Source organism: Bufo bufo, chromosome 4 (assembly GCF_905171765.1).
Source record: "Bufo bufo chromosome 4, aBufBuf1.1, whole genome shotgun sequence".
NCBI classification, from domain to species: Eukaryota; Metazoa; Chordata; class Amphibia; order Anura; family Bufonidae; genus Bufo; species Bufo bufo.
The window spans coordinates 602,715,951-602,837,846 of NC_053392.1; the positions used below are offsets into that span (position 1 = coordinate 602,715,951).

General features: G+C 46.0%; 1 protein-coding gene across 1 annotated transcript; it reads left to right on the forward strand.

Moving 5' to 3' along the window:
* The first annotated feature begins 6,649 nt into the window (after nucleotides 1–6,649).
* Nucleotides 6,650–112,574, forward strand: LOC120999594 (calpain-8-like). The gene is made up of 20 exons (XM_040430551.1): nucleotides 6,650–6,891; nucleotides 26,365–26,434; nucleotides 29,164–29,282; nucleotides 31,274–31,407; nucleotides 39,564–39,729; nucleotides 45,570–45,653; nucleotides 45,738–45,823; nucleotides 46,918–46,992; nucleotides 56,426–56,583; nucleotides 60,324–60,484; nucleotides 62,835–63,046; nucleotides 83,860–83,896; nucleotides 86,550–86,600; nucleotides 87,869–87,932; nucleotides 94,098–94,162; nucleotides 94,749–94,817; nucleotides 94,908–94,986; nucleotides 102,600–102,716; nucleotides 105,977–106,035; nucleotides 112,416–112,574. The coding sequence occupies exons 1-20, from the start codon at nucleotides 6,661–6,663 to the stop codon at nucleotides 112,437–112,439; spliced, it is 2,061 nt and encodes a 686-aa protein (XP_040286485.1). The 5' UTR covers nucleotides 6,650–6,660; the 3' UTR covers nucleotides 112,440–112,574.
* Nucleotides 112,575–121,896: the final 9,322 nt, after the last annotated feature.

The window sequence follows — 121,896 nt, forward strand, 5'->3', positions numbered from 1 at the left end:
GGCCTGGAGCCTGGAGTCGATGTGTGACATTGACGATGCCATGTTATTGATGGTCGCATGGAGTTGGGTCAGGGAGAGCTGGATGGTCAACATGGAGACCAGATCTTCGGAGGCTCCGGGTGGTTCAGAAGCCCTGGGAGATTCAGGGAAGAGCAGATGATACAGTTCTGCCTTCCGTGCCGATGCCGAATGGCGGATCCCTTTTTTTTTCAGTTCCGCGAGCATCCTGGGGATGGTCCAATGCCTGTAAGATGCGCGGCTGGCTGCTTCCGAGACCGCTGACTCAGGGATGGACAGTGAGTCCTCAATATCCGAGACATGCGACATGTTGCCCGAAGAAGACCGGACCCTGTGGGAGGATCTGACGTGAATTGACAACCCCTCGTGCAACCCCAAAACTATTTTTTTTTTTTTTATTTTTTTTTTTTTCTTACCTGGAGCCTTAGAAAGTTTAGGATGGAAAAAGTTAGGAAACCTGGGATCGAACAAAAACTCGGGAGCCCGCGGAGAGAGTGAACTTCCCACCCTGCGAATCTGGGATTGGTAAGTGAGGAAAAAATACAAAATTTTTACTGGAACCTGCGGGGAGATGTACCCCGACATCTGCTGACAAGACGAAACTTACGTGATGATGAAACAGGAAAAACGAACCCTGGAGGTGGCAGGCCGAAAACGCAAGAATATCCTGAACGAAATCAGGCGATGGGAGGACAACCTGAAAGAAAACACGAAAAACCGAGCGGCCTGAGCGTGTCAGGTGGTGAGGAAAAGGACCTGACGTGAACAAGTGAATGAATATGCCGGGCCCTGAACAAACCGAGAGCCGAGACGCGACTGGAAACGAGGCCCCAACTGGCTGCCAGCATGGAGTTGACCAGTGTGGCAAGCAGTGAGGAGACATGACCCGTGCGCTCTGGCAAATGGCGAGCAACGGGCCCCAAGCGTGACAGATAAAGAAACCTGAACTGACCGTGATAGGTACACCTGGGGAAGAAGAAGGATGCGACAGGACAGTAAGAGGGAAAGAAAGACGTGGAGTGAGAAGGCGAGCCCAAGAAACGACCCTGAAAAAGATAAAAAGACACCAACAGGACCGACCGGACGGGACATGAACCAAACGTAACAGGAGGGAGGACATGATGAAGGCTTGACCAGCAAGAGGACATGACGAGGGCCTGAACGTAACAGGCAGAAACCAGAAGCAGAAAACCCGAACGTATCAGGCAGACAGACATGAAAAAAAAAACGGAAAAACCTGAACGTATCAGGCAGACAGTGACGAAGATGGAAACCTGAACGTATCAGGTAGATGGACATGAAACGGAAACCTGGACGTACCAGGCAAACAGACACAACAAAAGAGACCTGAACGTATCAGGAAGACGGACATGAAAACGGAAACCTGGACGTACCAGGCAAACAGACACGAAAAAAGAAGCTTGAACGTATCAGGCAGACAGTGCCGAAGATGGAAACCTGAACGTATCAGGTAGACGGACATGAAAACGGAACCTGGACGTATCAGGCAAATAGACACGCAAAAACGAAACCTGAACGTATCAGGCCGAAAACACAGAGAACCTCCAGAACGTATCAGGCAGGAAGACGTGGAGCCAATCCTGGACATATCAGAAAAACACTAGAACGGATCAGGAGGGAGTACATGATGAAAGAAAGCCCCGGACGTATGAGGCAACCGGACCTGAAAGTATCAATTGATTGGACAGGCAGTGAGCCTGGACGTGTCGGGCGAGACCCATATTAGAACAAGACAGGAAGAGAAGACCACCTGGACATCCTTGGAGGAAAGCAGGTACAATAGAAAACAGGTGAGAGAAAACGGAACATATCTGCACAACTCTTTTTTTTTTTTTTTTTTTTTCCAGGGGCGAAACCGCTGCGTGCCTAGCAACCGGCCCACGCGGCTGCTCCCGGAACGCCCGGCCGCACCGCAAGACCGAGCCGCCCGGCCATGGCATCCCCGCAACATGTCCGCCCAGCGTATTCTGGGCTTTTCATGCAACACTTTATTGAAAAAACACATGTGGGGAAACAAGTGGTCCGGGCACCAGGAGTGGGCGTGGTATGCCTTCCATATTGGAGCCCAGGATTAGGGGTTCCCCCTGGGTGCCCCACGGTGGAGCGCAGGGAGGTTGGGAATATGGGGGCCTTCCTGATGACTGAAGCGACGTGCGGAATGCCGATGCGTTCCACCGTGGAACGCACCGGGGAAGTGATGGAGCTCCGGGAGATGGGCGGGATGCCGATGCGTTCCACCGTGGAACGCACCGGGGAAGTGATGGAGCTCTGGGAGATGGGCGGGATGCCGATGCGTTCCACCGTGGAACGCATCGTGGAAGTCGTGGAGTGGCGTCCCCGTCTGCCGCCCCCCCAAGGCCTGGACAAGGAGGAGGAATCAGCCCGGGGGGAAGGGGAGACGCGCGGGACCCCCCGCGGTGCGACGGTTGGAGCCATGGCTTGTTGTGGAGGAGACTGGAAGCGGGGAACCTGAAGCAGCCAGCTCCGGAGCGCCCCAGCTGAATCTTGCCCCAGCGCTGCCTGAGCGGACCGCACCAAGTGTCCCGTCTCCTGCTGCACCGCTCCCCCGCCGGCCACGCCAGGGATGCGCGCTCCCACCAGACCGGGCGCGACGGCCGCGGTCGCACGGAGTTTAGATGGCGCAGTCAGAGGAGCGCAGCAGAGGAGACGCGTCGGTGGGGGAAGCGGAGGTGGGCGGCCGGAGATGGAGTGCGGCGGCGAGGCCCGGAGTAACTTACCCAGAAGGAGCGCCGGCCGGGAGGAACATACCGCCGCAGTGTCTGCCTCGTCAGTCTAGCCGGAACCGGAAGTCGCACTCGTATGACGTCGCCGTAACACGAGATGCACTGGCGATGCCGACACCAGAGGGAGGGCGTGAGCCGGCTAAATACCCTATGCCCCTCCCACAAATGCAGGCTGGGAATCCAGCCTGCTATACATATTTGACACAACCTGGAATGCAGCATGAATGCTGTCAATAATATAAAATAACATGAGCATGTGGACGCAGTGTTCATATGCAGGGCACGTCCATTCCTCATTCTCCAGCATCCATCACATCTGTGAGAATAAAAGAAAGAACAATAAATATAAGGTATGGCTTGTTTGTGTTCATAATTCATTATGTATAACCAGGATCACGACTGCATCACACATACAAACACACTGTAGGGCAAACCGCTTCCCTAAGAATACAATCCTGGATTATATTCCATATTAAGCCCGTTGGGTTTCAAGCAATCCAAAGTGTATACCCAATATAGCTCCTTCTTTTTCAACATCAGTACTCTGTTGCCCCCACGTCTAGGCATGGGGACATGGTCTATGATCCAACATTTGAGATCCTTCTCCACATGATTAAAATCAGAGAAGTGTTTTGGAATAGGCAGATCTTGTCTTTTTTTGCGTATCGTGTACCGGTGGTTATTTAGACGCGTCTTCAAATCAGTAGACGTTTCTCCCACATATAACAACCTGCATGGGCAGGTCAAAACATAGATAACAAAAGTGGAGTTACATGTGAGATGGAAACGTATCGGATAGGAGACTCCTGTTGACGGATGTACAAATGATCTACCCTTGCATATCATTTTACAGTTGACACAACGTAGTGTAAACTGCCATACTCCGTGATGGCGCTGCCCGTATTCCAGCACCAATGGGCATGCGCGCAGGAGAGGAGAGGTCTCGACCTATTGTAAAATGGCCGCCGATATGGCCGATAGCTAGAGTGCATGCTCCACAAACGGCACGTTGTGACCTCATGCTGTAGGTCTTTGACGCAACCTGGCGCCTGCGCAACAGCAACTTCGGAACGCCGGGTTTGGCGATAGTCTGCATGTGGGACTCAGGTGTGTTTACAGGGTATGTCATTGTCCCCCTCTTTCTGTTTTACAGATTTCCATGCATCGCATCACTCCTCCCACTTATATTTATTGATGTCATACACCTGTATTTAATTGTTGGCACTTTATTATGATTGCTAATATTTATGCACTTTATTCTTATATGGATATGTCCTCACATGGACCATATGCACTGTGTATGAAGTATAGTTTTTTTAATGCACTTGTTACACTTTATTTTTATGTAATAGGATAATTGATGTACACTCACCTAAAGAATTATTAGGGACACCAAACTAATACGGTGTTGGACCCCCTTTTGCCTTCAGAACTGCCTTAATTCTACCTGGCATTGATTCAACAAGGTGCTGATAGCATTCTTTAGAAATGTTGGCCCATATTAATAGGATAGCATCTTTCAGTTGATGGAGATTTGAGGGATGCACATCCAGGGCACGAAGCTCCCGTTCCAACACATCCCAAAGATGCTCTATTGGGTTGAGATCTGGTCACTGTGGGGGCCATTTTAGTACAGTGAACTCATTGTCATGTTCAAGAAACCAATTTGAAATGATTCGAGCTTTGTGACATGGTGCATTATCCTGCTGGAAGTAGCCATCAGAGGATGGATACATGTTCTCATTCTGTTTACGCCAAATTCGGACTGTACCATTTGAATGTCTCAACAGAAATCGAGACTCATCAGACCAGGCAACATTTTTCCAGTCTTCAACAGTGCAATTCTGGTGAGCTCGTGCAAATTGTAGCCTCTTTTTCCTATTTGTAGTGGAGATGAGTGGTACCCGGTGGGGTCTTCTGCTGTTGTAGCCCATCCGCCTCAAGGTTGTGCGTGTTGTGGCTTCACAAATGCTTTGCTGCATACCTCGGTTGTAACGAGTGGTTATTTCAGTCAACGTTGCTCTTCTATCAGCATGAATCAGTCGGGCCCATTCTCCCTCTGACCCCTAGCATCCACAAGGCATTTTTGCCCACAGGACCGCCGCATACTGGATGTTTTTCCCTTTTCACACCATTCTTTGTAAACCCTAGAAATGGTTGTGCGTGAAAATCCCAGTAACTGAGCAGATTGTGAAATACTCAGACCGGCCCGTCTGGCACCAACAACCATGCCACGCTCAAAATTGCTTAAATCACCTTTCTTTGGCATTCTGACATTCAGTTTGGAGTTCAGGAGATTGTCTTGACCAGGACAACACCCCTAAATGCATTGAAGCAACTGCCATGTGATTGGTTGACTAGATAATTGCATTAATGAGAAATAGAACAGGTGTTCCTAATAATTCTTTAGGTGAGTGTATATTGCTTTGTTGATCATTACATGGAGGGGTTGGACTATATATACCCCATGATGCACTTGTGTTCATTGCTTGAAAAAGGCTCTTTGTATGAGCTGAAACGTTGCCTTACCACATGGGTGAATAAACAACCACTTGTTTTATACTTGGAGGGCTGTCCGGTTTTCCTATCTATCTATATTTATATATTAGAAAAGCATCTATACCTTTGTTATGTATTACCCTGATGGTGGCACATATTGAATCAGCCACCTCATGAGATATTGTCCCGCTGAGAAACCCAGAAGTGGGGGAAACACGTTGGGGCACAGGGACCCATGAGGGCCAATTAGGGTTTTTGGCAGGATAGGTACGAGGATAGAGAGTCTCCACCTTTAGGGGCCATCTCTTTGCTAAGGGACACTTGATGGTCATCACAGGGAAAGTCTTTTCCACCCCAGTGTCCCTTTGCTGATGTATCTCTGAGCTACCATCCTGTTGTATAGTATATAGTATCTTGGTGTATAGTAAATCAGATTTCAAACTGTCCATCATCAGAATAATGTATTGGGAAACTTTAGGGTTATTTTTTTAACTATATGAATTAGGGTCCATTCACACGTCTGTTTTTTCTTTCCTGATCTGTTCCGTTTTTTCAGGAACAGATCTGGACCAGATCTGGACCCATTAATTTTCAATGGGTCCTGGAAAAAATCAGACATTGAGCTGTCCGTTTTTTTCCAGGACCCATTGAAAATGAATGGGTCCAGATCTGGTCCAGATCTGTTCCTGAAAAAACGGAACAGATCAGGAAAGAAAAAACGGACGTGTGAATGGACCCTTAAAGTGTGTTTTAAAGGCCTTATTATTTGCTGGATTTAAATTTATTAATTTTGTTAAACCCACTGATTTAAAATTAAAAGTCTGAACTTTAACTGCATCTGAATTATTTTTTTTCAAAATCCATTGTGGTAATGTACAGAACAAAAATTAGAAAAATGTTGTCTCTGTCCAAATATGCGTGGACCTAACTGTATTTCCCATTGGGGTGCACCAATCCTTACCATCCCTTAAGGAAATCAGCAACACGTGGTGACACCCTGAAGGGGTCCGGGGGACCTAGTGTACTGTTGGGGCTGGACCAAACCAACAGCAGTGAATAGTACAGTAAGCAGGATTCCCCCACCCAATTAGACGATCCTTGAGGGTCCTATCACCTTGAGAACAGCTTGTCTTTGAAAAACTCTACAAAAATAAAGGGCTTTCGAGAGCTGACAACACATAATTTTAATGATAAATATACTAGTGTTGGTTCCTGGAGGCGTCATTTTATATGCATGTGTACATAGACAGGTAAACAGAACTATACATCACCTCACCAGTGTGATCGATATCTCCAGGGTTTTATTACCCATATAACTTAGTATAAATACCTCCCTGCAGATTCTCTATAATCATACACTACAACACAGCTTGACATCATGTCTGGAATTGCCTCTAAGATCGCCCAAGACAGGGCCAAGGCTGACGGTCTTGGCTCCTTCAACAACCCACTGAAGTTTGCGGGTCAAGACTTTGAGAAACTGAAGGCAGAATGCTTGGCCTCTGGCACTTTATTTGAAGATCCAGAATTTCCCGCTGCTCCGGCCTCATTGAGCGGTAAACCATCTAGTCCAGATTCAGATAAAGGGCCCGCGTGGAAGAGACCCTTGGTAAGAACTTGTTCAAGATTAACATCTTTGTATATTTTGCTCTATTTAAAGGGGACAGTAAGAAAAAACATGTTGACTATATTGTTATAGAACAATATGACTTGCAGACTTTAAAAAAACAGTGCAGTGACTTAGAGGGGAGGATAGGAGTGGTAGTGGTGTTGCTGGTATTTGTCGCAGTCCTTACAGTGACTGGATCCTTCTCCCTCACTCCCAGGGATGGCACAGTGGTGAGAGTTAGAGATGAGCGAATTTTTAAAAAATTTGATTTGGACGGTTGGCTGAATTTTCCAAAAAGATTCCATTCGATACGAATTTATTTGTGACGAGTCGAATTAAATAAGTATCAGCTATTTCCTGGCTGCAGAGAGCCTGTATGTTGGTGTAGAACACTGTGCATTGCATAAACATACATAAGTAGTCCGCTGTGGTGGTGAAACAGTTACTTTGCGTCTGTATGGCAGGCAGTTGACAGGCGGCACTCTTAGAATCACTCCATATTTAGTCACTTGCAGGGCCAAAACTGACCGAATAACTCAAGTGAGACCTCATTTGGAGTATTGTGCTCAGTACTGGAAACCATATCTCCAGAAGGATATTGATACTTTGGAGAGAGTTCAGAGAAGAGCTACTAAACTGGTACATGGATTGCAGGATAAAACTTACCAGGAAAGATTAAAGGACCTTAACATGTATAGCTTGGAAGAAAGACGAGACAGAGGGGATATGATAAAAACTTTTAAATACATAAAGGGAATCAACAAGGTAAAAGAGGAGAGAATATTTAAAAGAAGAAAAACTGCTACAAGAGGACATCGTTTTAAATTAGAGGGGCAAAGGTTTAAAAGTATTATCAGGAAGTATTACTTTACTGAGAGAATAGTGGATGCATGGAATAGCCTTCCTGCAGAAGTGGTAGCTGCAAATACAGTGAAGGAGTTTAGCCATGCATGGGAAAGGCATAAGGCCATCCTTCATATAAGATAGGGCCAGGGGCTATTCATAGTATTCAGTATATTGGGCAGACTAGATGGGCCAAATGGTTCTTATCTGCGGACACATTCTATGTTTCTATGTTTCAAACTTAACCTTATAGGTCAATGTTAGCATCAAGTATAAAGAACCATGAAGTGGCCCAAGATTGTACTATGGAGTGAAAGAGCGCACTCCTTTTACACCGTCGTCAGCTGATTCCAAATAGATTACTACAGAACCTGTTCTGTTACATGCTGAAAGTGCCCCCATGACAGAGTGGAGAGGGTGTCAACAGTAAGTTTGTGTTGACGTCACTGTTTATTTTGCCCTTCTTTCGATCCATCGCAACAACACCCAAAAATGGATCCCGTCTTTTGAGCATCCGCCTTCACATGGTCAGCATTTGGTCAGTAATCCATCAGTTTTGCTAAGGCCAGATCAGAAGTGGATCCAGATCAGAAGAAGGGCAAAATCAACATTGTGGTCAGTCACAGAGTGGTGAGGGTGGCAAACGTATGAGGACTCAACAGAGTGGTCCAGAGTAGGGAGGGTGGCAACTGCATGAGGAGTCAACACAGTTGCCCAGTTACAGAGTGGTGAGGAGGCAACTGCATGAGGAGTCAACACAATGGCCCAGTCACAGAGTGGTGAGGTGCCAACCGCATGAGGAGTCAACACAGTGGCTCAGTTACATTATGGCGAGGGTGGCCACCGCATGTGGAGTCAACATAGTGGTCAGTCATAGAGTGGTGATGGTGGCAACTGCATGAGAAATCAACATAGTGGTCAGTCACAGAGTGGTGAGGGTGTCAAACGCATGAGCAGTCAATGCAGTGCCCAGTCACAGGTGGGGGGGCATCAGCAGTGTCAATAACAGCACAAAATGGTTGGTGACAGTAGGAGAACATGGCAACAGAGGCAGCAGGTGTGTGGCATCAGGCGGGTGGCAGCATCAGAATAGTGAGTGAAGCGGGTGGCCAGAAGAAACGGGTCTCTTTTCACAAAGTTTGTGTGTGGCACCCAGAATGATCTAGTCTGATGCATCAGTAACTGGCGTGTGGAAATCCTGGCTGATCGAGTTGATTCATCTTCATCTTCACAAAAGGTCAGTCTCTTCACATTTTGGGTGGAAAGGTGAGTACTCCTTGGGGTAACTAAGCCCCCAGCTGCACTAAACACCCAATCTGATGCCACACTGCTGGCCAGGCAGGAAAGATTGTCCAAGGCAAACTCTACCAGTTGCAGCCACAAATCAAGTTTGGCTGCCCAGAAGTCCAGGGGATCTTGGATATGGGGTGGCAGTGCGCAGTCCAAGTGTAAGCGGTGTACCGGGGTGGGCTCCCCAGAATACAGCGAAGTCACAGACAAGAAAAGCGACACTGACACCAGCTTTATATGCAGGAACAGAAACTTTACTTTAACAATAGTGAAAACACAACAATATAAATATGCACAGACTAAGTTATACCCCAGGCCCACAGTCACCGTCCCTGTCCGAGGGACAGGCCTAGCCCGATGGCGCACACAGCAAAGCCTGCAAGTCTTGCCGTGCCGCTAAAGAGGACACACCTAGCCGGTGGCGGACGCAGCAGAGCCTGCAAGTCAAATACTGCGCCGCAGTCCAGTACAGTAAGGCCTAGCAAAACATATAACCCTATCTATCTAACTACTATAAGGCCTAGGCTAGTCTCTGTTACTTCAGGCACCATACAGTAGAATACAATCAGTAACCAGATGTACTGACCTGCATCCTATAGTTATCAGGGTTGCGTTCTGACTCTCTTAGGGACCGGCTCCCATAGGCGATGACTCTCTCCTGTCCATCCTGGACTTGGGACAATACGGCCCCCAGACCATGTAGGCTTTCATCAGTATACAGCAGGAATGGGGTATCAAACCGCGCGTAAGCCAGGATCGGGGCATTGGTCAGCGCCTCTTTCACCGCTTCAAAGGCCTCTTGTTGCCGGGGCCCCCAGTCGATGGGGCGTTTCTTCGGGCCCCCAGCCGTGCCTCTTAGCAACTCATTTAACGGGCCCACCAGATGAGCGAATTTGGGGATAAACCTCCTGTAGTAGCCGGCCAGTCCCACGAACGCCCGTACCTCCCGTAGCGTACTTGGTCGGGGCCACTTTTGAACAGCCTCCACCTTGCTGGGGGCCGGTTTTACCCCCTCCTGGGTGACCACATGTCCTAAGTACTCTATCTGCTGTCAGAACAGCTGGCATTTTTTTTGGCTTGATCTTGAGCCCATGGTCTTGTAGCCGTCCCAAGACTTGTCGCAGCTTCTGGAGGTGATCTTCAAAGGAAGCCCCGAACACTACTATGTCATCCAGGTATATCTATACTGATTCGAAGTTGAGGTCCCCCAGACAGTGTTCCATCAATCGCTGGAATGTCCCCGGAGCATTGGAGAGGCCGAAGGGTATCCGGGTGAACTCGTAGAGTCCCATAGGTAGAATGAAGTCCGTCTTGGCTTTGTCCTTCTTGGCCACCGTCACCTGCCAGTACCCATTAGCCAGGTCAAGAGTTGAGAAGAACTTTGCTTGGCTTAGGGCTGATAATGACTCCTCAATCCGCGGAAGGGGGTAGGCATCCCGGACAGTCTGAGCATTCAGCTTCCGATAATCCACGCAGAACTGGAGACTCCCGTCTTTCTTCCGCACCAAGACTACCGGAGCAGCCCACGGACTTTGACTCTCCTGGATCACTCGGTTCTCCAACATGCTGGCCACCATATCTTTCACCTCCTGATACATCTTAGGTGGGATCTGCCAGTAACGTTCCCTGATCGGTTGGGATTTCATGTTCAATAGCAGTAGCACACCCAAAGTCCTCATCATGTCTTCAGAAGGCCTCCTGAAATTCCCAGAGGGTGTCTTCCAGCAGCTTTTGTTCCCCCGGGGTCAGGGTTCTGCAGTCCACCCCCATACGGGCCATGATCACTCGACCGTTCCACTCGGCTGTCAGGGTTTCCCTTGAATGGATCTCCACGGCATAGGTCCAGGCTGATCTCCTATCCGGCTGCAGCGTGAAGCCCCTTCATCGAGCAATACCCCCTTCGGACACATAAACTTTGGCCAGCAGGGTGTTTGCGGGGACGGTTAACTCGCAGTCCTCAACATTTCAGCAGCGTATAGGCACACATCCGTCCTTCACAACGGCGAGGGCCCGAGCTACCAGTGGGCGAATCTGCGGTTCTTCTTGATAAGCGGGTTCGATTAGGACCTCCAGTCCATTCAATCATCGTCCAGCCCCCACTGGCAGCATCAATATTCGCTCTTGTCGAGGTGGGATCTTCAGCGGGGTCCTCCGGAGCACCCTCACATCTCCAATGGCCCGACCGGACAGGTTACTCTTTTGCAAGCTACAGCTCCTCACCATCTGTTGTAAGTAGTTCGGCCCTTCCTTGGCATAGAGTTGATGGTCTAAGTCTCTCAGTATATTCATGCCCAGGGTCACGTCCATTCCTTTCCGGGACGAATGGTACACCAGCACGACCCCTTTCTTGCGGATGTCTTGCCCAAACAGTCGGACCCGCATCCAGACTATCCCTCGGACATCCATCTCTCTATTATCGGCAGCCGTCAGCCTGATGACGCTCCCGTCTTCGGGCTCCATCATATGCCCGAAGTGCCTCTCGAAGAACTCCAGAGGCATTAGGGTACACTCTGACCCTGTATCAACTAGGCAGCAGACCTTTCGGCCTTCCAACTCGGCTTCTAATACGGGGCTGCTGGCATACAAGTCACGTACTTCACGCAGAGGGCTTAACTTCCGGTGCACCGCCGCAGGACGCCCAGCTACTGCAGCGGTCAGAAGTTTAACGTCGGCTCAGACGCTACCTGTTCTTGGCACTCTCTGGCCATATGGCCGTACTTTCAGCAAGCCCCTCTTCTGACCGCCTCCCTCACCGGGGTTGTTCTGGGTGGAGTGGCACGAGGTGCAGGGACCATTTCCGGATGCTGGGATGGTTCTGCCTTCATCTAGGACACTTCCAGCTGAAGCTCTTTCAATTCCACCCGCAGGGCCTGGACCACATCTTTTAAATACCCTTGTAACATGCGTGCTATTCACCACTCTTGCTGCCGCAGGTATGGGCTCTTCCTCTCTCTCTAAGTAGTCGGCTAAGTAGACACTGTAGAATGTTATATCGGCCATTGTTCTGGTCATCTCTTGTAATTTATCTTGTAAGAATTTATTGGAGAGCCCCACTATGAACTGATCTCGTAGAAGCCGATCCACCTCCCGGAAGGCGCCCATGGCCTCAGGGTCTCGTCGTTGTATCTCATTCAGCGTCTCCTGTAGAGCATTGGAATATTGCATCAGGGTCTCGCCCTCTCGCTGGGGTCGGTTAAAGAAGTGATTCCGTAACTGTACCACTTTGGCCCGCCCCCCTTTGGCTCTCTCTAGCAGGGAGAATATCTTTTCTAGGGTATCTCTCTCGGAGCCAGGCCTTACCATCACTGTCTGCCTGACGTCACCCTCTAGGGCTCCCAACGCAACCTCGGCCCGCAGTTCGGGGGTCAGGTTATACATTTTAACCGCACTTCGCACCCTTTCAGTCCAGTCCTGCAATGTCATGTTTCTACCGTCATACTTTGGCAGATGACGCAGCAGTGCCCCTACAGGGATGTATCCTACTGGGGTAGCCATATTGTTGGAGGCAAGCTGGACTTGCGCCTGTGCACCCTGGGCTGGGTCCTGATCTGGCACCAATGGCGCCGGGGGACGATCTCCCGCCGCGCTCCCGTCCATAACGGTCGCTGTATCCTGCCGACTACGCCAAGTTGTAAGCCGTGTACCGGGGTGGGCTCCCCAGGATACAGCGAAGTCACAGACAATAAAAACGACACTGACACCGGCTTTATATGTAAGAACAGAAACTTTACTTTAACAATAGCGAAAACACAACAATATAAATATACTCAGACTAAGTTATACCCCAGGCCCACAGTCACCATCCCTGTCCGAGGGACAGGCCTAGCCCGATGGCGCACACAGCAGAGCCTGCAAGTTGTGCCGTGCCGCTAAAGAGGACACACCTAGCCGGTGGTGGACGCAGCAGAGCCTGCAAGTCAAATACTGCGCCCCAGTCCAGTACGGTAAGGCCTAGCAAAACATATAACCCTAACTATCTAACTACTATAAGGCCTAGGCTAGTCTCTGTTACTTCAGGGACCACACAGTAGAATACAATCAGTAACCAGATGTACTGACCTGCGTCCGTTCTGGGCCCGAGGATGCCGCTTACCCGGGATGGCCACCAACCTCTCTACAACTGTGCGGCCTTCCTTGATAATAAGACTTCTGCCCACACGCTGTACACTGTCTTCCTGGAGCAATCTCTCTTTCAAAGAGCCGGATCCAGTAAGGGGACAACAGCTAATCTCTTTCCTCTGCATGTCCATTCATTCCCGGACATCCGCAAGCCAGGATGGAATCGGATTCAGTCTCTCAAAGAACATTGCTTCCACCATGTCAGATCAGCACTTCCTGGTTTTCAGAAGCAGCTAGCATGAGTCATCATCTGCTTTGCATATGCAGATCCCAGAGTGTGCAGACTGTGCTGCAAAACAGTGGCCTCTAGTGCCCAGAATGCCAAATGACAGCTCCAATACAATTTAAAGAGGACCTTTCACCGATTATTACACTATGAACAAACTATACAGACATGTAGAGCGGCGTCCGGGGATCTCACTGCACTTACTATTATCCCCGGGTGCCGCTCCGTTCTCCTGCTATGCCCTCCGGTATCTCCGTTCCCTAAGTTATGGTAGGCGGAGTCTTCCCTTGTTCTTCTGTAGCGCTGGCCAATCGCATTGCAGAGCTCACAGCCTGGGAGAAAATAACCTCCCAGGCTGTGAGTTCTGCGCTGCGATTGGCCAGCGCTAGAGCAGAACAAGGGCAGACTCCACCTACCATAACTTAGTGATTGGAATCTCCGCCTACTATACCTTAGTGAGCGGAGATACCGGAGGGCATAGCAGGAGAACGGAGCGGCACCCGGGGATAATAGTAAGTGCAGTGAGATCCCCGGGCGCCACTCTACATGTCTGTATAGTTAGTTCATAGTGTAATAATCAGTGAAAGGTCCTTTTTAAACATAAACATTTACAGGCAGAGTTTATGCACAATCTCACACAAGTATGCCACCACCTGCTGGTTCAGATTCTGCTCCATGTCTTGCTGCTGCTAGTGGGTGGTTTCTTCAGTAGGCAGGTGAAGAAAAGTGCTCATTAGAGACTCCAAACTTAAGTTGCTGCTGATGGAGCCGGTGCTGCTTCTGCCCCCCCCCACCCCCCTCCAGCAGTCATGGCAGTGAAGCATGAGCGCAGAGGGCCCCCCCGTTCAGATCTCCGTGAGGATGGGCGATGGCGCACATAGGCAGCTGCCAACTGACTACATAGGATGTCTTGATAGTAGTTGAGTTTATCCTCACTCTCAGTTGGTGGGAAAAAGGTGACCATTTTGGAGCAGTAGTGGAGAGACAGTAGTCATCCCTCTGCCGAATGGTGATAATACGGCTGTCACTACGCACGCAACTCAGTATGCATCTAGCCTTTTGCGCAAGGGACTCCCTGTTTCTATTTCCACCGCATACAGCCACGATGTGTTGGGGTCATTTGCCTGGTCTTCCTCATCGCCCACTAGCTCCTCCTGCTCCTCTCCTGTCACATGTGCAGATAAAAACACCCATTTCTGTATACATTGCTTGTGCGTGAATGTCCTCCTCTAGTTCAGCCCCCACAGGGCTCAGGTGGCTGTGAGATGTAGACCCCACGTCTCCTGTCCCCTGTCCAGCCAGATTTATCAGCATCTGCTCCAGGACATTAAGCAGTGGAATGACATTGTTCATCATGTAGTCCTGGCGACTGACAAATAAAGTGGCCTTCTCAAAGAACCTGAGCAAACAGCAGGTGTTACGCATGAGCTGCCATTTGTTAACATCGAAGTTACACAGGGGAATTCTCCTGTCCTTCGGCATTATCAAGAAATCGTTTACGGCCTTCCTCTGCTCATATATTTAGTCCAACATGTGGAGGGTGGAGTTCCAACGGGTGGAAACGTCACATATCATTCTGCCTTTGCAGCTCAAGGAGGATGTGCTTTGCAGTTTAAGAGTGGGTAAAGTGCATGCACAGTTTCCTAGCCATTTTCAGGATGTTGTCCAGGCAAACCAGGTGCAGAATAGTGTGACACCACTATGCTCTGCACGGTTGGTATGCTTGCAACGTGCCAGTCTGCAGGGGTAGGACACGTGAGGTGCATGGTGGGCCGTAATGTACATACAGTTCATCGGTTACTCACGGTTTAGCAGACGCCTCCCTGGGCCAGCAGTGCAGTGAAGGGGAGAACAGCACTGGATTCTCCGGGGCACACTCGGTTGCAGGGGACACCAGCCAGGTGGTGGCTGAGGTGCCCTTGATGGTGAATAGTTGTTGAGTGCCTGGGTGGCTGGGCCCCTGGTTTGAATAATGTTGTGACGACAGCACCTTTATGGTCAGGGCCGGCTCCAGGTTCATGTGGGCCCTTGGGCGATAAATCCCAGTGGGCCCCCATGAGGCATTTTTTTACATTGACATGTCCCCCTGTGGCTCCTACACGGTATAATGACCCCCAGTGGCCCCTATACAGTATAATGACTACTAGTGGCCCTTCACACAGTATAATGACTACTAGTGGCCCTTCACACAGTATAATGAACCCCCAATTCCCCCCCCCCCTGTATAATGACCACCTGTGGCCCTGCATTCAGAATAATAACCCCCAGTCGCCCCCATTTAGAATAATGACCCCCAGTAGCCCCCACACTGGGGGAATACTGTATGGAGGGGGCTCTGGGGGTCATTATACTGAATGTAGGGTCATTGGTGATCATTATACTAAATGGGGGACACTGGGGGTCATTATACTATGTAAAGGGCCCTCACAGTATAATGACCCCACAGTGACCCTCCATTCAGAATAATGACCCCTAGTCGCCCCCACACTGGGGGTTATACTGTATGAGGGGGCACGAGGGGTTATTATATTTAATGGGGGCTCTGGTGGTCATTATGCTAAATGGAGGGTCAATGGGGATCATTATACTAAATGGGGGGGCACTGGGAGTCATTATACTGTGTAAGGGGCCCTCACAGTGTGATGAATGACCCCCCAGTGGCCCCCTCACATACCTATCATTGCAGGGGAGCCGGCGGTCCTGTCATTCACTAACCGCAGCTCCCTGCGCTCCTTCTCTCCTCCGGCCCGCTGCAGCAGTGAGCCAGGCCTGGAGGAGAGAAGGAGATGTGCAGTGATGGAGCTAGAACTGACTGGGGCCCACAGCGAAATTTAGTACGCCCCCCTCCCCCCAATGTGTGTTCACATTACGTTTTTACTATCGGTTTGATGTATACAAATGTGCAGCACTCCACGTTTTTGTATCCTGCAGAGTCAAGTAAAAAATGCATACGTTAACGTATATGTTTTTTTACCATGGAACTGTATGGTGAACGGACGCCACTGTACGGCATCAGTCTGAGGCATCTGTTAATGCATACATTTTTGGTATACATTAAATGGATGGAAAAAATAGGATGTGAACCCAGCCCTAGTGTCAGAATAAGGCTACTTTCACACTTGCGGCAGAGAGATCTGGCAAGCAGTTCCGTCGCCGGAACTGCCTGCCGGATCAGGCAAAATGTATGCTAACTGATGGCATTAGTAAGACTGATCAGGATCCTGATCAGTCTTAAAAATGCCTGATCAGTCGAAAAAATGCATTGAAATGCCGGATCCGTCTTTCCGGTGTCATCCGGCAAAAACGGATCCAGCATTTATTTTTTCACCTTTTTTTCAGTCTGCGCATGCGCATACCGGAAGGACGGATCCGGCATTCCGGTATTCTGAATGCCGTATCCGGCACTAATACATTCCTATGGGAAAAAATGCCGGATCCGGCATTCAGGCAAGCCTTCAGTTTTTTTTAGCCGGAGATAAAACCGTAGCATGCTACGGTTTTCTCTTTTGCCTGATCAGTCAAAAAGACTGAACTGAAGACATCCTGATGCAAACTGAACGGATTAGGGCTCTTTCACACTTGCGTTCTTTTCTTCCGGCATAGAGTTCCGTCGTCGGGGCTCTATGCCGGAAGAATCCTGATCAGGATTATCCTAATGCATTCTGAATGGAGAGAAATCCGTTCAGGATGCATCAGGATGTCTTCAGTTCCGGAACGGAACGTTTTTTGGCCGGAGAAAATACCGCAGCATGCTGCGCTTTTTGCTCCGGCCAAAAATCCTGAACACTTGCCGCAAGGCCAGATCCGGGATTAATGCCCATTGAAAGGCATTGATCCGGATCCGGCCTTAAGCTAAACGTCGTTTCGGCGCATTGCCGGATCCGACGTTTAGCTTTTTCTGAATGGTTACCATGGCTGCCGGGACGCTAAAGTCCTGGCAGCCATGGTAAAGTGTAGGGGGGAGCAGTATACTTACCGTCCGTGCGGCTCCCCGGGCGCTCCAGAGTGACGTCAGGGCGCCCCACGCACATGGATGACGTGATCACATGGCACGTCATCCATGCGCATGGGGCGCTCTGACGTCATTCTGGAGCGCCCCGGGAGCCGCACGGACTGTAAGTATACCGCTCCCCCGCTCCCCACTACTACTATGGCAGCCAGGACTTTAATAGCGTCCTGGGGGCCATAGTAACACTGAACGCATTTTGAAGACGGATGCGTCTTCAAATGCTTTCAGTTCACTTGCGTTTTTCCGGATCCGACGTGTAATTCCGGCAAGTGGAGTACACGCCGGATCCGGACAACGCAAGTGTGAAAGAGGCCTTACTCTCCATTCAGAATGCATGGGGATATGCCTGATCAGTTCTTTTCCGGTATAGAGCCCCTGTGACGGAACTCTATGCTGGAAAAGAACAACACAAGTGTGAAAGTACCCTAAGCACCAGTACACAGCGGAGCAGCGTGGCGGAGAGGGGAGGCCGCCATGTACTGACAGAGCGCTACCTGGTCCTGGTGGTCAGGGGTGAGGACTGTGCTTCCCAAGGATCATTTTCTACTGGGAAATACATGGCATAGTATAGTACACTAAAATCTATATAATATAAAGATATTAACCCTACCCCCGAATAATAATACAATTAGGGGGTCATTTATCATATAGAAATACGTCTATGTTAGGCGTATATCTGACACAGATTGTGGCGCAAAGGTCCTTAACACCGCAATCTGTATCTTTTCCCGCTCATGCCAGGTCTAAAAAAAGTGGTGTGGGCAGGGAAGGGGATACAGTTCTGGCCATCCAGTTATTGGATACCACCGCCATATAGTGATAACACCGCCATATAGTGATAACACCGCCATATAGTGATAACACCGCCATACAGTGACCGGATAAAAGGGTATAAGAGGGCACAGTACAGGGAATGACTATGGGCGCTGCACAGGGTGTGGTAGGAGGGCACAATGCAGGGTATAAAGGGGCACAGTACGGGGTGGGGGGCACAGTCACATGACCCTGTCACGTTAGAAGGTCCTTATGGTGAATGCGGTTCAGATGCCACCATAATGAGAGGCAGAGGAGTGAGACAGGGGCCCGGGGCCCTGGATGGACAGGAGGGGTGGACACAGCAAGTAGGTGGAAGGGGCTCTGAGGGGGATTCATACAAGTAGTGGCAGGAGGTCTGTGCAGGGCAGCAATAGGAGAAAGGAGGGTGGGACAGGAGCTCTGGATACATGAGGGAGGAAAGGAGACAGCAGGGGCTCCATGAGGATGAGATAGGACAGGATATGGGGGGGGGGGGCAGGTGTCATGGAGACAATCAGCTTAATAAAACAGTAAAACAACTAAATAGAATGAAGCAGCAGCAGATGGAAGAGTCCCCCCCTTTCCTTCTGTCCCACAGACAAGAGACAGTCACAGTGCAGACTCACTCACAGACTGTCTCCACACTTCTCTGCTCCAGCTCCAGCCGTGCGGTCTCTCTCCAGTCTCCTCAGGCAGCGTGTGTCCTGTGTAGAGGGGGGCGTGTCCTGTGTAGAGGGGGTGTGTCCTGAGTCTCTGCAGCTCAGAGGGCCCACCAGAGGGGTACTGCGTATGTGAAATGACAGCAGTGAGAGCTCCCATCTGTATTGATGGAAGTGCTCATAGCAGCTCAGTGGGCCCCCCCAGGAGCATTGGGCCCCGGCACTTGCCCGGGGATGCCGGGTTATGACGCCGGCCCTGTTTATGGTGCAAGAGTATGAGGGTAATAGTGATGTGGAGTTGGAAGAAAAAGGCAGGTTTAAATCCAGTGATAAACTTTACTTTAACCAGGTTCTTGGTAACAGTTTACATCCAGCAATAAAACAGTCTCTGATACACATGCAGGTAGATGTGATAAATCCTAGTAACAGGCTGAGCTGATGATACTGTGTCAGGCTAGGGTGATAAGTTATGTACTCACTGAGGAAACAGCTCTTGACCTTGCTTCAGTCTTAGTTGAGGTAGTCCCAATCCTGAGCTTCTACACAAGTCATATGATAGAATCCTTATCTGTCTTCAGAATAACAGTGAGGCTGCCTGAAGCTATTAAGTCCTTAACCAAATTACAACAATGGCTTTGTCCTTCCTTTGGCTTGATCAACTAAATATTAGAAATCCACTTGTTGCTCCTGAAGAATAAAGGTAGACTTCCCTCCGCCTGTCTTTCTGGCTTGAATCCTAAGGTCTATGATGGCTTCTCTGGGCTGTGAATCTCCAGAGAGCTGGGAGGAGAGGGAACCTCTCCTTCCCACTGTAGCTTCTCACTCCATCTCATCTTGAGAGCTCCCACAATCTCCACTAACTAGGCCTGAACTACACTATTTATACTGTGGTGCTACCGCCATCCAGTGGTGGATGTATGTAGTGCACCTCACAGCCTGGTAAATAGGAATAACACAGGATGATGCAATACAGCATGATATACAGATGATAACAAAAAGCTTTTGCAGTTCCCACATAAGCTAGTGGGACGCTGCATGCTGAAGTAGTACTCCAAATTGTGCCTGGACAAGGTGGAGGATGAGGAAGCAGAGGAGGACATTGGTGCAGGACTCACAGCTTGAGGACGTGGAGGCGGCAGTACCATCACCTGGCCAAGCCTTTTTGGAGAAGTAATGATGGCTTGGGACTCTCCACCTTGGCTCATCACAAGCCATCAACTCTCTAAAAGCTGCAGAGTCCACCACATGGAAAGGGAGGGACTGTAGTACTAGCAACTTGGCCAAGAGCATGTTCAGCTTCTGCGCCATTGGATGAGTGAACGCATACTGTTGTCTTTTTGCAATCGCCTTAGTGATCAATTGCTGACAAAACGAGTGATGAGGAGTAGAAGGAGGAGGAGCAGGAGCATCATATGATGGAAGGAAGCACAGGTCCCTTCTGCTGAGGTGGTGTAGCCTAGTGTTGATCACGAATATTCGAATTTCGAATTTTTATCGCGAATATAGGTACTTGGAAAATTCGAGAATATTTCGAATATAGTGATATATATTCAAAATTTTAAATATTCGATTTTTTTTTAAATCAGTACACATGATCCCTCCCTGCTTCTAGCTTGTGGGCCAATGAGAAGGCTGCAGTATATTTGACTTTAGGAGTAGTGTTGTTTGCGAATTTTCGTAATGCGAATTTCTATTGCAAATTTTTCAACTTACTACTATTAGACAAAGAAGATTATAGCACTATATTAGCTAAATTGCTCTTTTTTTTTTGAATATTTGCTATATTCTAAAACAAGAATATATAGCAATATAGCGAATATTCGAAAAAAAAAAACGAATATAGAGCAATTTAGCTAATATAGTGCTATAATCCTCTTTGTCTAATAGTTGAAATTTTTTTCTCATCTGAAGTTCAGATTGGAAAAAAATTACAGCTATAAAAAAAAAAGATTATAGCACTATATTAGCTAAATTGGGCTATATTCGATTTTTTCGAATATTCGCTATATTGCTATATATTCTTGTTTTAGAATATTACGAATATTCGAAAAAACTAAGTTATAGCAATATAGCGAATATTCGGAAAAAAAAACGAATATAGAGAAATTTAGCTAATATAGTGCTATAATCTTTTTTTTTAAGTTGTAATTTTTTTCCAATCTGAACTTCAGATGAGAAAAAAATGACAACTATTAGACAAAGAAGATTATAGCACTATATTAGCTAAATTGCTATATATTCGTTTTTTTCCGAATATTCGCTATATTGCTATATATTCTTGTTTTAGAATATTACGAATATTCGAAAAAACAAAGTTATAGCAATATAGCGAATATTTGAAAAAAATTATGAATATAGAGCAATTTTATAGTTGTAGTTTAAAAATTAGCAATAAAAATTCGCATTACGAAAATTCGCATATTACACGATCATTACCTTGCCGATTTTCTGAGTAAAAAAATCGTAGAATATAACGAATATTCGAATTTGCGAATATTCGACAAATATTCTACAAAATATTCGCGAAATATTGCGAATTCGAATATGACCCCTGCCGCTCATCACTAGTGTAGCCTTGACTGCTGGAGAAGGTGTGTGGGCCACTAGGTGATGCAGCGGTTGCTTTGTCAAGCTGTACCACTACATTAGCTCCACGGTTTTCCCAGACAACTTTATGGTGACGCTGCGTGTATTGACGCAGGGCCCTGGCCATGCTTTATCTTCTGCCCACAGATTCTACAAATGGCCAGGCTGACGTCCTCCGGCAGCTTGATGAAAAATTTCCACACCACCAAGTAGGGCATTTTTCCCCCACCACTCCGTGCTGACTGCCGCTGCCTCTGTGAACCCGCACACCGCTAGTTCTTTCCAGAAAGGTAGGCTCCTGCATAGCGGACATTCTACACTGGGCATGTTTGGCTCCAGACCTCAGACTGCTGCCACCCTGCTGACTCACAGCCACGCTACCATCCTGCTGGCTCAGCCGTTGCCTCAGGCGCAAGTTGACACCCTCTTCTCCTGCTGATGATGCAGCACCCTCTTCACCTGGCTCCAACGTGCGATCAGCTACATCATCATCCACTACTATCTGCACGTCACCCTCACCAGTCTCAGGGCCATGTGTTTGACCGCTCGCAACACCAGCTCCCAGGCGACTCTCATCGTTGCTACTTACCCACCTACCGGAGGAAGCAGCGTATCTCTTTTCCACATCTTGGCTGGGCAGTAGCTGCTGACTGTCCTCTAGAAGCTCTCCCTTCGCTGAAAAGTGGAGCAGAGCCGACGGCATACAAAACAGAAGGAACAGAAAATGAAAGAGGTAGGTTCAGGACAGGTGAGGGCACAGAGCTTGTTCATGGGCCATGCCAACGAAGCTTGGTGTCAGTGGAATCCACAGACTCCTGGCTGGAGGTGTCTGATGTCACTTGAGATGAAGTAGAAGACAGAGTCAACCATTCAAAACACGACCGCTGGATGACACTGGCAGCTCTGGCCTCTCGCTGCGACTGCTGCTACCACCACCCCTTCTTCTGATACTACTTCTATCAGCAACAGAAACATTTTGGCCACTGCCTTTCCCTTAAAAGCCCCTGTCACCTGTCTGTCAGACATACTGTACTGTAACTGTAACTGTAAGGGTAACAGAGCAGTTGTGTCAGGCCGCAATTTCCCCCGCAAAACAAAGATGAATAGATGTACTTATACAGTCAGGTCCATAAATATTGGGACATCGACACAATTCTAACATTTTTGGCTCTATACACCACCACAATGGATTTGAAACGAACAAGATGTGCTTTAACTGCAGACTGTCAGCTTTAATTCGAGGGTATTTACATCCAAATCAGGTGAACGGTGTAGGATTTACAACAGTTTGCATATGTGCCTCCCACTTGTTAAGGGACCAGAAGTAATGGGACATAATAATAATCACAAATCAAACTTTCAATTTTTAATACTTGGTTGCAAATCCTTTGCAGTCAATTACAGCCTGAAGTCTGGAACGCATAGACATCACCAGACGCTGAGTTTCATCCCTGGTGGTGCTTTGCCAGGCCTTTACTGCAGCTGTCTTCAGTACCTGCTTGTTCTTGGGGCATTTTCCCTTCAGTTTTGTCTTCAGCAAGTGAAATGCAGCTCAATCGGATTCAGGTCCGGTGATTGACTTGGCCATTGCATAACATTCCACTTCTTTCCCTTAAAAAACTATTTGATTGCTTTTGCAGTATGCTTTGGGTCATTGTCCATCTGCACTGTGAAGCGCCGTCCAATGAGTTCTGAAGCATTTGGCTGAATATGAGCAAATGATATTGCCCGAAACACTTCAGAATTCATCCTGCTTCTTTTGTCAGCAGTCACGTCATCAATAAATACAAGAGAACCCGTTCCATTGGCAGCCATACATACCCACGCCATGACACTACCACCACCATGCTTCACTGATCAGGTGGTATGCTTAGGATCATGAGCAGTTCCTTTCCTTTTCCATACTCTTCTCTTCCCATCACTCTGGTACAAGTTGATCTTGGTCTCATTTGTCCATAGTATGTTGTTCCAGAACTGCAAATGCTTTTTTAGATGTCGTTGGACAAACTCTAATCTGGCCTTCCTGTTTTTGAGGCTAACCAATGGTTTACATCTTGTGGTGAACCCTCTGTATTCACTCTGGTGAAGTCTTTTCTTGATTGTTGACTTTGACACGCATACAACTACCTCGTGGAGAGTGTTCTTGATCTGGCCAACTGTTGTGAAGGGTGTTTTCTTCACCAGGGAAATAATTCTTCGGTCATCCACCACAGTTGTTTTACGTGGTCTTCTGGGTCTTTTTGGTGTTGCTGAGCTCACCGGTGCGTTCCTTCTTTTTAAGAATGTTCCAAATAGTTGTTTTGGCCACGCCTAATGTTTTCTCTATCTCTCTGATGGATTTCTTTTTTTTTTCAGCCTAATGATGGCTTGCTTCACTGATAGTGACAGCTCTTGGGATCTCATCTTGAGAGTTGACAGCAACAGATTTCAAATGGAAATAGCACACTTGAAATGAACTCTGGACCTTTTATCTGCTCATTGTAATTGGGATAATGAAGGAATAACACACACCTGGCCATGGAACAGCTTAGAAGCCAATTGTCCCATTACTTTTGGTCCCTTAACAAGTGGGAGGCACATATGCAATATGTTGTAATTCCTGCACCGTTCACCTGATTTGGATGTAAATACCCTCAAATTAAAGCTGACAGTCTGCAGTTAAAGCACATCTTGTTCGTTTCATTTGAAATCCATTGTGGTGGTGTATAGAGCCAAAAATGTTAGAATTGTGTCGATGTCCCAATATTTATGGACCTGACTGTATATGAGAACGTGATCACCCTAAAATGTGTAATATCAGGCCACAATTTCACCCTAGAATCAAGGATTCTAGCTCATACAGATGGTACTATATAAAGCAGTGTAATACCTTATAACGGAGTGCAAGACATTAGAAATATGTGACATTGTATAACGTCTCCGAAAATATTCCAGTTCTATCCACCAACAGTAACATTGTACCTAGTGCATGGCTTGAGAGGGCTAGGATGTGACGTCAGCAATTCTTCATTAATCCCTGTGCCATGCTTCAACCTCCTGGGATCGGTACTACTGTAGTGAACCAGTTTTTTTTTTTTTTAATGTTCCTTTAAGTAAACTTTTCTTTCCCCAATGGCATAACCCAGGCTCCTGCCTACTAGTTTCCTGGTTACATACATGTGACCAGGTACACACATGTGCAGCGAGCCCCTGTGGGACCCAGTGCAGAGGATGGGAGTGGTAGTGGCCCCCATGAAGTTTTGTGTCATGGTGTCCTACCTCAGGCTGTCGATCCCTCGGGTTCGGTGTATTCTTCTAGCTATGCCTGTCTTGAACTTCTAGGGTGGTTTCTTAATGTGTTTCCCCTCACCTTGCAGTGGAGTCGGTATAGCTTGATTGCTTGATTACTTTGATGTTCGTAATACAGAATAGTTTACTAAACTTCTGTAGCCTGGTACCTTTCAGTCTCCCTGGAGCATTTCTCCTCCTAGAGGAGCAGACTCTGTGGTCCTCATGTTATGGAGGAGCAGGAGCTGGATCGAATGCTCCCTCACTCCTCACTCTCCTGTCTCCAACACATTCTAACTAGCTCAGCCTCTCCCTTCGGAGAATATCAAACCAGCCCCCTCTTACCAAGAGGGGAGGAACGTGATGGTAAGTCCCATTCTTGTTGCCAAACACTGCCAACCGTATTCCATCTGCTCGTGAACAAAGTGTAAAGCATGAACATTACAAAAGTATTACATTACAAAATAGTAGTACCCTTAGGTCTGCTGTGCTACATGTGCCCATACGACTTTCCACCAATAGTGAACTCATTAGCTGTGATGTGTAAATGTGCAGAGGCCAGGTAAGGGTGGATAATATTCTGTATTTGTTGTGACGCCAATTGCAGCGTGCGCAGGGTACTATCCCAGGGCTCTTCCAAGGTGTTATAACGCATGTCCCAGGTTAGGAATGCCAGAGTGGTGTAATGGCCTATAATGTCTCTGTAGTTTTGTGGTAATTGTGTCACGGTGTGTCCCACCTGGTACGGCCGGACTCCAGGCTCACTTGCAATAAATTTGAGTGTAGTGATAGTAGGAATAATAGAGGAACTTTGCAGAATAAATAATGTCCAGACCTTTAGATGAAGTTCAAATGTTGCTTTACTTAAAATAACTTGCATCCAAACAGTATACAGCTTTGGTCTCTTGGTCCCAGCAGGTTTTTGCAAGGATTGGCAGGAGTGAGTACTTCTGCTTTAAATGTAGAGCTTGCAGGATAAACGTCTGCTTGGTAGCTCTGTAGCTGTGGCAGGGTTAACTTCTGCACTTATCTGCAACTTATGCTGTGTGGGGACAGACTAGCTGAGGAGGCTTCTCCTAGGACTCTGGACTTCTCTCACAGATGGATTCTCAGGGGATGCTTTCTTCCTGGAACTCTAGAGTTTGGCAGTAGTTTCTGCTCTCTTCATCCAGCAGAGCTGAAGGTGCTCAGACTGGGTGTATGGCCACGTCTCTTATGGAGACGTCCCCCTACTTTCTTCCCTAAGGAGGGAGTACCACTCAAAACCCTCCTTTCCCCAAAAGGGGGTAAACTACATCTGGCTCTAACTGTTTTTTCCCTCCCTTGCTGAAGGAAGAAGGACTAGCCCACCTCTCTCCAGAAGGGGGGCTGAATAGAACAAGAATGCTCCACTCTGAAGTGCCATAACATTAAGACTATCTCTCCCAATGATGCTGCCACCTGCGGGTACACCAGGCTAATTACATGAACCATTACATTTAACATAGTTTTATATGCACATTTCTGGAGGACATAAGCAAAATCACATCTGATGACAGTATAAAGGCTCTTAGAAGATAGTAGCAGGGTAGAGGCGTGTAGTAACACAACTCTGGGGTGTTACAAATGTGTTTGGCAATTATTATAAAATATTTTAGGTAAATGACAAAAATAATTAATAAAGGTGTTTAATTTTGCAGGAAATAAACAAGAAACCAATGTTTATTGTAGGAGGGGCGGATCGTGAAGATATCCGACAGGGGAAATTAGGTAAGTGGAGCTGGATTCAATGAAATATGAGAAGATGTATTTAAAGGGATTCTGTAGCCTCTTTTTACCCTATTGAGATGCGGACATGCACGGCTAGATCGCCGCTAGCATGTCCGCAATATACCTGTCCCATAGCTCTGTGTGGTTTTATTGAGTGTAAAAAATTATTTTATATATATGTAAATGAGCCTGGTAAGGAGCCCAGGGGGTTGTCCTAACCGTTCTGGAGCCCAGCCACGCCCCCCTGTGATGGAGCCCAGCACCGCCTGTATCCAGGAATCTCCTCCATGCTCACAAAGTCAGATCGCTGCAAGCTCGCGATGCGCGAGCTCGCGCATGCGCATTGCCAGCATAGTGTTCCTTCCCTGTGCTGGCATCAGCCTCAGGGAAGGAACTGCGCATGTGCGAGATTACGGCGATCTGACTTTGTGAGCAAGCAGGAGATTCGTGGATACAGGCGGTGCTGGGCTCCATCACAGGGGGGCATGGCTGGGCTCCAGAACGGTTAGTACAGCCCCCTGGGCTCCAGAACGGTTAGTACAGCCCCCTGGGCTCCTTACCAGGCTGATTTACATATATATATAAAATCATTTTTTACACTTAATAAAACCACACAGAGCTATGGGACAGGTATATTGCGGACATGCTAGCGGCGATCTAGCCGTGCATGTCCGCATCTCTATAGGGTAAAAAGAGGGGACAGAATCCCTTTAATGTAGACATATATGACAACGCTATACACTATGGGGCTCATTTATGAAGCCAGGTACGTCTGGTTTTTCATCTAAAAAGTCGCAAAGTACGTATGTTCGACTTTTTGTGACTTTTGGGTCTCTTCGCCGATTCCTAGGTGAAAATGTCAGATTAGACCAGGATTATGGCTCATTTATGTTTTGCAACTTTTCTACATTTTGTAAAAAAGTTGTATCTCATGGCAGCTCCTAACCAAGCGTAATTTATACACCTTATCTAAAACACAGCTTCCTTGGCTGTGTGGCCACAATGCAAGCTTGTAAAGCCTCATTCACACGTTCTTATCCGTGCTTAAATCCGTGATGCCTCCGTGAAGATGTCCGTGATGGATCCGTGTTGGGTCCGTGTGTCTGTCATCCATGTTTCACTGACACTGAACAGCTGAAAAATACATGTCAAAGCATCTCTTCCTAGCGGTCAATGAAGCACAGATGGCCTCCGTGGTTTTCACGGACCCATAGACTATATTGGGCGTGATGAATCCGTGAACATGAACAAAATAGAGCATGCATCCGTGCCAAAACAACTGACCTACTGTACATACTGTGCTAAAACAACTGACCTACTGTACATACTGTGCTAAAACAACTGACCTACTGTACATATTGTGCTAAAACACTGATGTGTGAATGCACACATTAAAATGAATGGGGACGTGTGCTGTCCGCGGAGAACACGTCCATGGAACACTGACGTGTGAATGAGGCTTAAGGTGCCAATACATTTATCACAATATCCAAACAAACAAATCATAGATGTTATGTATGTCCAAGTGCTGTATATAAACCCCTTGAATACTGGAGTTTTTTTCGTTTTCATTTTTCTTCCCTGCTTTCACGGAGCCATAACTTTATTATTTTTCTGTTTTCGTAGCCGTGTGAGGGCTTGTTTTTTTGTTTGACAAATTCCAAATGGGGTGGGTTTTACGGGTTTTTTCCCTACGCCGTACCCTATTTGGCAAAACTGGCCTGTGCCCTTTTTTTTTCTCTGAAACAGTACGATTACAAAGATACCACATTTGTATAGGTTTTTTTTGTGTTTTAATACTGGAAAAAAAAAAAATTTTAAGAAAAATAAATGTATCTTTTTTTTACATCGCCATTTTCTGACCCCTATAACTTTTTAATAGTCATGTCTACGGGAAGATCTGTATAGTTTTGCGGGAAGATCTGTAGTTTTTATTGATGCCATTTTGGAGTGTATGTGACTTATTGATCAAATTTGATTCAATTTTTTGGAGTAAGTAAAGTGATGAAAAAATTGTGAATCAACCATTTTGATTTGCCGTATGGGATAAATATTTTTATATTTTATTAGCTTACCGCAGCAGCCCACTCCATGCAATTTGGGGTGCATAAAGCCGTACATGTACAGCATTACGCGTTAAAGCGTTAACTGATAAATATGCCCCTATATATACAGCTGAGGCTCTGTATACAGGACTTTGTCGCTCCCCTGTCTATGAGAGGAACTGGACTCCACTCCTAAAGGCTGCATTAGTCGATGGACACTGGCTCCCATTCACTGCAATTGCCATAAAGCACACACACCTTGTGGCGCCAACAAATGAGGAAGCGGGTGCCTCCAATTAGTGTTAAGCGAACTTCTGTTTTAAGTTCGGCGTCTAAAGTTCGGCTTCCGGTTAGCGGAGAATCCCGATATGGATTCCGAATTCCGTTGTAGTCCGTGGTAGCGGAATCAATAATCGGCCATTATTGATTCCGCTACCACGGACCACAACGGAATTCGGAATCCATATCGGGATTCTTCGCTAACCGGAAGTCGAACTTTAGACGCCGAACTTAAAACAGAAGTTCGCTCAACACTACCTCCACTATGAAATATAAATTTTTTATAAAAAAAGCTAAAACATTTTAAAAAAGGAACAAATTCATTATTTCTCTTCTACACATCTACGTCAAATTAATAGAAACTAAATGAAGTACATGGTACATTCCCTTTAACTCTTTACACAGGTAACTGCTGGGTCCTCGCCTCCATCGCATGTCTCACAACGAATCAGAATTGCCTCTTCCACGTGGTTCCACGAGAACAATCCTTTGACAAGGACTATGCCGGGATTTTTCATTTCTGGGTAAATTCCTTTGTGTAAATTTAAGGCTTCTGGGCTACAATGCTTAGTCTTTACCAGTGCCCCCAGCTTTGACAATGGCATCTGAGGGGGTTAAATGTTTGCAATTGACGTTATGACCGATTACAGACATTAGCCTCAGACCTCTGCTGTTTGAAAAAGCAGAAACCCCGGAGGCTGTACTCAAGAGTGGGGGCGCCATATTTGAAGTGCCGGCTTCAGACATACATGTACAGCACTGATCATCAAGCAGTTAGAAAACCCACAACATTCATAGCTTCATAGAATGGTGGCGGCTGCATCCTCTACTGCAGAGGTGCCGAAAACTTTCAGTGCAGCCGCGGATACAAGAGATTCTTCTGCTTGCCTCTGTGCCTATGCTGAATGCAATCAGTGGAGTATACAACTCTGCTTCTGGGGTTCTTCTGCCTGAGGACGGTTGAGCTGCCCTTGGTGTTGAATGTTTTGAGGTGCAAGACACAGTCCTGGGTCATGACACCAACACTTTACAGTGTAGTGATGCAAGAAGCAATGAGAAGACAGTGGTGCAGCAGAACAGTTTTTTACTGAAGGATTCAAATGCAAACAGATCAGGACAGTTCTTTCGCATGCAATGGATTGGCTGATGTTCACAAATGCACTTTTCCCAAGTTCCTTACATATAACACAGCTGTACAGGTAGTTAATAGGCCAAAATGTCTCTATAAAGTAGCCTTTCTTAGGGCTCATGCACATGAGCATATGTGCCCCGTGCCTGTATTTTGGACCACAAACAGCAGGACAATATCTTGTGAATCACAGACCCATACAAGTAAATGGGTACGCATCTGCACACGGATGGTGCCCATGCATTGCGGGCCTCATGGGGCACACATGCTCCTGTGCTTAAGCCCTTACTTTGCTCTTCCTTAGCTGACTCATACTTAAGCATCCAGGCATGGGATGTACACTTTACTTTAGTCAATGCAATGCAACCAACAGGGTGGTTCCCCCTAACAGTAGGCAAACTCTCTGCACCTTTTTTGAATAGGTTGCTAATCTATTCTTCTACTGTGGGATGTGGGCAACATACTCACACAGATGGCCAATCCGCAGTGTGTGTCCAGGCACTGGAGAATAATACTGGGCACAGAGCAATGTAGACTTCTCCAATGGCTGTGGCTCTACATTCCATCTCTTTATCTGGCCTGCTTTTTGTAGGTGTTCTGGCCTGTCCTGGCTGGGACATAAATCCAGGATGAGCTAAGGCCGACTTTCCACTTCAGTTATTTGGTCAGTTAATTCCATAGTTATTGTGAGCCAGAACAGGTGCAAATCTTTTCATTATGCCTTATTTCTGTGTAGGCTTCACTACTGGTTTTGATTCACGATAACTGACCAAATAACTGAAGTGTGAACTTGGCCTAAGATGTCATCTCCCCATTTTTTAACCTGTTCTGGTTACTGGTTAGACTTACACTGCACTTAACTAGAATGTCCTAACTCCTCCTCTCTTTATGAAGAGGATGACACCAGCCCCATCTAGTGGTGGCTGGGAATATGGCCTATCAGTACCTTATGCAAATAGAAGCTATATAGATATTAAAGCAAACACATTTTTAACCATTTTTGGGCACCTTGCAGTTTACCCCTACTCTGTAGTAGCCCACTGCACATGCATTACCCATACACACCAAGGGGTTCACCATGTAGGCTAAGGTAAGACCTGAAATGTTTCAGTGCTTCTTATGCCATTAGATGTCAATGCACAGCATTTCTACAAAGACAACCACTATCCACATGATCATTGAGGACAAAGGAACATCACTGAGCAGTCCCTGGACCGGGGACCCTGTAATACGAAATTTGTCTGACTGGTCACAGCTGTTTGCAAAGTGCTGGAAGCCAACTGTTGCATTGGCTTCTGTATGAAAAAATGGTCTCTGATAAGACAACCCCATGGAGAAGAAAAAAATTGGACCAACAAGTAACCCCCCTGTTCTGGCTTCTTGCAGATTTGGCAGTATGGAGAATGGGTGGATGTGGTTGTCGATGACAAGCTGCCTACCAAGAATGATAAGCTCCTCTTTGTAAAGGCCGAAACATCTAATGAGTTCTGGAGTACCCTTCTGGAAAAAGCTTATGCTAAGTAAGTGCACTAAACACGAATGTCATATTTTAAGAAAAAAAAACTTGAGAAAACATGCAGCTGATGTTTCAAAATTTAGAGATGGTTCAGAATGTAAAAAGAAAATGGTCCCACGGCTGCAGCATGGTGGTTTCCGTCAGGTTGACTAAGTATTATTTTGGTCTCTGGTGCTGCCTCAGAAAGACAGCAGGAAAGATCTGCCCCAGGTGCTATTACCAAGGTTCAGTGAGTCCTATAAGACCTCTTTCACAAGAGCGATACAGACTGTGTCAGGATCTGTTCAAGGAAAAACTGAAGATTTTGCACTCAAGTTCAGTCCATTTGTGCAGCGATTTTTCCTTTATGCAAAGATGATGTGTGAAAAACGCTACACAGACAGTATTGAATCGAGATGGAAAACATGTGAAATTAGCCGAAGGTTTTTTTCACACAAGCTAGTTTCCCCTCTGGATGCCATGTGTGTAGTGAACGCATAGCATCCGGACTGAATCCTGACCCATATGAGAAAGGTTTAATGGCACACTATAATGGACTTGAGGATGCTTGAGATTGCACTCCGAGGGATAATTTGCAAGTCTGTATGTGATTTGACAATATTCCAGCAGAATAAATATTACAGATACGGAAAAGCGATAATAGAATAATAAAGAATCAATTTTAGAATATTGTTACACATTGTTGGACATAGAAGGGGCCGGCGTACAAGATTAAACTAATGACCAGAACATTAATAATGCTCTACAGGTCTAACGGTACCAGCCACCCCAATCTTCTTTCATCCTGTCCAGTGTGACATCCACATTTTGTTTGAACTCGTTCCTGGTACTAACCCTAGTGCCTCTCCTTGGTTACTATCTGTGAGGTGGACATAATTCCTTTGATCCTCTATTCCGTTATTCATGGGTACCGACACAACCAGATCTCCACATAACCACACTCATCATCAAGTGCCTCGGAAGCAATAGCAGCCTATACTGTATCTATATTGATTCTCCTGCCCTAAGCAATTGTTAGTCTCATCTTATACACCATTGTGTCCCTCCTCCTTGTCCAATCTAGGTGACCTTGTATGCACACACCATTCATGGAAAATACATCATGAATGTTTCCTTTTCTTGTTTTGTACGCTACCTTTGGTCTTGTTGCGCATCAAGAATATTATCTTAATTAGTTTGATCTTGTACACATCTTCTACGCCCAGCGGTAACAATATTCAAAAATGGATTGATTTAATATTGTAGGGGATCAGCTCTCTTTCGGGGGTCATTCTCACAGATATCTTCAGGACACCAAGCAGGGCCGGTGCAAGGATTTTTGCCGCCCTAGGCAAGATAAAAATTGCCCCCCCCCCTTATCAGATGATCTGCCCATATCATGACATCCCATATGTTCCACCCCTTTCTCAGCATTTAAATTGAAAGAACTGCTATGTTTGTAGCTGTCTCCCTGACAGCCGCTAGAGGTGCTTCCGCGATTCTCACTGGGAAAATTACAGTGGGAAGAAGCGGAACATAGTTTTGAATGCTTGCGCATGCGCATTCGCAGCAGAGAGGAGGATCGGGGAGAAGAGTTCCCAGTGCCGGCGCTGGTGAAAGGTAAGTGGGAGGGGAACACGAGGGTGCCCCACTCCTAACAACTATATAGTGCCAGGAAAATTAGTTTGTTTTCCTGGCACTATAGTGCTCCTTTACCACCAGTACCGCACAGTGTCTGTTCTCTGCAGGAACAGGCTATAGACACCAGTACCACTACATTAAACTGTACTGGTTCTGGGACTATAGTGTCCATGTGAGGTAAATTAGTTTCCAACGTAGTATTAATAACTAAGCAATTAAATAATAAACATATTGCATTGTCTACTTACCACCAGGACAATAAGATGATCTGGTCTCTGGCTGCAGTCTGGCTCTTGGTCTGGCTCTGGGGACTCCCTTGTCACTCTCATTCCCCCCCCCCCCCCCACTCCCTTGTCACTCTCATTCCCCCCCTCCCTTGTCACTCTCATTCCCCCCCTCCCTTGTCACTCTCATTCCCCCCCCCCTCCCTTGTCACTCTCATTCCCCCCCTCCCTTGTCACTCTCATTCCCCCCTCCCTTGTCACTCTCATTCCCCCCTCCCTTGTCACTCTCATTCCCCCCCCCTCCCTTGTCACTCTCATTACCCCCCCTTGTCACTCTCATTCCCCCCCTCCCTTGTCACTCTCATTCCCCCCCTCCCTTGTCACTCTCATTCCCCCCCTCCCTTGTCACTCTCATTTCCCCCCTCCCTTGTCACTCTCATTTCCCCCCTCCCTTGTCACTCTCATTTCCCCCCTCCTTGTCACTCTCATTTCCCCCCTCCTTGTCACTCATTCCCCCCTTACCTTGTCACTCTCATTCCCCCCTCCCTTGTCACTCTCATTCCCTCCCTCCCTTGTCACTCTCATTCCTCCTCTTGTCACTCATTCCCCCCCTTGTCACTCATTCCCCTCCATTGTCACTCTCATTCCCCCCCTCCATTGTCACTCTCATTCCCCCCCTCCATTGTCACTCTCATTCCCCCCCTCCTTGTCACTCATTCCCCCCTTCCCTTGTCACTCTCATTCCCCCCACTCCCTTGTCACTCTCATTCCCCCCCCACTCCCTTGTCACTCTCATTTCCCCCCTCCCTTGTCACTCTTATTTCCCCCCTCCCTTGTCACTCTCTTCTTCCCCTCCCTCCCTTGTCACTCTCTTCTCCCCCTCCCTCCCTTGTCACTCTCTTCTCTCCCATCCCTCGTCACTCTCTTCTCCCCCCTCCCTCATCACTCTCTTCTCCCCCCCTCCCTCGTCACTCTCTTATCCCCCCCTCCCTCGTCACTCTCTTATCCCTCCCTCCCTCGTCACTCTCTTATCCCCCCCCCCTCCCTCGTCACTCTCTTCTCCCCCCCTCCCTCATCACTCTCTTCTCACCCCCTCCCTCGTCACTCTCTTCTCACCCCCTCCCTCGTCACTCTCTTCTCCCCCCCCTCGTCACTATTTTCTTCCCCCTCCCTCATCACTCTCTTCTCCCCCCTCCCTCGTCACTCTCTCCTCCCCCCTCCCTCCTTCGTCACTCTCTTCTCCCCCCTCCCTTGTCACTCTCTTCTCCCCCCCTCCCTTGTCACTCTCTTCTCCCCCCCCTCCCTTGTCACTCTCATTCCCCCCCTTGTCACTCTCATTCCCCCCTCCCTTGTCACTCTCATTTCCCCCCTCCTTGTCACTCTCATTCCCCCCTCCCTTGTCACTCATTCCCCCCCTCCCTTGTCATTAATTCCCCCCTCCCTTGTCACTCTCATTCCCCCCTCCCTTGTCACTCATTCCCCCCCTCCCTTGTCACTCATTCCCCCCTCCCTTGTCACTCATTCCCCCCTCCCTTGTCACTCATTCCCCCCTCCCTTGTCACTCATTCCCCCCTCCCTTGTCACTCTCATTCCCCCTCCCTTGTCACTCATTCCCCCCTCCCTTGTCACTCTCATTTCCCCCCTCCCTTGTCACTCTCATTTCCCCCCTCCTTGTCACTCATTCCCCCCTTACCTTGTCACTCTCATTCCCCCCTCCCTTGTCACTCTCATTCCCTCCCTCCCTTGTCACTCTCATTCCTCCCCTTGTCACTCATTCCCCCCCTTGTCACTCATTCCCCCCTCCATTGTCACTCTCATTCCCCCCCTCCCTTGTCACTCTCATTCCCCCCCCTCCATTGTCACTCTCATTCCCCCCCTCCCTTGTCACTCTCATTCCCCCCACTCCCTTGTCACTCTCATTCCCCCCCCACTCCCTTGTCACTCTCATTCCCCCCTCCCTTGTCACTCTCATTCCCCCCCTTCCCTTGTCACTCTCATTCCCCCCCTTCCCTTGTCACTCTCATTCCCCCCCTTCCCTTGTCACTCTCATTCCCCCACTCCCTTGTCACTCTCATTCCCCCCCCCACTCCCTTGTCACTCTCATTCCCCCCCTCCCTTGTCACTCTCATTCCCCCCCTCCCTTGTCACTCTCATTCCCCCCCTCCCTTGTCACTCTCATTCCCCCCCTCCCTTGTCACTCTCATTCCCCCCTCCCTTGTCACTCTCATTCCCCCCCTCCCTTGTCACTCTCATTCCCCCCCACTCCCTTGTCACTATCATCATTTCCCCCCCCCTTGTCACTCTCATTCCATTTCCCCCCCCACCTCTAGTGTAGCGTGGCCGAGCTCTGTTCGGTCCACGGTACAGGAGCTTTTGTTTCCTGTCCCCGGCCGGACTGAAAGGAAGTGCACACTAAGTGAGCACTTCCTGTCAGTCCGGCCGGGTACAGGAAACAAAAGCTCCTGTACCGTGGACCGAACAGAGCTCGGCCACGCTACATTAGAGGCGCTTCCCTCCTGTCAGTCCCTCTCTCTGGGCAGTGCGGCAGCCGCCCGGTGCGGGGGAGGGCCCACCGCCGTACTTTAAAAAAAAAAAACTTGCGGCAACGCTTTTTTTTTTAAAGCGCACAGGGCCGGCACCCCCTGCTAAATTGCGCCCTAGGCGGCTGCCTAGGTCGCCTTACAGGTGGCGCCGGCCCTGCACCAAGTTAAGATCCAAACACAGTGCTTTATTGCGGCACATCCGCATAAACATAAACAATAATACAAAATAATAAACACTCGCCCGGCTGGGCTCTAATTAAACAAACAGATCCCTGACTCACCTAAGTCCCTGTTCACACCCTGTGAACACATGCGGCTTTCTGAGCCAATGTCCCACAGCCTCCTGTCTGTACAGAGCACAGTACGCCCACTGTCTCCAGTCCAGTGTCTCTTGGGGAATCGTGGTCTCTCAGCCCTCCTGGCTTGGACCACACTGACAGAGCCTCCAGGCCTCTGTCCACAGGTAACACACTCCCCTCTTTCTGACACCCTGGGAGGTGCTTTATTTCAGACAGATTTTTTCCAGCTGGTCTCGCCTGTGGTGGAATAGGGGTGTGGACCGAACTATCCACCCCTTCCTTGCCTCTACCCTGCGTGAGACCTGTCACTCTCTCACAATATTCTATTATCCCTTCCAGTAACCGATGTCGGCCTGCACCCGAAAACATTTGTGCTGCTGGAATATTGTCAAATAAATCATGTATAAATTAGCAAATTATCCCTGGGAGTCTCTATTCTAACATGAATCCTGACCGATTTATTTCAGTGGGTCTGTGCACATGAGCACTCTTTTTTACTCATGATGTAATGCCATGCTCTGCCAGTCTAGGAGTCAAGAAGGACAAAAATAGTATTTTGGCGCCAAGCAGTTGTTGGGTATTTCCTGTTAGTCTGGATAGGTCTGAACATCAATCATGTACATCACCGTGCTCTTATGAGTGACATTGTTGAGAAACATTTACCGTACAGTATTTTTCACTTTAAAAGTCGCACCTAGGTTTTAGAGGTGGGAAAATCAGAAACAAAATATTTTTTATCAGACCTCAGATCGGACCCCCAATTTTCATCCAAATTTGCATTTGTATATTGGCACTTGTGGGTACACTGTAAGGTTCAAATTTGAACTTTATCTGGCTTAGTGATGGGATAGGTGATGGGTGTCTGAGCTGTAGTCCCTCACCTTGCAGCAGTGCCTGAAACACAGTATTTTGCTGATCTCTCTGTCTTCCTGTCTCACAAGTGCTTTCTTGAAGCTATATAGTGTTTCTCTGGAGAATCAAATGTTGTTCCCAGGAAGAGTAGCTCTGGAGTGTACTTCCTCTTCTCACTCTTACTAGACAGAATCGACTGCTCATGACAGGAAGCAGGACCAGCCCACCCCTACGAAGAGGGGAGGAACAGGGTGGTAAGCTTTGTCCCCCACACCTCTTTTGGCTGGTACATATGGCCAAAACATGAAATACATAACATAACCATAGAAAACAATAAAACAATTGCAGATACCACCAGGTCTGGAGTATTGCAAATCTGCATCAGACCTCAAATCAGAACCCTATCTGTATCAGACCTCAGATCAGAACCCTATCTGTATCAGACCTCAGATCAGAACCCTATCTGTATCAGACCTCAGATCAGAACCCTATCTGTATCAGACCTCAGATCAGAACCCTATCTGTATCAGACCTCAGATCAGAACCCTATCTGTATCAGACCTCAGATCAGAACCCTATCTGTATCAGACCTCAGATCAGAACCCTATCTGTATCAGACCTCAGATCAGAACCCTATCTGTATCAGACCTCAGATCAGAACCCTATCTGTATCAGACCTCAGATCAGAACCCTATCTGTATCAGACCTCAGATCAGAACCCTATCTGTATCAGACCTCAGATCAGACCCCTATCTGTATCAGACCACAGATCAGACCCCTATCTGTATCAGACCTCAGATCAGACCCCTATCTGTATCAGACCTCAGATCAGAGCCCGAATCTGTATCAGACATCAGATTAGATCACCCCCAATCAGACCCCCAATTCTAATCAGGCCTAAGATCAGACATAAAATAGATAGAACAACTTACCTCTCCTGCCCTAGCAGCTCTACAGTCACCGATCCCTGCATATTCGACATGCTAATGAGCAATGGAAGCGCTCACTAGTATTCACTGTATAAGACGCACTGCCATTTTTCCCCTACTTATAAGCAAAAAATATGGTAAAGTAATTTGTCTTATAAAAAGCATATTTTCACCAGTGTGTCATCTTCTCCTGTCTATTAGTTTGTTTGGGGCAGTTGATCCATTACTATGGGTCAGTCGATCACTGATGCAGGCCAAACCTATTAGGTGCTGTCACATGTTCAGGTTTTTTCATGCAGTTTTTGAAGACAAAACCAGGAGTAGATTGAAAAAAGTTGAGAAGTCGTATCTGATTTTAATAATTTCTATCCTTTTATGATCCACATTTGATTTTGGCTTCAAAAACTGCAGCATATTACCTCATATAAACAGATATCTGCTACCAATAATAATTACACACCTCATGCACACGGCCATATGCATTTTGCTGTCCACAAAATATGAATCTGGTCCGTGTTTCATCCACATTTTTTGTGGACCTAATGACTTCAATAGGTCCGCAGTTCATATTTTGCAGACAAATATAGGACATGTTCTATCTCTTTGTGGAATGGACATACAGATGCAGAAATCAAGTGGATTATCCGTGTGCTTTCCAGATCCCTAAGTCAGTTCTCCAAAAAGATAGAACGTCCACAAAATTCGAACCACGGACCCATTGAAGTCAATAGGGCACATTTACTAAAGTGTTTGTGCCTGTTTTTAGTCTAAAAAATCCTATTTTAGATAGTCTTATTTTTTTAGTTGCCTTTACTACTGAAATTTCGCCTGTTTTTGAGGCTTTCGCCTATTTAGATTTTTTAGGCTAATTCAGAAAAGCAACTTTCTTACTACCTAGTTATGTAGTTGCGTTTTTTTTGTGCCTGTTTTTGTGACAAATTCAATCTAATTTCTACTCTACCCCTGGGCTAGCATACTTTTCTTTGTCTGTATTCAGTGGTGAATTGCAACTATTGTCGTAGAAACAGTCTCACTTTCGGGGAGATGTGCGACCTTTTTCTGCATAGCTGCGACTTTTTCATACACAAATAAATTAGACCAGTTAAAGTGAATATGAACTGATCTAACTGAAAAACAACCACCAGGGGTCAGGCTAATAACAATACGCCAAGTCTAATTCATCAACTGCTCTGCGACTTTTATTAAATACTTTTACCTTTTTAATTTTATGGCCAAAAACATACGAGCTTGATAAGTGTGCTCAATGGGTTTGCAAATAAAATGTGACCGGCACACGATCTGCATCTGTATTTTGCTGATCCGCAATTCGCGGACTGGAGAATGGATATCGCCATGTGTATGAGGCCTTAATCTGTATGTACCCAAACAATTCACTGACCATTGTTCGTTCACATACAGTGCTGATGCCTGCTCCATGTAAATGGAGTTAAATAAGTGCTGATCAACTTGCTATATCATTGGTCGCCAATCATTATCGGTCCTAGAATAATCTCCTCACGGGGTCATGGAACTAGAGACAACTCTACACATCATATTTTGTGCATCTACAGTACTTCTTGTTTAAGCTTGAAAAGACGTATCAAAAGTTGCACCAGGGTGAACCTGGCCATGTGGGCCAATGTCTCATTTAACAGTGAAGAACACAGTAATAAATTACATTTACTCTCCACAGGATCAATGGATCATATGAAGCCCTTGTTGGAGGTCATGCCGAAGAATCACTGGTAGATTTTACTGGAGGGGTTAGTGAAAGATATGAAACAAAGTCTGTTCCAGAAGACATGTTCCACAGAGTCCAAAGAGCGCTAATGAAAAACTGTTTGATTGCAAGTTCCTCGGTAAGTTATTGAAAGTCTCAGGCCTTGATTTGTCGACACGTCGGTCTTGATAGGGTCCGCACCGCTGGAGGAGGTGATAGCCATACCTCCCAACTTTTTGGACGTGAAAGACCCATTTTTCCTGCTTATCTACACACTTCAATGGTTTTCTCTTACACTAGTGCACAAATTATTAGAATATAGAAATTTTTTCAATATAATGAAATATTATTCAAGGCTCTTGAATATCCAGTGGTGAAACGGGATCAATATTGTAGATGTATTAATGCAAATCTATACATCAGATCAAAAAGAGGGAAATTTATGGGGCAAAGAGGGACTTGGGTCAAAAATAGGGACTGTCACTCCAAAAGAGGGACACTTGGGAGGTCTAGTGATAGGGTCTGCACAGATCAGAGCTGCCATACATTTCAGTATCTGGTGTAAATAATGCTGAATGAGCTAGCCCATTCACACCCCACGTTCACTGTGCCCGCTTTTCAGGAAACTGGTGACGGTAGTGTAAAAATGCCAGAGGCGACAAAAAAAGTTGCAATGGTGTTTAAAAAGTAAAAAAAAAATATGGATTTAGGTAAGAATGGGAGCTATGGCCCTCTTTCCTCCCTATCTTGTTAAAGTCTCTCAGTAGAATCTATGGATGGCCACAGTAAGTTGACAATAATGGCTGTAGTGTCCACTGTGGGAATTAGGTTTTTAAAGACATGTCTGACTAGGATGTGTCTAAATAAAAGGTGGCTTAATGGTATCCCTCACTGCAGTAAAGTTTACCAAATTATGGTAGCAGATTACCAGGCTTAGTCATCCAGATTCTAAGGGGGTCATTTATGAAGCTGAAATACGCCTATATCAGGTGTAGGTTGCAGCGCAATGGTAAGTTGTGCTGCAATCTCCTACTTTTCCCCACTCACGCCAGGTCTAAAAAAGTGGGCCTGGCATGGGTGGGGAAGAGTGATGGACGAACATCTGCCAGGACGGTTCGCGAATGCGATCAAATGTTTCGCGAACCGCAAGTTCGCGGCGGGTCCCATTCATTTTAATGGCAGGCGAACCTGAAAAACCTTCAGCTCATATTTGCAGCCAAGAAATAATTACTAGAAGTGCACAAATAGTCCCACAACATGGACACTGACATACCAGATGTATTATTAGAATTTGCGATCTCCATTAAAAAATTTTTGCAATGCGAAATATCGGCAATATAATTTTCGCGTACGCGCATGCGCAAATGCACTATGCAGTACCGAAATGCACTATAAAGAAAGTATATTGGTATATAACACCCCGCTTCAATTAGTTTTTTTGGGGGGCGACTGTTATATCACACCAGTTATAATTAATTTTTTCCAATACTGTTTGTCACTGTGTGTAGCAGAGGAAACGCAGCAAAACCGCAAACAAATGCTGCAGTACCCAAATGCACTATATAGAAAGTATATTATTGGTATATAACACCCCGCTTCTGTCAGTTTTTTTGGGGGGCGACTGGTATATCGCACCAGTTATAATTATTTTTTCTAATTGCGTTTGTCCCTCTATCTAGCTGCAGTATCGCTCACCACTGCTGCACAATACAAATCCACTATAATATGCTTTCTATGTTAGAAAGAATATTATAAGTGTATCACACCCCTCTGTACTGCACACCTATGGATAGCACACCTATACCAGTCCTTAAAAGGAGTTTTGTGGACCTATTTGATAGCGTTTTTGCCCCTAACAGCCTGTCCCTGCTCCACACAGCAACCTCTCCCTACACTGACAAAAGACTGAATGTAAAATGGCGGCCAGATCAGGTCTATTTATAAGGTAGGGGGTGTGTCCATGGGCTGAAACGTCTCAATTGGCTGTCCTGTACCACCTGATGGATGTGTCATGGGTCAAAGTTCTTCACAATGTAAAAGAATATGGAGGACGCGAATATCTCCATATATTATCAGGGGGAGAAAACAGAACTGGATCGCACATCCACAATGCTATGCTTTGATCTAATTAAACTCTCTTCTCAGCGCCATTTTAAAGTGTCCAGCCCCCCATACTGCATGCTGTACCAGAGGCATTAGTGTACATTTTGATCAAAAGGCATAAGCCCACTCACCACGCCAAGGTCACCTCTTTGAGTGGGACCTACTCTGACAAAAAGGCGCAGCGCAATGCGGTGACAAAGCGGCGCTGCCCTAGTAGGCGGCAGGACCCAGGAGTCAAACAGCAACCCTGCTGTCTGACAATGCCACCCATGGCACTGGGTCCCACCAACCCACCAGCACAGCGCCACAAAAACAAAGGCCACCACGCAGTACTGCACCATGTGAACAGTTGTCTAACACAACATGTCCATTGCTATCAGAAGCTGCAGGTCACTGACCACTTAATGCGAACTACTGTGACTAAAACCACCTGTGCCGAATGGGAGGAGTGCTGATACCAGTAGTAAAGAAGAAAACGTCAAATAACAATTATCAGGGGGAAAAAACAGAACTGGATCGCACATCCACAGTGCTATGCTTTGATCTAATTAACCGCCTCCGGACCGCCTAACGCAGGATTGCGTTCCGGAGGCGGTCGGTTCATTCCTCCTGGACGCGCCGACGCGTCATCTCGGGAGAGGCGAGATTTCCTGTGAACGCGCGCACACAGGAGCGCGCGTTCACAGGAACAGAAGGTAAACGAGTGGATCTGCAGCGTGCCAGCGGCGATCGTTCGCTGGCAGGCTGTAGATGTGATTTTTTTTTAACCCCTTAAAGGTATATTAGACGCTGTTTTGATAACCACGTCTTATATACCTGCTACCTGGTCCTCTGGTGGTCCCTTTTGCTTGGATCGACCACCAGAGGACACAGGTAGCTCTGTAATAAGTAGCACCAAACACCACTACACTACACTACACCCCCCCTGTCACTTATTAACCCCTTATTAACCCCTGATCACCCCATATTAGACTCCCTGATCACCCCCCTGTCATTGATCACCCCCCTGTAAGGCTCCATTCAGACGTCCATATGTGTTTTGCGGATCCACGGATCCATGGATCGGATCCGCAAAACACATACAGACGTCTGAATGGAGCCTTACAGGGGGGGTGATCACCCCATATAGACTCCCTGATCAACCCCTGTCATTGATCACGCCCTTGTAAGGCTGGCTCCATTCAGAGGTCCATATGTGTTTTGCGGATCCACGGATCCATGGATCAGATCTGCAAAACACATACGCACGTCTGAATGGAGCCTTACAGGGGGGTGATCAATGACATGGGGTGATCAATGACAGGGGGGTGATCACCCCATATAGACTCCCTGATCACCCCCCTGTCATTGATCACCCCCCTGTAAAGCTCCATTCAGACATTTTTTTGGCACAAGTTAGCGGAAATTGATATTTTTTAATTTATTTTTTAGTTCGTTTTTTCTTACAAAGTCTCATATTCCACTAACTTGTGACAAAAAATAAAATCTCACATGAACTCACCATACCCCTCACGGAATCCAAATGCGTAAAATTTTTTAGACATTTATATTCCAGACTTCTTCTCACGCTTTAGGGCCCCTAGAATGCCAGGGCAGTATAAATACCCCACATGTGACCCCATTTTGGAAAGAAGACACCTAAAGGTATTTTGTGAGGGGCATGGCGAGTTCATGCAAAATTTTATTTTTTGTCACAAGTTAGCGGAAAGGGAGACTTTGTGAGAAACAAAAAAAATCTATTTCCGCTAACTTGTGCCAAAAAAAAATAACTTCTATGAACTCGCCATGCCCCTCACGGAATACCTTGGGGTGTCTTCTTTCCAAAATGGGGTTACATGTGGGCTATTTATACAGCCCTGGCATTTTAGGGAAGAAGTCTGGAATCCAAATGCCCTCCTAAAAGATACACATTGGAATTTGGTCCCCTTTGCTCACCTAGGCTGCAAAAAAAGTATCACACATGTGGTATCGCTGTACTCAGGAGAAGTTGGGCAATGTGTTTTGGGGTGTCTTTTCATATACCTATGCTGGGTGAGAGAAATATCTCTCTATAATGACAACTTTGTATAAAAAAAATGGGAAAAGTTGACTATTTCTCTCACCCAGCATGGGTATATGTTCTCACCTAGATATTTCTCTCACCCAGCATGGGTATATGCAAAAATACACCCCAAAACACATTGCCCTACTTCTCCTGAGTACGGCGATACCACATGTGTGACACTTTTTTGCAGCCTAGGTGGGCAAAAGGGCCCAAATTCCAATGAGTACTTTTAGGATTTTACAGGGCATTTTTTACACATTTGGATTCCAGACTTCTTCTCACGCATTAGGGCCCCTAAAATGCCAGGGCAGTATAACTACCCCACAAGTGACCCCATTTTGGAAAGAAGACACCCCAAGGTATTTCATGATGGGCATAGTGAGTTCATGGAAGTTTTTATTTTTTGTCACAAGTTAGTGGAATATGAGACTTTGTAAGGGAGAAAAAAAAATCATCATTTTCCGCTAACTTGTGACAAAAAATAAAAAGTTCTATGAACTCACTATGCCCATCAGTGAATACCTTAGGGTGTCTACTTTCCGAAATGGGGTAATTTGTGGGGTGTTTGTACTGTCTGGCCATTTTAGAACCTCAGGAAACAGGACAGGTGCTCAGAAAGTCAGAACTGCTTCAAAAAGCGGAAATTCACATTTTTGTACCATAGTTTGTAAACGCTATAACTTTTACCCAAACCATTTTTTTTTACCCAAACATTTTTTTTTTATCAAAGACATGTAGAACAATAAATTTAGAGAAAATTTATATAGAAATGTAGTTTTTTTTAAAAAAAATTTACAACTGAAAGTGAAAATTTTCATTTTTTTGCAAAAATTTCGTTAAATTTCGATTAATAACATAAAAAGTAAAAATGTCAGCAGCAATGAAATACCACCAAATGAAAGCTCTATTAGTGAGAAGAAAAGGAGGTAAAATTCATTTGGGTGGTAAGTTGTATGACCGAGCAATAAACTGTGAAAGTAGTGTAGTGCAGAATTGTAAAAAGTGGTCTGGTCATTAAGGGGGTTTAAGCTAAGGGGGCTGAGGTGGTTAAACTTGCTTCTTAGCGCCATTTTAAAGTGTACAGCCCCCTATACTGCATGCTGTACCAGAGGCATTAGTGTACATTTTGATCAAAAGGCATAAGCCCACTCACCACGCCAAGGTCGCCTCTTTGAGTGGGACCTACTCTGACAAAAAGGCGCAGCGCAATGCGGTGACAAAGCGGCACTGCCCCACCAGGTATAGGGCTTATTAAGACCGGTGTCGAAACCGCCGGTGTCTTAATAAATGTGCCCCTAAGTTCTCCAATTCTCTCCTTTGTGTTTTTCTCTCCTTCTGTAGCTTTCTGGACCTAAGATGAGAGAGCATGAGTCAACAGCTCCTACTCTCTCTAAACTCTCACTATATACTTCCAAGCTAGGACTGAGCCAGGACTGTTAACCCTTGCTGCTACATCCGTACATAACTATACTGGGCACAATACAACACATTAAATAACAAGTCATTCATGGCTACTCCTATGGGCATTGTCTTGGCTGACCCCTGATCTTCATCCTTTAGATACATGGATCTAAAATATACTGAAGGAAAACCACTAGACCGCTACCTCTTGGAGTAGTCTCTATTCAATGACTGATGATCCAGGGGAGTTAAGAGACACCGATGCAGAGCACCAAGGAATCAGGCAAGCCATAGTTAGAGACAAGCCAAGGTCAGGGCAGGCAGAGTTCGTACAGGGTCAAATCTGGTTAGCAAGCAGAGGTCAACATAGGAGATCAGAATGTAGAAAACACTGGGGGTGTTATATCAGCCTTATTATATTTTCTCTGCAGGCTAAGGTCAAGGGCGTTCGAGAAAGTACTACCGAAAGGAATATTGTTCAAGGTCATGCATATTCTCTAACTGGAGCAGAGGAGGTGAGGAAACTCCAAAACATACTTTCATTCTTGGTAATGATATCCCTTTTTGTTTATTCATATATGATGTTGTGTATTTTGAAGGTCACCTGTGATAAAAGTGTGGTAAAGATCATCCGATTGAGGAATCCCTGGGGTAAAACAGAATGGAATGGACCCTTTAGTGATAAGTAAGGTTTAGATTTATTTAAATATTTTTAATAGATTATAGTGAAACCTCTACAAAACAGAGGTTTAAGTTCATTGGGATTAAACTGCCAGGAACCTCTCAATCAGCAGTTTGAAGGGGTTGTGGTGCCCAGACAAGCTCTGTAGCCTCTACATAGTATATCAAGCAGTGCCCCGTAAAGTTAGATAGTGGCTGTCCTTGGTATTGGCCCTCAGTCCCATTCACTTGAATCGGAATGAACAGCAGAAAGGCCATGTGTCCAATGAATGTTATGTCACAGGCTGGGCAGGAAGCTCCAACCTTCTTCCAACAGCTAATATGTTGGGGGGTGTTGGTAACCTGAACCCCACCAATTGGATAAAATGTCCTGAGTTCACATAATGTTTCTGATGTATGTTTAGCGTGTACATAGAGAAACTTGTGATGCACATGCTAAACATGTCCATAGGAAGGCCAACTCAGTGTTTTTTTTGTTCTCTGTCTGGTCTACGTACAGTACACCAGTATAATACAGAAGAAAGTTATGTAATAGTCTGATACATTGAGATTCTATGGGTAATGGATGTCACTGTAAGGAATCTGTCACAGGCATCTGTTTAACATATTCTGCATGTTCTGGTGTATATGTTAAAAGGAGGCCTTTAACATGATATCAAGGGTATAGCTAATGGGGGTGAAGAGGCAGCAGTTGCTTCTGGGCTTAGGTCACATCATATAGACTTGCATGTAAGTGTAAGGGTCCAGCAGCTGGGACTTGTGCTAATCCTAATCAGACCCTTGTGCCCACATGTGAGGATAATACCACTCTCTGCTGAGCAGTCATGGGCGGTTATTCCATATGTGACCAGTAGGTAAATTGGCCCATTGGCCCCTACTGAGCTAATATGCAAACTCAGCTGAGCATACATGTTTGTAGTAGGTCAGGCAAAATAGCTGCCAACCTGTAGTCACATTATGTGCATTTTCAGCCTTATCCAATGACCTGTTTGAGTATACTGGCCGCATCTGAAGATTTCCATTACCTAGGCTTAGTCTGTGCAAATCAATGGCTAAAAATGATTTTCCTGAATTTCATCCTTTTTCTCGTCCTCTCAGTGCCCCAGAGTGGGACAAGGTGGATCCCGAAGTAAAAGAAAAACTGAACGTTAAGAAGGAAGATGGAGAGGGTTGGTGAGTTGTTAGTTTGTATCAAACAGTCTGCCCCATAAACAGTACCTGCCCGCTGACCCTTTATACAGTGAGTTGTAAGCCGTGTACCGGGGTGGGCTCCCCAGGATACAGCGAAGTCATGAACAAGGAAAGCAACTCTGACACCAGCTTTTCCCAAAATGGAATTTTACTAACACGTGGTAATAAACACAACCACAAATGCTGAGAACATAAAATAAATTTACATATACCCTGCCCGAAGGTTAAGACCCCTGTGCTGCACAGCACGGCATCCTCTGTTGGATGCCGGAGGAAATTTTGCGGTAATTTACCTACTGGCAGGCACAACTAAAACTTCCTCGCTGTACCTATTATTACCCTAAAGCAAACACGAACAATTGTTTGGGTGCTTGGTACGGGCTCACCTGCGGTGCAACACAACAGTTTACAATCTTACTGTGCTCTATAGTATTCCCGCTCCCATAACTAGTCCAGTAGCACGTGCCCGAGTATTACTCCTGAGAAAAACGCTGATCTGGATTGAGTTTGTGGGGGTGTTTATCAGCTCTCAAATGTGCAATGTCCCTTTAAAGGGTTTCTGTCATGGGAAAAATCGTTATGTAGCTGACTGACATTAGCGATGTGCTAATGTCAGCAGCAGTGATGGTCAGTTCGCATTGTTCGCCCGCGAACATATGCGGGCTGCCATCTTTTTTCACAAGTCCGCTAAGGCACAGGTAAGCCCTAACTACAGGCCTGGTCTCAGTCTCTAGGTGCCAACACTGCAATGAGGTGCGTGCACGATCTTACCGACCCGGGTCTGCTGTTCATCTGCTGATGACTCTGAACCGAACAACCAGTCTCTCAAACAAACATGAGGTCCCGCAGGGTACGTAGATTTGTTCCTCAGCTCTTATCAGTCTTCCTGGAAACAATCCTATCTTTCCCTGGACAGGATCTGGGTCTTGGACAACGACCAGCTTCATTTAGCTGCAGCTCTGGTCACTGAAGGCTGCTCTCACTCGTGGATGTCGCTAGCTTCTTTGCTCACACAGCCCTCAGTCTCTGCTCCTTAAGATGGCTGCCTCCACTTTCCTCTCCATGCTCTGCAAAAACACACCTCTCATGAATATGGAGATATATATGTAGTCTGTAGCTGTGTTTAGAAAACAGCGGCATCTTGTGGCCAAACAGCAGAATGTCAGTCCAGAATACTTAATTTAATCCACACAAACAGTGTTCAAACAATGAGAGCTGCTTCCCCATCTCACAGTCTTACCAGGTTTATCTGTAAACATGGTGCAAAAGGTAACATAAATGTCTCACCTGTCACTGGCACTCCAAGTCCAGCAACAAGCTCTCTTCTCCTCCGCTTTTGGTCTCCAATGGACCGGAAGTGTAACATGCCCTCTACACGTGCCTGAACACCTCACAACTGAGGCCATTGATTACCTGTCCACAGTGCATACCTCCCAACCATCCCAGATCCAGCGGGACAGTCCCGGATTACAGTGGCTGTCCCACAGTCCCAGAACAGGTGAGTTATGTCCCACTCTAAGGCAACTGTCTCTGCATCCATAGGACGCAGAGACAGTTGCCTGTAATGATGAAGCAGGAAGCTCCCAACTTGACCATTCCAACCCCCGCTGGCGTTCCTCACTGCTGGTCTGTGCAGGAAGGGTGGGCCAGGAGTCACCTGTGCTTCTTCTCCATCTACACATACCAGAGCAGTGCAATGTGTACCCTGCCAACTGCTGAGATACAGATCATCGGAGGAACTAGGTGAGTATGTGCAGTTAGTTTTTTTCACTTCCTGTGAAGGGGGCACATACCTGGGCATAACTACTGTGAAGGGGCACAAATCAGGGCAAAACTTCTGTGAGGGGGCACATATCAGGACAAAAGTACTGTGAGGGGGCACATATCAGGGCAAAACTACTTTGAGGGGGCACATATCAGGACAAAACTACTGTGAGGGGCACATATCTGGGCTTAACTACTGTGAGGAGGCATATATCTGGCCCTGACTACTGTGAGGGGGCACATATAAGGGCAAAACTACTGTGAGGGAGCACATATCAGGGGAAAACTACTGTGAATGGGCACATATGAGGGCAAAACTACTGTGAGGGGGCACATATCAGAGCATAACTACTGTGAGGGGGTACATATCAGGGCAAACCTACTGTGAGGGGCGTATATATGTGCATAATTACTGTAAATGGTGTGGGGATTTGTTCTGGTAGTTAGGACTAGCGCATGCAGTATAGAACAAAGTACACAGTTCTTGAATCAAACAGCGGTGTTTATTCACACATTGGTGTATAACAAAATGCAGATAAGGTGTATCACAAAACGCAGGTGGCTTGGTGTTTGTTCACTGTTCACACACAAGGAAAGTCCATAAACAATAAAAGTCATCTTTTCTCCTGGGTGTTACTTCACACCCTGTTAGCAGTTCAGCCTCATCAAGTCCATAGGCGGCCTGTTCGCCTTTAGAGGGGCCTAAGTCCTGCAGCCCGGCTCAAACCTCAAATCCCAGCACAGCCCTCAGTTCACATCACACAGACTCCTGAGCTCCACTGTCAGAGGGAGGTAAATCCACACACCTGGCAGTGCTGGCTGGTTTTTATGCCTGGCAAAACCTGGCCTGGAACATGGGGAGTAGTCACCCACCCAGCACTTTGACTACTCCCAATTAGAGCCGTCCCGGATAAGCTATAACAGCCATGCTAAATCATTAGGTGTGAATTAGCAATAGCTTCTGCTGACACATAAAATACTCCACCGAGGCCAGGAACCTCGGTGACACATACCTTCCATCCACGATGATTCCAGGTACCTTCTTACAAGGGGCACATATTCAGGCATAAGTACTGTGAAGGGAGCACATCAGGGCATAAGTACTGTGAAAAAGACATATGTGGGCATGACTACTGTGAAGGAGCCACATATCTGGACCTCAGTACTATGAAGGGAGCACATGTTGGCATGACAATGGTAAAGGGGTCACAATGTGGGCATGAGTACTGTTTGGTCGCATAAAGGGAGAATAATTACTATGTGGGTGCATTTAGGGGATTGGGTGAGATTAGGTGTGCATAGTTATGTTTTGGGCGGAGTTAGAGGAGTGACCTAGTATGAAAAATATTTGCCGTGACTCGCTTTGCGCGTCGCACATAGTGTCCCTCTTCTTTTTTTTTTTCAAAAGTTGGGAGGTATGTTGTATGTTCCTGGGAGGAACTGGAGCAGAGCATTAGAGTGCTATTGGCTCTGGGTCACAGTCAATCACTGTGACTATCCTCACATTGTTGCTCCCCAGTTAAAGGAGGGCACACCCTTTCTTCCCTCAGGGCACAGCCTGGTTCTGGGGCTCCTGCCCGATTGTAGTTGTGATGCCTGTGATGTTAAGTGTTTGGGTGCAGGGAAGAGCATGTAAGGTCCAATGGCTGGCGTATGGTGTAGGAGTCAGAAAACCAGGCCAGAGGTAAAGCAATAAATGTCTTTCTTTACTAAAGTGCAAAATGGGGGTTGTAGTTCATCCAACTAGAGCAGACACAACTCCAAGTGCACACTGTGCAATTCTTTCCCAGATAGCAATGTATGGATTTAGACAAGGATGAGAGCTATGACCCTCTTTCCTCTCTATCTTGCTAAAGTCTCTCTCAGTAAAATCCATGGCTGGCCAATGTAACTTGGCAATAATGGCTGTAGTGCCCACTGTGGGATACAGGATTTTTAAAGACATGTCTGGTAAATTAACGGTGTGCCTCACTGTAGTAAAGTTTAACAGCTTTTAGTAGCAGGTTACCTTAATGACTTCAGTGCTCAGTCATACTGATTCTAAGTACTCCAATTCTCTCCTTTGTGTTTCTTCTCTCCTTCGGTAGATCTTGCAGAGATCTGTTAGTCTCTGTAGCTTTCTGGACCTAGGACAAGAGAGCATGAGGCAACAGCTCCCTCTCTCTCTGAAATATTACTATACACTTCCAAGCTAGGAGTCGAGCCAGCCACCACCTAGCCTCCTACAAGTACTGAGCAAGGACTGTTAACCCTTGCTGTGCCATCCATACTGTACATATATGGATGCTATATTGGGCACAATTCATAAAATAACAATACAACAAATTAACCCCTTCAGGACCCTGCCATTTTTCACCTTAAGTACCAGGCCATTCTGAGATTTTTTTCTCGTCACATATTGTACTTCATGACAGTGGTAAAATTGAGTCAAACTATTTCATTTTTATTCATAAAAAATACAAAATTTACCAAAAATTGGGAAAAATTATCAAATTTCAATTTATCTACTTTTATAATAGAGAGTAATACCTCCAAAAATAGTTACTACTTTACATTCCCCATATGTCTACTTCATGTTTGGATCATTTTGAAAATGACATTTTATTTTTTTGGGACATTAGAAGGATTAGAAGTTTAGAAGAAAATTTTTAAGAAAATTTCCAAATGACAAACACTGGTGTCCAATCCCTCACCTCGGAGGAGGCAAGTGCCGACCAGTTCAGTACCGGTTACCTCCCCCTGACCTCCCCCCGCCCTGCAGTTGTATACAGCTTCCGGCTCTGTGATGTGTTGGTCTTCATTGACCGCCCAATCGCAGCGCTTGGAGCTGCAGGGGGTTCGGCACAGAACCATCCTGCCCTTACCTGGCATGGCTGCCTGCCGGTAAGAGCAGCCACGGTGCCCCGATTCCCCCACGATCGTTCCCCAGAGCCTGGCGAACCTTGTGACGTACATGTATGTCACTGGTCTTTAAGTCCCGTCCAGATATGAACTACATGTACAGTACAGACCAAAAGTTTGGACACACCTTCTCATTGAAAGAGGTTTCTTTATTTTCATGACTATGAAGGCATCAAAACTATGAATTAACACATGTGGAATTATATACATAACAAACAAGTGTGAAACAACTGAAAATATGTCATATTCTAGGTTCTTCAAAGTAGACACCTTTTGCTTTGATTACTGCTTTGCCTACTCTTGGCATTCTCTTGATGAGCTTCAAGAGGTAGTCACCTGAAATGGTCTTCCAACAGTCTTGAAGGAGTTCCCAGAGATGCTTAGCACTTGTTGGCCCTTTTTCCTTCACTTTGCGGTCCAGCTCACCCCAAACCATCTTGATTGGGTTCAGGTCCGGTGACTGTGGAGGCCAGGTCATCTGGCGCAGCACCCCATCACTCTCCTTCATGGTCAAATAGCCCTTACTTTCAAAGTTTTCCCAATTTTTCGGCTGACTGACTGACCTTCATTTCTTAAAGTAATGATGGCCACTCGTTTTTCTTCAAGAGCTCATCAAGAGAATGGCAAGAGTGTGCAAAGCAGTAATCAAAGCAAAAGGTGGCTACTTTGAAGAACCTAGAATATGACATATTTTCAGTTCTTTCACACTTGTTTGTTATGTATATAATTCCACATGTGTTAATTCATAGTTTTGATGCCTTCAGTGTGAATCTACATTTTTCATAGTCATAAAAATAAAGAAAACTCTTTGAATGAGAAGGTGTGTCCAAACTTTTGGTCTGTACTGTACGTGACGGGTCCTTATGGGGTTAAATAAAAAACGTTTGCAGGGTACTGCATGTGTGCACATCACACTTCGAGTTCAGCAGGGAACGGCAGAGGAGAAAGGAGCTTGTTGCTAGAAACTGGAACACCGGTGACGGGTGAGACTTTTTTTTTTACTTTTGCATTCTGCCCAGCCATATAAATAGGGGTTCCTGGTCTTGGAGACCTCGTTTAACAATTTCACTACCAGTAAACGGTGTCCACCAGCTAAGTGCTTTCCGTTTGTTTCTTAAAGTGTTTCTCAACATAGGATAATCCAACCAATAAAACCAGCTGATCAGTGGGAGTGCTGGGAGTCAGACTTCTGCTGATCTGATATTGATGACTTATCCTAAGAATAATTCATCCATAAATAATTCCTGGAAAATCTCTTTAACAATGAACCAATCATAGTTGGGGGTTTGTCACTGCTGTTTGACACTGGCAGCATTCATTGACTGTGTCAGGTGGTGTATGGACACACCCCTAACTGGTAACACCCAGCTGGACCTTCATTACAGGAAGGGATAAGGAAGGAATAATAGAGGAATAGCACAACTTACAGTCATAACAACTGATGCCCTAGAATCATTATTACATGGGGAATGCCAGTAGTTACTAAAACAGACATGTCAGGAAAGGAGACTGCTTTTATTTAACCCCTTCACGACATCCACCATATTATTTTGGCACAAAGGGAGGTGATTTACTGACCTGCACCATAATAGTACAGCGGGCTGACCCGGCAGGCACAGGAGCTGTACAGACAGCCAGGCCCCTGCTGTATTCGCCAGCATTGCTGAAAGCGCTGAATGTTGCATCTCTGACCTCATCTCCTCCTGCTATGCAATTGCAGGGTGTCAATGGCTGTTATTTCATGTCATGTCGCATCACCTCATCTCGCAAAAAATGAGTCTCCACGCAAGACCATCGCCAGAAACATTTAAAAAAAATATGGCTCTCAGAAAATGGCAAGGCAAAAACATTCTTTTTTTTTTCAAATATGCTTTGTGTAGTAAGTTGTAAAATGTAAAAAAAAAATATATTTATTTTTTTTGCTTTATAAGATGCACTTTTTTCCTCCAAATTTCGTCGAATGAGTGGTTTCATTATGAAAGCTCTCATTAGTATGAAGGAGGCACAGGGAGTGGTGACCGTAGCTCTGCTAGCTCTGACTGTACTCACCTCTCCCTTGTCTTCTTCCTGGAACCCGCTGCACTTGTGTCCTGACTGCCGTGCACTATTACCTGAAGCTGTGTAACATCAGGTCACAGCTCAGCGCTGGGCGGAAGAAGACCAGGGAGCGGTGAGTACAGGTAGAGCTTGCTGGATCTGTGAGTAGAAGTGCCGTCCGAAGCAGGAGAGTTAAGTTCATTTATTTATTTGATGTCTTAGATGAGGTCTGATATACAGTAGATTGAGGGTATGACTGGGAGGTCTGATAAAGTTTAGGGGTCTGATTTGGAGGTTTGACGAAGACTGGAGGGTCTGATGGAGGTAGGAGAGCTGATTTAGGGAGCTGATGAAGATTGGGGTCTGATCTGAGGTCTAATAAAAAATGTTTTTGATTTTCCACCTCTAAAACCTAGGTGAGTTTCAAAATCAGTTGCTTCTTATTAAGCAAAAATACGGTATATAAAACTCATATTTATGTAATCGTATTGGCCAGCAGAATAAAGATAACATGTCATTTTCCCCACATAGTACACGCTGTAATAACAAAACCCAAAAAGAGTTGCTACCTTTTCTTTATCCTGCTTCCCAAAAAGCGAAATAAAAAGTGATCAAAATGTCGTATGTCCCTAAAATGTAACCAATGATGTTGGCAACGCATCCCACAAAAAGCCCTCAAACCGCTTCCTCAAGAGAAAAATACGGGTATTTGTACTCCAGGGGTTCTTTAATAACAACATGGTGCCCGTGAACCAAGCCATCAAAATCTAGTTTGCAAAAGCCAAAAGGTGGTCTTTCCCTTCTGGACCCTGCATTGTATCCAAACAGCAGTTTACATCTTCATTTATGCTATTTCAGTATCCAGTAGAATCTACCTAACAATTTAAAGAGTGTGGTATTTCTCAGATGGTACAACATGTTGGGCACTGAAATGCCATATCTGTGGAAAACTTGTAATTTTCACTTTGCACCATCTGCTATGAATTAAATTTTACAAAACATCGTAGGGTTAAAATGCTCACTGCAACCCTTGGTAAATTCTGTGAGGGGTGTGGTTTCAAAAATAGGGTCACCTTTTGGGTATTTCCACTGTAGGGGTACCTGAGGGTCTCTTCGAATGTGACATGGTGCTCGAAAACCATTTCAGTAAGATATGCCCAAAAAAGCCATATGGTGTTCCTTCCCCTCTGAGCCCTGTGGCGTGCACATACAGCATTTTATGACTACATATGGGGTGTTGCCATATGTAGTAGAAAATACATAAACACAAACTCTGTGGTCCCTTGTGTCCCGTTACCACTTGTGAAAATGAAAAATCTGGGGATAATTCAACATTTTAATTAACAACATGTAATTTTTCATTTTCACAGCAAAGTGTTTCTACATTCTGTGAAATTCCTGTGGGGTCAAAGCACTTAATACATCCCTTGGTAAATTCTTTGGGAGGTGTAGTTTCTAAAATGGGGTCACCTTTTGGGGGTTTCCACTGTAGGGGTACCTCAGAGTCTCTTTAAATGAGACATGGTGCCCAAAGACCATGCAAGCAAAATATGCCCTCCAAAAACCATATGGCGCTCTTTTCCTTTCTGCGCCCCCGTTGCTGAGTGCCCATACAACAGTTGATGACCACATATGGGATGTTTTTGGAAACTGCAGAATCAGGATAATAAATATGGAGGTTTCTTTTGTTGTTACCCCTTGCTGTGTTACAGGAAAATTGATTAGAATAGAAAATCTGCAAACCAAAAAGTGCAATTTGGAAAATTCACTTCCATTTTGCTTCAATTCTTGTAAAACACCTAGAGTTCTAAAAAAGTTTGTAAAATCAGTTTTGTACACTTTAAGGGATATAGCTTCTATTATATAAACCTCTCAAAGTGACTTCATATCTGAAATACGGTACTCCTTGAAAAGGTTGGTTTTGGAAATTAGTTTGTTTTTTTTCAAATTTTTTAAAATAAATAAACATGAACCACATCAACTCAAATTTACTACTAAGGCTACTTTCACACCTGCGTTTGGTGCGGATCCGTCTGGTATCTGCACGGACGGATCCGCACCTATAATGCAAACGCTTGGATCCGTTCAGAACGGATCCGTTTGCATTACCATTACGGATCCGTTTGCATTTTTTTTTCATGATAATGCAAACGGATCCGTTCAGACTTTACATTGAAAGTCAATGGGGGACGGATCCGTTTGAAGATTGAGCCATATTGTGTCATCTTCAAACGGATCCGTCCCCATTGACTTACATTGTAAGTCTGGACGGATCCGTTTGCCTCCGCACGGCCAGGCGGACACCCGAACGCTGCAAGCTGCGTTCAGGTGTCCGCCTGCTGAGCGGAGCGGAGGACAAACGGTGCCAAACTGATGCATTCTGAGCGGATCCGCATCCACTCAGAATGCATTAGGGCTGGACGGATCCGTTCGGGGCCGCTTGTGAGCCCCTTCAAACGGAACTCACAAGCGGAGCCCCGAACGCTAGTGTGAAAGTAGCCTTACACTAAGAACAATGTGTCACGAGAAAACAGTCTCAGATGCTCAGATGGCTTGCATAATTCCAACGTTATTACAACATAAAGCGACACGTCAGATTTGCAAACATAGCCAGGGTTTAGAAAGGTGAAAATGGCAGGGTCCTAAAGGGGTTAAAGTTGGAAAGTTTGGAAAAATCTGTAAAAACTGTAAAAAAAGTTTTGGTTGTTTGCAGGATGCCCTTTGATGATTATCTGAAAGCGTTTAAGAAAACATACATATGTAACATCAACCTGAGCAAGGCGTGCTGTGGTGACGACTGGAAGTGGTGCCTGACAGAATTCAATGGAAGCTGGAAGAAGGGAATCAATGCTGGAGGGAGGAAATCTTTGGGTAAGAATGCGGGAACTCCGCACCATGCCTGCCACAATCATATGTTATACAGGTGTCTAAAATGTCACAGCTAGAGTTGAGCGAACCCGAACTGTAAAGTTCGGGTTCGTACCGAACTTTAGCTTTTTTTGGACCCGGACCCGAACATTTACGTAAAAGTTCGGGTTCGTGTTCGGTGTTCGGCGATTTTTATGGCACTTTTTGAAAGGCTGCAAAGCAGCCAATCAACAAGCGTTTAACTGTGTGCCCTTAGAAGCCATCACAGCCATGCCTACTATTGGCATGGCTGTGATTGGCCAACTGCAGCATGTGACCCAGCCTCTATATAAGGCTGAGTCACGTAGCGCTGCACGTCACTCTGCTATTCTTAGTGTAGGGAGAGGATGCTGCTGCTGTCAGGGACAGATCAGGGATAAATACTAAGAAGAATTGCCTTATAACTCAGCGATCTCAATCCAATGTGTTTTGTGGGTGCAAAGCACAGTTTTTTAAAGCCTGCACTGAGCCAACTTCTGTTGAAAACACTTATTTTTTTTACTTCAGTTTGTCACTATGAATACATAATCGGCAGCCATTTTATGCTGGTGCAGCACTATCTATCTGCATGTCTGCTAGTCCAGAAATACAGCTTTTTTCACATTTAGGCCACAAATACGCCCATTAGGTTACTTCGTTTAAAAAAAAATCTTTTTTTCATATACTGGTCATCTTTGATTACACGTGCATAGGTGACAGTCACATTTAGGCCACAAATACGGCCATTCGTTTACTGCGGTTGAAATAAACCGTGTGTTCATATACTGCTCATTTTGAATTTAACGTACATAGAATACAGTCACATTTAGGCCACAAATACGGCCATTCGTTTACTGCGGTTTAAATAAACCGTGTGTTCATATACTGCTCATTTTGAATTTAACGTACATAGAATACAGTCACATTTAGGCCACAAATACGGCCATTCGTTTACTGCGGTTGAAATAAACCATGTGTTCATATACTGCTCATTTTGAATTTAACGTACATAGAATACAGTCACATTTAGGCCACAAATACGGCCATTCGTTTACTGCGGTTGAAATAAACCATGTGTTCATATACTGCTCATTTTGAATTTAACGTACATAGAATACAGTCACATTTAGGCCACAAATACGGACATTCGTTTACTGCGTTTGAAATAAACCGTGTGTTTAGGTCACAAATACCGCTGTCATATAGAGTTTAAAAAAATAATAATTTAGTGCAATACCCTACATCAGGGTTTATATAGGCGGTTAATTATTTTTAACATACTTAACCAATTTTTACTTTGCTTTGTGAACGCTAACTATGAGGCAAATATCTAATAAGTGATGCGGCCATGGTCGCGGTGGTGGTGTTGGTGGAGCCTCTGGTGCTCATTTTTTATTCCATTTTTTTTTTGGGAGGCGGGTGAGTGAAAACCATGGTATTCTGAATCGATACCAATGCCTGTTATTTTTCTGTTTATATTTCTTGGAAAAGGAATGTGTTGTGAATTTGTGTTATTTTTTAAAAAATATTTTCAAAAATTGCTTTATTTTTCTTATATCGTATATATCTCTTACAGCTTTGATCAGCTTTCTAGGTGGTGGAATTTTCTAATAAAGGGGGACTGTCAAATATGGTCAACCATGATATATAACGGAGGGAAACTAAATATGAAATAGTATACCCACTACTAGCATTATCAGGTCAGGTTCTAGGTGAAATGGGGCCTGAGGCGAAAAAAAATAAGGCCCCCCCCAACATGACACTTGCTGACTTTAACATCCTCCCCCATCACTACAGTAATACAGCGCCACATACCTCTTACATCCAGTGACGTCTCCTTTGATGTAGATGTTCTCTGTCCTCGTCTTATCCTTTCAGACCTTCAGACCAGACCACCATTTTGTCGCCATTTTCCGTCTCTGCAGTTTGACAAAAAAAAAATCTTAGTTTACTACTTTTCCATCATTCTACTACCCCCAATACTGTGCCACTGTGCTCCCCAATACTATACTGCAGAAACAGATAATACTATTACCACACAGAGCACACCCATATAAAATACCCCTTCTTTGTGGTCTCAGTAGAAACCCCCATAGTGCCCCATAATAATGTGCCAGTATCAAGTGCCTCTCTTCCACCCCATGTGCCATTAACAAGTGCCCCCCATGTGCCAGTAACAAGTGCCTCTCCATGCCCCCCATGTGCCAGTAACAAGTGCCAAACCCCCCCTTGTGCCAATAACAAGTGCCTCTCCATGCCCCCCCCATGTGCCAGTAACAAGTGCCTCTCCATGCCCCCCATGTGCCAGTAACAAGTGCCAAACCCCCCATGTGCCAGTAACAAGTGCCAAACCCCCCATGTGCCAGTAACAAGTGCCAACCCCCCATGTGCCAGTACCAAGTGCCACCCCCCTATGTGCCAGTATCAAGTGCCAAACCCCCCATGTGCCAGTACCAAGTGCCAAACCCCCTCATGTGCCAGTATTATCAAGTGCCAAACCCCTCCATGTGCCAGTATCAAGTGCCAAACCCCCCCATGTGCCAGTATCAAGTGCCAAACCCCCCATGTGCCAGTATCAAGTGCCAAACTCCCCCCATGTGCCAGTATCAAGTGCCAAACCCCCATGTGCCAGTATCAAGTGCCAAACTCCCCCCATGTGCCAGTACCAAGTGCCAAACCCCCTCATGTGCCAGTATTATCAAGTGCCAAACCCCCCCCATGTGCCAGTATCAAGTGCCAAACCCCCCCATGTGCCAGTATCAAGTGCCAAACCCCCCCCCCATGTGCCAGTATCAAGTGCCAAACCCCCCCATGTGCCAGTATCAAGTGCCAAACCCCCCCATGTGCCAGTATCAAGTGCCAAACCCCCCCATGTGCCAGTATCAAGTGCCAAACCCCCCCATGTGCCAGTATCAAGTGCCAACCCCCCCCATGTGCCAGTATCAAGTGCCAAACCCCCTCATGTGCCAGTATTATCAAGTGCCAAACCCCCTCATGTGCCAGTATTATCAAGTGCCAAACACCCCCATGTGCCAGTATCAAGTGCCAAACCCCCCATGTGCCAGTATCAAGTGCCAAACCCCCCCATGTGCCAGTATCAAGTGCCAAACCCCCCCATGTGCCAGTATCAAGTGCCAAACCCCCCATGTGCCAGTATCAAGTGCCAAACTCCCCCCATCTGCCAGTATCAAGTGCCAAACTCCCCCCACCCCCATGTGCCAGTATCAAGTGCCTCCCGCTCCCCCCATGTGGCAGTAACAGATAGTCCGGTATAAAAAAAAAACACTTATACTTACCTCCCTCACACAGCGATGCGATGCAGGCCTCTTCCGGCCTGTGTCCTGCACTGTATGGCTTAGGCGGCGCGATGACGTCATCGCGTCGTCTGCACCGGCCTCTGATAGGCTGCGGGCCTTGTGCTGGCAGCCTATAAGAGGAACAGGGAAGGGAGACGCCTCCCCTGCCCCACAGCACAGCAATCTGTATTGATGTCCTGAGGATGGCGATACAGCTGACTATGGAGATGAGCACTTCCACAATGGAAGCGTTCATCTCCCTGTGACCTGCCGTTAGTTGCGGGCCGGTGTCGGGTGGTGGGCTTGGGGGCCCCTAAGGACTCGAGGGCCAGGGAAAAATTGCCCCCCTTGCCTATATGGAAGCGCTGGCCCTAAGCATTATAATATACTATTCATTTATTATTATCCTTCTCTTTTATTTTATTTCAGGCACATTTTGGATGAACCCTCAGTTCCGGATCACAGTGAAGGCTCCAGACGGTGACGCTAACAAAAGGGGAACTGTTGTCGTGTCTCTGACACAGAAGGATCGAAGGAAGCACAAACCTGAGGGAGTGAAATACCTTGAAACTGGCTTCTATATATATAAGGTTATTGTGACTTATTATTAGTGTTGAGCAAATCAAAGTTTAGAAAAAATTGATTTGCCACGAATCCGAATTTCCTTGTCAATTTTTCCTAAAATGGTGGCTGAAAAAAAAAAAAATTATACTCACCGCATCCACTTGATCACGGAGAGGGCGTCCGCTCCTGTCTTGATTGAAGAAAACCTGCCTGTGACTTACATTCAGGTGCTTAGGGGTTAAAAAAAAATGTATACTCAACTCATCCACTCGAGCATGAAGATGCCACCACTTGATCAGGCTGGCCGCGCAAGGTGACGTCATCACGCGATCAAATTGGTGACGTCATGACTGATGACATCACCGCGTGCGGCCAAAAATATCACGCGGTGACGTCATGACTGATGATGGCACTGTGTGCAGGCAGCGTGATCACGTGATGATGTCATGACTGATGACGTCACTGCATGCGGCCAGCATTATCACGTGGTGAGGTCATTACGCTCACCGAAAGTCTTTTGGAGGGTATTCTTCAATCAAGACGGGAGCTGATGGCCTCTCTGCAAGCAAGTGGATGAGTTGAGTATAATTTTTTTTTAACCCCTAAGCACCTGAATGTAAGTCTCAGATTCCACAATCAGCATTGAACATGGCATCTGAGGGGTTAAATGATAGGGTCGGCGTGATCGCCGTTCCCCGTCATTGCACCAGCTCCGTAGAATGAAAAGCGATTCCTGACTAAATAATTAGTAGTGAATTGAATTTCTTGACGTAGTTCGGCGAAGCTGCCAAAAATTCGCTCATCTCTAATTATTATGACTCCATTCCTAAAGGAACATTCCAAGCAAACTTTGTTATGCCTACTGCAAGACCTGAGTTACACCCCACCTCATTCAAATAAATTGGACGGAGGAGATGTAATTACACCTGCTCGCCGCTGCAATGTCGAAGGTTAACAGGTTTACAGTGAAGAGAATGCAGAGCTTGCAGGAGCACTGCGTTCTCTTCAACCAGCTGATCATGGGGGTGCCAGGTGTCAGACTCCCCTCACCCGCTGATCTGGGATCTGAGGATAGGTAATCAATAATAGAAACCGGAAAACCCCTTTAAAGGGCATCTGTCAGCAGATTTGCCTCCCCATGTTCATATGTGCCACATTGCAGAAAAAAATTATGTTTTAATATATGCAAATGAGCCTCTAGGAGCAACGGGGGCGTTGCCGTTACACCTAGAGGTTCTGCTCTCTCTGCAACTGCCGCGCCCTCTGCACTTTGATTGACAGGGTCAGACATGATTTTGTACCAAGATAGAACATGACACTTTTTCTTTCAGCATAAAGAATCTTAACTTGCACCATATAGATGCGTAAAATGGACACAAAGGGCATTTTTGCAAATATTTTTCAACACTCGTGTATCAATACTTTAACTACCACTACTACCACTGCTGTTACTACTAGTATTACAACTACCACTGCTATTACCACTATTAGTACCACTACTACCACTACTACTATTTCTACTACCACCAATACTACTCTTACTATGACCACTTCAACTACTATTACTACTACCACTACTACTATTACTACCACCACTACTACTACTATTACTACTACCCCTACTACTATTACTACTATCACTAATATTATTATTATTATTATTATTATTATTATTATTACTACACTACTACCACTACTACCACCACTAATACTACTAATATTACTACTACCGCTGCTGCTACTACTACTACTACTACTGCCACCGCTACTTCTACTACCACCACTACTAATACTATTACTACTACCACCACTACAATCAGTACTAATACTACCATTACCACTACTACTACCAATGCTACTACTGCTGCTCCTACTACTACTACCACCACTACTATCAATATTACTACTACCACCACTACAAATACTACCACCACTACCAGTACTACCACAAATACTACCACTACCACTACTATCGCTACCACCACTACCAATACTGCTACCACTACTACTACTACCTATACTACTACTACTCCTAACACTACTACCACTACAACTTCTACCACTTCCACTACTAGTACTACTACTACCTATACTACTCTTACACCTACCACTACTGCTACTCCTAACACTACTACCACTACAACTTCTACCACTTACACTACTACTACTGCCACTATTACTACTACTACAATTACTACTGCATACAATTTCCTGAATACCCAATAGATATAAAGGTATTGGATGATTATTAGCATACCACACTTTTTATTACATTTTTCTTCCACTCTATTATTCTTATACTATATACAGAATGATAACTGATGATATTGTTACTTTGTTACTGTATATTCCACATTTGGTCTCTATGTATAACAGGTTAAACCTTCAGACAAAATTCCTCTGGGGAAGGACTTCTTCATGAACAATAATCATGTAGCGGCTGCTGACCGTTTTCCCAATTATCGTGACCTATCAGATGAATTTGAGCTTCTTCCGGGGGATTATGTCATTGTGGTAGCGACTTTAAATGCATCTGAAGAAGCTTCTTTCTACCTCCGTATTTATACTGAGAAACCAACCGAAGCACAGTGAGTGTTGTATGCAGAAATTATTTTGGAATCACTGCTGTGGATTGATTTAAAATTCACTTTTGCCCGTTGGTATGCTACTACTGTAATTTAAAGGGGATTTCCATTTGAAATGTAAATGTGGCTATGTAAATGTACATTGGAATTTAGAGCAGCAGCCAAAGTTTGGTTATGACACTCCTTTTACTTACAGAGATATCAGCATTTTTCTAGCCATTTATAGCGTCCATTTTTGTAAAGGTGAAAACAGGAAGTGCAGCCATATAACTTTGAATTGTCTTCTCAGAAACTCATAGGAAAACTGTTACTTTTTTGCTGATTGCTAGTTTCTTAAATGCTCAAAAGTGACTACTAAGGCCGTGAATTGTGTCCCACTTTTAATGTATGTGTATGACGAATGCCCCAAATGGATGCCAGAGACTGCCATCTTTTACCATAGAGTCCCATTCTAAAGAAAGTATCCATTTAATATATGTTTTTTTATTGGATTCTGCAGGATGGAAAAGTGCAGTGTACTATGCTTTTCCTTCCTGTTTCCTTCCTTCCATATACTATATATGTGGGACAAAAGTCTGATGTGAACAGAGCCTGACATCACTTCCTGTTAGTGTTGGGCGAGCATGCTCGGCCGAATACAAATTTTACTCGAGCATCGCATGTGCCGAGCATCGCAGTGTTCGGCCGAATACCGCGTGTGCCCGAGCGCGATGCTCGAGTCTCCTCCTCGCACGTTTGTTGGCTGCTAAGCAGCCAATAAACGTGCAGGTAAGTACTACCATTCGCTGTAATGCCGTAGCCATGTTGGCTGCTGGCATTACAGTGATTGGCTGGCCGTAACGCGTCATTCCGTGCTATGTAGCACCCAATGAAACGTGTTCGGCCCAGTCTTAGCCAGGGGGAGCTGGAAAGCAGAAGGGAGAGATAGTGTAGGGAGTGAAATAGGAATATTTTTGTTTTTATACTGGTTATAGACCCAAAAGTCAGTTTAAGGACTATAGTTGTATCTGGCAGCAATATATATTTTTAGCGCAACCTGCACTAAATAGCTTGCAATTGTTTGGCCGCTGCAGACAGCAACATTATCTGCGCTACATCTCTAGTATAACATTATTGCATCCGAAATATCATTGACATTCAGTGTAATTTTTTTCACCGCTGGTGACAGCGACATTATCTGCGCTACATCTCCTGTGTAACATGTGTGCAGCCTAAAAATATCTGTGACATCCAGTGTACTTTTTCTGTAGACGGTGTCTGCTGCGGACAGTTACATTACCTGCGCTACATCTCCTGCATAACGTTTGCGTATCCGAAATATCAGTGACATTCAGTCTAATTTTTTTTCTCCTGGTGGCAGCGACATTACTTGCGCTACAGCGACATTACCTGCACTACATCTCATGTATAACGTTTGCCCATCCTAAATAACAGTGACATTAATTTAGTGCAATTTTTTATTAGCCGCTGGTGACAGCAACATTACTTTTGCTATACCTCCTGTATAACGTGTGCGCATCCTAATAATATCTGTGACATTTTGTGTAGTTTATTTGCGTACACTTACAAAACTTTCACTACTGTACATGTGACATACTTGCAAGCATATATACTATTTATTATGCGCAAGGTGAGCAGTAAGGGACGGGGAAGTGGCTGTGCTGCTGATGGTGCACGCAGAGGCCGTGGCCCTGGGTGCGGTGAAACTGTGCCTGCTGCCAGAGCACAAGAAACACACTCATCCACGATACCTAGCTTCATGTCCCAGTTTGCAGGGCGGCGCAGGACACCACTCTCGAAGTCAGACCAGTGCGACCAGGTGGTCGGTTGCATTGCAGCAGATAATGCTTCCAGTCGGTTAAGCACCACCCTGTCTTTCACAAAGTCCAGTCTCAGTAGCCAAGAGTTTGTTCAGCAGAATCCTCACCCTGATCCTCCTTCCACCCAACATGGAGAGTCTTGGCAAACAAGTGATCACACACTCGGATATTCCGAGGAGCTCTTTTCATCGGCATTCCTTAATTTGGGCCTCTCGCCAAGACCGCTTGTAGAGGGACATGAGGAGATCTTGTGCCCTGATTCCCAAACTCTTGAGCATCCACAGTCCGAAGAAGATGACGGTGGGAACCGGCAATTAGTGTTTCACGAGGTGAATGATGATGATGAGACACAGTTGTCAATAAGTCAACCACAATTAGTGTCTCAAGAGGTTGATGATGAGGATGGGACACAGTTGTCAATAAGTGAGGTTGTTGTTAGGTCAACAAGTCAGGAGGATGACCAGAGTGAAGAAGTGGAAGAGGAGGTGCTGGACGATGAAGTTACTGACCCAACCTGGGAAGGTGGCAAGCCGAGCGTGGACAGCAATACAGAGGGGGAGGGATCCGTAGCACCACAACAGGCTGGAAGAGGCAGTGGGGTGGAAGAAGGGAGAAGGCGGGCCACACCAAACAGGCCCGGAACTGTTTACTGGAGCACCCCCTTGCAGCAGTCTCCCTTGCCAAGGGATAGGTGTTCAGCAGTCTGTCACTTTTTTGAGCAAAGTGCGGACGATAAAAGAATTGTCATTTGCAACCTGTGCCAAACCAAAATGAGCAGGGGCGTGAACACTAGCAACCTCACCACCACCAGCATGATCCGCCACATGGCATCAAAGCACCCTAATAGGTGGGCCGAACGCCTGGGTCCACAACTAGTGTCTGCGGGTCACACCACTGCCTCCTCTTCCCCTGTGTTACGTGCTGGCCAATCCCCTTTCCAAGACGCAGGCCCGGATGCCTCCCGCCATGCACCTGGATCTTCACAAGCACCATCAGTTACCACATCCACTTCTGTGTCCCAGCGCAGCATACAGATGTCTATACCCCAGGCCTTTGTACAAAAGCGCAAATATCAAGCCACCCAACCACAGGCCATAGCACTGAATGCACACATTTCCAAATTGCTGGCCGTGGAAAAATTGCCATTTAGGCTTGTGAAAACTGAAGCTTTCCGCAGCCTGATAGCGGCGGCTGTCCCGCGGTACTCTGCCCCCAGCCACCCAAATTTTTCCCAGTGTGCAGTCCCAGCCTTACACCAGCATGTGTCCTGTAACATCACCCGTGCCCTGACCAATGCAGGGATTGAGAAGGTCCACTTAACGACTGACACACGGACAAGTGCTTGTGGCCAGTGACGCTACATTTCCCTGACGGCACACTGGGTGAACGTTGTGGGTCGGGAGCGAGTCGTACCCTGGGGTGGCACAGGTGCTACCGACGCCAATGATTGCGGGCCCTACTTCCATCAGGGTCTCCGCCACCACCTACGTTAGTGGCTGCAACCCCTCCTTTACTTCCACCTCTGAATTATCATCTTGCCGCACCAGTCAGACATCAGTCAGTAGCTGGAAGCAGTGTGGCACTGCAGTGGGAAAGCGGCAACAGGCCATGCTTAAACTGATCTGCTTAGGTTACAAACAGCACACTGCCGCAGAGCTGTGGCAGGGTATAAGGGACCAGACTGAGCTGTGGCTCTCTCCACTCAACCTACAACCAGGCATGGTTGTGTCTGAAAATGGCCATAACTTGGTGGCATCTTTGGAGCTCGGCAAGATCGCACACATACCATGCCTAGCCCACGTGTTCATCCTAGTGGTTCAGTGGTTTCGTGCAACCTACCCCAATTTCCCTGAGCTACTGGTGAAGGTGCGCCACGTGTGTTCCGATTTCCGAAAGTCATCGACAGCTTCCGCCGGTCTGGCAATGCTGGTGAAGGAGTACATAGGAAGATGGTGAAGGAGTACATAGCAGACCGTGTCAGTGTTCTCAGTGATCCATGTGTGCCTTACAACTATTGGGTGTCCAAGCTGGACATATGGCACGAACTGGCGCTCTACGCCTTGGAGGTGCTGGCCTGCCCCGCCAGCGTTTTGTCAGAGCGTGTATTTAGTGCTGCTGCGGGCATAATAACTGATAAGCGTATCCGCCTGTCAACTGAAAATGCTGACAGGTTGACTCTTATAAATATTAACAAGGCCTGGATTGCCCCTGACTTCTCTACTCCACCAGAGGAAAGCGGCTAAACATAAAGGCACTTTAAATGTGGCTTTTATGGTGTATTGAATACACTGTATTCCCGTGAACCCCTTCCACCACAAAAAAGGGTATATGGTTCAATCTCCCTTTTCTCGTCCTTCTCCTCCATCATAACAACATGCTTATTAGGCTGCCCTCACTCCTAATGTTTTAGAAGGTCAGCTCAGGCCAGGGCCTCACCCATAATATTTTAGACGGTCAACAGCAGGCCCTCACCCATAATGTTTTAGAGGGTCAGCTCAGCAGCAGACCCTCACCCCTAAATTTTTAGATGGTCAGCTCAGCAGGAGGCCCTCGCCCACAAAATTTTTTAGATGGTCAGTTCGGCAGCAGGCCCTCGCCCACAAAATTTTTTAGATGGTCAGTTCGGCAGCAGGCCCTCGCCCACAAAATTTTTTAGATGGTCAGCTCAGCAGCAGGCCCTCACCCCTAATGTTTTAGAGGGTCACCAGCAGACCATCAATCATAATTTTTCAAGGTTGTGTATGATGTCCTCCTTTATGTGTAATAAAGGGTGTATTGGAGTGCCAGTTCCTTGTAAATTTTGGCAGCCCTTTCCCTTAGTGCATAGGCTTTATGAGTGTAGGAGTCCGACTACCTGAACAATTGTACCACAATGTGAATGAGGCCCTCCTTTATGTGATATACAGGTTGTATCGGAGTGCCTCTTCCTTGTAATTTTTGGCAGCACTTGCACTTTATATACAAGTAAATATATAGGAAAGAATATTTCCTAACAATTTTTCCTCTAAAATCGATTTTATCTTCGGTTTGGTGAGTATTATTGTCAGTCTGTAAAAGTGACGTACTACTCGGACAACATAGTTCCCAGCAGCGACCTGGGAGTCCAAGATGCATCCAGACATCCTCCCCATGCTGTTCCCGAACCAGACTGTTGGCACCATAAGGAATGGGAAGGGGAACACCGAACCTTCCTCTAGCCCCAACATACCAACCCCAACTAACCCCTTTAATAACGACACTGACACCGTTCCACTTTTAACCTTTTATTTTGTTGGGTGGTAATCGGCCACAGCTTTATTCAAACGGCAAAACCATAACCTAGAACCGTGCTCTCCGCCAGCCGCTGGTCTCCCAGCGGGCGGATACGCCCATTTTTCCTCCAACACCTTTACGCTGCAATAACTAGCCGCCAGCTGTGACTTTAAACATTCCAAGGAGGCACTTTGCCTATATAACCATTCCCCCGAATCACTTCTGATCACACCATCCGAACGAAACACCACACTATCAACTCACAGGGGAGGGAGGGAGGGACAAAGCGCTTCCGCTCAAAGAGGAAGAGGGAAGGGGGGACAGAGGCATATATGCCCTCCTGGCTGACCGCCCACTCTCCTAACCGGATCCCTTCATTAACCCCTGCATGCCCCACCAGAACAGGCATCAGAGGAAATATATATTAACAGGGGTAGGAAAACAGGGGGAGGGGGGGGCACCAGTCCCTGCCCACCCTCCCTAAGCCGTCGGGTGGCCACCAGACTGTTGGCACCATAAGGAATGGGAAGGGGAACACCGAACCTTCCTCTAGCCCCAACATACCAACCCCAACTAACCCCTTTAATAACGACACTGACACCGTTCCACTTTTAACCTTTTATTTTGTTGGGTGGTAATCGGCCACAGCTTTATTCAAACGGCAAAACCATAACCTAGAACCGTGCTCTCCGCCAGCCGCTGGTCTCCCAGCGGGCGGATACGCCCATTTTTCCTCCAACACCTTTACGCTGCAATAACTAGCCGCCAAGGAGGAGCACCGCCCTCAAACGGGGCTCCGACCACCACCCAACAAAAACATGGCTTGCTCTACCCCATCCTGGATACCTGAAAGAAAAATATCTAAACCTATATCATTCAGGTGTACCCCATCGGGCCTCATCAATGAACGGTTATCGCCCTCAAGCTGCCGGTGTCTGACAACCACACCACCCCGGGACCTGACGAAACGGGAAATACGGGCATTAATCGTTCTCCTACACCTCTCGACCGCCTCCTCACCCTGCCATACCACCCGAGGAACAACCTCAGACCAAACCAGGACCACCTCACGAAAAAATGAAGGGAAGCGCTCCAAATCGGACCTGATGAGGGTCAACAATTCCACCAGGGGAACAGAACACATATCGTTCCCCCCAGCATGTAAAACTAAAATAACCGGGCCCCTGGCCTGCGAACCGATTTCGACCACTTGCGACAGGAGCTGAGCCCATCGCAAACCCCGGATTCCTCTCCAGGCTACGTCCACTTCACGGAAGCCGAGGGACCTCCCCCCAGGTCGGCAATCAGCTCTCTGAGCCGCCCAGAAAACATACGAATGGCCCACGATCCACACGGCCGGACGCCCCGGACCTGCAAGAAAAAAGAGTTAGCGCCAAGCAAACGCCATACAAAACCAAGAGACCTGCAAATAAAACAATCTTATTGACCAACTCATACAAGTAACATGTACATAAATAAATTATAATCACATTCTTCCCATATCTTTTTTTTTATTTTTTTTTTATAACAGAAGGTCCGGTCTAATATACCTTGCAAAGCAGGCTGACTTCCACCTGCCAATTCTCATAACCTCCGATTCGGGTAAACCTGCCCTGGCCGCTTCCGTAGCCGCCCCAATACGGAATGAATGAGTACCGAACTCCCTGGGATTTACCCCAACTAACTCCAAACAAGACCTCAAAACCCGGGTGAACTGGAATTTGGTCAAGGGAGAACCGTCCGCATGCGCCAAGAAATTACAGCACTCCGGGCGAACTAAGCTATAGCTACCCACTAACCTAACAGGGCAAGAAATACCAGCCACCGGATATAGCGGAATCCAGGCACCCCTGCCAAACTGGTCCGTCTTAGACCGTCGGACCCGAATCCTCAAAGAATCATTACCTAACACCACGTCCTGACAAGAAAGACCTCCTGGCTTGCTACCAGAAGGGGCCACCAATTCTCCTAACCTCAGGGCCGCAAAGAAGGCTACGCTAAAACTACACGAAAACAACGCTACTTCAAAAGGCGATGTGCAAACTTCAGGAAGCCTGGACAGAAGCCTACCCAGCAAGTTAAACGAGATCGATCTTCGGCTCTCCCGAGAGACAAACTCCTTTCTCCAACCCTTCATGGCCTGACGGATAATGAACTGCTTAGTCACATCAACCCACCCGCGCAATTTGAAATGAAAGGCGACACCAGCCAGGCGTCGTTGCGCGACCGCTGCAGAAACTCGCGTAGCCCGCAAGCGCAATAACCAATCAATTGTGACATCCAATCGTAGGTCATCCCGGGAAACCACGTCTCTGCCATTCACCATTTCCCACCACTGAGCCCACGCCTTACCATGCGCCTGCCAAGTCGCCGGGGAAACAGATGAACGAACCAGCGACATCAGCTCCTGTCCACCAGGTCCCACAGGTACGACGGGCATTCCCTGCCCTCCAAATCCGCTCCCGGAAGAAAAGACCTGAAATCCTGCCAACGAAAACGGGAAAGAGCATCAGCAATTTTATTATCAACACCTGGAACATGACGAGCCCTAAAACAGATATTACATTCGAGGCACCGAAGTACGAGATGCCGGAGCAACGCCAGAACCGGGAGAGAAGAGGAAGACAAGGTATTGACAGCATAAGCCACACTCAAATTGTCCGTCCAAAAAGAAACATGCTTATTGGCTAGCCGGTCCTTCCACAATTCCACCGACACCACAATCGGGAACAACTCCAATAACGTGAGGTTCTTGCACAAACCAGCAGATCGCCAGGCGTCAGGCCACTCACCGGCACACCATTCCACCCCCAAAATCGTACCAAAACCACATGACCCGGAAGCATCTGAAAACAGGGACAGTTCAGAGTTAGGGGTAACCACCGACATGTAACAGGTATGACCATTGAAAGATTGTAGAAAAGCCCTCCAGACCCGCAAGTCCTTCTTCAGTGACGCAGTGACCCGAATGCGATGGCGGGGGACTGCACACCCCTGGTAGCTAAAGATAAACGGCGGGCAAAAACACGGCCCATGGGCATCACCCTACAAGCAAAGCACAAGAGGCCCAAAAGAGACTGCATCTGTAGGAGGGTAACCTTCTTAACTGCCAAAAACCCATCAATTAAATCTAAAAGCTTCTGAAGCTTATCACCTGGCAACCGAAAAACCATATCAACCGTGTCAATCTCAATACCCAGAAACGACAAACACGTGACAGGGCCTTCTGTTTTCTCCATGGAAATCGGAACCCCAAACTGCGCCATCCTCTCTAAAAACAAATTCAGCAATAACAAGCAACCATCCCCAGATCCTGGAGAAACAAAAAGAAAGTCATCCAAATAATGTAAAACCGATGTAGAGCCCGACTCATAACGGACGACCCATTCCAGAAAAGAACCAAACAACTCAAAATAATGACATGAAATGGAGCAACCCATAGGGAGACACGTATCATAGTAATACTTACCGTCTACACAGCAACCTAGTAAATGAAAACAATCAGGGTGAACAGGGAGCAGACGGAAAGCTGATTCAATATCCGACTTGGCCAGGAGGGCCCCCTTGCCCGCCTCCCTGACCAACGCAACCGCTCGGTCAAAGGAGACGTAAGACACAGAAGCGTCCTCCGGACTAATGGCATTGTTCACTGACGAACCCTTGGGGTGGGACAAATGATGAATCAACCTGAACTTACCCGGTTCTTTCTTAGGGACCACGCCAAGCGGGGAGACCCGTAAATTAGGGAAAGGTACCTCATCAAACGGACCCTTAATCCTGCCCAATGAAACCTCCTTATAGACCTTGTCCCTGAGAACCTCTGGTAACTCCCGAGCCGACTTCAAGTTATCCGAAAAAAACGGAGAACGGTTAAGAACAAAGGGGATAAAAAACCCAAAGGAAAAACCAAACCGGAGTTGAGACGCAGCCTGTTTATTGGGGTACCTGTCTAACCAGGGGCCCATCTCTGCCACGCTCACCGGGGTCCTTATATCCCCCTTGTTCAAACTGTTTGGCAGACCTAACTGCGGGGCGGGTGCACTTACTAGCTGGGTGAGGGCCTCCACAGGCGGAGCACTCATGCTTGAATCTACACAACCCAGCAAACCTGCAGCTCCCTTCGTTAAACAACCAGCAAGACCCGGGACGGCGGACGGCCACCGGTCCATGGGAAGGTGATCCCCCTGAACCAGCGGCCGCCGCTGGAAAGGGAGGGGGCCTCTGTGCCACCATTAATCTCAACCACACGTCCGTCGCCTTCACCCCCCACCCCATCTCTGGATGTAACGCCAAGCGACGACGAAACTCCTCATCGTATCGCCACCAGGCGCTGCCCCCATGCGATTTGTAGGCACTATAAATAATATCCTGATAAACGAACAGCTCGGAACATCGCTCAGGATGACGCTGTCCCATAACACAACCCAAAACAGAAAAGGCCTGCAACCAATTGTTCATGGTCTTGGCCACCCGAGGTCTACGCTCAGAAGGTTTATCCGAGAAGCGCCTCTCCTTGTCCACCGTGTGTTGGTCCACCGATATGAGGGACCAAACATCCACGTACTGGTTAGCCCAAACCTTCTCCCTAACCGCTTCCTCCAGGTGGGAACCAAGGAGGCTGACCCCGCAATAGCATGAATCCTTGTGAACCCCCGCAAGTACCGGGGCCTGTTTAACACTGGGAGGAGGGGGTCCCTGAACCTGGGCAGGCTGTTGCAAACGCTCTAACAACATCTTCATTAACTCGGCTGTGTTCATATCCCCCGCCCCCGCCCCCAAAACTTCAGTAGGTTGGTACTCACCAGAAGAAGCGACTGGAACCACCGCAGGAACGGGAACTGAAACCTCAGGCTGAACAGCCGTCGCAGGAGCCAGGCTACGGACCCTGGATGACTGATGACTCGACCGCCCACTGCGACGCGAACGTGCTGCTCTACCAGACTCCACCGATGCCGCCAACGACCCTTCAGAGGAGGACGGCGAGCGCCATCTGGAGGATCTGGAGCGCCTGCTCCACGCCGAGCCTCCAGACCTGCGGCGGGAGTGACGCCTGCGTGAACCCCGCCGACCGCGTCTCCTGCTCTCCGGAGAGGAGGATGACGAACTGGACCGGACCCTGCGCTGGCGTGACCCATGGGGGAGGGGAGAGGGGGGTGGCAGCGGGCAAGAATTAAATGCAGGGGTGGAAAGGGAGGCCACCTGCACCACATCATCATTGTGAGAATGGGGGGCAGCCACCTCTATAACTGCTGCTGGTGGCAAAGCCCCATCTACTTGTAACTGCCCCTGGGGCTCATGAGGGGCCAAGGGCTGAGAAGCTGGAGGGGTGAGGGGGAGACCCTGGGAGGAGGAGCTGCTTGCCTGCGCTCCCATGATAATACTTCTGCCCCAAGCTGCAGTCACACAAGCGGCAGCAGGACGGGACACAAGGGAGGAGGAAACAGGAAGGGGCGGAGCCACCGCTGACTCGGCAGCACAGGGGACCTGCCGGCCAGCCAGAGCTGCATCAGCACTGATAGCAGCACCTAAGGTACGGGGAAATGAAGGGGGGGGACTGTGCCCAAACCTAGCGGGGGGGCGGATGAACCGAGCGGACCGCCGGCCCCCCACTGCAGTACTGGGATCAGCTAACATTACCTCCCCAGGGGTGCACGCCAAGCCAGGGGAGGAGGAAGGCTGAGGGGAACCGAGGCTGCTCAAAAATGAGCGCAGCCATCCCTCACCCCCCTCCACCATTCTCGCCCTCAAAGCCTCCAGCAGGGGGGCATCTGAGGCGGACATCTTCATGCGGACAGAGCGCTGCTTCCTTACCCACAAAGCGCTTCCGCTCAAAGAGGAAGAGGGAAGGCGGGACAGAGGCATATATGCCCTCCTGGCTGACCGCCCACTCTCCTAACCGGATCCCTTCATTAACCCCTGCATGCCCCACCAGAACAGGCATCAGAGGAAATATATATTAACAGGGGTAGGAAAACGGGGGGGGGGGGGGCACCAGTCCCTGCCCACCCTCCCTAAGCCGTCGGGTGGCCACCATTTCAGTGGTGTTTCCATTCATTTTTGACCTTTTCATGTCAACCAGACACCCTCCCTTCTTCGGTAGAGCACCCGAGCATCCCGTACAGCACTTTGGTGCTCGACCAACACTGGCTATTTTTGGGAGGAAATCTTCTTTTACCCCTTAGTGACCTCCAATATACCTTTTTATGGCAGTCACTAAGGGGCCTTACGATAGCCGTGCTCCTGCTCTAAGGGATCCAGGTCATTAAACTCTTTAGATGCCGCAAGCAACAGCGCCCGGATCATGTAAGTAGTTGCAGAGACAGCAGACTCCCTCTATCTCCTATCGGCACCCCCCTCGAATAAAATGGAGGATTGACGATGTCTGTGCATGCAGGCCGGAGCCTAGTGGAGTCCACAGGCATGCCTCCAGTTTGCCCTAGTAGGCCCTACCTCTCTGCCACAGTCTGCTGGTGAAGAGTGCAATGTATTTTAGAAGCTATCAAAAGATATTATAGTCCACTTGTGGGACTCTTAAATGTTTACAAAAAAGATTTTAAAAAGGTTTTTTTTTATTAAAAATTCCAACTGTAGTAGGTCCATGGAGGACCTACTACAGATGCTGCTGCTGGAGCAATTCTATGATGAGCTATCAACAGATATCCAAGAGTGGGTAAGGGACCGCAACCCTACGTCGCTCCCTGAAGCGGCCAGGAAAGCAGAACAATAATATGGATGCCCGCAGGCAACAGAAACCTGTACCAGCTAGGACAGTAGTAAGACCCATCGTAGGGACTACCTACCCCACTGGCCCAGCAGCACCACCTCGGCAGCTTCCACCCCCAGCAACCCCACAACAGCGGTTCCGGCAACCCAACCCCGGACAGTGCCACCAGTGCCAGAAACGGGGGCACTACAAGAGAGACTGCCCGCAACTCCGGGACCGACCACCATGGATCCAGCCAGGCCCACCACCACCACCACCCAGTGCAGCAGCACACTATTACCAGACCGATACACAACATGCAACCGTAGAACAGTGGGAAGTGCTACATAAAGCCAATCCACTCCAGTCAGAGGCATAAAATCGCCAACACCATCGGCAGACGGTCTATTTGGAGGGAAAAGCAGTACAAGGTCTCCGCGACTCGGGACCCACCATAACACTGGTAAAGAGCCACCTAGTGCCCAACCACGCCAGAACCAGGGTAGCCGGGGGAGCAGTATACCGGCTACCCACAGCAAGGGTACATTTGCATTGGGGAGCGGGGTCTGGAAATGTGGAAGTGGGGTTAATGCCGCAACTACCGGCAGAGGTTTTGTTGAGGAACGATCTGGGGAAGCTCACCTCCGCTTTTGAGCCCCAGACCACCGCCATTGGAGAAGCACACCCAGTTGTCACCCGGCAACAGGCCCGCACCCAGGATTACAACTCACACCCAGAGGTTCAGGTAAGAGATCCTTCCCCTTCCTTAGAGTGTGTCCCCTGGGCTCCCCCTAGTGAATTTGAGGCAGAGGTGATCACTGACCCCACGTTACAAGTATATAGAGATAAGGTCATCTCTGACCAACCCGGGGCTCAGGGGGAGAGATTTGTTTGGGACAAGAAATTGTTATACAGGGAGTCTGAGAAAAAACTAGGCGGGTGAGACCCGATTTTCATTAGGAAGCTGGTGGTACCGCAGTGGTACCGATCAGAGTTGCTCCCAATAGCACCTGATATTCCGCTATCCGGACATTTAGGGGTCAGTCGCACCCAGTATCGATTGACCCAGAGTTTCTTCTGGCCAGGAATCAGTCAAGAAGTCAGGAAGTACTGCAATACCTGTGACACATGCCAGAGAGTAGGGAAGACAGGGGACTGCCAGAAAGCCAAGTTACACCCCTTACCCATAGTTGAGGAACCGTTTAGCCGAGTAGCGGTGGATATAGTGGGTCCCTTAACCAAGCCTAGCCCCTCTGGCAAGAGATTTATCTTGACAGTGGTGGACTACGCTACCAAATATCCAAAGGCGGTGGCTCTAACTAATATCCATGCTGAAACGGTAGCAGAGGCTCTAATGCGGATTTTCTCCAGGATGGGGTTACCCAAGGAGATAATCTCGGATCGGGGTACTCAGTTAACCGTGGAAGTGACCCAGCACCTCTGGAAATTCTGTGGCATTAAGCAAATAGTTAGTGCCCCCTACCATCCCCAGACCAATGGCCTATGCAAAAGATTTAAAGGAACGCTGAAACAGCTGCTCCGAACCTTTTCCGAGACCCACCGGGACTGGGAGTGATTCCTGCCCCATCTCCTCTTTGCATACCGAGAGGTGCCGCAGGAATCCACAGGGTTCGCCCCGTTTGAGTTGTTATTTGGGATGCGGGTGCAAGGCCCCCTAGATCTTATCAAGGAACATTGGGAGGGAGGCCATAGCACAGACGGTACCCCCATCATACCATATGTGCTGGAATTCTGGGACCAACTGGAGGAATTAACCAGGTCGGTACGGGAAAACCTTCAGGTGGCCCAAACTCGTCAGCGCACATGGTATGATCGTCGAGCCAGGAACCGTAGCTTTCAGGTCGGGCAGAAAGTTTTAGTCTTAAAACCGGTCCGACATGATAGGCTACAGGCTGTATGGCAAGGCCCTTATAAAGTGTTGGAACAGAGATGTGACACCACCTATATAATCGGTCCATGTGCAGAGTCAGGGGGGTGGCGCATGCTCCATGTGAACATGATGAAACCCTACCAGGAGCGCTCCGAGGAGGTGACTTCTATATGTGCGCCTACATCTGAGGAGTTTGACAGCCTTCCCCTTCCAGACCTCCTGGGGGACAGAAATTTGTCTAGTGACATAGAGGAGGTCAAACTAGGATGCACCTGGCTACAGTCCTCTGGCCACTCACCGAGTAGAGACACCAGGTCAACCTCCACTGCGACAGACCCCCTACCACATCCCTGAGGCGGTACAGGAGAACATGCGTAAGGAGATCAACGAGATGCTCCAACTGGGGGTGATTGAGCCGTCGGACAGCCCCTGGGCCTCCCCAGTAGTCCTCATACCCAAGCGGGACAGTACGACCCGCTTCTGCGTGGACTACCGGAGGTGAAACGAAAAGACAGGTTACCCTATGCCGAGGATAGACGAACTGCTAGACCGGATGGCCAGGGGCAAATACCTCACAACCATTGATTTCTGTAAGGGGTATTGGCAGATCCCCTTGGCCCCGGACGCCATCCCTGAGTCCGTCTTTGTCACCCCATTCGGTTTATACCAATTTAAGGTAATGTCGTTTGGAATAAAAAATGCTCCGGCTACCTTCCAAAGGATGGTGGACCAGCTCCTAGATGGGTTCCAGGACTACACCTGCACCTACTTAGATGACATAGCCATCTTTAGCAATACCTGGCAGGAGCACCTGATCCATATAGGAGAGGTTCTAGACAGGATTAGGGAAGCAGGCTTAATGCTGAAGCCTGGAAAATGCAACATAGGAATGGCCGAGGTCCAGTACCTCGGGCATTGAGTAGGCTGTGGAAAGCAAAAGCCTGAGCCCGCTAAAGTAGAGGCTGCAGCCCAATGGCCAACCCCCAGAACCAAGACACCGGGCCCTTAAAAAGTTACAAACCTACTTGTATGGACAGCCCTTTTCTTTGCTCACGGATCACAACCCGCTGGTCTGGCTAAATCGGGTGGCTGGGGACAATGGCCGGCTGCTGCGCTGGAGTTTGGCGCTGCAGCCATTTGACTTTAACATCCAGTACCGCCCGGGAAACCAAAACGGAAATGCTGACGGGTTGTCTAGACAAACTGACTTTGAAAAATGACTCTTGAGCAACCCTGGACATCCCCAAGCCGATCCGTGATAGACCTTTTTCTCTAAAAAACTCTCTTCCGCAGAGAGAAATGACGATGTGGGTAACAGAGTTACTGGCTATTACCGTATTTTTCGCCCTATAAGACGCACCGGCCCATAAGACGCACCTAGGTTTTTGGGGAGGAAAATAAGAAAAAAATATTTTTTAACCAAAAGGTGTGCTTTTGGTGGGTTTGGAACTAATGGTGGTCTGTGGATGGCACTATTACTGGGGATCTGTGAAGGACACTGTCATGGGGGGATCTGTGGATGATGGACACTGTTATGGGAGGATCTGTGGATGACGGACACTGTTATGGGGGGATCTGTGGATGACGGACACTGTTATGGGGGGATCTGTGGATGACGGACACTGTTATGGGGGGATCTGTGGATGACGGACACTGTTATGGGAGGATCTGTGGATGATGGACACTGTTATGGGGGGATCTGTGGATGACGGACACTGTTATGGGGGGATCTGTGGATGACGGACACTGTTATGGGGATCTGTGGATGACGAACACTGTTATGGGGGGATCTGTGGATGACGGACACTGTTATGGGGGGATCTGTGGATGACGGACACTGTTACAGGGGGGATCTGTGGATGACGGACACTGTTACAGGGGGGATCTGTGGATGACGGACACTGTTACAGGGGGGATCTGTGGCTGGCACTGTTACAGGGGGGGGATCTGTGGCTGGCACTGTTACAGGGGGGATCTGTGTCTGGCACTGTTACAGGGGGGATCTGTGGCTGGCACTGTTACAGGGGGGATCTGTGGCTGGCACTGTTACAGGGGGGATCTGTGGCTGGCACTGTTACAGGGGGGATCTGTGGATGGCACTGTTACAGGGGGGATCTGTGGATGGCACTGTTACAGGGGGGATCTGTGGCTGGCACTGTTATATATGTGCCATCCACAGACCCCCCCACCCCATAACAGTGCCATCCACAGACCCCCCCCCACCCCTTAACTGTGCCATCCACGGATCAGCCCCCCCCCCCCGCCGCCCCCCTCCCAGTATACAAATATAAAATGTCTTATTCAATTAAAATTTATTACATATGCCCCCTCACTCCTAAATTCCTAATAGTACTTTACATCCTATTCCTAATAGGTTCTGTACAATGCCGGCAGGCAGGCCGGGCGGCCGCCGCGTCACTCACTGACGTCACTTGCCTGCGCCGCCTGCTTCATTCATAAAGTAGGCAGCGCAGGCACGTGACATCAGGGAGTTACGCTGCCGCCCGCCCGGTCTGCCTGCCGGCATTGTACAGAACCTATTAGGAATAGGATGTAAGGTACTATTAGGAATTTAGGAGTGAGGGGGCATATGTAATACATTTTAATTGAATAAGACATTTTATATTACTATACCGGAGCGGCGGGGCTATAGTACACTGACTGCACCGCCCTGCCGCTAATCCCGGCCCCCAGCTCCTCCTCACAGTCCCTCCCCCGGCCCCCGCTCGCTCGTACATCGCATCCAGCGATGTTAAACTGTCAGCATTCGCCCCATAAGACGCAGGGGCATTTCCCCCCCATTTTTTTGGGGGGGGAAAGTGCGTCTTATGGGGCGAAAAATACGGTAAGTTGGCTTTTGAGGAATGGTGTCATTGGTTGGAAGGAGCAATTCATCCAATCACGGTATTCACAGATCACAAAAACGTGGAAAATCCGAGTCCTATTCTGTCAGAAGGTGTGGTGATATCCACTCTATACCCTGACCTAAAGGTGAAGGTGTTAGAGGCCCAGGGAGACGCACTGGATTCTTGCCCCTCTGGGATATTGTGCCATCGGAATTGCGTCACAAGGTATTTTAGGAACATCATTGTACGGTTCTTATGGGACACCCTGGGAGCAGATTCACTGCTAACCTTATCTCTCGTAGATTCTCGTGGCCGGTGTTGCGTGTGTTGAGGATTATGTGTCGGCCTCTTGTGTCTGTGAGCGGGCTAAGGTGACACATACTCCGCCTTCCGGGTACCTACTTCCGTTGCCTATCCCATCCAGACCATGGACTCATTTATCTATGGATTTTATCACTGATCTGCCTAATTCATCAGGAAAGACAGTTATTTTGGTGGTGGTTGATCGTTTTACTAAAATGGTACACTTTATAGCGTTGTCTGGCCTACCTAATGCTAAAACGCTTGCTCAAGTGTTTGTTGATAACATTGTGAAACTCCAAGGCATTCCCTCTGATGTGGTTTTGGATCGTGGGACTCAGTTTGTGTCCAGATTCTGGAAGGCGTTCTGTTCTCGGCTGGGGGTACAACGGTCTTTTTCTTCGGCTTTTCATCCTCAGTCGAACGGACAGACGGAGCGCACTAATCAGAGCCTGGAGACTTACTTAAGATGTTTTGTCTCTGAGAACCAGGAGGAGTGGTCCTCGTTTTTGTCTTTGGCAGAGTTTGCCATAAATAATCGTAGACAGGAGTCCACTAGTAAGTTGCAGTTTTTGGGGGCATATGGGTTTCATCTGCAGCTTGGCACATTTTCTGGTTCAGATACTTCTGGTATTCCTGAGGAGAAACGTTTTTCGTCATCATTATCATCTATATGGCGGAAAATTCAAAATAACTTGATGAATATGGGCAACAAGTAAACGTGTAGCTGACAGGAAACGTATGAAGGGTCCGGACCTAAGAGTGGGTGATTTAGTGTGGCTGTCTACAAGAAACATTACGTTGAAGGTACCTTCTTGGAAGTTGGGTCCAAGGTTTATTGGTCCATATAAGATCACTGCCATTATTAATCCTGTAGCTTTTCGTCTTTAACTTCCTCAGGTTCTGAAAATGCATAATGTGTTTCATAAATCTTTGTTGAAGAGATTTGTTGAAGCTTTGGAGCCATCTTCCTTGCCACCCGCTCCTGTCATGGTGGTTGGTAGTTTGGAATTCTAGATCGCCAAGATAATTGACTCTTGAGTTCTCCGTAGATCTGTTCAGTATCTTGTTCACTGGAAGGGTTATGGAAATGAGGAGGGGATGTGGGTACAGGCATCTGACGTGAATGCTAGTCGTTTGGTGAAAGCTTTTCACAGGCCTCACCCGGATAAGGTCGGTCCTGGGTGCCCGGAGGTCACCCGTAGAAGGGGGGATACTGTCACGGACGTACCGAGACATACGGATGTCCCAGCGACAGTGAGTGGCAGGAGATCTTTGAGATTGGCAACATGTGGTTTGATTTGACATGTTTACCTTGTGGATCAAAAAGGGTCTGTGTTGTTTCTGGTACTGGCCACACATTTAACTTCCAGGTGTTGCTATTGTGGTCATTTAACTTTCCCAATTTATAGTTGTTTCTACCACATTGTTGTGCGGTTTATAGCTTCAGTTGGACCGCATTGTGGATAGCTGGTGTTTGGATCTCGGCTGAGTTCCTGGTGCTGCCATAGCTTCATGGACGTTAAGTGTTACCTTTCCCTTTTGTCCATTATTTAGACTTTTCTGTGTGTTGCATTTCCTTGTTGTTTTGTATTAGGCCTCAGGGAGACTCCCGTTCAGCCTTCCTTTTGGAGGAACGGGTTGTCTCATTCCTGTCATCAGTACCAGGGTCCTTTAGGGTTAGATAGGACTCTAGGTATTCCTGTGTATGAGCTCAACTACCTTTTGGGTCTGTCCATACTGGTAGTCAGTCAGGGCTTTGGTTAGAGTTTTCACTAGGAGGTGTCCATCTTCCTTCCCTAGTTTTCGGGCCTTATTTCCTTTTCCCTTTCCCTCCTATGTTCGGTGTGGGGTTTCCCTCCCACATTAGAGCGTGACACTATGTGACTCCATCTGTCCCCTGCATTCTCCATACATATGTGCATGCAACCTTATTCTTCAGAAAATGTGTCCAGACTAAGCAGGCAGAAAATTATGGGAAATTTAAGGGGTTGTCCAGCATTAGAAAATACCAATACTTTCTTCCACAAACAGCAGCACACCTGGCCATGTGTAGTCTTTGGTATTGTAGCTTGGCCCCATCGAAGTGAATGCAGCTGAACTGCAATACCACACAGTACCATGGCAAAGACAGTGGCACTGTTTCTGGAAGAAAGCAGACATGTTTTTCTGATTATCTACAACCCCTTTAATCCCAGGGCTGTGGAGTCGGTAGATAAATGCTCCGACTCCGACTCTGACTCCGACTCCTAAGATTTTGGTACTTCCGACTCCGACTCCCCGACTCTGACTCCTCTGTATTTAATATGCGAATGTATTTTATACATTCCTTGAAGGAAAGAAAGGCAACATACATGTCATTACCACAGAACTACTGGCTAGGAAGCCAACAGTCTACTGTATTGAACAGTTTAAGCAAAAGACAAACACAATGAAAACAACAATGTTTTATTTAGATTTTTTATCAAGTGGCTGGATAGTAGCAGCAGGCATAAACATCAGGAACAGGAACTTTACCAGTTAAAAAATTGTGCTGCTGCTGCTGCCTTCTCCTTTGTGTGCTGATCTTCTGCTGAAGATAGGGCAGTGGGAGGATCCAGGAAGGGGCAGGGGAAGGGGCATTTATTTTAAAACATGATTTCTCTAGTAGAATCCCATAGTCATGTTTAAAGTTTAAGGGTCCGTTCAGACGTCCGTAACGTGTTTTGCGGATCCACGGACAGCGGCAATGTGCTTTCCGCATTTTGCGGACCGCACATTGCCGGCACTAATAGAATATGCCTTTTCTTTTCCGCAATTGCGGACAAGAATAGGACATGTTCTATTTTTTTCAGGAACAGAATTGCGGACCCAGAAGTGCGGGTCCGCAATTCCGTATTTGAAATATTCCGCAATTCCGTATTAGAAATTAATAGATGAGCAAATCCGTTCCGCAAAATGCAGAATGAAATTGCGGACTTGTGAATGGGGCCTAAGCTAACAATCTGAGTTTACAAGTTTTTATAGCCTTAGCTGAATGACAGCAGTTTTTCAAATGTTTTACAGCTTCAGTCTTGAGCTATTGACTATCCATTCCCTTCACTTATACAAGTCTCTAGTCCTGCAAAAAACATATTTACCTAATCAGTTATCAGTGAGAGGCGAGGTTACACATGGACGCTGCGTTCCCTGTAACAGCGGAACACAACACAATGGAAAGTATAAGTATTGCCGCTCCTTAACTGTGCGTTGCGTGCCATATAGTGAAGCATATGAAAAGCATGCTTCTTCACGGTCACTTAACGTGTTCGTTTTGCGGTAACGTGACGCACTGCATGCATTGGCCTTTATTCTTACAGTAGAGAAGTAATTAATTATAACTTTTTGTATATTGGGACATTTAAACTTGCTTTTTTAATTTTTTTATTCCAATTTAAATTTAGTAGGAGTCGACTCCGACTCCGACTCCACAGCTCTGTTTAATCCTAGCTGGTGCAAGGAAAAAGCTGCAGCCAATCAGAATGCAGTTTCTATTTCTCAAAAGGCCTTTGGACAGTGAAAGCAGCAAGCTCATTGGGTGCAACGGGCAATTGCCATAGTGATCGCTAACCGCTAACCTTCTACATCCCAATCACACGCTGCTTATTTTTTTCATCACACCTTGAAATGATTCCAGACCCCAGACCAAACCCAGGAATAAACAGACCCCAAAATGAGTAAAGCCCCCAAATAAATACCAACCCCCGAAATAAAGACCCTCAAAATACTGTAAATACGGACACCAGAATAAATATAGGCCTCAAAGCCCCTAAATACATTTAGGCACAGACCAGACCACAAAATAACTACAGAAACAGGACCTCTTAAAGGTGTTGTCCAGCCATATAACATCTATTTTTGCTCTTCTCTGCGGTTATGGGGTCCTTATTGGGGGCCCCATCTGTGACGTCCATTTGTCCTAAGGCATTCAAGGAAAAAACATAATGGATAATTCTCACTCTGCTCTTCCATTCTCTTTGCTCTAGGGAAGCAGGCGGCAACGCGAAGCCCGATATATATGAGGTAATATGTGTATTTCATTACACTGTGTTAGAGAGGGAAGCATGACATGATTACACCGTGTACACTATCAGGGTCATTTATCCAACTAGTGTAAAGTAAAACTGCCTTAGTTGCCCATAGCAACCAATCAGATTCCACTTTTCATTTTCCAAAGGAGCTCCATATATATCTGTCTGTGTGACATGCTACATCCTGTATACAGTATATATCTGTGTGTGACACTACATTTTGTGTACAGTATATACAGTTGCAAGAAAAAGTTTGTGAACCCTTTGGAATGATATGGATTTCTGCACAAATTGGTCATAAAATGTGATCTGATCTTCATCTAAGTCACAACAATAGACAATCACAGTCTGCTTAATCTAATAACACACAAAGAATTAATTGTTACCATGTTTTTATTGAACACACCATGTAAACATTCACAGTGCAGGTGGAAAAAGTATGTGAACCCTTGGATTTAATAACTGGTTGAAGCTTCTTTGGCAGCAATAACTTCAACCAAACGTTTCCTGTAGTTGCAGATCAGACGTGCACAACGGTCAGGAGTAATTCTTGACCATTCCTCTTTACAGAACTGTTTCAGTTCAGCAATATTCTTGGGATGTCTGGTGTGAATCGCTTTCTTGAGGTCATGCCACAGCATCTCAATCGGGTTGAGGTCAGGACTCTGACTGGGCCACTCCAGAAGGCGTATTTTCTTCTGTTTAAGCCATTCTGTTGTTGATTTACTTCTATGCTTTGGGTCGTTGTCCTGTTGCAACACCCATCTTCTGTTGAGCTTCAGCTGGTGGACAGATGGCCTTAAGTTCTCCTGCAAAATGTCTTGATAAACTTGGGAATTCATTTTTCCTTCGATGATAGCAATCCGTCCAGGCCCTGACGCAGCAAAGCAGCCCCAAACCATGATGCCCCCACCACCATACTTCACAGTTGGGATGAGGTTTTCATGTTGGTGTGCTGTGCCTCTTTCTCCACACATAGTGTTGTGTGTTTCTTCCAAACAACTCAACTTTGGTTTCGTCTGTCCACAGAATATTTTGCCAGTACTGCTGTGGAACATCCAGGTGCTCTTGTGCAAACTGTAAACGTGCAGCTGTGTTTTTTTTGGACAGCAGTGGCTTCCTCTGTGGTATCCTCCCATGAAATCCATTCTTGCTTAGTGTTTTACGTATCGTAGATTCACTAACAGGGATGGTAGCATATGCCAGAGACTTTTGTAAGTCTATAGCTGACACTCTAGGATTCTTCTTCACCTCATTGAGCAGTCTGCGCTGTGCTCTTGCAGTCATCTTTACAGGACGGCCACTCCTAGGGAGAGTAGCAGCAGTGCTGAACCTTCTCCATTTATAGACAATTTGTCTTACCGTGGACTGATGAACAGCAAGGCTTTGGGAGCTATTTTTATAACCCTTTCCAGCTTTATGCAAGTCAGCAATTCTTAATCATAGGTTTTCTTTTGTGCGAGGCTTCATTCACATCAGGCAATGCTTCTTGTGAAAAGCAAACCCAGAACTGGTGTGTGTTTTTTATAGGGCAGTTGTAACCATCACCTCCAATCTCATCTCATTGATTGGACTCCAGTTGGCTGACACCTCACTCCAATTAGCTCTTGGAGATGTCATTAGTCTAGGGGTTTGTTCTGTCCCCACATGAAGGCGATTGAAGGTGTAACTGATAATGACTTTGTGACTGGCCTACCTTCGTATCCAAGCAGTGGAGCAGACCGGACCGGCAGATGCTCAGGTTAGATGGATCCAGACGTAGACATGAGGATGCAATCAAACGGGGGTTTATTGATCCAGAGCAGTGACATACAGTGGTGCAATACAGTAGATGCTGTCATGTGGATGTCTTTTCTTAGGCTAACTGCTGAGGCTACTGCTGAGGCAACTGCTGAGGCAACTGCTGGTCAAAAACTGATGCCTTCACAAGCCGAGGTGTGTGTCTCCAGTCACAAAGGATGCAGCACTGAAAAAGGCTACAGGAAGTGACCAGGCCCAAGGCTGCTAAAACCACGCCCAGACATAAAACTTTATAGACAACGAACGAAGCGTGCAGCATACAAATTCCGGCCAGCAGATGGCAGCAGAGAACAATAGATTTAAACAACATAGGTAAAACAAGAAATAATACAGTGCAGAAATTCAATATGAAAGGAACAGCACAGGGTTCACATACTTTTTCCACCTGCACTGTGAATGTTTACATGGTGTGTTCAATAAAAACATGGTAACATTTAATTCTTTGTGTGTTATTAGTTCAAGCAGACTGTGATTGTCTATTGTTGTGACTTAGATGAAGATCAGATCAAATTTCTGACCAATTTGTGCAGAAATCAGTATCATTCCAAAGGGTTCACATACTTTTTCTTGCAACTGTATCTGTGTGTGTGACACTACATCCTGTATACAGTATATATCTGTATGTGACACTACATCCTGTATACAGTATATATCTGTATGTGACACTACATCCTGTATACAGTATATATCTGTATGTGACACTACATCCTGTATACAGTATATATCTGTATGTGACACTACATCCTGTATACAGTATATATCTGTGTGTGTGACACTATATTCTGTGTACAGCACAAAAGAAAGATTGGGAAATAAATACTGAATCTTTTTGATTTAATTTCCAGCCTGTCATTACTCCAGAGACAGATGCCAAGTTTGAAATTGTGAAAGATGAGGTATTATCTATCTATCTATCTATCTATCTCCTATCTATCTATCTATCTATCTATCTATTATCTATCTATCTATCTAATATCTATCTATCTATCTATCTATTGTGGGGGGTCGCTCTTGTAGACACTTGGTAGCTGTGCAAGAATCAGGCTCACAGACAGGATAAAGTCCAATTTAAGTGCTTTTATTTCACACATATATTTAAACATAAGCATAGTCTTAAAGGGGTATTCCCATCTCAGACAATGGGTGCATATTGCTAGGATATGCCTCCATTGTCTGAAAAGGTGCGGGTCCCACCTCTACAACGAGAACGAAGCGGGGAGCTCTGTGGCTGGAGGACCCTGGATTTACCGGGGTCCATCCACCACCAAGCGCTGCTCCTATAGAAGTGAATGGGAGCGCACTGCGCATACACGGCCCATGCTCCCATTAATTTCTATGGGGCAGATAGCAATAGCCGAGCCAGCACTCGGCTATTTTTCGGCGACCCAATAGAGATGAATGGAGGGCGGCTGCGCATGCGCAGTGCGCCCTTCGTTCATTTCCTGGCTCTGTTCTCATTGTAGGTGCGGGTCCCACCGCTGGGACCCGCACCTATCAGACAATGGGGGCAAATCCTAGCGATATGCCCCCATTGTCTGAGATGGGAAAACACCTTTAACAAATAGGCTTAAACAAACAAACCCCGCTCACTGAGCAAGTACCTAATACAACAAGACAGTCCCTGACTATACGTGTGACCAGCTAACCAGCCCAGAGGTACAAATGGCAAGTATTGGGTGGCACATGCAATACCTTCTACCGTTCAGTAGTCAGCTTCTCCAGGTATGACCACACGGCTCAGCTCTACACTGAGCTTTAAATTAGGCCCTAATGACCCATGCGACCCGCAGCTGTGGGCTCTGGAAGCCCAGGACCGAAACCCGGGTGGAGTGAGCGTCCCACTGCCAACCTCACTCACTCTCCAGAATAAGCAGGTCCCAGTACTTATTTTACAATCTGTCTGTGTTAGCTATGGGCAACATAGACCAAACAGGCTATCAACCCTGCTTATCCTGTGTTTGGGTTAACCTTTCGGTTCCCAGAGACACACCCAAGGCTTACCAAGCACAGTTTAACTGCAGATATCGGTTCTTCCAAAGGATACCCTTCTCACACTATCTATCTATCTATGTATCTCACACTATCTATCTATCTATCTATTTATCTATGTATCTCATATCTATCTATCTATCTATCTATCTATCTATCCCATTGTGCTTTGTAGTTGCAGAAAGGAGAATTCAATGAAAATGAAGTCAAGAATCTTCTGAACAAGATGTTAACGAAATGTAAGTTGAGTGCTAGGCGCTGATTCTCTCGGGGACAAGGCGAGTATCTAGAATACACGCGGATATCTGTTCTATATGTTTTTTATTGTGAAACATCACAGTAGAAATTATCCAATAACAAATTATTGAGATTATTAAAGTATCAGTTTCTTTGACCTGCCCATGGAGACCTGACCGTGGATTCTGTTCTGATCCAAATGTATTCTAATGAATGGTTGGTTTTATACCAAAATTAGTAAAATAGAATTTGATAGAAATCCAATCACAATAGAAGCATCACACCCAATGGAAACCTTCATCTGCCAAGAATAATGGTGTGTACAAGTTACAGTGGGATGTGAAAGTTTGGGCAACCTTGTTAATCGTCATGATTTTCCTGTATAAATCGTTGGTTGTTACGATAAAAAATGTCAGTTAAATATATCATATAGGAGACACACACGGTGATATTTGAGAAGTGAAATGAAGTTTATTGGATTTACAGAAAGTGTGCTATAATTGTTTAAACAAAATTAGGCAGGTGCATACATTTGGGCACCACAAAAAAGAAATGAAATCAATATTTAGTAGATCCTCCTTTTGCAGAAATTACAGCCTCTAAACGCTTCCTGTAGGTTCCAATGAGAGTCTGGATTCTGGTTGAAGGTATTTTGGACCATTCCTCTTTACAAAACATCTTTAGTTCATTCAGGTTTGATGGCTTCCGAGCATGGACAGCTCTCTTTAAGTCACACCACAGATTTTCTATTATATTCAAGTCTGGGGACTGAGATGGCCATTCCAGAACGTTGTACTTGTTCCTCTGCATAAATGCCTTAGTGGATTTTGAGCAGTGTTTAGGGTCGTTGTCTTGTTGAAAGATCCAGCCCCGGCGCAGCTTCAGCTTTGTCACTGATTCCTGGACATTGGTCTCCAGAATCTGCTGATACTGAGTGGAATCCATGCGTCTCTCAACTTTGACAACATTCCCAGTCCCTGCACTGGCCACACAGCCCCACACCATGATGGAACCACCACCATATTGTACTGTAGGTAGCAGGTGTTTTTCTTGGAATGCTGTGTTCTTTTTCCTCCATGCATAACGCCCCTTGTTATGGCCAAATAACTCAATTTTAGTTTCATCAGTCCACAGCACCTTATTCCAAAATGAAGCTGGCTTGTCCAAATGTGCTTTAGCCCACCTCAAGCGGCACTTTTTGTGCTGCGGGCGGAGAAAAGGCATCACTCTCGCATACAGCATCTCCTTGTGTAAAGTGCGCCCAATGGTTGAACTATGCACAGTGACTCCATCTGCAGCAAGATGATGTTGTAGGTCTTTGGTGCTGGTCTGTGGGTTGACTCTGACTGTTCTCACCATTCGTCGCTTCTGTCTATCCGAGATTTTTCTTGGTCTACCACTTCGAGCCTTAACTTGAACTGAGCCTGTGGTCTTCCATTTCCTCAATATGTTCCTAACTGTGGAAACAGAAGCGGAAATCTCTGAGACAGCTTTCTGTATCCTTCCCCTAAACCATGATGGTGAACAATCTTTGTCGTCAGCTCATTTGAGAGTTGTTTTGAGACCCCCATGTTGCTATTCTTCAGAGAAAATTAAAAGAGGAGGAAAACTTACAATTGACCCCCTTAAATACTCTTTCTCATAATTGGATTCACCTGTGTATGTAGGTCAGGGGTCACTGAGCTTACCAAGCCAATTTGAGTTCCAATAATTAGTTCTAAAGGTTTTGGAATCAATAAAATGACAACAGTGCCCAAATTTATGCACCTGCCGAATTTAAACAATTATAAGCACACTTTCTGTAAATCCAATAAACTTCATTTCACTTCTCAAATATCACTGTGTGTGTCTCCTATATGATATATTTAACTGACATTTTTTATCGTAACAACGAACGATTTATACAGGGAAATCATGACGATTAACAAGGTTGCCCAAACTTTCGCATCCCACTGTATATTGACTCCAGGTCATGACGTAAAGGGGTTGCCCAACCCTTTACAAGTGATGTCCTATCCTCAAGATAGGCTATCGGTGAGGATCCAGCACCATGTAACCCCGCCGATCAGTTGTTCTTCATATCCCCAGCACCGGAACTGCAAAAAGAGGGACATGCCTCGAACTCAGCCCAAAACAGAACTATACACACCCAATCCCACCCAGTCCCCTTAATGCCACCACATAGTAATTACTCCCCCTTTGTGTCACCCCACAGTAATTATGCCCACATTGCAGCCCCTGATAGTAGTTATGCCCATATTGTGCCCCCACAGTAGTAATGCCCACATGTGCCCCCTTCAGTGTAGTTATGCCCAGATATGCTCCTTTACAGTAGTTATGCCCACATGATATAGATATAGAAAGTCAAATTGCGTATCGTATCAGAGGATCGGATGTGGCCAGGACAAAGCCAACAAACTGTGTAAAAAGTAGAAGGGTCCAGCTTCTGATAAAACGACATGCTTTATTCGATGCAGTAAAATCCATACAAGACAAGACAGATGAAAAATCGACGCGTTTCGGATCTCAAGTTAACGATCCTTAAACACGATATCATATCATGAGTAAGGATCATTAACTTGAGATCTGAAATGCATCAATTTTGCATCTGTCTTGTCTTGTATGGATTTTACTGCATCAAATAAAGCATGCCGTTTTATCAGAAGCTGGACCCTTCTCTTTTTTACACAGTTTATGCCCTCATGTGTCCCGTCACATTAGTTATGCCCATATTGCGCCCTCACAGTAGTTATGCCCAGATATGTGCCTGCTTCATACTAGTTATGCCCAGATATGTGCCTTTTTCACAGTAGTTATGCCCAGATGTGCCCCCTCACAGATATATGTCCCTTCACAATAGTTATGCCCAGATATGTGCCCCCTCACAGTAGTTATGCCCTGATATGTGCCCCTTCACAGTAGTTATGCCCAGAAATGTGCTCCCTTTACAATAGTTATGCCCAGATATGTGCCCCTCACAGTAGTTATGCCCAGATATGTGCCCCTCACAGTAGTTATGCCCAGATATGTGCCCCTTCACAGTAGTTATGCCCAGATATGTGCCCCTTCACAGTAGTTATGCCCAGATATGTTCCCCTTCACAGTAGTTATGCCCAGATATGTGCCCCCTTCAGAGAAAAAAACAAACAGTAAATATTCACGTAGTTCCTCTGAATATCATCGCAGCTCTCCCTGCGCTCCCCAGCAGCAGGATACTGTCACACATCACGCTGCTTTGTTGGAAGAGCAGAGGCTGATTCCCGCCGGCGCCCTCCTCCTATACCGACCAGCAGAGAAATGTGTGAGGGCATAGTGCTGCTGCTGAGCTGAATGGTGAAGTGGGTGTAAACGGCTCTCTGCTTCACCATTACAATCATGCATAGGATGCAGAGACAGCTAAGAGTGGGACATACCTCAGATGTTCCGGGACCGTAGGACAGCCACCAAAATCCAAGAGTGTTCCGTTGGATACGGGACAGTTGGGAGGTATGCTGCAGTACCGCTTCCATTCAAGTGTAACCCCTCCAGCAAAGTGTATCCTTTGACTGTAACTGCCAGTGACGTAACTACCCCCCTGCAGGATAAAATGATGACTACCCCCCTACAGGGTACAATGATGACTACCCTCCTGGAGGATACAATGATGACTACTCCCCTGCAGGATACAATCAAGACTACCCTCCTGCAGGATACAATGATGACAACCACCTTGCAGGATACAATGATGACTACTCCCCTGCAGCGTACAATGATGACTACTCCCCTGCAGGATACAATGATGACAACTCCCCTGCAGGATACAATGATGACTGGCCCCTGCAGGATACAATAATAGCTACCCCCTGCATCATACTATGGTGACTACTTCCCTGCAGGATACATTTAGGACTAACCCCCCCCCCCCCTAGAAAATACAATGATGACTACTCCCCTGCAGGATACATTTAGGACTACCCCCCTAGAAAATACAATGATGACTACCCCCCTACAGGATACAATGATGACTACCCCCCTGCAGGATACAATGATGACTACTCCCCTGCAGGGTACTATGAGGACTAGCCCCCTGCAGGATACAATAATGACTACCCTCCTGGAGGATACAATGATGACTACCCTCCTGCAGGATACAATAAAGACTACCCTCCTACAGGATACAGTAATGACAACCCCCTGCAGGATACAATGATGACTAGCCCCTGCAGGATACAATGATAGCTACCCCCCGTATCAGACCATGATGACTACTTCCCTTCAGGATACATTTAGGACTACCCCCCTAGAAAATACAATGATGATTACCCCCTTGCAGGAGACAATGATGACTTGTTACGATCAGTGTGGGGGGAAACTCCACACTGAACACATGAGGGAAGGGGAACAGAAACGGCCTGGAAACTAGGGAGGAATCAGGTCACCTCGTAGACAACCCTAATCCGGGCCCTGACTACCTATTAATATGAATAGACCTTGAAGGTAGGAATATTCATATGCAGGAAACCTAGGCCCTGATTTCCCTATAAGGCCCTGGAATAAGGTTAGGACCAGAGACAACCCATTTCTCCCCAGATGGACGAATGAAAGTCTCTCTCTCAGGCCCAGATACAACAACAGGAAATATAACAAACACAAACAAATGCGACACCTAACTTCTGTAGAGATGTACGAACAGGAACACCAGAGACGACCTCACACCAGCTCAGCCAAACCCAAATGAAGCTATCTACTGCATAGTCAGAAGGGTGGGGTCAGACTATAAAGGGTAGGAGTGATGACCACTGAGCAACAGCTGAGAAAAGGGAAGTGATCATTAACCCTATCAACACTGAATCAAGAGAAATCAAGGAGGCTGTTAGATTCCTCCACACTCAGTCAGTCTCCCTGATCTCCTGACACATCACCTGAGGGACCGTGACATGACTACTCTCCTGCAGGATACAATGATGACTACTCCCCTGCAGGGCACAATTAAGACTACCCCCCTGCAGGATACAATAATAACTACTCCCCTGCAGAGTACTATGATGACTAGCTCCTGCAGAATACAATGATGACTACCCCTTTCAGGATACAATGATGACTACCCTCCTGCAGGATAAAATGATGACTACCCCTTGCAGGATACAATGATGACTACCCTCCTGCAGGATACAACAATAACTACTCCCCTGCAGGTTACATTTAAGACTACCCCCTAGAAAATACAATGATGACTACCCCCCTGCAGGATATATTTAGGACTACCCCCGGCAGGATACAATGATGACTACCCATAGAAAATACAATGATGACTAGCCCCTGCAGGACACAATGATGACTACTCCCCTGCATGGTATAATGATGACTAGCCCTTGCAGGATACAATGATGACTACTCCCCTGCAGGATACATTTAGGACTACTCCCTGAAGGATACAATGATGCCCACCCCCCTAGAAAATACAATGATGACTACTCCCCTGCAGGATACTAACAGGTGGGGCATGGAAAAAGTTAAGATGTAAAATTAGCTCAGGTTTGTCTCTCTCCATTATGCATAATTTCTAACCTCAAGTATCACATTTTCCCCTCTGTGGGAGGGGCTTAGTTGTGTGACCTCCCTCAGACCTGTATGTACTAAGAGGTAGTTGCTCTACAGCTGACCTTCAAGGAGTCATGGAGAAAATGTATATCAACTGGAATTAAAAAGAAAGCCTGAACCATGTAAAAATAAGGAACACATCTAAATATGAAGCCATGGTTGATTTTTTGTGGTTGACCGGAGTGTCCCTTTAAGTTTGTCCCCCCTCTGAGATGTTAGCCTGATGTTAAAGTTTAACCTTGCCACATCTATGTGAGTCACTAGAGTACCCTGTAATGGTCATAGTCCACAACCCCTACATTTATGACCCTCTTACATGTGTGTAGATATAATTTGGGCTCAGTATGATTTTTCTGTTAGGACATTGTAGGCCCACGTAACAGTGACAATAGCACCCATCCTGTCAGAGCCTAAATGATAGCGCCATACAATGCCAAAATAATACACCATAAGATGCTTATATAACAGCCGGCCCAGACATAAAGTCCACTTAACAGGACAAAAGCCAAAAGATATAGCCGTAAAATATACAAATAAAACCAGTTTTCTATATAAAATGTACAGCGATATAATGTGTCTGTGTGCAGACCCTGAGATCAAGTCAGACGGATTCAGTATCGAAACAACCCGACAACTGATCAAACTGATGGATGTATCCTTTCTGCTGACTAGACACCAATATTGGTTTATCTGAAATCTATCTACAGTTATCTATCTATTTACAGGTATCTATCTATTATCGATCTATCCTTTCTTTCTTTCTATCTCTCGAGCCTGTCTTTCTTTCTATTCTATCCAACCTTTTTTCTATCTAGCTAGCTCTCTGTCTGGTTATTATCTATCTATCTAAATCTTTCATTCTTCCTTTCATCTAGCATACAGTTATAAAATAAAATTCTGCCTCCCCACAGTCAACACTAGGGGGTGCTTAAAAGCTTAATGCATGTATTTTTTAGTTCAATTCATAAAAGTATATAGTAAACCTGTAAACTCCTAAATAAATATGCAAGTTCTGTTCAGATTATGTAGATACCATAGGCGAGGTGAAGATTTAGACGTCGCTCAGGTTGACCTCATCCCCCTTCTTGATGGTTGTTGCGATCCAATGCAGCCACAAGGACCTATTATAAGGGAAAAGAAGGGGATCTCAGAGAAGCACTTTAGCTATAGACTAATTTTAATTGTTTCTTTAAAAAAGAAGATTAGAAAAAACCTTAACTGCGGCGCCTACCATACAGCTGGACCATACAGGGACACTGAGCACGGACGAATTCAAAAAGGCATGGCTGAAGATGGAAAACTACATGGTAATTATAACCAGTAATGGATATTGTTTATAGAAGACAATACCTAATGCTGGATATGATTCTATCTTTTTACCATTCTTTTCGTATTAGAAATTTTTCCAGTCATCGGACACTGACAAGAGCGGAACCATAAGTGCTCCTGAGCTCAGAAACGCATTGATAGAAGCAGGTACTTGTCTGACATAAATGGGAGTTGTTAGGAACATCAGATGTGTCACATAAATGCTACAGACAGATAAACACCACGGGAGTCATTATTTAAAAAATTTTTTTTATTTCTGCAGCTTCTATGTTTCATAGTTTATAGCAGCCGCAGAATACCGATCTGTGATAAATCCGTCAGACGGCTCATTCACCATCCATTCTCATAGAAACATAGAATGTGTCGGCAGATAAGACCCATTTGGTCCATCTAGTCTGCCCAATATACTGAGTACTATGGATAGCCCCTGGCCCTATCTTATATGAAGGATAGCCTTATGCCTATCCCATGCATGCTTAAACTCCTTCACTGTATTTGCAGCTACCACTTCTGCAGGAAGGCTATTCCATGCATCCACTACTCTCTCAGTAAAGTAATACTTCCTGATATTAGTGTCAGATGTGCGCTCTGCACAGAGACAAAGTTTGACCACGATCCCGATATGGATCCACGTGGGCAGACTAGCTATAAGGGAAGATTGAAGTTACCAAAACCTTCATCCAGGACCCCGACTTTAATAACAAAGAAAAACAGTTGCAGTCTTCTATAGAGAAGTATCAATTTTACCTCAGAGAACGGAAGCACCGGCAATTCACTAAGGACCTTGCTGAGTTTAAGGAGAATAAAGCGTATTCTGTCCTTAAAGATAAAGTCACTGTCAGGGAGGTGGCCTCTGAATTATCCACCACGGAGACTGACCTCTCTGATAGTGAGCAAGCTAGCACAGCATCAAGGAGGAAGACTCAGTTTAGAAGGGGTAGGGGACGGGGAGGTAGAGGGAGAGGCCAACCCCAGAGTTTTTTAGATCAGGCTATCCCCTATCCATTGAGAAACAGGTCGAGGACACGGGACCAGCAGGCCCCCAAGTAATAAATCTATCTCAGAGAGCACTGAACAACATTGAAATGGCTGTCCTTAGCAAGGGTTTATCTTTTGTCCCCACACGCCGTTTTGACGCTTTTACCTGGACAAAGGACTTACATCTGTTCATTAGGAAACTTAGGTGGCGCAAATTTTTTAGACATAAGGATGAGCGGCAGTGTCAGGAACTCGGGATACCCTTGAGTATTCTATCTGATGTCAGGCTGCTGCACAGTTTGGAGGAATCAGATGGAGGCTTAACTGGTCTGGGTCCATTCACGACCCTAAAGAATAAAAGTACCAGGATGCCCCCTTCTAGTGATATATCTTGTTTGGATATTTTTCTCCAACTTGTAACAGCAGACCTCAAACAAATAACACCACTCCCCTCTTGCAATAATTGCACTAGGGAAGAATGGGAAGCCATTACTTCACTTAAAAATGATTCCACGATCACCGTGAAGCCCTCGGACAAAGGGGGCAACATGGTGATCTTGGACACGGCCGATAATAGGGTCATGTGTGAACAGATCCTTCGGGATAAAAAAAGCTATGAAGTCTTGTCATATAATCCAACAGACTCATATTTAGTTGAACTCATGGATATCCTGCAGGACGCTAAAACAAAGAAATTAATCTCCTCGGAAGAACTGGACTTTCTGTATCCCAAACACCCGGTAAAAGCCACTTTTTACAGCCTACCGAAGGTCCATAAGGGGACAACCCCCCTTAAAGAGAGGCCCATTGTCTCGGGTGTTGGCTGTATTAGCCAGAATTTGGGTATATACATCGATAAAGTCCTTATGCCCTTCATAGTGTCCCTGCCATCTTATGTCAGGGACACTATGGACCTGCTTAAAAGACTTGATGGCGTGAGCATCGAACCACAGGCTATTTTGGGTAGTATCGACATCGAGGCGTTATTCTCGTCTATTCCCCATCTAGTCGGTCTTAAGGCAGTAGGCCATTATTTGAGTATGAGGGGCTGTCAGTTTTCTCAGCATAACTCTTTTGTGCTGAGACTCCTTGAGTATCTGTTGACGCACAATTTTTTCTATTTCGGCACGAGGCTCTACCACCAGCGCAGGGGCACGGTGATGGGTTGCTCCTGTGCGCCGGCGTACACAACTCTTCTCCTGGGCTGGTGGGAGGCTACTAGTGTGTTCTCTGAGGAGGTGTCGTTGAGTACCGGGCCCATAGGACTGTGGGCCCGTTACATCGACGACATCTTCTTCATCTGGAACGATTCCAAATTATCTTTCTCTGACTTTGTCGACAAATTGAACTGTAACGACATAGGTCTGAGATTCACACATGAATCTGATCCAGTAAGCCTCCCTTTCCTGGATATTTCCATCTCTAGGAAAGGCTATGATGAACTTTCAACAACTATCTTTAGAAAGCCCACTTCCACTAATTCGGTCCTTCATTGGAGCAGTAGCCACCCTACCCCCCTTAAGAGGGGTATTCCGTGTGGTCAATACCTACGCCTTAGGCGCAACTGCTCCGAGGAACCAGAATTTAAGAAAAGGGCAAATGATCTAAGGACTAGGTTTCTCAATAGGGGGTACCCTGACAATGTACTCAGACAGGCCTACCACAGGGCGGCCGATACGGCCCGCTCGGACCTCCTGGTGCCTAGGGTGAGAACACCTGAGGACCAGAAGATCCGACTGCTAGGTACCTTTGATAGCTGTGCCGATAGAATACGAGGGATCCTCAGTAAGCATTGGCCCATCTTGATGATGGATCCAGATATTAAGGAAGCCATACATGACTACCCCCAGATAACATTTAGAAGGGGTAGCAATCTAAAGGATCTCCTCGTGCACAGCCATTTTACACCACTGCCTAGACAGGGCACCTGGCTTGACCGTAGGCCCACGAGCTGTTTTAGGTGCAGTGGTTGTGTAGCCTGTGGTTTTATTCAAACAGGTAAAACCTTCTTCAGCTCCAATCTGTCAAAAACGTTTCCCATTAAGGATTTTATTAATTGCAAGACGCAGGGCGTTATTTACAAGATCACCTGCGACTGCGGTTTGGAATATGTGGGAAAAACTAGACGTGAGCTGCGCAGGCGCCTTGGCGAGCATCTTGGTGATATTGCCAACAACAGGGACACAGCAGTGTCGAGGCATGTTCATGACCACCATCAGGGGAATCCAAATTGCCTTAAGGCAATGGGAATTGAGAAAGTTGTGCGCTCAACCCGTGGTGGAGACTGGGACCGTGTGTTACTCCAGAGAGAATCCCGCTGGATTTACACACTAGGTACAGTGTCACCCACGGGACTTAATGAACAGCTCAATTATAGCTGTTTCATTTAGTTAATCAGTGTTTGATTCTATACTTCTTAATTCATTATTTTTCTCCATGCTGTCCCCTTTCTGTCTCCTTTAATTCCTTTCTCCCCCCTGCCTCCCTGCCCCTTCCTTTGATACCATCATCCCTTCTCCTCTTCACATGTGTTCATATACTGCCAACATATTCATGATTCTAATATTGCTTCCTTTTTTGCTATTAAATACCATATTCACGTCCGCCCACTTACCTCCCTCTCTCTATGCGATTTACCGCTCCGCGCATGCGCGGGCGTGCACCGCTCTCTTCGAGTGGGGTAGGAGTGTCTTAGCCAAGCCTCATTCTGAGGCTGGCTCCTTCTTTAAAAGGTAGCGGTTTTCTTGCGCTACCTAGGCTACATCAGCCCATGCGTCTGAGTTGGTTATCAGGAGAGGGGCTTTATATCTGAACCCCCCTCTTCCCTTATAGCTAGTCTGCCCACGTGGATCCATATCGGGATCGTGGTCAAACTTTGTCTCTGTGCAGAGCGCACATCTGACACCATTGTCAGTGCACCCTGCACAGGTCTAGCCCAAGCTCCCGTGTTTCCCCTGATGAGCTTGTTACTCATCTCCTCCAGTGAAACATGCGTGTAGGGACCAGGTAGGCGAGGGCTTTCTAGGGCGCACTAATTCCAGGGTGAGGTTCCTGTAGGTGACTGGTGGCGGGCTACTGTTATCCGGTCACATAGGCCATTGTAGGGCTCTAGGGTATCACTAGGGCCAGCCAGCACTACATACTGCCCTGTTTCATACAATTGCCGCTAGCAACGGTGTGCCCATCTATCAACGCCGGCTAGACAATTGCTGTCTTAGGAGCATCTCATCAGAGCAGTAGGACCACTTGGTTATTTTCTGTTGCCGCCGAGTACCTTTTTCCATTGCTTTACTTGGTTTTGTGCACTATTACCACCTGTGTGGCAAACCGCCGCGTTGCTTCTTGTTTATATATTGTAATCTATTATCATGGGACCTATTTTCTAAAATTATCTAATTAAATGTTAAGTTTTAATTTTGACCACTCATTACATATTTCTCTTGTCTGATTTAGGTGGTCATCCATTATTATCTAAATTGTCATTAGTGACTTCCTGATATTACTTTTAAACCTTTGCCCCTCTAATTTTAAACTATGTCTTCTTGTAGCAGTTTTTCTTCTTTTAAATATTCTCTCCTCTTTTACCTTGTTGATTCCCTTTATGTATTTAGCAGTTTCTCTCATCTCCCCTCTGTCTCGTCTTTCTTCCAAGCTATACATGTTAAAGGGTTTCTACCACTTCGTTTTCACATAATTAGCTTTCAGACACTAGCGATCCGCTAGTGTCTGCTCTACCAAACAATCCTAATATAATAGCTTTTGGGGCAGCCGTTTCTCTAAAAAAAAGAACTTATATTGATATGCTAATGAGCCTCTAGGTGCTATGTGGGCGTCATTAGCACCTAGAGGCTCGGTCTACCTTCACAAACTGCCGCCGCCCAGCGCGTCCCTCCAGCCCGCCCATCTCCTCCGGAATGCGATCCTCCCCGTGCGCGTCTGTATTCGGCGCATGTGCAGTGAATGTCTGACCGCTTCCCTGCTCAGACATCTCCACTGCGCCTGCGCCGATGACGTCATAGTGCTCCGAGGAACAGGCGCAGTGGAGATGTCTGTGCAGAAAGCGGTCAGACATTCACTGCGCATGCGCCGAATACATACGCGCACGGCGCATGCGCGAGAATTCGTCCGCTGGCTCACAGGGAGGATCGCATTCCGGAGGAGATGGGCGGGCTGGAGGGACGCGCTGGGCGGCGGCAGTTTGTGAAGGTAGACCGAGCCTCTAGGTGCTAATGACGCCCCCATAGCACCTAGAGGCTCATTAGCATATCAATATAAGTTCTTTTTTTAGCGAAACGGCTTCCCCAAAAGCTATTATATTAGGATTGTTTGGCAGAGCAGACACTAGTGGATCGCTAGTGTCTGAAAGCTAATTATGTGAAAACAAAGTAGTAGAAACCCTTTAATCTTTCCTGGTAAGTTTTATCCTGCAATCCATGTACCAGTTTAGTAGCTCTTCTCTGAACTCTGTCCAAAGTATCAATATCCTTCTGGAGATATGGTCTCCAGTACTGCGCACAATACTCCAAATGAGGTCTCACTAGTGCTCTGTAGAGCGGCATGAGCGCCTCCCTCTGTCTACTGGTAATGCCTCTCCCTATACACCCAAGCATTCTGCTAGCATTTCCTGCTGCTCTATGACATTGTCTGCCTACCTTTAAGTCTTCTGAAATAATGACCCCTAAATCCCTTTCCTCAGATACTGAGGTTAGGACTGTATCACTGATTTTATATTCTGCTCTTGGGTTTTTACGCCCCAGGTGTATTATCTTGCACTTATCAACATAAAATTTTAATTGCCAGATTTTTGACCATTCCTCTAGTTTTCCTAAATCCTTTTCCATTTGGTGTATCCCTCCAGGAACATCAACCCTGTTACAAATCTTTGTGTCATCAGCAAAAAGTCACACCTTACCATCGAGGCCTTCTGCAATTTCGCTGATAAAGATATTAAACAATATGGGTCCCAGAACAGTTCCCTGAGGTACCCCACTGGTAACAAGACCTTGGTCTGAATATACTCCATTGACTACAACCCTCTGTTGCCTGTCCCTCAGCCACTGCCTAATCCATTCAACAATATGGGAGTCCAAGCCCAAAGACTGCAATTTATTGATAAGCCTTCTATGTGAGACAGTATCACCTGCACCTCCGCCATCTATTATTTTGGTCACCAATCAAAAAAATCTATAAAATTAGGTTGACATGATCTCCCTGAAGTAAACCTATGTTTTTCATCTTTCAATCCATAGGATTTTAGATGTTCCACAATCCTCTCCTTAAGTATGGTTTCCATTAATTTCCCCACTATTGATGTCAGGCTTACTGGCCTATAGTTGCCCGATTCCTCCCTACTACCTTTCTTGTGAATGGGCACAACATTTGCTAATTTCCAATCTTCTGGGACGACTCCTGTTGCCAGTGATTGGTTAAATAAATCTGTTAATGGTTTTGCTAGTTCACCGCTGAGCTCTTTTAATAGCTTTGGGTGTATCCCATCAGGCCCCTGTGACTTATTTGTATTAATTTTAGACAGCTGACTTAGAACCTCTTCCTCTGTAAAGACACATGCATCAAAAGATTCATTAGTCTTCTTTCCTAACTGAGGTCCTTTTCCTTCATTTTCCTTTGTAAAAACTGAACAGAAGTATTCATTGAGGCAGTCAGCTAGTTCTTTATCTTCTTCCATATACCTTCCTTCTTTTGTTTTTAATTTGGTAATTCCTTGTTTTAGTTTCCTTTTTTCATTCATGTATATGAAGAATGTCTTATTGCCTTTTTTCACTGACTGAGCTAATTTCTCTTCTGCCGGTGCTTTAGAAGCTCTTATAACTTGTTTGGCCTCTCTCTGCCTAATCTTATAAATTTCCCTGTCATCCTCGTTTTTTTTTTATAATTACTAAATGCTCTTTTTGTTTTTATTGATTTTCGCCACTTCTGCTGAGTATCACAGTGGTCTCTTTCTTTTTTTGCTTTTACTCCATCTCTGCCCTCTCCTGGGAAATTTTCTAAACTGATATACAGTACGCCCAATTTTGATTTGGATATAATTCAGTTTAGAAGATCTCTAGAAGCTGTCAGAGAGGGCTGGAGAACGAGCTGTTTCACATGACAATGGAAGGTTATTAGGAGGTATGTCTAAGATACTGACCAATCATGAAGGACCAAATCTAGAGGTGCCCATATGACTTTCTGTCTATATTATAATCTAGTCGCCTCCAGAACAGTATAATTCAACATGGTGCCAAAATGAAGCTTAAAAGGTTTATCCCCTGACTAATGTAAATAATGAAAATCAGACATCATCCCTGTACCTCACATGGATCCAGAGATCTCCCTATTCATTGCTCTTCTAGATTTATGTCAAGCTGGCAGCTCAAGGGAAGTGTTGTTTCTGCTGCAGCTAAAGGGGTGTGTCCATTTTCACCCTATCACAGCTCAGTAGACAGTGGAAGGATGAAACTGAGCATGTGCAGCCTTCTCAGTGAGCAGGACAAAGAGATAAGGAAAAGAACATACAGCAGGTGGCGCTATGCAGATACATTTTACTGAATAACTCAGTGGCTATGCAAAACTTTTAATTACATGTAATTAGAAAAGTATTCAGATCCAGGTGTTGGGATCAAAACTCCTTAAATGGAGGATTGTGGTTTCTGTTGTTCCATTAAAAGTGATATAATGTTTAAATATACTTTCCTTTCAGCTCTCCAGATTCTGCTTGCAGTCATTGAATTGGGATCTTTACTTTATGGTTTGCAAGTTTGGTCATTCTTCCTATTTTCCAGGTTTTGATGTCAACGACACACATCTAAGAGCCATCATCAGTAAATTTCTCAATGAAAGCCTCAACTTGGACTTTGATGCCTTTATTTATGCCACAGTCAAACTGGAAACTGTGTACAGTGAGTACTACTGTTACATATATGGTATCCTGTCATCTGCATGTTATATGTTCACATGTACTACAAAACTCTGTAGAGATGAAAGGCTTCCATAGTCATGCTTATTACAGCAGAAGACGTCTACAGATCACCATTGCAGGAAGTATATTGTCCTGTGCCGACCATTGACATTCACTGCTCCTCTCCTAATTACAGCAGCTGCAACATGAATTATCCAGTTCTATGTCCCTGCTGCTGCAGAACCCTGTGACAAACACCTAATGCAAAAATCTCATGATATAAACTTCAGATGCTGCAGAAGTTGTTTATGATAAGACAGAAATGAATCTACCCCTGAGAGTGGTTTCACAATTTTTATCCAGAGTTTCCTCCCAAACTGCAGTTGTGAGTCTACAGCACCCAAATAACAGCATTTCATTTACATTACTACACCACAGAGCAGAGCCGACAGATCCTCTATACTACACCACAGAGCAGAGCCGACAGATCCTCTATACTACACCACAGAGCAGAGCCGACAGATCCTCTATACTACACCACAGAGCAGAGCCGACAGATCCTCTATACTACACCACACAGGAGAGCTGACAGATCCTCTATACTACACCACACAGGAGAGCTGACAGATCCTCTATACTACACCACAGAGCAGAGCCGACAGATCCTCTATACTACACCACACAGCAGAGCTGACAGATCCTCTATACTACACCACACAGGAGAGCCGACAGATCCTCTATACTACACCGCACAGCAGAGCCGACAGATCCTCTATACTACACCACAGAGCAGAGCCGACAGATCCTCTATACTACACCACAGAGCAGAGCTGACAGATCCTCTATACTACACCACACAGGAGAGCTGACAGATCCTCTATACTACACCACACAGCAGAGCTGACAGATCCTCTATACTACACCACACAGGAGAGCTGACAGATCCTCTATACTACACCACACAGGAGAGCTGACAGATCCTCTATACTACACCACACAGCAGAGCTGACAGATCCTCCATACTACACCACACAGCAGAGCTGACAGATCCTCTATACTACACAGCACAGGAGAGCCGACAGATCCTCTATACTACACCACACAGGAGAGCTGACAGATCCTCTATACTACACCACACAGCAGAGCTGACAGATCCCCTATACTACACCACACAGGAGAGATGACAGATCCTCTATACTACACCACACAGCAGAGCTGACAGATCCTCTATACTACACCGCACAGGAGAGATGACAGATCCTCTATACTACACTACACAGGAGAGCTGACAGATCCTCTATACTACACCACACAGGAGAGCCGACAGATCCTTTATACTACACCACACAGGAGAGCTGACAGATCATCTATACTACACCACACAGGAGAGCCGACAGATCCTCTATACTACACCACACAGGAGAGCTGACAGATCCTCTGTACTACACCACACAGCAGAGCTGACAGATCCTCTATACTACACCACACAGGAGAGCTGACAGATCCTCTATACTACACCACACAGGAGAGCTGACAGATCCTCTATACTACACCACACAGGAGAGCTGACAGATCCTCTATACTACACCACACAGCAGAGCTGACAGATCCTCTATACTACACCACACAGGAGAGCCGACAGATCCTCTATACTACACCACACAGCAGAGCTGACAGATCCTCTATACTACACCACACAGGAGAGCTGACAGACCCTCTATACTACACCACACAGGAGAGCTGACAGATCCTCTATACTATACCACACAGGAGAGCTGACAGATCCTCTATACTACACCACACAGCAGAGCTGACAGATCCTCTATACTACACCACACAGGAGAGCTGACAGATCCTCTATACTACACCACACAGGAGAGCTGACAGATCCTCTATACTACACCACACAGCAGAGCTGACAGATCCTCTATACTACACCACACAGGAGAGCTGACAGATCCTCTATACTACACCACACAGGAGAGCTGACAGATCCTCTATACTACACCGCACAGGAGAGCTGACAGATCCTCTATACTACACCCCACAGGAGAGCTGACAGATCCTCTATACTACACCACACAGCAGAGCTGACAGATCCTCTATACTACACCACACAGGAGAGCTGACAGATCCTCTATACTACACCACACAGCAGAGCTGACAGATCCTCTATACTACACCACAGAGCAGAGCCGACAGATCCTCTATACTACACCACACAGCAGAGCTGACAGATCCTCTATACTACACCACACAGGAGAGCCGACAGATCCTCTATACTACACCACACAGGAGAGCTGACAGATCCTCTATACTACACCGCACAGGAGAGCTGACAGATCCTCTATACTACACCACACAGGAGAGCTGACAGATCCTTTATACTACACCACACAGGAGAGCTGACAGATCATCTATACTACACCACACAGGAGAGCTGACAGATCCTCTATACTACACCACAGCAGAGCCGACAGATCCTCTATACTACACCACACAGCAGAGCTGACAGATCCTCTATACTACACTACACAGGAGAGCCGACAGATCCTCTATACTACACCACACAGGAGAGCTGACAGATCCTCTATACTACACCACACAGGAGAGCTGACAGATCCTCTATACTACACCACAGAGCAGAGCTGACAGATCCTCTATACTACACCACACAGCAGAGCTGACAGATCCTCTATACTACACCACACAGGAGAGCTGACAGATCCTCTATACTACACCACACAGGAGAGCTGACAGATCCTCTATACTACACCACACAGGAGAGCTGACAGATCCTCTATACTACACCACACAGGAGAGCTGACAGATCCTCTATACTACACCACACAGCAGAGCTGACAGATCCTCTATACTACACCACACAGGAGAGCTGACAGATCCTCTATACTACACCACACAGCAGAGCTGACAGATCCTCTATACTACACCACACAGCAGAGCTGACAGATCCTCTATACTACACCACACAGGAGAGCTGACAGATCCTCTATACTACACCACACAGGAGAGCTGACAGATCCTCTATACTACACCACACAGCAGAGCTGACAGATCCTCCATACTACACCACACAGCAGAGCCGACAGATGCTTTACGTTATACCACATAAGGCATGCTAGGTCCTCTTTAAAAGTCTATGATGTCTATGTTGGCCACCACAGAGTTGCCGTATGGAGAGGAGATAGCCGATTACATAACTTCTTTTACGTACATTCCACATATTTCTTTTTTTCACAGAAATGTTTAACATTTTGGATTCCAATCAAAGTGGATCGATTAGCCTGTCTTTATCTGAGGTCAGTGCTTTGTCTGATTGTTTAACATTCTATGAGAGTTGTTTAAATAATATTGTCAAAATGATAAAGCGAGTTTATTGAAGCATGGGTAGGTTACCTACTGTAGTCATGTTATCTCAAGTCTGACCACCGACCCAGAGCCTGCTCTCCTATGTATACAGCCAAGGTCCGTTTCCCAGCAATCCCACTATGTGAAATATAGGATGACCCGATTACCTATCAAATCAGTGCTTGCAGCTCTTGGCCAGTATATTTCTGTGAGCTGCAGCTTCACACTCCTCTCCCTACCTCATGCATGTAAGAGCTGACCACCTTGGAATCCATGAAGACTCTGCAGTGTGAAGGGACAGCAGTTCTTTGCCACTGATCTGTTACTTGCCGCCTTTAACGAGGAGAGTAGTTTGAGGAGACTCTACCCGATCTGTCTCTGCAAAGTGAGGCACAATGGAAAATGTGGGATTTGTTAGGAGAACCATATCACAACGGGAGAAGGAATCAAGATGGCAGGCCATCCATAAATGGTACATTAAATAAGGCATAAACAAGACCGTCAATTTTATTCTTTAAAGAAGCACTTCCACAAATATCTTTATTCTCTGACCTGTTAGAAAGATACATGATGTAAACTGTAGTGAAGGTAATCTTATCGGTGACTGTATTTGTGAGTTATAACCTCGCTTCTGATCTTCAGCTGTGTCATATATAGCGAAGAAGGACCGGCACTCACTTTCTTGATGATATGAAGAGACGTTTATTCAAGGCATATTAGCATCATCAGTGACTAGTTTCGGCTCAAGCCTGAGCCTTTTTCAAACTGCAAGCACTGATGATGCTATTATGCCTTGAATAAACGTCTCTTCATATCATCAAGAAAGTGAGTGCCGGTCCTTCTTCGCTATATACTAGTGGGACGTCTTCCCTGGACGCGTGCACCACGTGCAAACCGCAGTGCAGACCCATCTTTTTCAAATCCTCAGTTGTGTCATGTCGCCAACACTCTACCTCTCCATCTGACACAAGACAGGAAGTCATTTACTTCTCTATTCGTCCCTATGAGACTGACATTGAGGCTCCCATAGGATACATAGAGAAACAGACTTCCTGTTCACACAAAAGATGCTGCGTTATTTGGAAAGTCACATGACACAGATGAGTATCAGAAGGGAGGTTATAACTTACAAATACAGTCACTAGTTAGAAGATTACCTTCACTACAGTTTACATCATGTACCTTTCATCCTTCTTTTTTGCCACTATATAAGCAAAAAAATAATAATTCCTGACTGTGCCTAAGGCAAGCCCTAATAGAAAATTACAGGTAGTTATACAATGCAATACAAAAGTACTACAGGTATTACCAAATTCCCACAGCAGCACTAAAATTATTATTTTTTAATCTTGAAAGCAAAATAAAAGGTTAAAAGTAAAAAAAAGTCTCCAGTTACAAAAATCCCTATCTAGTACTAAAATAGGTAAACTAATTAAAATATACTATACAGAAAACGCATAAATGGATTTGCTCTGCTCACACCTGAGGTTTCAAGATGAGGATCATTTGTGGGCACAAGAAGTCCTCCGAGAATACAATAGTGAATCCTTCTGGACTAAAATAGTAAATAAAGAAGTAAAAAATGTTTTTAAAAATGCGAAGAACAGAAAAATATAAAAAATTCTAATTTTGCATATGCAAATAAATAACAAAAAAACATAATTGGTAGTGAAAAAAAAACATTGGTGATTTGCTGTTTTTTATAACCCTACTACCCACAAAAATTTTTTTACTTTAGTTACACCCCACAAAGAATTTTTCCCCCCATTATTTAATACAAGATATGGTAAATTAAATGGCGCCATTAAAAAAATACTACATCTCCATTGTCCAGCAAAAATAAGGACTCATATGGCTTTGTTAATTAACAGAAAAGTAATATGTTATGGCTTTTAGAAGACAGGCTGTATAAGACAAAAATGTAAAATGAAAATGAGCTCAGTTGATTTTTGCCCCATGTACCAGTTTTTTATTCCAGCACTTTTCTTCCCCTATTCTCAGCATCACTGTGTCACACTTCGGTGTGGGAGGGAAACACCACACCGAGCATAAGGGGGGAACAGGGGATAAGCCCTGAGAATTAGGGAAGGAAGATGGACACCTCCTAGTAAAACCCTAACCCAAAATCCTGACTTGACTACCAGTATGAACAGACCTCAGAGGTAGGTGAGTTCATACACAGGAATAGCTAGAGTCCTATCTTGCCCTATAGGACCCTGGTACTAATGTCAGGGACGATACTAGCTGTTCCTCCAAAAGGAAGAACGAACAGGAGTCTCCTGCAGGCTTAATACAAACAATAGGGAAATGCAACACACAGAACCCAAACAAAATACAAAAGGGAAAGGAAATGCTTAACTTCAAAGGAGCAATGGAAGCACAAGGAACTCCCCCGAGATCCACACACCAACTTACCACAACTGAGACTGAAGCTATAAACCGCACAACATAGTGGGAGAAGCAACTATAAATAAGGAAGGCTAAATGACCACATAAGCAACACCTGAGGCAAGGAGTGTGGCCATTACCAGAAACAACACAGACACCTACTGATCCACATAGAAAACCTGTCAGATCAAACCAGGTGTTGTCAGTCTCACCAATCTCCTACCACCTGTCACGGGAACATCTGTGACACACTGCTTTCTTCAGAACTTCCTGTTTTCATCAGCTTCCTGTTGGGGTTTTCTAACCAAACCCAGCATGCTTTGCTCTGCAATGTTTCACAGGGATTGCTCCTCCTAGCTAACATCCAAAGAGGAGGTGTAGAAGCAATGGTGGATTATAATAGGGGCGTTTGGGTCGGCAGCCCTGGGCCTTATATTTCTGTGGGGCCCATCGCTGTCCAAAACACCCATTATAGGAAGGAGAGCTATGATTCTTGTAGGAGAAAGGACCTTTGATGACATCATCGCTGTGTGACCAGTAACATATCAATGTTACTGGTCACAGGACAATGATGTCAACAAAGGTCCTTTCTCTCTACCAGGAGTGATGCTGCAGGAGAAGTTTGACATCATTTTATGGAGGTTTTTTCTGAAGATTACGACAGGAAAAGGTGAAAGAATCATTATTACTATGAAGGGGCACAATGGGCATTACTACTATGGAGGGGGCACAATGGGCATTATTGCTATGAAGGGGGCACAATGGGCCTTATTGCTGTGAAGGGGCACAATGGGAATTACTACTATGAAGGGGGCACAATGGGCATTATTAATATGAAGGGGGCACAATGGGCATTATTGCTGTGAAGGGGCACAATGGGAATTACTACTATGAAGGGGGCACAATGGGAATTACTACTATGAAGGGGGCACAATGGGCATTACTACTATTAAGGGGGCACAATGGGCATTACTACTGTGAAGGGGCACAATGGGCATTACTACTGTGAAGGGGCACAATGGGAATTACTACTGTGAAGGGGCACAGAGGACATTACTACTATGAAGGGGAATAACTGTTATGGAGGCCCAGTGAGGGCATAACTACTGTGAAGGGGCACAAAGAGGGCATTACAACTGTGGGCATTACACAATGGGCATTATTAATATGAAGGGGGCACAGAGGGCATCACTATTGTTGAAGGGGTTGGCATAACTGTTATGGAGCACAGAGTGGGCATTACTACTGTGAAGGGGTACAGTGGGAATTACTACTATGAAGGGGGCACAATGTGAATTACTACTATGAAGGGGGCACAGTGTGCATTACTACTGTGAAGGGGTACAGTGTGCATTACTACTATGAAGGGGGCACAATGGGAATTACTACTATGAAGGGGGCACAATGGGCATTACTACTATTAAGGGGGCACAATGGGCATTACTACTGTGAAGGGGCACAATGGGCATTACTACTGTGAAGGGGCACAATGGGAATTACTACTGTGAAGGGGCACAGAGGACATTACTACTATGAAGGGGAATAACTGTTATGGAGGCCCAGTGAGGGCATAACTACTGTGAAGGGGCACAAAGAGGGCATTACAACTGTGAAATGGCCACAGAGAGGGGATAACTACTGTGAGGGGGCACAGATAGGGCATAACTACTATGAAGGGGGAACAATGAAGGGATAGGTACTTAAAGGGGGCATAACTATTGTGTAGTTGTACAATGAGGGCAATGGATGGATGTGGTGGAAATGGATTCCGGTCCAGGTTTTCCTGTTTAGGTTTGCGATCCTTTTTGTCCCATTTAGGAATCTGTAGCTTTTCTTTTCAGCTGTTCTCTGTCAGCCACTCCCAGCTACTATATATTCTCCCTTTCTGCTTCCCTTGTTGCCAGATATAGACCTTCTTTCCAGATCTTCTATTCTGACCTCTGGTGGAGTTGGAGTTGCTGTGGAGGTGTTTGAACTGGAGATATTGGATCTCCGGTTCACTCCTGTTGTTGTCTCCTGTTTGTTATCTCCCTTCGGGGATTGTATGTGGTGTTTGTGTTGTTTGTCCTTTCCATGTTGTGCTCCCACCGCCACCGCCCTATTCACTACCTACAGTAGGGCTTAATTTAGGGTAAGCCAAGGGTTGAGGCACGTGATCGGCGTACGGGTTAGCAGCCCGTCTAGGGACATCAGGGCAGCCAGGTCCCAGTGCTAGGTGAGTTAGGGGTCACCACTCCTCCCTCTCCCTAGTGGAAGGGTACTCTCCTTTCCTCCCCTCTGCGCTGCACGTCTGTTACCTGCCATATCAGGCGTGATATTTACACTGTATACTGCGTAGTGTTGTACACTATACAATATGAGGGGCTGGGGGTCTTATGCTATTGACGCCAATTTAACAAATCTGACCCAGATAAATGAAGGTTATCAGGTCCTCCTTAATAAAAATGGGCAGCCCTACGGCTGATAGCCCCAATTTACATTTATCCCATAACCTGTAATAATAAAACCTTTCTTTATTCCATTAAATTAAAAGTCCTCTGACCAGTAAACACCCGGCTCACTATCGTAGTGTATTATTCTGTGTGTTCCCTCCTGCTTGAAGGATGCGGTTCTGTCACTGTCACCACTCGTCCCTTCTCTATTGCTTCCCTATCATTAATAAATCGCATTGATTGTACAGTTTAGTGTCAGCACTGACGATAGCTGTCTTCTAAAATTGCTTCATTCATTGCCCCCAAAATGTTTTGCCAGATCCCTGGCGTCCTCAGGGGTATGTGGGCAATGATGCTAGATATGTGGCAGAGTTTTCTTTAATATTTACCAGAAAAAAATAAACATGGGGCATAACGAGAAAGAGGGGACCGTTGGGGGAAAATGGAGGCAGGGGGCCCAAGCTGGGTAAACAGACCTGAGCCTATGATACACTTAATCCGCCCCTGTGTGGAAGACGTTCAGATAGCACAGTGTGGCGGGCGGAGCAAACTCTGTGAAACAAGAGCAAAGCATGCTGGGATTGGTTAAAAGACTGAACCGGAAGCTGATGAAAACAGGAAGTTCTACTTATAGGATCATGTCTAAAGATGAGCGAATTTCTTGAAAATTCGATTCGACTGATTCGCAAAATAAAATAAAAAAATTCGCTTTGTGACAAATTACTTCGTCACGAAGCACATTTTTTTGTAAGTAGCAGATGCAATGACAGGGAGCTGCGATAGCGCCGCCCCCGTCATTGTACCCCTCAGATGCCGCGTTCATACATGATCACGGCATCTGAGTGTAAAATTAACAATAGAAAAATAATGAAATCAAACTTACCGCTTCCATTTGCTTGCGACAGGCCGGCCGCCGCCATCTTGGTTGAAGATCTCGGCCGAAATCCTGTGTGGCGCGAGATTGGGGTTTGAATTTTTTCGTTTTTTATACTATTTCAGCTTAAATCGATTCGCTGACACGAAGCACGAAGAAGTTCGGCTTCTAGGTAAATCGAATTTATCCTGAAATTCGGATCGAATTCCACTTCGCGGAATTCGATTTGCTCATCTCTAATCATGTCCATTGGTCACATTATGGAAGGGGGCGCGGTCAGTGATTGGCTGCAGCGGCGTCAAAGCGGATGTTAACAGTGGAGGACTCAAGTGAGGCAGCTGAAGCCGGGAAGTGAAAGAGCCAAGACCCACAGTGGGGACCAGTATGCTTCCTGTTTTAGATCTGCCTGGGGATGGGCCAAGGGTCGCTAAGGTTTTCTCCTTTAAAATTTAGTTCCAAATACTATAAAATTCCATTAAAGAGCCGCAATGATAATTGTAATGGAAGTGGAGCTGACCATTAATGGTACCTTATGCGTTAATGAGCACATATATTGCCTGGCAGGATGAAGACCTCATCCTGTCTCCATCTCTAATGTAATGTTTCTTTTATGAATTTATCTTTTTTATTTTCACAGTGGCTAGACACAATCTTGGCCTGAGGATGGATCCACAGATACAAGAATAAGAGCACAGGGAAGATGTCTGACCTCATCCCTCAATCAGCACGCTCAGTAGATTCCGATTACATCTGTTCTATGCAAAAATTTTAATTATTTCAATAAAATTTTCTCTGATGGCAGAATCTCTTGTGTGAATTGAATATCTCGTCGTCATTTGGGGTCAGATAGTTTTCTTGCTGGAACAAAATATGACCAACTAAAACTAAATGGAGCAGTGTCAGAGCCCCTTCGCTCAGGCAACTTTGCAGATTTTTATAGTTTTTTTGCTAAGCTAGGCTTCCTTAAAAGGCCTGTCTTCTATAGAAAACTCAATTTTAATAAACCTATAAGGAAACACAGAGGGGGATACTTTGTTAATGGCCTCATCTTTTGACCAGTCCTCCTCTGAGGCACAACAGCTTCCTCTGCCCGTCCCTCCATGCTCAATCTTGATTGACCGGGCCAAGTTCCTGCAAAGTCATCTCACCTGGCTTGTCAATCAAAAAGGAGAGGGTGGCTGGCAGAGGAAGGCAAAGGAACAAGGGCACACAGTGTGGCTTGAACCTATCCCTTTCCATTTAACTGCTCACTTGCATATGGATCAAATGTACTTTTTATCCAGAATGAAGCAGCGGATTGCTAAGTGAAAGTTTTTGTTACATTAAGATGAGGTAGACCTACAAAGCATTGTACCTGGTCTATCAGTGAATTTCCTAGTGACAGATTTCCTTTAATAGTATATATTAGGGTCATACCACCTGAATCAATCCCTGAGAATATTGATGTCAAGGTGTTTAAACTGGAACTAAACTTTTAACCTGAGGACCTCTACTCCTTTGGAGCTTATAATTTACTTCGTACAGGGAATTGTAGCACTGGGTTGGCCATAAATAAGTCCATGTCATCAACTTATTTCATCTTTCCTGGGGCCAGTTCTAAACCCAAGTAGGCTTTGCCTTGCCAAATACATAAGGCGAAGGGTTCTATGGTATCTGCAAATAGCAGGGGAGAAAGGAGCCACCCCTTTTTCTCACCCCATTGAGAATAAAAGGAGGGATACAGCATACTATTTTGCAAAACTCTTGCATAGGGAGGATTATGTATTATAGATACTAAAGATGAGCAAACTTTTTGAGATTCGGTTTCATTCAGGTTTTCCAAATTTTTGAAAAAATTTGGTTCATGCCTGAATAGATTCTACCCAAACCAAAGTTGTTCCAATTGCCCTGAAAATTGTTGTTTAACACATTCTAGTCTCCTAGGACTCCATTTTTTTTTTTTAGGAAAAGATGTTATCTCTTTTGGTTAAGTTTTTATGAATTTGGGGATTTTCCCTCTCCCCTCCTTAAGCTCTTGAATGCAATGACAGCAAGGCTAAATCTATTCATCAGAGGAGTGTGAAAATCCTCTTAAATCTAGACTTGGTTCATGTTGACAAAAGTATGCTTTGGACACTTGTGGAGGACAATATGGTCCTTTTGGGTGCTCCACACTCCCTGCCGCACTAAAAACTCTCTCCAATATGACACTGGAGGCTGGGCAAGATAAGACAGAGAGCAGACTGGGCCAGTTTGGGCCACTGTTCTAGTCTGTCTGCCCAGAAGTCCTTGGGGTCAAGGAACATGGTATGTGCTGGAGACAGACCCAAGTCCAGATAGGTTTGAACCTGGGCTTTGACATGGTAGGTCTCCATTTGCTGATTTGCCTCAGCCTAGCACGGCACGGGAAAAAAGTGTTCCTGAACTAGCTGACTTCTGCTTCTGGTAGCAGCGGAGAGGGCGGGAGGTGGGTAAACCTGAGAGGGGTCTCCCTTTCAAACATGCTGACAGCAGGCGTCTGTTTGCCAAAAGCAGATTTTGGCGAGAGGAAAACATTCCCCCATTGATAGCGAGGGTCTAAAAGCATGGCTATCCAGTAATTATCAGACCGCTCCTTGTGAATGATAAGCCTCTCAGTGCATAAGTAAGCAATCATAGAACTAGTCATATTGGCTTGCGTGCACAAGGAGCCAGTTCTTTCCGACCCCACCCCCACTGAGACTATTGGGTGTCGTGGGCGGTGTAGTTATCATCACCTTCCTGATCCTCCACCTTCGACTCCTTCTCCTCCAGTGGCTGGTGTAATTAACAAACCTTGATGTAATGAATCCAATCTGCATTCTTGTTGATTGTTACCCACCATATGATAGACTCCTACCCTGCTGTGATCTGATTTCTTGCTTTGAACGTATTGGGTGCTCCACGAGGAACTCCTATCTCATCTATTAAGATGTTAGGGTGAAAGGCACCCTAGGAGGGCTTCACTCTTCCCCCTATGGTATTTAAGAGTTGTGTCTAGCCATTTCCCTGTCGAGAGCAGGTGGAGAGGCATCACCAACTAAATCAAGGCACACTCTCCTCAGAATTTATGACTCAACCGGGCTCTTATTTTCCCGTCACCACATAACCACCAAATGTCAGCCCCCAGGGTAGTCTGGTCAGTCCAAATGGCCACATAGTTGCTAATACTTGAGACATTTACTTTTTCACTACAGTAATTATCTTGGAGCTTTCCGTAGTTATGACCCATTACTGGGATCACAAAGCAAGTATAGTTACCTGGGTAGGCGATTACCTGGGGTTGGATGTCTGGTTTCTTTATGGAAGAAAACAACAGAGATAATGTTTTGCACTTTCCCTCGTTGGCTGCAGGACTATAAGTTCTGTAGAATAACTTAATTACGCATTGTAGTCCTTTACTATCTTCAGACTCGGTACGGTACCTAGCTGGGGCCTGGCCATGGCTCATGCTACGCTATTATGCTTATTCAAACTCCTAGCTATATACTTAAGCCATTCCAGTCACTCATTTCTTTCTTCGTACCCTGTCTCTAAAGCTAGTCTATCTTCATAGGTGAGATCAGTAAATTGAACCATTGGCCCTATAGTTTCTATAATGGCCTCTCCTTGTATGTCCACCTTATAGGTTCCTTTGGTCTTATTTAGCTCTTTCTCCTTAACCTCAATAGAGAAATGTCCGATGGGGTCATGCCAGATACATAAGTACCAATGGCAAACAATCGTTGGTCACTCTTTTGAGGGTTCTTCAAAGTTATCAAGAGTTTATTACAATTTATTCACTCAGTACACTCCGAGCTAGCTTTCTTTATCACCTTCAACCTCTCCTGTAAATTAGTTGGGTCTTGTGCTCGGTGTTATCTATACCAGAAATCCTCTCCAGTGTTCCAAATTGCTAAATCCTAGTTGAACATTTCTGATTGCCTGGGGTATTAGTAGGTATAAAGCATATATATTTATCAGACCGTGTTAATCTAGCTGCTTGGTCCCTATTCTGACACTTGTCTTGCATAAAGTATAAAGGTACAAAAGTCTATTTCTACCGTGGGTGTTTCTCCCACATTGAAAGTTATATTCATCAGGTTATAGTCAAATCCAGTGGTATACCAATCTGTGGTTTCCGCAAGGTAGCCCTTTCTTAGTCCACCGGTCCAAATTGCAGTTCCTCTAAAGAATCCTATTAAAACTCACCCACTGTCCCTAATGAATGCATTCTAGATCTGATCCTTTTGTCCGGGGTAGGGTGTCTTCACTAGGTTTGAGACAAGCCTTCCCTAATGGAAGACTTCCCTTTGAAGCTGGAATCATATCTCATTCTGTACCTACCTACCTTACCGGTTTATAGTGGGACAGGTGAATCCAAGAGGTATGTTATGCAATTTTAACAGCTGTAGGGGTTGTTAGTAGGACTTGGTAGGGGTCTTCTCAGCGGGGTTGATGCCAGTGTTTCTTTTTTAGGACCTTAACCAGGACCCAGTCTCCAGGTTTTGCTGACACAGGTTCATCTACAGGATCACCTGGAATGAGATTGGGAACAGAAACTTCTTTGTTGGTTAACATTTATACCATGTAAAAAGCAAGGCTTAAATCTGCTTCTTCATCTGATTTAGTGAATACTTTTAGTTGAGGCATGACATAAGGTCTACCATACATCATTTCAAAGGGTGTCAGCCTTGAAGCTGTAGGTGTCACATGCTTATTTAGGACTACTTATGGTAAGCAATATATCCAGTTTTTCCCTGTTTCTTCCATAGTTTTCTTCAGCTTATTTTTTAGTATTCCATTGTGTCTCTCTACCAGACCTGCTGACTGTGGATGATATGCACAGTGATTTTTGAGTTCTATTTTCAGATTTTGTGCCACTAGGGATACAACATTATTTACAAAGTCTGACCCATTGTCACTATATATTCGCTCAGGTATCTCAAACCTAGGTATTACTTCTTTTACCAATGCTTTGGCTGCAGTGTTTACATCTGGGTTAGCCGCGGGAAATACCTCTATCCTTTTAGTAAATGCATCAATAATCCCCAGACAATAGATCTTCCCTTCACACCTGTTTAGTTCAATGAAGTCCATACAAATGTGTTGGAATGGGTATTGTGGTTGTGGAAAAAAAAAATTGTAATTAGTAAATCCATAGGCTGTGAAGACTCTGGATATTATCTCTACCATCCCTCCTGTCGAGACAGGACTTGTTCCATGGCTCAATATAGCTGCATACCTATAAAGATTTCTGGGTAACATGTATTTCCCTTGGGGACATACATATACATCATCTTTTTTAATTGCACCCTTATTTGCCCATTTTTGTTGTTCCCTTTTGGGTGAGGACTCCTTCCTAGTATGTGGAGCCTATTTATGTCTAAAGCAGTCTGTAACAATGTGAAGGAACTGAGAGTGGTACATCACTCTGGAGTAAGATAAGGTTGTGACTATAGAAGTGTTATGCAAGAGAGATGTCTAGATGGTGAGAGGTATGAAATTTTGTTTTGTAATAAAACTTCAGCAACTGCATGTGGGACTTTGAGTGTGAGTGGATGGAAAAGTACTAGGATGAAGCCTTTATAGCTTCTGCTGCAGCCACTACTGCTTGCACACAGTATGGTAAGGCTTCTGCTACAGCACGGGTGTCAAACACAAGGCCCGCGGGCCGAATCCGGCCCGCCAGACCTCGTCATGTGGCCCGCGCACCCGCCGCCGATATGCGGCAGGCGAGCGAGCTGGCGGCGGCGGCTGGGCACAGGGAGATGAGCGCTTCCATTGTGGAGGCGCTCATCTCCAGTCATCTGTATCGCCGTCCTCAGGACAGCGATACAGATGCCTGCCTGTGCTGCGGTAGGGGAGGGAGAGGCGTGTCCCTTTCCCTTCCTCTGATAGGCTGCCGGCCTAGTGCCTGCAGCCTATCAGAGGCCGGCGCAGGCGACGCGATGACGTCATCGCGCTGCCTGAGCCATACAGCGTGGGACACAGGCCAGAAGAGGCCTGCATCGCATCACTGACATGGAGGTAAGTATGTGTTTTTTTTTATTATTTTTATTATGTACAATACTTTTACTGGCGGGGGCTGTTATTACTGGCAAAGGGGGGGCTGTTTGTTATTACTGTCAAAGGGGGGGCTGTTATTACTGGCGGGGGATGTTATTACTGGCAAAGGGGGGCTGTTATTACTGGCGGGGGCTGTTATTACTGGCAAAGGGGGGGCTGTTATTACTGGCAAAGGGGGGGCTGTTATTACTGGCAAAGGGGGGGCTGTTTGTTATTACTGGCAAAGGGGGGGCTGTTATTACTGGCAAAGGGGGCTGTTATTACTGGCACAGAGGGGCTGTTATTACTGGGGGCTGTTATTACTGGCACAGAGGGGCTGTTATTACTGGGGGCTGTTATTACTGGCGGGGGCTGTTATTACTGGCACAGGGGGGCTGTTATTACTGGCGGGGGCTGTTATTACTGGCAAAGGGGGCTGTTATTACTGGCACAGAGGGGCTCTAATTACTGGGGGCTGTTATTACTGGCACAGAGGGGCTGTTATTACTGGGGGCTGTTATTACTGGCACAGAGGGGCTGTTATTACTGGCGGGGGCTGTTATTACTGGCACAGGGGGGCTGCTATTACTTGCAAAGGGGGGGCTGTTATTACTGGCACAGAGGGGCTGTTATTACTGGGGGCTGTTATTACTGACACAGAGGGGCTGTTATTACTGGGGGCTGTTATTACTGACACAGAGGGGCTGTTATTACTGACACAGAGGGGCTGTTATTACTGACACAGAGGGGCTGTTATTACTGACACAGAGGGGCTCTTATTACTGGGGGCTGTTATTACTGACACAGAGGGGCTCTTATTACTGGGGGCTGTTATTACTGGCACAGAGGGGCTGTTATTACTGACACAGAGGGGCTCTTATTACTGACACAGAGGGGCTCTTATTACTGGGGGCTGTTATTACTGACACAGAGGGGCTCTTATTACTGGGGGCTGTTATTACTGGCACAGAGGGGCTGTTATTACTGGGGGCTGTTATTACTGGGGGCTGCTATTACTGGCAAAGGGGGGGCTGTTATTACTGGCAAAGGGGGCTGTTATTACTGGCACAGAGGGGCTGTTATTACTGGGGGCTGTTATTACTGGGGGCTGCTATTATCTCCAAATACTTATTATGAAATCTTTCTCATTAGGATAAAACACCTCATCAGCTCCACCGAGCCCCCGGCCAAAGTGTGGAAGTGGCGTCCGAGATCCCCAAGGGCCAAGCCAAGTAACTGTAAGTTTTCCGGCCCTTTGAGGGTGACCAAACTGCTGATGTGGCCCCCGATGAATTAGAGTTTGACACCCTTGTGCTACAGGATCAAGGTAAGATGAATAGTATGCCATGGGTTTACTTCTTACCCCACAATCCTGGGTTAGTACTGAGGTTATAAATCCATCCTTGCAATCAACATTTTATACAAATGGTTTGGAGTAATCAGGAAGGCCCGGAACCACTGAGCTTACCAAAACGTGTTTTGTTTCACAGGAAGCTTTCTCTGATGCTGGCGACCATTCAATTGGGTCTGTTGTGGCCAGAGGTGTATCATAGATCTAGGCCTTTAGGGGTGCTACAATTGCTGCATATTTGGAAATCCAGTTTCTGCAAAAATGGGTCATCCCCAAAAAAGACATAATTTGTCTCTTTGTTCTTGGTCTTGGGGCCTGTAGTATAGTAGTTTTGCGGACCTCGTCAAGATGTTTCCCCTCCTGTGAGAGATTTTTTTTTTTAACCCCAAGCATTTAGACATCTATTATAAAAGAGTGTTATTATTAATTTCCACCCAAAACCCAACCCCCCTCTCCCCTTCCCACCCACCACGGTTGTCATCACAGGGGAAACGGCACCCCTTCCCCCCCAAAAAGGTCTACAACATTAGCACCATCAATGCCAAAAAGCCCATGCCGTCTCCCATTCGCACAATTGTTTTCCCCCTTTACATTTGATAAATTCAAACTCCTTTATTCTGTGCCTATAGTTTTTCCATTCTGCGAAAACGGGGAACTTATCGGATCCCCATCTTTTAAGAATCAGAACTTTAGCAATAAATAACCCTTTTAACCAAAGCATTTGGTCAGTATTCCGTAGTTTTTTATTCAAAGGGAGTTTTCCAAATAAAGCAAACTCTAACATGGGTTCTAGTTTTGATTGAGATCTTAACCCCAATTCCTCAAATATACTATGCCAATATCTCACAATAACTGGGACGAATATATCCCAAGTCCTGACACTTACATTTCGGACAACAATACTCCCTATCTGTATTGTTATATATTTTAGACAGTGATAACGGCGTGTACTATATTCGATGCACTATTTTATACTGTACTAACCTATGGTGGCTGGATATCGAGGCTTTTTTAATATTTTGATAAATCCCTCTCCATTGAAGTGCCTTGCTCCCCCCCAAATCTTCCTCCCATTTTGAAACACTTTTGAACTTAGTGGCCGTAACTAATTCCTTTTGTAATCTAGCATAAATTCTGTGAGAGATTTTTACCCAGGTATTGACAGTACTCTGCCATAATTGTAGCTTGCTTTTATGCACTGTATGGCCTTGTTTTGCCAAAAAGGGAAGAAGTGCTTTAGTGTCTGTTTTACAATCTTCCTCATTTTCTGAGGCTAGCACAATATCATCCACATATATCAAAAGCTGGCTTCCTTTAGGAGGATCCAACTTTGAAAGATTTGCTGACATAGCATGAGAAAATATAGTTGGTGACGCACAGTACCCCTGGGGTATCCTGGTTAACATATACCTTTTTCTTTTATAGGTAAAAGCAAACCAAGTCTTTATGTACAGGTATACTGAAGAATGCTGATGTCACAGAGAAGAATTTGTTTTCTGGTTTTAAATCATTAAGGAGGTTATGAGGGTCAGGGACAGTAGGCAACCTTGGTAAGACTGCCTGCAGGTCTTGGACCATTCTCCACCCTAATGAGGGTGGTACCTGGTGGACAGGACACAAGGGTGTATTACAGGGTGAGTCCAGGCACTTAAACTCCAGCTTCAAGCAAGGGAAACAATAGCTTCTCAAACCAGAAGCCCAAAAAAGCTTCTGGTTTGAGCAGATATTGTTTCTGATGGGGCCTGAAGGTGGACCTAGCAGTGATACTAACTAGTTTCCCACCTTTCATAAGGCCAACATCAGCCGCTTCTTTTGACCATAAAGAAGCCATAAGGTCAGAAAGTTCTGCCTCCTGTTCCTCAGTCAGTATGAGTACCTTTTAGTCCCTTCCCTGACCTCCCTGCAAATGTACTTCTGGATTTGCCACAGTGACCCAATTAAGTGTTTTTGAGTATGCATTCTGGCCTTGAACGTACTCTATTCCTTCTCCAAGTCTCTGTTTTTTTTTTATTGTAGTTCAGCATGTCTAGCATAGTCCAGAGTAGGAGTGAGTCTACTAGTGCAATGATCAATCTTGTGTTTAGTTCTGAAGCTGCTTATGAGCCTTTTAGGAAGGAGGAGGCACCAGATGTCCCTTCTCCACAATGCCCTACTATTCCTAAACATGGCCTTATTCGCCATGGATTTCTAGGGAGATAGGTTTGCTGAATGGACTTCAAACCTGGAAACATACACTGTCCTAGAAATGTGGCCATGGTCTATGCAAGGCTGCTTCTTATCTTTGGATCCTTTGCTGCCTTTCACAAATAAAAAATTATAAAATACTAACAAATTCTTCAAACCCTCCCTGTTCTACATCACATACTGATATAACATCAACATATTACAGCAGATCATGCGTTATCCAAGAAACTACTGGTCGTCTCTTCAGTGTCCTCCTTGGTACTGGAAATAGGTGCGTGTCCTACCGGGAAGCGCTTGTATGTACATTCCCAGCTCTTGTAGCTGGCCTCCAATGGTCTTTTCTTGGATGTGACCTAAGAGGCGCTGACAAAGACACAGAGGTTTCAACTAGGACTTATTTTAACATGGGTAGATCAAACAAGCCTCCTGCAAAAACTACTTTTCTGGTCTCCCCCACCGCATCAGGTACCAATGACAAGGTAGCTAATGTGGCGTGGTCTGAGGGGCAGCCATTGTAAAGAGGTATATGGAAAAGTCCCACCCCTTTAGTTGGGCGTAC

Excerpts from the sequence above, each read along its gene's own strand:
- LOC120999594 (XM_040430551.1), top strand. The coding sequence starts at position 6,661 with ATGTCTGGAATTGCCTCTAAGATCGCCCAAGACAGGGCCAAGGCTGAC. Across the intron at positions 60,485-62,834 it reads CTGGCTTCTATATATATAAG|GTTAAACCTTCAGACAAAAT; the intron begins GTTATTGTGACT and ends TATGTATAACAG. Across the intron at positions 94,987-102,599 it reads AAACGCATTGATAGAAGCAG|GTTTTGATGTCAACGACACA; the intron begins GTACTTGTCTGA and ends CCTATTTTCCAG.